The 111,029-nt window shown below is 41.4% G+C and overlaps 3 protein-coding genes across 3 annotated transcripts; 2 read left to right on the top strand and 1 right to left on the bottom strand.

Annotated features, from left to right (window-relative positions):
- Positions 1-8,307: 8,307 nt before the first annotated feature.
- LOC124139759 (neuroglian-like) lies at positions 8,308-32,222 on the top strand. Its single transcript, XM_046507075.2, has 12 exons — positions 8,308-8,664; positions 12,911-13,019; positions 17,537-17,712; positions 19,232-19,417; positions 19,518-19,652; positions 21,090-21,186; positions 21,877-22,070; positions 23,547-23,693; positions 24,916-25,050; positions 25,923-26,279; positions 27,906-28,037; positions 30,038-32,222. The coding sequence occupies exons 1-12, from the start codon at positions 8,583-8,585 to the stop codon at positions 30,109-30,111; spliced, it is 1,824 nt and encodes a 607-aa protein (XP_046363031.1). The 5' UTR covers positions 8,308-8,582; the 3' UTR covers positions 30,112-32,222.
- Positions 32,223-34,364: 2,142 nt separating this feature from the next.
- LOC124139760 (proteasome inhibitor PI31 subunit-like) lies at positions 34,365-50,476 on the bottom strand. Its single transcript, XM_046507076.2, has 7 exons — positions 50,254-50,476; positions 49,361-49,513; positions 48,941-49,020; positions 40,168-40,359; positions 36,101-36,250; positions 35,442-35,501; positions 34,365-35,250 (listed from the first exon to the last, which is right to left on the bottom strand). Exons 1-7 carry the CDS (start codon positions 50,383-50,385, stop codon positions 35,199-35,201), a joined length of 819 nt encoding a protein of 272 aa, XP_046363032.2. The 5' UTR covers positions 50,386-50,476; the 3' UTR covers positions 34,365-35,198.
- A 263-nt stretch (positions 50,477-50,739) lies between these two features.
- Positions 50,740-85,137, top strand: LOC124139758 (tRNA (guanine(10)-N2)-methyltransferase homolog). The gene is made up of 14 exons (XM_046507074.2): positions 50,740-50,846; positions 52,941-53,009; positions 53,134-53,207; positions 54,098-54,179; positions 54,884-54,976; positions 59,545-59,685; positions 74,639-74,699; positions 76,593-76,688; positions 77,541-77,621; positions 78,137-78,304; positions 79,144-79,210; positions 79,796-79,927; positions 82,913-83,033; positions 83,663-85,137. The coding sequence occupies exons 1-14, from the start codon at positions 50,742-50,744 to the stop codon at positions 83,906-83,908; spliced, it is 1,536 nt and encodes a 511-aa protein (XP_046363030.2). The 5' UTR covers positions 50,740-50,741; the 3' UTR covers positions 83,909-85,137.
- The last annotated feature ends 25,892 nt before the right edge of the window (positions 85,138-111,029 follow it).

The raw sequence follows: 111,029 nt of genomic DNA, 5'->3' as shown, positions 1-111,029 counted from the left end.
TGGTGAGCATGAAAAAATGATATTGTGATACATGGAAAAAAAGAAGCTCAATTTACCTATATACAGGTAATACCTTACACCCTTAATAAAGGTTTTTGATACATTATTTGCATAATAAAATGGAGACTGCTCCAGTTCTAAGACCATATATATACTCTGATTGGTGTAGACTCTGTTCATGGGCGGACAATGTTCACCTGGTGCATCTAAAAACATAACTTGTGAGTTCTGCTTTCCCTCCATTTTGCTACTAGCGCGCACGCACACGCACGCGCACACACACACACACACGCACGCACGCACGCACGCACGCACACACACGCACACACACACAGAGAGTTCTAGATAATTTTTGTCATTAGATAATATATCATGTGACTAACCAGGAGTTGGGATAGTCCTGTGGGTACCCAGGTCCTTCTCAGTACCCACGCGACCCGAGTTACCCGTCCCAACCTTAACACACACACACACACACACACACACACACACACACACACACACACACACACACACACACACACACACACACACACACACACACACATACACTCTAAGTGTAATAATCTTTAAAACCCCGTTTCCCTTTACTTCACCTTTGTATTTGGGTAAGGATAAGATATACGGATGAACAACTTCTTTATTACAATTAGGAGCGACGATTCAGCGTAGGTTCTAACATCGTTATCAAGCAAGTGATGTACAGTATGGTTGCAAGCGTATACATATATACAAGCATACAAGCATATATATATATACAGGTATGGGTATGAGGCAGTCAGAGCTCATGATAAGCTTTTGGTGTTGTGGGTATTTTACCCATGCATTTTAAAATCATTGGGTATCAGTAATTCTATCTGGGTATTCAAATTTCTGTTACCCACTAGTTTTTACACATGTGGGTATTTAAGTTAAATATTTAAAAACACTATTCATCTAGTCCCTGCAAACTGGTGTCGTGTGGGTTCGAGAGCTTTATAGGACTAAAAAATACCACGATACTTCCACAAGAAAGTGAGATGGCAAATCATCATGATGTAACTGTCATCGTTTGGCAAGGTTGACGGAATGCCCATTTATAATTTCAAAATAAGTTGCTGATTTGCTAATCGAATACGCAGGGTTACTTCACAATATTTTGATGATACGCACAAGTTTTATTTTTGTAGCGTATCTGTAATGTTCGTTGCATATTTGATACGCTTGGATTTTATTTTACTGCGTATTTCTGCATTTCTGATGCGTATTTAACGCAGATACGCAGCTTATCTGGAGCTCTGGAGGCAGGGTTTATACAGTAGAGTAGATTGGTATTTAGTTACACGGGAGTGGGGAAGCATGTTATGTACACAAAAGGGTTAACATATTAACCAGTGAAGTATGTAGTAAAAACAAATGGGTGAAGACAGTAATATAAACCAAAAGGATTACAACTTATTGGGTTTTTTGATGAGTTGATGGTATGCAAGAGGTATGTAATAGCCTTGATTGATGGTTGGAGTCTTTTCATGTTGATGGCTTCTTGTAGTTTTCTGATTTTGAAGCCTTTTAGGTTGGTGACTTAGTTAGTACTCCAACTTCTAAATGCCTCTCAAAGAAGTTATGTATTTTGGGGTGAATAGTTTCAAAATTGTGTTATGCAATATTTGCTTGTAAGATTTGCTGTATTGTGTCTTCGTACCTAGACGGCCTGGTTTGTTTCTTGTGCTATTGACCACTGGTCTGCCAGACCAATTTTCGATTACAGTAGACTCTCTGTAATCAGAGGTCTGTGTATTCCAAATTCAGACACTTTTTGGTGGTCCCATCAGCAGAACACATAATAATGAAAGTCACAGATTTATTACATTTATCATATATTAACAGAAAAAAATAGAACAATTTTGGTGATGGCAATACATTTACATTCATTAGAGTTGAAATTGTAAAGAGTGAGTGAGTGAGTGAGTTTGGTTTTACGCCGCTTTTAGCAATATTCCAGCAATATCACGGCGGGGGACACCAGAAATGGGCTTCACACATTGTACCCATGTCGGGAATCGAACCCGGGTCTTCGGCGTGACGAGCGAACGCTTTAACCACTAGGCTACCCGACCGCCCCTAAATTGTAAAGACATATCTTATAAATAGTTACTTGATGTTATTGGTTATATTATTTTTGTTGTTGTTTATTAAAGTAATAAGTATTTAATTACTCTTCCCAGTCTTTTTTATTTACTAACAGTTTTATTCTTACACGTTTCTCTTAGCCAAAGTAGATAAAAGAATAGTGGTAAGTGGTTCAGTCTTTTCCCATAAATAGGGTTGAAACTTAGTAATTAATTTTAGGCAAATTCGGATGTAGGCACATTGGGAATTAACTGTCCTGTCTGGGGCTGTATAATATTGATATGATAACCAAGGGTTAATTACAGACTAATTGAGGGTAAGTTGTTTTATACCCAAGGGCTGTTTACAGACAAAGTGAGGGCTGATTACAGACTAATTGAGGGTAAGTTGTTTTATACCCAAGGGCTGTTTACAGACAAAGTGAGGGCTGATTACAGACTAACTGAGGGTACTTGTTGTATAACCAAGGGTTGTTTACAGACAAAGTGAGGGCTGAGGGTTTAGGATTACGCAGGGTGGTATAGGGTAATGCAGGGTGGTTTAGGGTTATGCAGGGTGGTTTAGGGTTAAGCAGGCTGTATAGGGTTATGCAGGGTGGTATAGGGTTACACAGGGTGGTATAGGGTTATGCAGGGTGGTATAGGGTTATGCAGGGTGGTATAGGGTTACACAGGGTGGTATAGGGTTATGCAGGGTGGTATAGGGTTACGCAGGGTGGTATAGGGTTATGCAGGGTGGTATAGGGTTACGCAGGGTGGTATAGGGTTATGCAGGGTGGTTTAGGGTAATGCAGGGTGGTTTAGGGTTATGCAGGGTGGTTTAGGGTTAAGCAGGCTGTATAGGGTTATGCAGGGTGGTATAGGGTTACACAGGGTGGTATAGGGTTATGCAGGGTGGTATAGGGTTACGCAGGGTGGTATAGGGTTATGCAGGGTGGTATAGGGTTACGCAGGGTGGTATAGGGTTATGCAGGGTGGTTTAGGGTTAAGCAGGCTGTATAGGGTTACGCAGGGTGGTATAGGGTTATGCAGGGTGGTATAGGGTTACGCAGGGTGGTTTAGGGTTATGCAGGGTGGTTTAGGGTTAAGCAGGCTGTATAGGGTTACGCAGGGTGGTATGGGGTTACGCAGGGTGCACAAGAGCAAATTAAGTGAATTATGAACATGGGACGTTTAACCAATCTGTTTCATGATTTAAGTAATAATTCGAAACACTTACTTAAGTATTCTTTCGATATAGAAGCAGATCACACAAAGCAATAACATTAAAATTGTTCAACAATCAACATACAATGTATGAATATATTTGTATTCTCTATTATATCAGTTTTCTGATGCAGACAAAAGATGTAGCTGAACTGAACCATACGATATTTGGGGCCCAAATGTGTAATTATACGAAGGCCTAATGGTGCCACTTTGCTTGCATTATTTATTTTATAAATTGACATTTCTCGTTATTTTAATTATTTACTCGAAATAACGATTATTTTCTCGGTTTTTCGATGATGTTTCTTTAAATAACAAGTTTTTTCTCGTTACTTCGAATATTTGGGATTTTGTATCAAGATTAGATATTTGTTTTCAACACTCTGAAGCATAATTATTATTTTCAAGAATTTTCGGGGACAATTTATTTTTTTGCAATACCACATAAACCATAATTCGGACATTCGTTATACAGTCGTAACTATAAAAACGCGTGTAAAATTCCCTTCCGCTGTCTATTTTAATTGACTGAAAATGTCGGCATACTGTACCCACTCGTATTCGTGGCAACACAATGAGGAACTAGGAATAGGCAAGGATATCCTTCCTAACACTATGACGAACACTTGCTATTGTCACCGCACCAGAGGCTAACATCGAGTCCCTTCCTATGCAGCCCCGCTAGTACAATATGGCCATATGTAAACTGTATGCCACAGAATGAATAGTGCCCTGAGTGGACGCACTGCATTTGTTTGAACAGAGGTGTGTTAGTTACGTGATTGTCACGGCATTCGGTTGTTACCATATCATTGTTTCCAAATAATAATAAATACATGTATTGTCAAATGTATATTTAAACACTAAACTGTATATTTGCAAATTATGAGATGTACACTATTTTCACTTTCCAGCACATTATAAATATAGACTATATATAATATTACATAATGGAAAAGCACAATGTACCCTTAAAGAATGATATAGTCGATAGACAGTGCACAATATTACACAGTATATCAGTACTATGGTATTGTTTTTTCCATAATGGCATTCTTCAATTGTACATTGCTTATTTCTATTATGTAATATTATGTTTAACTGTATTTATAAATAGGTCTTCAGCAACCCATGCTTGCCGTAAAAGGTGACTATGCTTGTGGTAAGAGTCGACTAACGGGATCGGGTGGTCAGGCACGCTGACTTTGTTGATGCATGTCATCGTATCCCACTTGCGTGGTTATATGCTCATGATGTCAGTCACTGGATTGTCTGGTCTAGACTCGATTATTTACAGACCGCCGTCATATAGCTGGGATACTGCAGAGTGCGGCGTTAAACAACAAACAAACAAAGTGTATTTAAATATATGGAGAAGGCGTCAATAAGGGTTGCATTTGTGCCCAACCCCACTGTCCTCTTGGACAATGAACTATGTTTCAACCAAACTGCGTGTCAGCTGTGTGAGGAAAGCGGGTGACTAAATATAGTTAAAACAAAATGCCGAAAGTATACACTTGCTAAAAATGAAGCAAACGAGAAATGGTTAATCTATGGCGATGTACTCGTATTTGATACGGGTATCGTTGGCGATATCACATGCATCATAGCAATGTGCATCTCACAACAGAGGACGTGCACATGACGTCTCAAGGAACATGAACAATTGCCAAAACCCGAGGAGTTTCGGAAAGATTATGTGATTGGAGCTGAGATAGTTGGTGATTTATAATTTAAAGTTACGTCGGCAGTATTTCAACCATATCGTGACGGACTAGATAATGTAGTTATATTTCCTAACACCCTGTCATCATATGATGGTACAATAACCGCTAGAGAAACATCACAGATTTGAATTTAAAACTAGTTTGAAAAGAATGTTAAGAACAGACTATTAAACAAGGACACTATCAAAACTCAGGCTGCAGATCGCCAGCCAACCAAAGGTAGGCCACTTCACGAAGGACCATTACATGGGGAATTACGATGTCTCTGCTACCAGCATGGTATCCCAGCAGAGTTTCAACCTTCCGATGTCTACCTGACTCAGTCCCAAGGTGATGAGAACTACATCGAACACGACTAGACCACTAAATGTATCCATTACAGTGTTACGTAATGTTCCACGGTAAACGTTCGCGCGTATAAAATATGCAATGATAGCATTTACAATTTCCACGGAGAGCTGCAAGCCAGTCTTGTTCATACGATGATTTTAGTCTCATGAAACATTCCTCGATAGCCTTGGGATTTTTGGTGGTGTCATGAAAAAGCCGAAATTTGTAGTTCTGATAAAGAGTCATCATTTTAGAACCAGTGTATTTACCCATTACAGAAGAATGCCTGCTGCGTGAAGTAGCTTCTTTTACATATCTGGAATCTGACATTTTCTGAAGTGGACACCAATATTTTACAAGGCCTTTCTATGCATAGATATAAAACGGACATCGCCCACATTCAACTCTGGTAACATGGTTTAGGGTGTTTTTTAACCCCTAAGAAGCGCTTATAGCCATCATTTGGACACTTCCACTCAAATTACTGATTACCGGGGACAAGACCCATATATGTTTTTGCCTCATATAAAACAATCGAATCACTTTAATAACAAATTTAAAGACCAAGGTCGAAATCTGGTTTTGTTTGAAGTCTTCTATTGCAGCATCTTGTAGTGTTGCATATTGTAGTACAGCATCTTGTAGTGCTGCATATTGTAGTGCTGCATCTTGTGCTGTATATTGTTGTGCAGCATCTTGTAGTGCTGCATATTGTAGTGCTGCATATTGTGCATCATCTTGTAGTGCAGCATCCTGAAGTGGAGCATCTTGTAGGGCTGCATACTGTCTGGAACCATCAAAGCTCCACTTCTCCTCCAGCTTTGATAAAGTAACGTCTGTGTAGTTACAATACCTTCATCAACACCTACAGCCCCGTCATTCGTGGGAGATGTACGTTATTGTGTGAGTGTCTTTACCACGCTATTAGCAGTAACGACACTATCTCCAAGAACTGATTTTACACACTGAGTTTGAACCAGGGCATTTAGCACGAACGAACGGCCTAACCACGATGCTACCCCTTATCTGTAGTGATGAAGAGTGCGCCTTTAAATACCAGCTGCCCCCACCTTCCCCTGTCCACAAGTATAGACTCCCAGCAGCACGAGTGACATTAGGTTACACTATTCAGGATGTGTGTTTGTGAAAGTAAAATGAAATATCCCATTAATACACTCTGTATAAGAACAATGTAACGTGCAATGACGCCAATTATCACCACAACGTGTGTTCGACAAGATGAGAATCAATGGTCTTCATTTGATAGCTAAATACATGCCAGCGGCTTGTATACACGAAATGATCATCAGCTGATGGCTACTCTAGCTACAGTACACAACAGCATGGGAGGCAGCCGGGTCCCCGCGGAGGACATGGGAGAGAGGTCAGCATAGGTAAACCTGGCATCAACATGGCCTTCGTACCAGTATTCGTCAGACACTTCCCTGCATATCATGCAGGCACGGATCCTCGACATAGAAAACCGTTCTGGGATGAAATCAAACAAAGAAATCAAATATTATGAACTGCGTGTATTCTTCTCGTGTGTTGAGCGTGTCCCTGGCTGCTTTGGTGGAAACGATGGTGTCTCATAGACTGGCCCAAGCGTATAGCGCTACTTGTCTCATACCAGCTTCAATCGTGGGTTGATCTACCAGCTTCATTCGTGAGTTGATCTACCAGCTTCATTCGTGAGTTAATATACCAGCTTTAATCGTGGGTTGATGTACCAGCTTCGAGAATGAGTTAATACATCAGCTTCAACCGTGAGTTGATCTACCAGCTTCAATCGTGAGTTAATATACCAGCTTTGGTAATGAACTGATATACCAGCTTCGAGAATGAGTTAATATACCAGTTTCAACCGTGAGTTGATCTACCAGCTTCAATCGTGAGTTAATATACCAGCTTTGGTAATGAACTGATATACCAGCTTCGAGAATGAGTTAATACATCAGCTTCAACCGTGAGTTGATCTACCAGCTTCAATCGTGAGTTAATATACCAGCTTTGGTAATGAACTGATATACCAGCTTCGAGAATGAGTCGATATACCAGTTTCAACCGTGAGTTGATCTACCAGCTTCAATGGTGAGTTAATATACCAGCTTTGGTAATGAACTGATATACCAGCTTCGAGAATGAGTTAATATACCAGTTTCAACCGTGAGTTGATCTACCAGCTTCAATCGTGAGTTAATATACCAGCTTTGGTAATGAACTGATATACCAGCTTCGACAATGAGTAAACATACCAGCTTCAACCGTGAGTGGTATTCCAGCTTCAACCGTGAGTTGGTATACCAGCTTCAACCGATGGTTGATCTACCAGTTTCAATCGCGAGTTGATATACCAGCTTCAATCGTTGGTTAATATACCAGCTTTCATAATGAACTGATATAACAGCTAAGAGAATGACCTGATATACCTGCTTCAACAGTAGGTGAACATACCAGCTTCAGCCGTGAGTCGATATACCAGCTTCAATCGTGGGTTGATGTACCAGCTTCAACCGTGAGTTAATATGCCAGCTTTGATAATGAGCTGATAATGAGAGGGACCCTATCCCCCCCCCCCCCCCCCCCCCCAATGACCATGAGATGGACGCTAGCTCCCCTCCCTCCCCCAATGGCCATGAGATGGACCCTATCTCTCCCCCTCCCCCAATGGCCATGAGATGGACCCTATCCTCCTCCCTCCCCAAATGGCCATGAGATGGACGCTAGCTCCCCTCCCTCCCCCAATGGCCATGAGATGGACCCTATCCCTCTCCCTCCCCAAATGGCCATGAGATGGACGCTAGCTCCCCTCCTTCCCCCAATGGCCATTAGATGGACGCTAGCTCCCTACTCCCCCCAAAGGCCATAAGATGGACGCTAGCTCCCCTCCCCCGACTCTGTGTCGGAAGAGCGCAGTTCCGCCTGATGTGTGTGAGGCATGCCATGAGAAGCCTGCAGGGAGTGGACGAGTCTGCGCCATCATACTCTTGTCTTCTACATCCTGGTCGTCATCCCGTCCCAGCGATGTTCATGCACGCCTACTGACGCGGCCAGTAGCATCAGCAGTAGCAGCACTCACAATACGCCTGCGGACGGAATAGCTGCACCCGGACCTGTTAACGGACTACAAGACTGTGAATATTCACGGAGTTGGTGACAGAAAATTTAAGACCGGAATAAGAGACACTGCTGTACTTATTTACTGGAGATGAATATGTTGAAGACGAAACTGTCGACGATAGTGTTGATTCTGTGCTGTTGGTATACCTCAAGCCGAGCCCAGTCCGATGGTAAGTATAATCTAGTGAAATAAATATCGTCAAATGTAACCTACAGGGCAAAAGAAAGTACCCATCCCCGGTATCATACGGGTATCATAGTTGTGTTTTGGCACTCAAGTTTGCAATGTTTCCGCGACTGTTTTCAGCCTAGGAACATTGTGATAACGTTTGTAATTGTTTGGTTAAAGCCAATTTTCAAGTGTAAACTTTCTTTTGCCTATGCAGGTCTTTTTTGTAGGTGATTTTAGTCTAATGCTCTAAACCTAGTACACTGTATATCCAGAGTCATGGATACCCAGGTCAACTTTATGAATTGCACTTTGTACAGAAAAATGCTGTTATATAATATAAAGATCAAAACCTGTTTTATCTATACTTTTTAAATAAGTACTCTACTAAGAATGGAATGTGTCGTCTCAGAATACACGCTAGAACAAATATCAACTGTATAAAGTGATCCAGAGATTATTTAAGCACATTACCGAGTCGTATAAGGTGGGCCTAGGGCCGAAACAACATCGCATCGCATCGCATCGCATCGCATCGCATCGCATCGCGTCGCGTCGCGTCGCATCGCAAGAAAGAAAGAAAGAAAGAATAGGTCGAGGATGCGAGAGTTCTCCTCGGGCAACATAGAGATGTGTTTTTATGATGAAAAGAGTAGTACTGATTTAACTGTATTAAAGAGCAGAAGACTTTATGATCGTCAAGTGAACCCAACGTCAACCAGAGATACAGTAATCCTATCATATTATTAGCAGGGATCAAAGCCACACTATGACAAGCCCTGTATTTCCTGAAGGACGGAGCAGAGGCGACTTGGTCGGGGAATGCGAAATATGGACGTGCGTTGATTATTAAGACTTGACTGAGCTTCGTCAACTGAGGTTATCATAATTCTGGCAACTTGGGTTAATTAGGATTAACTGAACCAGAGTTAACCAGTGTTAATCTAGGATACCAGGACAGAACCTGACATGAAACACCAAAGATATAGCCTTATGCTTTAATATTAGTCTGTCATACATGCCGTTTCTGAAAATGAGATTTTAAACTTATTGCGATAATTTACCAACTACAAACCAACTTTCTGTAAACTATTTTCATTTCAGAGAATAGATGTTAATCTACATTAGTATGAGTGAGTGAGTTGTGTTTAACGCCGCTTGTATCATTATGTGCCAGCTTGATGTAAGAGGAAGAATTAATATGAGGAGTTAACTGTTTTATTGCCGGACGAAGCTGCCACAGTACATTGTAATGTACATGTAAAACGGCAAGAAAATTCAACATGACGTATAGACTAGCAAACAGAGTTACAAAAGTCACCATCACGTAAAATGTCTCTAACGTTGTCAGACTACATCTAAAGTGCTTGTGTTGGATTTTAAAACCCTGGGGGCGGTCGGGTAGCCTAGAGGTTCGCTCGTCACGCCGAAGACCCGGGTTCGATTCCCGACATGGGTACAATGTGCGAAGCCCATTTCTGGTGTCCCCCGCCGTGATATTGCTGTAATATTGCTAAAAGCAACGTAAAACCATACTCACTCACTCATTCAAAACCCTGGCCGACACTGCTAAACCCGCGTTGGCAAAGGTACATAGACTGAGATGTAGGCAGAATGAGCTGTACAAAGACATACTGAGATGTAGGCAGAATGAGGTGTACACAGACAGACTGAGATGTAGGCAGAATGAGCTGTACATAGACTAAGATGTAGTCAGAACAAGCTGTACACAGACAGACTAAGATATAGTCAGAATGAGCTGTACACAGACATACTGAGATGTAGGCAGAATGAGCTGTACACAGACATACTGAGATGTAGGCAGAAAGAACTGTACACAGACAGACTAAGATGTAGTCAGAACGAGCTGTACACAGACAGACTAAGATGTAGTCAGAATGAGCTGTACACAGACAGACTGAGATGTAGGCAGAACGAGCTGTACACAGACATACTGAGATGTAGACAGAATGAGCTGTACACAGATATACTGAGATGTAGGCAGAAAAAACTGTACACAGACAGACTGAGATGTAGGCAGAACGAGCTGTACACAGACATACTGAGATGTAGACAGAATGAGCTGTACACAGATATACTGAGATGTAGGCAGAAAAAACTGTACACAGACAGACTGAGATGTAGGCAGAATGAGGTGTACACAGACAGACTGAGATGTAGGCAGAATGAGCTGTACACAGACAGACTGAGATGTAGGCAGAATGAGCTGTACAAAGACAGACTGAGATGTAGGCAGAATGAGCTGTACACAGACAGACTAAGATGTAGGCAGAATGAGCTGTACAAAGACAGGCTGAGATGTAGGCAGAATGGGGTGTACACAGACAGACTGAGATGTAGGCAGAATGAGCTGTACATAGACTGAGATGTAGGCAGAATGAGGTGTACACAGACAGACTGAGATGTATGCAGAATGAGGTGTACACAGACAGACTGAGATGTAGGCAGAATGAGCTTTACACAGACATACTGAGATGTAGGCAGAATGAGCTGTACACAGACAGACTGAGATGTAGGCAGAATGAGCTTTACACAGACATACTGAGATGTAGGCAGACAGACTGAGATGTAGGCAGAATGAGCTCTACATAGACTGAGATGTAGGCAGATTGAGGTGTACACAGACTGAGATGTAGGCAGAATGAGGTGTACACAGACAGACTGAGATGTAGGCAGAATGAGGTGTACACAGACAGACTGAGATGTAGGCAGAATGGAGTGTACATAGACAGAATGAGATGTAGGCAGAATGAGGTGTACATAGACAGACTGAGATGTAGGCAGAATGAGGTGTACATAGACTGAAATGTAGGCAGAATGAGGTGTACACAGACAGACTAAGATGTAGGCAGAATAAGGTGTACACTGACAGACTGAGATGTAGGTTGAATGAGCTGTACATAGACTGAGATGTAGGCAGAATGAGCTGTACACAGACAGACTGAGATGTAGGCAGAATGAGGTGTACACAGACAGACTGAGATGTAGGCAGAATGAGCTGTACACAGACTGAGATGTAGGCAGAATGAGCCGTACACAGACAGACTGAGATCTAGCCAGAATGAGGTGTACATAGACAGACTGAGATGTAGGCAGAATGAGCTGTACATAGACTGAGATGTAGGCAGACTGAGGTGTACACAGACAGACTGAGATGTAGGCAGAATGAGCTGTACACAGACAGACTGAGATGTAGGCAGAATGAGGTGTACACAGACAGACTGAGATGTAGGCAGAATGGGGTGTACACAGACAGACTTAGATGTAGGCAGAATGAGGTGTACACAGACAGACGGAGATGTAGGCAGAATGAGCTGTACATAGACTGACATGTAGGCAGAATGAGGTGTACACAGACTGAGATGTAGGAGAATGAGGTGTACACAGACTGAGATGTAGGCAGAATGAGCTGTACACAGACTGAGATGTAGGCAGAATGAGGTGTACACAGACTGAGATGTAGGAGAATGAGCTCTACACAGACTGAGATGTAGGCAGAATGAGCTGTACACAGACTGAGATGTAGGAGAATGAGGTGTACACAGACTGAGATGTAGGAGAATGAGCTCTACACAGACTGAGATGTAGGAGAATGAGCTCTACACAGACTGAGATGTAGGCAGAATGAGCTGTACACAGACTGAGATGTAGGCAGAATGAGGTGTACACAGACTGAGATGTAGGAGAATGAGCTCTACACAGACAGCCTGAGATGTAGGCAGAATGAGCTGTACACAGACAGACTGAGATGTAGGCAGAATGAGCTGAAGTAACCCCTCACGTTATTGATGTGTATGCAACCACAAACGTATAGATCCTATAGGTAACAGATCGATCGGCTATAGACTGCTATATGGGCGGTTTGCTTCACCTAATATTAGATTACACTGACACAATACATGGGAACTTCCATTGTCAGTTTTTATATCACTGACCAAACCAGATGTGAGAAAACCGGCTGATAGCAGAGTGCGTCACCACATGTTCACGGATATGTATATGTGTGTGGATGTTTCCTGCGTTCCTCGCTACACCGCCGCCATTGTATTGTGGCTCCGGGGGCAGATTCCACGCACGCACCCACGCACTCACGCACACACACACACCTACACGCACACACACACACACACACACACATTCACAGAGTAGTCATCAGACAATATACACTGCTGTTCAGTGCAGCTATGAATTTATACTATGAAGTAAATATGACATTATGATTTCAGTCCGAGCTCCCCCGAGCGTGCACGCTCCTCTGTTCGCCCGGACACAGTACTTCAACAAAGGCGTAAACTTCACAGTGTCCTGTAATGCGACTGGAACCCCGCAACCTGAGTAGGTATATAGCTTGGAGGGGAGGGAGGGGTCAGGTAGGTATATAGCTAGTATACTCCAGGTGCACACTGGAACTCCACAACCTGAGTAGTTTAATAGCTATAGAGGGGAGGGAGGGGTCAGGTAGGTATATAGCTAGTATACTCCAGGTGCACACTGGAACTCCACAACCTGAGTAGATATATAGCTAGTATACTCCAGGTGCACACTGGAACTCCACAACCTGAGTAGTTTAATAGCTATAGAGGGGAGGGAGGGGTCAGGTAGGTATATAGCTAGTGTACTCCAGGTGCACACTGGAGCTCCACAACCTGAGTAGATATATAGCTAGTATACTCCAGGTGCACACTGGAACTCCACAACCTGAGTAGGTATATAGCTAGTGTACTCCAGGTGCACACTGGAGCTCCACAACCTGAGTAGGTATATAGCTAGTATACTCCAGGTGCACACTGGAGCTCCACAACCTGAGTAGGTATATAGCTATAGAGGGGAGGGAGGGGTCAGGTAGGTATATAGCTAGTATACTCCAGGTGCACACTGGAACTCCACAACCTGAGTAGGTATATAGCTAGTGTACTCCAGGTGCTCACTGGAGCTCCACAACCTGAGTAGTTTAATAGCTATAGAGGGGAGGGAGGGGTCAGGTAGGTATATACCTAGTATACTCCAGGTGCACACTGGAACTCCACAACCTGAGTAGGTATATAGCTAGTATACTCCAGGTGCACACTGGAGCTCCACAACCTGAGTAGGTATATAGCTAGTGTACTCCAGGTGCACACTGGAGCTCCACAACCTGAGTAGGTATATAGCTAGTGTACTCCAGGTGCACACTGGAGCTCCACAACCTGAGTAGTTTAATAGCTATAGAGGGGAGGGAGGGGTCAGGTAGGTATATACCTAGTATACGCCAGGTGCACACTGGAACTCCACAACCTGAGTAGGTATATAGCTAGTATACTCCAGGTGCACACTGGAACTCCACAACCTGAGTAGGTATATAGCTAGTATACTCCAGGTGCACACTGGAGCTCCACAACCTGAGTAGGTATATAGCTAGTGTACTCCAGGTGCACACTGGAGCTCCACAACCTGAGTAGTTTAATAGCTATAGAGGGGAGGGAGGGGTCAGGTAGGTATATAGCTAGTATACTCCATGTGCACACTGGAAATCCACAACCTGAGTAGGTATATAGCTAGTGTACTCCAGGTGCTCACTGGAGCTCCACAACCTGAGTAGTTTAATAGCTATAGAGGGGAGGGAGGGGTCAGGTAGGTATATACCTAGTATACTCCAGGTGCACACTGGAACTCCACAACCTGAGTAGGTATATAGCTAGTATACTCCAGGTGCACACTGGAACTCCACAACCTGAGTAGGTATATAGCTAGTGTACTCCAGGTGCACACTGGAGCTCCACAACCTGAGTAGGTATATAGCTAGTGTACTCCAGGTGCACACTGCAGCTCCACAACCTGAGTAGTTTAATAGCTATAGAGGGGAGGGAGGGGTCAGGTAGGTATATAGCTAGTATACTCCAGGTGCACACTGGAACTCCACAACCTGAGTAGGTATATAGCTAGTGTACTCCAGGTGCACACTGGAGCTCCACAACCTGAGTAGTTTAATAGCTAGTATACTCCAGGTGCACACTGGAGCTCCACAACCTGAGTAGTTTAATAGCTAGTATACTCCAGGTGCACACTGGAACTCCAAAACCTGAGTAGGTATATAGCTAGTGTACTCCAGGTGCACACTGGAGTTCCACAACCTGAGTAGTTTAATAGCTATAGAGGGGAGGGAGGGGTCAGGTAGGTATATAGCTAGTATACTCCAGGTGCACACTGGAACTCCACAACCTGAGTAGGTATATAGCTAGTATACTCCAGGTGCACACTGGAACTCCACAACCTGAGTAGGTATATAGCTAGTGTACTCCAGGTGCACACTGGAGCTCCACAACCTGAGTAGGTATATAGCTAGTGTACTCCAGGTGCACACTGGAGCTCCACAACCTGAGTAGTTTAATAGCTATAGAGGGGAGGGAGGGGTCAGGTAGGTATATAGCTAGTATACTCCAGGTGCACACTGGAAATCCACAACCTGAGTAGGTATATAGCTAGTGTACTCCAGGTGCTCACTGGAGCTCCACAACCTGAGTAGTTTAATAGCTATAGAGGGGAGGGAGGGGTCAGGTAGGTATATAGCTAGTATACTCCAGGTGCACACTGGAACTCCACAACCTGAGTAGGTATATAGCTAGTGTACTCCAGGTGCACACTGGAGCTCCACAACCTGAGTTGGTATATAGCTAGTGTACTCCAGGTGCACACTGCAGCTCCACAACCTGAGTAGTTTAATAGCTATAGAGGGGAGGGAGGGGTCAGGTAGGTATATAGCTAGTATACTCCAGGTGCACACTGGAACTCCACAACCTGAGTAGGTATATAGCTAGTGTACTCCAGGTGCACACTGGAGCTCCACAACCTGAGTAGTTTAATAGCTAGTATACTCCAGGTGCACACTGGAGCTCCACAACCTGAGTAGTTTAATAGCTATAGAGGGGAGGGAGGGGTCAGGTAGGTATATAGCTAGTATACTCCAGGTGCACACTGGAACTCCACAACCTGAGTAGGTATATAGCTAGTGTACTCCAGGTGCTCACTGGAGCTCCACAACCTGAGTAGTTTAATAGCTATAGAGGGGAGGGAGGGGTCAGGTAGGTATATAGCTAGTATACTCCAGGTGCACACTGGAGCTCCACAACCTGAGTAGGTATATAGCTAGTTTACTCCAGGTGCACACTGGAGCTCCACAACCTGAGTAGGTATATAGCTAGTGTACTCCAGGTGCACACTGGAGCTCCACAACCTGAGTAGTTTAATAGCTATAGAGGGGAGGGAGGGGTCAGGTAGGTATATAGCTAGTGTACTCCAGGTGCACACTGGAACTCCACAACCTGAGTAGGTATATAGCTAGTGTACTCCAGGTGCACACTGGAACTCCACAACCTGAGTAGGTATATAGCTATAGAGGGGAGGGAGGGGTCAGGTAGGTATATAGCTAGTGTACTCCAGGTGCACACTGGAACTCCACAACCTGAGTAGGTATATAGCTAGTGTACTCCAGGTGCACACTGGAACTCCACAACCTGAGTAGGTATATAGCTATAGAGGGGAGGGAGGGGTTAGGTAGGTATAGCTAGTATACTCCAGGTGCACACTGGAGCTCCACAACCTGAGTAGGTATATAGCTAGTATACTCCAGGTGCACACTGGAACTCCACAACCTGAGTAGGTATATAGCTAGTGTACTCCAGGTGCACACTGGAACTCCACAACCTGAGTAGGTACATAGCTAGTATACTCCAGGTGCACACTGGAACTCCACAACCTGAGTAGGTACATAGCTAGTATACTCCAGGTGCACACTGGAGCTCCACAACCTGAGTAGTTTAATAGCTATAGAGGGGAGGGAGGGGTCAGGTAGGTATATAGCTAGTGTACTCCAGGTGCACACTGGAGCTCCACAACCTGAGTAGGTATATAGCTAGTTTACTCCAGGTGCACACTGGAGCTCCACAACCTGAGTAGGTATATAGCTAGTGTACTCCAGGTGCACACTGGAGCTCCACAACCTGAGTAGTTTAATAGCTATAGAGGGGAGGGAGGGGTCAGGTAGGTATATAGCTAGTGTACTCCAGGTGCACACTGGAACTCCACAACCTGAGTAGGTATATAGCTATAGAGGGGAGGGAGGGGTTAGGTAGGTATAGCTAGTGTACTCCAGGTGCACACTTGAACTCCACAACCTGAGTAGGTATATAGCTATAGAGGGGAGGGAGGGGTTAGGTAGGTATAGCTAGTATACTCCAGGTGCACACTGGAGCTCCACAACCTGAGTAGTTTAATAGCTAGTATATTCCAGGTGCACAATGTATGTGTGTTTGTGTGTGTGAGAGAGAGAGACAGAGAGAGAAAGAGAGAGAGAGAGAGACGGGAGAGAGAGAGACGGAAGGGTGAGTGAGGGGAGTGAGTGAGATAGAGAGATGGGAGGGAGAAAGAGAGAGGGGAAGGAAGAGAGAGGGAGAGAGAGGAGGAAGAGAGAGGGGGTGTCGGAGGGAGAAAGGGAGATGGGAGAGAGAAAGAAAGAGAGACAGACAAAGGTCAGAGAGACGGGAGGGAGGGGGAGAGGAAGTGAGAAAGAGAGGTAAAGGAAGAGAGAGAGAGAGACGGGAGTGAGATGGGGAGGGAGTTAGAGAGAGGGAGCGGAGGGAGGAAGAGAGTGGGAGAGAGAGGGATGGGGATACAGAGAGAGCGAGAGAGAAAGGAGGGGAGGGCGACACGAGGTAGAAGTAGAGGGCTGAGCTGGACGTCTAAAATATGATGATACCATATCCTCCACAACCTGCAGTGTTGGTAGTGGACATTGGTCCAGATCGATCTTAGTTACAAGTCGGTATTATTTTCAGGAAACATCTCCTTTCACCCCAATGCTACGTGTGTTGTCACAGGTACACCTGGCAGAAAGATGGTGCAAACATCACGTCCGATTACATCAATTTTAACGCCACCACCGGCTTTCTGTGGGTGGAGAGCGCCACGATACGTGAGCAGGGGAGGTACAGATGCCTAGCAACCAACACGTGGGGCACGGCGCTGTCACAGGAGATACACATGTCAATGATAAGTAAGTAATCACGCATGTAATACACACAATCAGTGAGTCAATAACGCATATACTATACACAATCAGTAAGTCAATCACGCATAATATATACACAATCAATAAGTCATACACGCATACTGCACGCAATCAGTAAGTCAATCACGCAAAATATATACACAATCAATAAGTCATACACGCATACTGCACGCAATCAGTAAGTCAATCACGCAAAATATATACACAATCAGTAAGTTAATCACGCATAATACACGCAATCAGTAAGTCAATCACGCATAATAACCACACAATAGTTAGTCAATCACGAAGATTGTGTGCATATCTTGTGTCTTGTGTAAGAGTGTGTGTGTGAGTTTTTTAAATGTTCCAGCAATATCACAGCGGAAAACACCAGACATGAATTTCACACATTGTACCCATGTGTTGTGTCTGACGTTTATATAGGATGATATAAAGGTGTGTGTGACATGTATATAGGATCACATATAGATGTGTCTGATGTGTATATAGGATGATATATAGGTGTGTGTGACATGTATATAGGATCATATATAGATGTGTCTAATGTGTATATAGGATGATATAAAGGTGTGTGTGACATGTATATAGGATCACATATAGATGTGTCTGATGTGTATATAGGATGATATATAGGTGTGTGTGACATGTATATAGGATCACATATAGATGTGTCTGATGTGTATATAGGATGATATATAGGTGTGTGTGACATGTATATAGGATCACATATAGATGTGTCTGATGTGTATATAGGATGATATATAGGTGTGTGTGACATGTATATAGGATCACATATAGATGTGTCTGATGTGTATATAGGATGATATATAGGTGTGTCTGACATGTGTATAGGATCACATATAGATGGTCTGACATGTCTATAGGATAACATATAGATGGTCTAACATGTATATAGGATGACATATAGTTGGTCTGACATGTATATAGGACGACATATAGTTGGTCTGACATGTATATAGGATGATATATAGTTGGTCTGACATGTCTATAGGATGACATATAGATGGTCTGACATGTATATAGGATGATATATAGTTGGTCTGACATGTATATAGGATGACATATAGTTGGTCTGACATGTATATAGGATGACATATAGATGGTCTGACATGTGTATAGGATGACATATAGTTGGTCTGACATGTATATAGGATGATATATAGATGGTCTGACATGTATATAGGATGATATGTAGATGGTCTGACATGTATATAGGATGATATATAGATGGTCTGACATGTATATAGGATGATATATAGATTGTCTGACATGTATATAGGATGACATATAGTTGGTCTGAGATGTATATAGGATGACATATAGGTGTGTCTGACATGTATATAGGATGATATATAGTTGGTCTGACATGTATATAGGATGATATATAGTAGTGTCTACATAGTGTCTACATAGTTACACTGTGTACACTGTCATACATGGTTACATGCGACGATGATTCAGGTTGTACCTTGGTTTCCAGGTGGGGAAAGGTTTGATGACGTCAATGCCCGGTCGATGACAAAGGTTGCAGGGGAGAGTGCTTCCATGGAGTGTTTGAATCCCCCTGAATCTGTCCCTACGGGCACGTTCGCCTGGTACCTCACAGATGCCAAGGACAAACAAGTCAGCTTCAGCCCTACCAAGCGACATGGCGTGGACGAGAGAGGTAAAGGAATTGACTTCTAAGTCTTTAGACGCTGTTGCTACAACGTGCGACAGTTTTACAGTTGGGTGTGTGGTGTCTATATGGTGTCCTTGTATTCTAGGAACACTACATTTTGCGTACGTGGAGGTGGATGACGACATTCCAGCCAAGCTGTATGCGTGCGGCGTCCACAACGCTCAGGCAAACAACATCTACCTCGGCAGCAAGGTCGACCTCACAGTCGCTCCTGGATCAGGTACGGCATCCAAACCTCACGTCGAAGGTGGTCATATATCTTGCGTCAGGCAATAAATACGTGTTTACCGTTAGGGAAGGACATGCTTACCTTTTTGTGGGAACATCTGGAGTTATCACTGATTTTTAGTGATTTCTAAACTTCCACAGCTATTTTGCCTTTTAGGCCCAATGTGTTTCGGCGGATAATCGGGATTATTTATTCTCTGACGTTGACCTTTTATATTCACTCATTCCAGATTTGTCTGCCTTAAAGTGAGTGAGTGAGTGAGTGGGTGAGTGAGTGAGTGAGTTTGGTTTTACGCCGCTTTTAGCAATATTCCAGCAATGGGACACCAGAAATGGGCTTCACACATTGTACCCATGTCGGGAATCGAACCCGGGTCTTCGGCGTGACGAGCGAACGCTTTAACCACTAGGCTACCTGGCCGCCCCTTGCCTTAAAGTAATTGTTCAATAATCATCAAGGACATACTTATGTGGAAATCTCTAAAAGTCGGCCCGTATCACTTAGTTTGGACGACTTCTGTTTTCAGAGAGCAAGGCGTGTGCTGTATAATGTTTGTTTTTAAAAAAAAAAAATGGTACCCCATGGTACCGTGTATAGTGGCTTTACTTTGGTTACTGATGATCTACAAATGAATAGCCTGTCTTGTATTGTATACTACTCAAAAGAAGTTAAGGATCACCTGATTCGTTCATATTACAATAGTTAATCTCTCATGCCATGACAGATTAACTTTGCCAATATGAAAGAATCGGGTGATCCTCAACTTCTTTTGAGTAGTATATTTAAACAGCGTCATACGATTCTTGCCTAAAAGTTGTTTGATCAAGGTTACAACATTCAAGGCCGCAGTGTAGCTTTCAAAAAGTTTTATGGCAGACATGTGGAGGACATTTCCAAATTTGACGCATCAGTGACACAAATTATGCCCGATGCAATTCCTTATTGTGACTTGTACCGTATGTTCCCGTGTTTTTTTCAGTCGACAATTGACTTTGCATGTGTTTGTGATGGGTGCTACCGGTGTGGCAGGATACTCTCACCTTTTCACGAATAACTGGCATCGTTACTATTTGATAGTGATTCATAAGCACATGCTCATGATGTACTAATAGTCGGAATCGTACAATCGCGATTTCTTATGAATATGGAAAGGGTTTGGCCTCTTTTACTTTATGTATCGTCATATCTTTTTACGCTTACATACTCGTTATAGATACAGTTCTTTGATAATCTAGTTGTTTTACTGTCCTTTGTCGACAGATGTTATATATTCTGAATGTATGTATCATTATCGTGTCATTACTATATGGCTGCAATATTGTCAATGCGATGTGAACCTTTAACTCACTCACTCACCGGGCCTCTATGTCGACCTTTTAACGAGGCTCTGCTACGTGTAGTTACATCTGTATTTCCCTTTTGTCCCAGATACCGATGACAGTAAACCTCGCCTTCTATACAAAAGCGGACCGAAAAAAGGATTTATTGGCAAGAGCGTCACCCTGGAATGTTTCTTCGGTGGAAAGTAAGATAATGTAGCTAGAACATCTCAAGGTTAACATGTTACGACTCGCTGTCTGGTCCAATGATGGTTTGATTCGAGCAGTTTGAACACAGGACATGCTTACCCTTTTCGTGAACACCTGGTTTGTTTGTTTGTTTGTTTTGTGTTTAACGCCGCACTCAGCAATATTCCAGCTATATGACGGCGGTCTGTACATAATCGAGTCTAGACTAGATAATCCAGTGATTGACATCATGCGCATTGATCCACGCAACTGGGATACGATGACATGCATCAACCAAGTCAGCGAGCCTGACCACCCGATCCCGTTAGTCGCCTCTTACGACAAGCATAGTCGCCTTTTATAGCAAGCATGGGTTGCTGAAGACCTATTTCTTCCGGATCTTCACGAGAATTTTCACCTCTATTTTGTCCTTGCGCCCAGTTGAATTGGATTCGGCTGATAATCGTGACTGATTGTTCTCTGGTGTAGACGTTTTATATATAAGTACGCCTTACTTCTAAGCAGGAAATCCATACAAGCGAAGTATAGAGTCCATGCCAAGATAATCGCCTGGATATGTAAACAAGTATTTCATGAACTAGAATCAATACCTGCCATGGTCACATGATATTCAGGAGTGATAGACATGTTCTACAACACAGGCTCTGACACTACTCGTTGCAAAGTAAATATTTTCTTCCTGGCAGACCTGTTCCGGAAATCAACTGGTTTGACAAGTACAACAAGGTTATACTCCCCGACAACGCCCGCTTCAAAATCCAGTACCATGGGCGACGTGTTAAGATTCTTAACGTCACCGACTACGACGAAGGGGAGTACACCTGTGAAGCCTCTAACTCACAAGGGAAACTTAAGGAGATCAACTTCCTCAACGTCACCTGTACGTTGATTGTCATACACGGTTACATGCATTGTCATACACGGTTACATACATTGTTATACAAGGCTACATAAATTGGCATACATGGTTACACACGTTGTCATACATGGTAACAGACATTGTCATACATGGTACAATGCATTGTCATACACGGTTACATACATTGTCATACAATGAACATACCTTGTCTCACATGGTTACAGACATTGTCTTACAATAAACAATCATTGTCATAAATGGTAACATACATTGTTATACATCGTTACATACACTGTCATACATGGTCACAGACATTGTCATACACGGTTACATGCATTGTCATACACGGTTACATACATTGTCATACAATGAACATACCTTGTCTCACATGGTAACAGACATTGTCATACATGGTACAATGCATTGTCATACACGGTTACATACATTGTCATACAATGAACATACCTTGTCTCACATGGTTACAGACATTGTCTTACAATAAACAATCATTGTCATAAATGGTAACATACATTGTTTTACATCGTTACATACACTGTCATACATGGTCACAAACATTGTTATACATCGTTACATTCACTGTCATACATGGTAACATACATTGTTATACATCGTTACATACACTGTCATACATGGTAACATACATTGTTATACATCGTTACATACACTGTCATACATGGTAACATACATTGTTATACATCGTTACATACATGTACATTGTGCTACAAGGCTACATACATTGTCATACACGGTTACATACATTGTCATACATGTTACATACATTGTCATACATGGTAACTCTTATTGTCATACATGGCAACATACACTGTCATACACGTTTACATACAGCGTCATACATGTTACATACATTGTCATACACGGTTACACACATTGTCATACGTTACATACATTGTTATACAAGGTTACATACATTGTCATACACAGTAACTTGCATTATCATACACGGTTACATACATTGTCATACATGGTCACATACATTGTCATACATAGTCGATTTATTGTCATACATGTTACATACATTGTCATACATGTTACATACATTGTCATACACGGTTACATGCATTGTCATACAAGGTTACATACATTGTAATACATGTTCCATACATTGTTATACAAGGTGACATACATTGTCAAACATGGCCACAAACATTGTCATACATGGCAACATACATTGTCATACATGTTACATGCATTGTCATACAAGGTAACATACATTGTCATACACGGTTACATACATTGTCATACATATTACATACATTGTTATACATCGTGACATACATTGTCATACATGGCCACAAACAGTGTCATACGTGGTTACATACACTGTGTTACATGGTCACATACATTGTCATACGTATTACGTACATTGTCATACACGGTTACATACATTGTCAAACAAGGTTACAGACATTATCATGCATATATAATTTCTTAATAACTGTAATGTGTGGTTTTCAGCCCGACCGATGTGGGTGGAGCCCCCGTTGTCGCAGACAGTCGTGGAGGGAAGCAACGTCACGTTCGACTGTATATCGAAAGGCGCAGACAGGGAGAACACACCTTCTCCTCCTATATGGTACCAGAACGGCGAACAGCTTCCCCACAGTACGACATTTCTGACACCTTCATGTCTTTATGTCTTATACATGTTAGATATCATGAGTGAGTAAGTGAGTTTGGTTTTACGCCGCTTTTAGCAATATTCCAGCAATATCACGGCGGGGGACACCAGAAATGGGCTTCACACATTGTACCCATGTCGGGAATCGAACCCGGGTCTTCGGCGTGACGAGCTAACGCTTTAACCACGAGGCTACCCGACCGCCCCGTTAGATATCATGATAGATAGATATGTCATATCACCATATTATCGCCATATTTTACTCAAAATCATGATACCCTCCTGAAGATCCAGGTTAGAGTTGGTCTTCAGCAACCCATGCTTGTCATAAGAGGTGACTAAAGGGATCGGGTGGTCAAGCTCGCTGACTTGGTTGATGCGTGTCATCTTATTCCAATTGCGTGGGTAGATGTTCATGATTTCAATCACTGGATTGTCTGGTCCAGACCGCCGTCATATAGCTGGAGTATTGCTGAGTGCGGCGTTAAACAACAAACAAATCAATCAAACCTTAAAGTTAACTCTCACTCTACGCGTTATAGTCGTCACGATATGGCTGAAATATTGCCGATGTGACGTAAAGCATTAACTCACTCAGTCACTCACACTACGCATTATAGCGATGTGTCATGTTTCACTCTACGCGTTATAGTCGTCACGATATGGATGAAATATTGCTGATGTGACGTAAAGCATTAACTCACTCAGTCACTCACACTACGCATTATAGCGATGTGTCATGTTTCACTCTACGCGTTATAGTCGTCACGATATGGATGAAATATTGCTGATGTGACGTAAAGCATTAACTCACTCAGTCACTCACACTACGCATTATAGCGATGTGTCATGTTTCACTCTACCCGTTATAGCGATGTGTCACGTTTCACTCTACGCCTCATAGCGACGTGTTACGTTTAATTCTACGCCTAATAGCGACGTGTTACGTTTATTTCTACGCCTAATAGCGATGTGTTACGCTCCATTCTACGCCTAAAAGCGATGTGTTCATTCTATTCGTTACAGTGGACTGCATAACTTCGGGCTTTCCTCCCACATTAAGCTGATATAACTGCAGTACTGTTAAAAGCGGTGTTGAACTCATCATACTCACTTACTCGACCGTTACAGTGGATATCATTTAGTAGGCTACTCTTGATGGTTACATGTTGCTGCGAGGTTGCTGTTATTGTTGTTTTTTTCTAGACGACAAGAGGATCATCAATTTCACCAAGTTCCGGTTGCTTCACGTGTCACGTGATATGGACATCATGAACGTGCAGTGTCTGGTACAGAACGAGTTTGGAAGCATCTTTAAGGACGCATATCTGAATATTCTAAGTAGGTGCACTAATGTCATCCCTTGCTCTCTGGTATATAGTGTGAATACATTATTCTTCAATCAGAGGGAGGTGGGGCGGATGTTCAAGTCGTCTGAGGCTGTGCAATCTCTGTGTAGTTTTGCGTCCCTTGGCCGGGCCAGGATCCACTGATCTTGGTGTCGAGTCCTAGATTCTCACTGGTCTTTTCCCCACATTAAACTGATTCCCGAAATAAAACTGAAACCCAATACCACCAGAGTACTTACAAACCACCGTGATATGATTGGCATATTGCTGAGTGCAGCGTTAAACAACAAACAAACAAACAAACAGAACGTCCAAACACGACCTCGATTATCCTTTGTATTTTATACTATTATCTTTAATACCACGGACCTATTCGTTATAGCATGTGTTCGTTTTGAGCACGAATCGAACGGTACAACACTAAAAATAACCATCCAATGAAATTACTCTCATGGTCGAAAGAAATTTTGTGCTAAGTTAGAGGCATGAACGATGTATGAGGTGATGCCACTTCCGAAACTAAGTCATCGTGGCGAATGGGACCAGGGTATATAGCATAATAGAAAGGAGATATAATGCTACTTAATCGAGGATGTTCCAATCAGGATAATCTACAACAATCGTGTGACTCAGTGCATGGCGTGTATAGGTGTTTATGATTATGCATACAACTACCATTCCTCTTTGTGATGGGGGGCTCGTCGTTAAAGCGTTCGCTCGCCAAAGACGCTGGTTCGATTGCCCACATGGGTTCAAAGTGTGAGGCCCATTTCTGGTGTTCCCCGTCCTGATATTGCTGGAATAGTGCTAAAAGCGGCGCAAAACCCTTTCAACTCACTCACTCACTCTCTTGGAACCTTCCAGCGCCAATCACAATAGGGTCCCGCCCGTCTCCGGTTGTCCGAGTGGTACATGGAGATGTGAAGACGTTGTCTGTCTCCGCCGTCACTGACCCCAGTCGGACGCTGGCGTTCCGCTGGACGCTCAACAGCAAAGACATAAGACAATCTCGTCCTGGTATTTCACTGCGTAGCAACGACACACACAGCAGCATCACCATCAACACTACGGACCTCAACCCCATGGACCTGGACACTGTGTTGGGGCTATACGCGTGTGTGATCAGCCACGACGTGCAGCATGTGGTCGTCAGTGTCGACGTGATGAGGATGCCGCCCACCACAGACCCCTCCACAACAGAGGTGCAGCCAGTCACGGAAGGTATGTATATACGTGTGTGACAGTGTCGTTTAGAACTCTTACCATAGGCGATCTCAGCCCTACGACTGTCGTAAGTCAGTGTTAAAGAATGGGAGTTACGATCGACATAGCCCTAACCTCGCTTTGTGGATACAACATCGCCCAGGATATTATAGTGTGGTGTATTGTAGTTAAAACACGACTCCGCGGGTTTAGTTAAAAATATAAAACCTTGGGCTCGGGAAATGAACAGAACAGTGGAAAACTATTTCAACTAACTTATAAACCGTCAAAATGCAAGAAATACCAGAAAGAATAAGAAAACATAGGGATATCTTAGAGTGAAGCAATACAACACTCGTAGTATAAAACGAAATCGATGACAGCGGGCGAGAGAAAAACCATGTGAAGCATGCACACAACTGAAGACATGACATGTAAGATTGAACACCCTATCATCACCTGCCCCGGTTGCTCAGTGGGAAAACAGTGGGTTACAATACAAAACATGATATGTGAAGTTGCAGGTTCGATTTACGTCATGTAATTTTCATGGTAGAAAAGAATCTGACTTTTAACCAGTCAAAAATCAACATTAGATGCATATTAAAAGAATCCATGTAGTACCTGGCGCAAGGTTACACTGCGATAGCAAGATACCTACAACAATACAATAGGCAAAAGTGGCAGTAGGTTTACAAGGCAAATCACCGTATGCTGTCAGCAAGCTGTTCAAGTCAGTCCGAGATCACCTTATGTTATAACATTGCTCTAATATCCGCTATAGCCTTGACGGGGGCCGGGGGGCCTAGTCGTCTAAGGCGTCGCGATTCGCTGTGCAGAGTTGCGTCCCTTGGGCACGCAAGAAACCTATGATTGTGGGTTCGAATCCCGATTATGTTTCTAGGTTTGTCAGCACCGTGCTCGTTGGTTTCACCGAAGTGGTAAACGTCTGAGACCTGCATCACTTCGGGCTTTCCTCCCATATTAAGCTGACAGGCCGCGATATAACTGTAATACTGTTAAAAGCGGCGTAAGAGTGTTAGAGCGTTAAACCACGGACGTATATACATTCTATATACGTCTTTGGTTAAACCCAACTCACTCACTCACTCTTAGTGTTGACATGAGACAACCATCCACTTTATCTGAGATGTCACATTCCAGTCCGTAATAGGGGCATATAGGTGTGAATATAAGATCGCCGTAGGTTTAACAGAAATGCAACCTTCTTATCCTGTACTGTGCATTTACGTGAAATCACTGTATATTATAACATAACTTCAATTGATTTCTGGTCGGGAATATTAGCAATTTAGTGATCAAATAAGGGTGTCAATTTCTCTTTGATGCACTAACATACTAAAATAATTATCCTTCAATAATGCTTGTCATATTTTTTTAATAACGCTCCCTATGATCATGTATCTTTTTTTACCCTCCCCGAAAAAAAGGCAAAAGCACTTTACATTTTATAAAAAGATGTCCACTTTATAATCAGTATCATTTTTTATGACCCTCCCCGAGAAACTGTCACATGTGGTTCCTTCCCACTCGGTCTATGGCGGGTGTATTTGAGCAGCTAGTTATTGTTTAACGCGGCTTCAACGCTTGCTATATGATACACTACACGTTGTTCCATTGCAGGCATCATAGAGGCTGCCTCTACGAGCATGTGGTGGGTGTTGGCGGTGGTGTTGGGGCTGCTGCTTGTGGTGGGGAGCATCGTCCTTATCGTCTTTGTTCTCCGTCACAGATACCCAAAGCGCGTTTATCTATGTAAGTATTCATTCACAGATACCCAAAGCGCGTTTATCTATGTAAGTATTCATTCACTGGTACCCAAAGCGTGTTTATCTATGTAAGTATTCATTCACAGATACCCAAAGCGCGTTTATCTATGTAAGTATTTATTCACAGATACCCAAAGCGCGTTTATCTATGTAAGTATTCATTCACAGATACCCAAAGCGCGTTTATCTATGTAAGTATTCATTCACTGGTACCCAAAGCGTGTTTATCTATGTAAGTATTCATTCACAGATACCCAAAGCGCGTTTATCTATGTAAGTATTTATTCACAGGTACCCAAAGCGCGTTTATCTGTGTAAGTATTTATTCACAGGTACCCAAAGCGCGTTTATCTATGTAAGTATTCATTCACAGATACCCAAAGCGCGTTTATCTATGTAAGTATTCATTCACTGGTACCCAAAGCGCGTTTATCTATGTAAGTATTCATTCACAGATACCCAAAGCGCGTTTATCTATGTAAGTATTCATTCACAGATACCCAAAGCCCGTTATCTGTGTAAGTATATATTCACAGGTACCCAAAGCCCGTTATCTGTGTAAGTATTTATTCACAGGTACCCAAAGCGCGTTTATCTATGTAAGTATTCATTCACAGATACCCAAAGCGCGTTTATCTATGTAAGTATTCATTCACAGATACCAAAAGCGCGTTTATCTATGTAAGTATTCATTCACAGATACCCAAAGCGCGTTTATCTATGTAAGTATTCATTCACAGATACCCAAAGCGCGTTTATCTATGTAAGTATTCATTCACAGATACCCAAAGCGTGTTTATCTATGTAAGTATTCATTCACAGATACCCAAAGCGCGTTTATCTATGTAAGTATTCATTCACAGATACCCAAAGCGTGTTTATCTATGTAAGTATTCATTCACAGATACCCAAAGCGCGTTTATCTATGTAAGTATTCATGCACAGATACCCAAAGCGCGTTTATCTATGTAAGTATTCATTCACAGATACCCAAAGCGCGTTTATCTATGTAAGTATTCATTCACAGATACCCAAAGCGCGTTTATCTATGTAAGTATTCATTCACAGATACCCACAGCGCGTTTATCTATGTAAGTATTCATTCACAGATACCAAAAGCGCGTTATCTATGTAAGTATTCATTCACAGATATCCAAAGCGCGTTTATCTATGTAAGTATTCATTCACAGATACCCAAAGCGCGTTTATCTATGTAAGTATTCATTCTCAGATACCCAAAGCGCGTTTATCTATGTAAGTATTCATTCACAGATACCCAAAGCGCGTTTATCTATGTAAGTATTCATTCACAGATACCCAAAGCGCGTTTATCTATGTAAGTATTCATTCACTGGTACCCAAAGCGCGTTTATCTATGTAAGTATTCATTCACAGATACCCAAAGCGCGTTATCTGTGTAAGTATATATTCACAGGTACCCAAAGCCCGTTATCTGTGTAAGTATTTATTCACAGGTACCCAAAGCGCGTTTACAATATACATTCACAGATACCCAAATCTTTGTTCCACCAAATCTACCCAAAACATATTTACCTGTGTAAGTATTCAATCACAGATAGTAAGATCGTAAGAAAGTGTGCATTTGGGTGAGAATCTCACGGACACCACATAAATGTGTTTACCTGTCATACTGAAATAACATAAGGAGCTGGTGCTACTTCACTTATTGAAGCCTTGTGATACTTCACTGATTGGCCTGTGAAGATCCGGGTTAGAATAGCCTTCAGCAACCCATGCTTGCCGTAAAATGCGACGAACGGGATCGGGTGGTCAGGCTCGCTGACTTGGTTGATGCATGTTATCGTATCCCAACTGCGTGGATCGATGTTCATAATGTCTATCACTGGACTGTCTGGTCCAGACTCGATTATTTACAGACCGCCGTCATATGGCTGGAATATGGCTAAGAGTCCCCCCACAGAGATTTGCAAGGTGTTTTGACACATATTTCCGTCTGTGTTTCAGTGGAAAAGAAGGAACTGAAGAACAAGTTGGACCCTATGCGAGATCTGGAGAATGATTATTTCCAGACTCTCTGAAGAGTGAGTGAGTGAGTGAGTGATTTTTTCCAGAGTGATTGAGTGTAGTAACCTGTAGTTTAACGACCAGTGGGCCAGTATTTCAGTTAAATCGCACAGTGCCAGCTTGATATGGGAGGAAATCCTGAACTGTGTCTCAAGAAGTACCACTTTGTCCTGCAGCAGTAGAAACATGATCAGGGGGAATCTGGGATTCGAACCCACAACCATAGTTTTCTGTCAGCCTGAGGACCATGTGAGACAGCTTACACAAATGAAGAGAACTATCTAGCTATTGTTTATAATTGTAAAATTATTATTGTATGCGAGCTGTAGCACACAAATGACAGAAAAAAATTCTTGGTAATTCCCTTGAAAACCAAGATACTGAAGTCAGTTTTTTTTTCATACTGGTTCACCATTGTTGTGGATGACAGCGATGATGATGATGATGAGGAGGAGGAGGAGGAGGAGGAGGTTGATGAATATGATGAGGATGAAGTATTCATTTATGCATTTGTAGTTTGTTATTTTTTATCTACATCTATGAACAGTATTTCTGTCAAGTCACAGTGTTGGTTTAATGTGGGAGATCTGCCAAAGTGACACAGATGATAGACCTGTATCCCTTTGGTAAATATCTTGTACGCTGGATTCTCACGGTAATAGGGTAAAGTCTGATGTATGTGTGAATAGCTTAGTGAATCTGCCCTCTAATGCACACCAACTGTAACTACATGTTGCACTGTATGCTGTATCATGGCTCCTCTGGGGAAGGCCACAAAAAGTATTTGTTCTTCACATCTTTTATTGCTTTACCCAAAAAGAATACATTTTTCATGGGGCATGCAGCATCTCATAAGCTGATGGAATACCAAGGATTTTATAATAATGGTTTCAGATTTTCAAGATTTACCACCTGAGAGTTTAATATCGCCATACACTTTGTTTTGTAAGCGATTCCACCTAAACACTGAAATCTGTTCATGATCAGACCAAAAACACTTTTTTTTAATAAAAAGGACATTCTGCAAAACTCATATTTGATTTGTTAGGGCCAAACAATCATTCTCTCTCATACAAGCTTTAGGTACATGTTTGGCCTGTTATTGTTTACCTACACCCTTGTCCATACTCCCTTGAAACATGCCTCCCACCAAAATGTACATATCTCCAATGTAGTAGAACTGGTTTGTTTGTTGTTTAACGCCGCACTCCAGCAATATTCCAGTTATATGATGGCGGTCTGTAAATAATAGTCTGGACCAGACAATCCAGTGATTGATGTCATGATCAACGCAATTTGGATACAATGATATGCATCAACCAAGTCAGTGAGCCTGACCACCCGATCCGTTAGTTGTCTCTTATGACAAGCATAGTCGCCTTATAGGGCAAGCATGGGTTCCCGAAGACCAAATTCTAACTTAGATCTTCTCAGGGCAGTAGAACATGTAGGTATTCTTGTCAAACATTGAATTAAATCAATTATTTTGACGCTGAGTTACCAAATTGGACTATGTTCCACGCTGGTGCCCATTTCTAATAAAATATGAGTTCAGAATGTGAGACTAAGATCTGATCTCTGTGTAATTGCATGGAGGAATGATTACCTGCTATATACACACACCTGGTGTTCAACAACCTGAATGGAGTGAGTGAGTGAGTGAGTATGGTTTTACAATATGGTTTTAGCAATATTCCAGCAATATCACGACGGGGGACACCAGAAATGGGCTTCACACATTGTACCCATGTCGGGAATCGAACCCGGGTCTTCGGCGTGACGAGCGAACGCTTTAACCACTAGGCTACCCGACCGCCCAACCTGAATGGAACATCACTGGGCTGCCATTTGATCTTACTAGTCCCTCTTTAAATGAGCAGCATTTTCATGTTTGTATACATATACATATTTACAATGTCATATGGATCTCCATTTTGTTATGTATTTGTCGTTAATATGCAATGATCACATTCTATAATAATATTCACACTAGGTTTTCATTTTATTGTACAAACATGTTTCAATCTAGCGGCAACATTCCATTGAAATCTTGTAATATATTTTGAAGTTGATTTTGTTGTATATTCCTGAGATTTGAAATAAACCAAAATACTGTGATATGTTACTGGTCCTTGTGACAAACATTTATCAGCAAGCAAACTACACACTAGCTAATACTTCCGTATTGAAACTCACCAGGGGGTTACCAGGAGGCAAGGAAGAGACAGAACACTTAGCTCACTACCAACACTCTGTTCTGTGTGACTTTCATCAACAGATACAATGATGAACTGCGTACCACACAGCAACTGAATGATATGGTGGTTGAGGACATGCCTAAAATGAGTGAGTGAGTGAGTGAGTTTGGTTTTATGCCACTTTAAGCAATATTCCAGCAATATCACGGCGGGGGACACCAGACATGGGCTTCACACATTGTACCCATGTGGGGAATCGAAACCCAGGCTTTCAGCATGATGAGTGAACGCTTTAACCACTAGGCTACCCTTCCATCCCCCTAAAATGCCTAATGAACCAAAATATAGAATTTCAAATGTAACCCTCAAATCCAGGTGAAGTACCTCAATCTGTTTTGGCAATTAAACATCAACAACCATGTTGTTTGGTAGAAGCTTTAGACATAGAGATTCTAAAACCATGGATTTGGGGGCCAACTCAGCAACTCTGGTGTTGTTAATGTGTCAGCAAAGGTCACTGCTTCTGAAAATCCTGGCATAAAAGTGTCAAAGTTTTGAGATGATATATAATCTGTATGTATTCTAATGTATTCTAAGACTGAGACACAAACTCGCTGGAGATGCATGGGGATTGTATTCAGTGGTAATCAAATTTGTTCATACAACATACTTCACACTTCTTTTTCTGATTGACGGTTTTGTATTCTAAAATCAAAATCTTTATGTCCCTATAAGATTTTCTATTTCTCTGATGAAATATTAGTTTGTTGTTGAATGCCCTACTCAGCAACATTCCAGCTGTCTGACGAAGTCCGTAAATTATCAAATTTAGACCACTCTCCAGTGATGTCATGAGCATCAATCTACGCAATTGGGATACGATGACATGCATCAACCAAATCAGTGAGCCTAACCACCCAATCCTGTTGGTCGCTTCTTACGACAAGCATAGTCACATTTTATAGCAGGCAAGGGTTGCTGAAGACCTATTCTAACCTGGATCTTCACGGGTGTGGCATACGATGACATATTGAGCCTGTATACCCGATCAAATTAGTCGCCTCTTACGCCCAGCATAGGTTGCTGGGGAGGTTGCTCTAACCTGGAATACCCACAAGGTGTGTGTGTTGAGTTTACCATCACTTTGATCAGTGTTTATAGCAGTTTACCACTTGGATGCAACACATTAGCGCAGTTGCTTATAGACCAAGGGTCATATTCATAATCAGGGCCAATCAGATTTTCAAACCTACAATCAGAGGCTATAAGGCTAGAATAAATAATATCCTTGGTTCTCAGGCACTGCCCACATCCTCATAAAGTCGGCCGCACGTTACTTTTTTTTCCATTTTCAAAAAAATAAAAAATCCTAATACTTCAAAACAATGCAATCCAATATAGCACACAGTTACTTACTTCCCTTTACATGCACACTGCTTTACTGTGCGTCTTGTGTTATGGTCATGGCAGCAATAGGAGTTTGTATGCTTGTTTATGTAGGGAGGCTCTTTCCCAGGTTGGTGGTACACAACTGTTTATTTGGTTACATACTAGTTTGAACAAGCCAAAAGAAACCCCCAAAAAACACACAGCCTGTCTGCACTGTAATTTCAAAAGTCATTGCCTGAGAACCAGTTCTTTTATTTTTTATAAGCCTAAGGCTTCCTAGGAAACAGCTGCACCTTAAATGATGGCTCATTCTTTACTGTTGTTTGTTTGTTGTTAACGCCACACTCAGCAATATTCCAGCTCTATGAAGGTGGTCTGTAAATAATCGATCTGACAATCCAGTGATTGACATTGCGAACAACAATCCATGCTATCTGGGTCTGGTGACACTTAAACAACTAAGTCACTGAGCCTGACCCATGAGCCTGACCCACCGATCATTGCCTCTTACAACCAGCATAGATTGCCATGGTTGCTGGGGATCTATTCTAACCCGGATTGGGAAAGAAGTGTCTTCACAAAATAAAACAGTTTTATATGGCAGTTTCCCCTTGACAACAAATCCTCTATCTAACCAAATATCTCACCATCTTACAACATGTACAACAACCTCCAGAAAATGGCTGGTGATATGTCTAAAAACAACTGTTTTATTTCCAAAGAATGTGAATCAACAAAGAACATGTCATGAGAGTAGTTTTACAGGTTACTTTACATCCAATCCATAACTGACATTTTGAACTTGATCTGCTTGACCACAAACAATATATACAAGTTAAAACAAGCACCATGACGACATGGAAGAAAGAGTATAACAGACAGCTATAACATGTGTGTGGTCCCTCACTGCCAGGTCACATGATCCAATACAAGCCAGGTCACATGATCCAATACAAGCCAGGTCACATGATCCAATACAAGCCAGGTCACATGGTTCAGTACAAGCCAGGTCACATGTTCCAGAATGAGCCAGGTCACAATATCCATTACCAGCCAGGTCACATGATCCAGTACTAGCCAGGTCACATGTTCCAGTACAAGCCAGGTCACATGGTTCAGTACAAGCCAGGTCACATGATCCAGAATGAGCCAGGTCACAATATCCATTACCAGCCAGGTCACATGATCCAGTACTAGCCAGGTCACATGATCCAGTACTAGCAAGGTCACATGATCCAGAATGAGCCAGGTCACAATATCCAGTACTAGCCAGGTCACATGATCCAGTACTAGCAAGGTCACATATTCCAGTACAAGCCAGGTCCCATGATTCAGTACAAGCCAGGTCACATGATCCAGAATGAGCCAGGTCACAATATCCAGTACTTGCCAGGTCACATGATCCAGTACTAGCCAGGTCACATGACCCAGTACTAGCCAGGTCACATGACCAAGAATGAGCCAGGTCACAATATCCAGTACTAGCCAGGTCACATGATCTATTACAAGCCAGTTCACATGAACATGTCATCATAGCCCGGGGGTTTCATGTGGTCTGGATCAGGCCTGTGAAGGGAAATAGAAAATATTGTTTAAAAGACATCAAATTTAGAACAATTTTTAAAAAATGATAACTTGTTGACATGTAGCTTATGACTGATTTTAGAACTTTGCAATGAATCATAAGCACATGTATTTTTAGAAAGCATGAGCTGTAAAATAGACAAGTCGGACTGCCAATAGTTCTCAGTTCTCACCCATGTCTGGCTCCAGGGGGTCCAAATGGGTCGAACCTCGCTCCTGGTGGAACAGAGCCCCTAGAAAGTAGAAGTCATTGTTGATAACTTAATCTTTAGCACACTCAGATATGTTCAACACAGGACCTACATCTGTGACAGAATGACATGCAATGATGACTTGGTCATGTGTGTAGTCTATAGGGCAAAATGTGGAGTCAAGTGGCTAAATAAAAGCACTAAACACAACTAATACTTGGGTTATCCGACATGGGTACGAAGTGAGTTTCCTTCTGGTCATCCCTGATATGATATTGCTTGTATTTTGCTAAATCATCATCAAACCATACTCCTTCATTGAGAGTAAAGGCTACCTTTGATCATGAGAACCTGAGCAGGATAACGTCACGAAGTACAGTCATATTTCATAAGGACACCGCTGCTAGTCCAAGATATTAAGTAGAAATCAATACCAGTTGATTCTTTCAAATTCTACACCTCCATGAGCTGGGTACTAAAGTGAAAGTCACAACATTTTGGGGTAACAACCACGTATCTGCACAATATTTCATCTTTAGATCTGGGATATAAAAGTGAGTGATTCTGAAACAATTACAGCATTTCAAGGTGTTAAAGTGACCTGGACCTCACTTGTTTCTTCAAGTCCCGGCACTACTTACGGTGGGAGCCTACTTGGTAGACCAGCATTTGGGTCAGGCGCAAACCCAGGAACACCCGACCTTCGGGGGTCCATCAACATCCCACCCATCCCACCAGCTAGAGGGTCAAGGTCAGATCGCCCGACTGCGAATGGGTCACTTGATGGCATCCTAAAACATGAAAACAACTCACGATAAGGTATTGAGAAAATAAAATTTTTAAAGACTTTCATCCACTCTTATCCTATCAATTTATTTTCCCCAAATACTTACAGATGAAGAAAATCACTACCTGTGTTTGCTTCTTCACTGGATAAAATACCCCACAGGGCTCAATTCAGCTACATAAAACATGCACCAATGCAACCTATTATTGAAAAGTGCAACCTAATATTTATTTCTAAATGCACAAAGTGCATGCTTAAAAAATTCAAATTTGCGTCCGACTAACCCTTACTTTTCCAGACAACTATCTCTGAACACAGTGAATACCTGCAAGCTTTATGCACCATAGTACATCATTAATCCCTGGGTTATGTGTAATTTGTCATCCTTTCTTGTGTTGTGATGTCATCAAACTGTGGGAACTTCAGGATTATGTGCACATCCTGTTACATTTACAACAATAATTATGTAAAATCATGACACAGTCATCAGACATCTGAGATGTACTTATGCAGTTTATGTTCTATGTTTCATCTTTGATAACTTTATGGGACAAGAGTGCATTTTTAATTGTCTGGTGCAACTAATTTTTTATGTCAACATGCACCTGATGCAAGATACATGAAGTTCCTTAAATCGAGCCCTGCCCTGTACACATAAACCTAAGAAACATCAGAATCAAATAATCAGAATCAGAAACAAATACACAGTCCGCTCTAATAAGCGCCCACGGCGATATTTGCTAATATATTGGCGCGTGAACAATCCCAATTAGCATCCTTTCTGATTGATCAATGTACACAATACTTATTTATTCGCGTATAATACGCACACGTGTGTTATATGCACACCTAATTATGGGCAATTAAATTCTGGAAAAATATATCTCTCATATATAAACATTTCAGGCTTTCAGCATAAACCACGGAATTTTTCTTTCAACTCTGTTTTTTTCGACAAAATATTATTCTAATAAGAGCCCCCTATTTCTAATTTTGAGAGCGCTCTGGGCGCTTATTACGTCGAATACGGTAAGCCAGATTGTACAATGATGATTAATCTCCAGATTCTAGTTATAACCTTGACCGTTAATGAATGTGCGTCTTCCTGAGCAATGGGAGTTAACTGACTATATAAGTCCATGAAAACTGGACTTCTATAGTCAGTTAACTCCCTTGTCTCGGGAAGATGGTGAATGTGTTGGCGTTCCTTCTATTGTTGCATTTACTCTACTGCATACAAGCTGAGCTGGGTATTTTACAAGCTTTCGTGGCCACGAGATTACATAAGAGTCTCTCTAGCAGTCATTTCTTTACTTCATAAAGTTGTTTTATACGTAATATTACATAGCCATATTTATAAAATTACCAAAGTCAAGACTCACAGATTTATACAGAAGGGGCTGCTAGTTATATCTCAGACAAATGGATCAGCAAACCAGTTCCAACAGAAAGCATTTCCCTATTACATAAGGGTCTTTCAATGACAACGCCATGTCTTTTGTAGATGGATAGTTGCACAAACTTAAACTTTGACATATACAGCTCTGGACTCGAGTGGTCATGAGCAATACATCGAGTCTGTCAATGAAAACTTAAACATTTAGAAGATGAGATCATAGGAACGCAAACACACGTGAGCACAATACCCACGTAGCCTACAAGTTCAGTTTTCCTAAGTGAGTGAGTTGGGTTTAACGCTGCTTTTAACAGTATTACAGTTATATCACAGCGTGTTAGCTTAATGTGGGAGGAAAGCCCGAAGTGATGCAGGTCTCAGACATTTTCCACTTCAGTGAAACCCATGAGCACAGGTATGGTGCTGACAAACCTAGACACAAAATCATGGCAAACCGGGATTTGAACTCAAAATGATAGGATTTTGGCGTGCCCAAGGGACACAACTCTGCACAGCGAATTGCGGTGCCTTAGACGACTGGGCCACCCGTGCCCCCCAGACTAGTCCAGAGGACGAGTGTTGACGTTATTACACTGATCCTTAGAGTTTGTAGCTGATCCTGCTTGAACAAGAGGTGAGGTGAAATGGGGTTAAAAATTATTGCACTTACAAAGCGATGTGCATGCATGTGTGTGTGGCTGCTTGTACTAGTCCGAACTGATGCCGATTTCATAGCGCTAGCCCACTGAGATACCATGCTGCTGTTTAACATGAATACCCCACTCGGACTCAGAGCCGACCAGTCCCTGTTTTAGCCCCATAGTGCCAAGCCCCAGGCAGAGTAACAACAAGTACCATCTTTTCACGTCTTTTGATATACGAGGGCTGGCTGAAAAGTTCTCAGCCTAAGTGGGATATCTCAATTGGATTGAAACAAACTTTTGCCACCAACAAGTACAATCATTTAATGAATCATAGACATAAGAACTGCAACTGTAGTGTTATTATTGTCTTTGTACCAGACCATCTTGTGAACCTACCCATTGAAATCACCAGAAATGGACAAAACTGGCTATAGGGCAGTCATCAAGTACCTGCAACTGAAAGGGCTAACTCCAACACAGATACATGCTGACATGGTCTCCACTTTAGGGGATGATGCCCCTTCCTTTACCACTGTAAAGAAGTGGGCTGCGGAATTCAAGCATGGCAGAGAGAGCCTTGACGATGACCCGCGTACAGGAAGGCCTTCAACAGCAACCATTCCGGAAAACATTACCAGATTGCATGACATGGTGATGGCTGATCGACGATTGACCACTCGAAATATTGCCAGTGTTGTGGGCATCTCTCATGAGAGGGTTGAGCACATTATCACCAACGAGTTGGGAATGACAAAAGTTTCTGCAAGATGGGTGCCAAAGCTCTTGACAGCAGATCAAAAACGTGTCAGATTCCTGACGTCCCATGACAAATTTTGCCGTTTTGAAGCAGATACCGATGATTTTTTGGCCCAATTTGTAACCATGGATGAGACCTGGATTCATCACTTTCAACCAGAAACCAAAATTCAGTCTAAACAATGGAAGCATCAGGAATCACCAGCCCCCCCAAAAAACAAGTCGGTTCCTTCTGCTGGAAAGGTGATGGCTTCAGTCTTTTGGGATTCCAAGGGTTTTCTGCTGATTGACTATCTTGAAAAAGGCAAGACTATCAATGGAAGATAATATGCTGACCTACTGAGACAGTTGCGTGAAGCTATCAAACCTAAGCGACGGGGAATGCTCACTAAAGGAGTCCTGTTCCACCAAGACAATGCTCCTGTTCACAAATCGGTGGTTGCCATGTCAGAGATCCATGATTGTGGCTTCGAACTCATTGACCATCCCCCTTATTCACCTGATTTAGCCCCGTCAGACTTCCACCTGTTTCCCAAAATGAAAAAGGAACTTTTCCTAGTAATGATGACGTTATTTCTGCTTTGAATGACTTTTTACGGTGGCTGAAGAAAATTTCTTCTTGACCGGCATCCAGAATTGCTGGCAAAAGTGTGTAAACCTGGAAGGGGACTATGTGGAGAAATAAATGAAAACCATCGATCGAACACCCGACCTTCCGTTCCCTGGGCAGACACTCTATCACAAGGCCATGGAGGCAGTCCTTGAACAAGAAAATAATGTTTACTATGTTTACATTTTCTGTCAGTTGTATTCCATTCCTATTTGTAGCAAAACTGAAGCATTGAGAACTGGTTCAAAATTACAGTCCTCAAATGTTACCAGTCAATAAGGACTACCTTCACTTGATTCTCACTTGTCCTCAGCACAGTTCAGTAGTCTCGGGCTAGCGGACTAGAGTGAATTTTGAAGGCTGCCATACTCTTTGTTTCGCTATAGTGGCAAACATCCATGACCTTCACATAAAGTTATTTTTCTCCTACATTGAGCTGACAGGCCATGACATAACTAAAACACCCAACTCACAGTATAACCACATCCTATAATCATGACACATGGAGAACCTACCAGTCGGGAGGGGCAGGCTGCCTACGACTTGGGACTCGCAGTGGATCATCTTCTAACAAGGGCGATCTCCCTTGATTACTCTGTGTCCTTGATACTGATGCTTGTGAGGAAGATGTCTTGGTGCCAGACAGGAAATCTTTTAATATCTCTTTCGTAATGTTCTTTTCAAGCTCCCCTAAATTCTTGAAAGCTCTGTAAGCACATTTTTGAAGGTTAACAAAAAAAATAATTATCATTATCATTCTTATTCTTCTTATTATCATTATTATTATTATTATCAGTAGAGGACGTAACGTGTACGCGAGACGGCTCTCCCGTCTCGCGTACAAGTGACCCCCTGAGAGGGGTCACGCGTATGCGTGACGGTCTGTCAGTGGACCATGGATTTCTGCCTGTTGCACAAAAATATCTCTACAAGCGTTATTTGTGAAAATAATAAAACAAAATTAAGTACAGTTATTGATTATCCTACTAGTTATCGAATGACATGAAAAAAATGTCATAAGAAAAATAATAAACGGTCAAATTGGGAGAAAAATGTGTAAAAATCGAGCAAAATGTTCTGTTTTTGACAGCGATTTTCTCCTATGTACATATTTTTCAGAAACTAACACGTAGTATTTTCTAAAAGCTTATTCATCGTAGAGTTACAAAATATATAAATTATTTCACGCACACCAACGCACACCCATTTTCCATCGCGTTGAAACATGTTTACTTTCTTCGAAACTGCGCGAACCGTCTCGCGTACAAGTGACTGGTCGACAAGCCGATAAAGGGAGGTAACCGATGCCTGACTAAAATGTTCAATCGGAACATCCGTCTTGTTACACTAAATGTGTCTGAATCAGAATGATGCGTGTAATATGCACGATATTTATTTAGCGCGTAGTTTCGTGGTTAGAACAAGGAGGAAATGTATTTTGATCACGTATTAGAAAAACAATTTTGCAGTGGGTAATATATTTTTAGGTGGAAGTAAAATTGTTGGAAAACAAAGTATTTCTGTGAAAAAATGAGTAAAGCACATAACATATTGAAATTAAAAGAGTCAAATTTGCCGATTTTGGACAGCGATTTTCATCTATGTGCATATTTTTCAGAAACATAATTTCAGTATTTTCTTAAAGCTTATTCGTCGTAGTATAACAACATATATCAATTATTTCACGCACACCAACGCACACCTATGTGCATGCGCGTTGAAACATATCTACTTTCCTCAAACTGCTCGCAACTGCTAAACAAGTCGTCCCACAGCCCCGTTACGCGTACGAGAGACGGCTCTCCGAACAAGCAGTGAAACACGGCCTGAGAGAGAGTCACTTGTAGGCGTGACTGCCTGTCGAAGGATTGCAGATGTCTGCATGTGACACCAAAAAAACGTCTCTACACACTTCCTATGTGATTATATAAACAAATATACGTAGTTGACTGTTATAGATGCTTGTTATCGAACGATATACAAAGTAGAAAAATAAATTAAAGGGGTCAAATTTGGAGAGATATGTACGAAATTGGAGCCAAATTTGTCGATTTTGGACAGCGATTTTCTCCTATGTGCATATTTTTCAGATACATAATTTCAGTATTTTCTTAAAGCTTATTCGTCGTAGTATAACAACATATGTAAATTATTTCACGCACACCAACGCACACCTATGTGCCAGCGCGTTGAAACATATCTACTTTACTCAAACTGCTCGCAGTTGCTAAACAAGTCTTCCCACAGCCCCGTTACGCGTACGAGAGACGGCTCTCCGAACAAGCAGTGAAACACGGCCTGAGAGAGAGTCACTTGTAGGCGTGACTGCCTGTCGAAGGATTACAGATGTCTGCATGTGACACCAAAAAAACGTCTCTACACACTTCCTATGTGATTATATAAACAAATATACGTAGCTGACTGTTAGATGCTTGTTATCGAACGATATACAAAGTAGAAAAATAAATTAAAGGGGTCAAATTTGGAGAGAAATGTACGAAATTGGAGCCAAATTTGTCGATTTTGGACAGCGATTTTCTTCTATGTGCATATTTTTCAGATACATAATTTCAGTATTTTCTTAAAGCTTATTCGTCGTAGTATAACAACATATATCAATTATTTCACGCACACCAACGCACACCTATGTGCCAGCGCGTTGAAACATATCTACTTTCCTCAAACTGCTCGCAGTTGCTAAACAAGTCTTCCCACAGCCCCGTTACGCGTACGAGAGACGGCTCTCCGAACAAGCAGTGAAACACGGCCTGAGAGAGAGTCACTTGTAGGCGTGACTGCATGCCCGTCGAAGGATTACAGATGTCTGCATGTGACACCAAAAAACCGTTTCTACACACTTCCTATGTGATTATATAAACAAATATACGTAGCTGACTGTTAGATGCTTGTTATCGAACGATATACAAAGTAGAAAAATAAATTAAAGGGGTCAAATTTGGAGAGAAATGTACGAAATTGGAGCCAAATTTGTCGATTTTGGACAGCGATTTTCTCCTATGTGCATATTTTTCAGATACATAATTTCAGTATTTTCTTAAAGCTTATTCGTCGTAGTATAACAACATATATCAATTATTTCACGCACACCAACGCACACCTATGTGCCAGCGCGTTGAAACATATCTACTTTCCTCAAACTGCTCGCAGTTGCTAAACAAGTCTTCCCACAGCCCCGTTACGCGTACGAGAGACGGCTCTCCGAACAAGCAGTGAAACACGGCCTGAGAGAGAGTCACTTGTAGGCGTGACTGCCCGTCGAAGGATTACAGATGTCTGCATGTGACACCAAAAAACCGTTTCTACACACTTCCTATGTGATTATATAAACAAATATACGTAGCTGACTGTTAGATGCTTGTTATCGAACGATATACAAAGTAGAAAAATAAATTAAAGGAGTCAAATTTGGAGAGAAATGTAGGAATTGGAGCCAAATTTGTCGATTTGGACAGCGATTTTCTCCTATGTGCATATTTTTCAGATACATAATTTCAGTATTTTCTTAAAGCTTATTCGTCGTAGTGTAACAACATATAAATACTTATTCAGGCACACGAACGCACACCTATGTGCCAGCGCGTTGAAACATATCTACTTTCCTTAAACTGCTCGCAATTGCTAAACAAGTCGTCCCACAGCCCCGTTACGCGTACGAGAGACGGCTCTCCGAACAAGCAGTGAAACACGGCCTGAGGGGGAGTCACTTGTAGCGTGACTGCCTGGTCAACATCCATAGATTACAGATGTCCATAAAAACAAACATACGTAGTTATTGACTGTTGTAATACTTGTTATCGAACAATTTAACATCAAAACTAACGAATAATTGGCGTCATTTTGCATGGTGTTTGTCATGCACCTCACTGTCGCAGTTTAATTAGCATCTCTATATGATTATGTAAAAGAATATTTGAAACGGTCCGAAAGGCATGCATTAGGCACCTCTGTTCAAAATGTAAACATATTAACTTGGACTCGTCGCCATATGGCTGAAATAATACCGATTCGACGTTAACAATTAACTCGCTCACTCTTATTTCAGAATAGGTGCGTTAGTTTTCTAACAAGAGAAAGGTTCGATCACGTGATACCCTGCACAACCGCAGTGGGGGGTGAAAATAAGGCGAGCATGGCCGAGTGAGCTCGGGGGTTATCGGCAATTGTTTGTAAATCTTGCCTCGCGAAGGTTCGACGTATCGGCACTTTTAATGACTGTCAGATCAATATTTAGGACAGAATATACATTAATTTGTGAGATGATGTCTTGGAACATGTATGACACGATAAACTTTCTTTATACACAAAATATACCCGAGCACAGGTGGACAGGAAATAATATAATCTGGTCCAAACGGCCTATCGCGCACGCAGGATACACTACTATATAGAATATGCTACTGCATCGCACGTGTTTTACCTAATTGCCGAGACTGCCTGTATATTCAGTGCAATTTGAGGTGGTCATAAATCCTACAGGTCCCTCCCCGTACCTATACATGACCCTGAAGGACTGGCCGTGTGCGCGCTCACAATGTATATTTCCAAATACAATATACAATTCCAAATATATATTTTTTTTCATTATTCACACCATACCCCATAGATGCGGTAAAGTAAATATAAAATTGGATTTGCTTGTGGGTTTGTACCCCCCCAACCCCCTCCCCACCAGAGATTGATTTATTTATACTTTATTAGGTCATTTATGCTAAAGCGATGTAAACCATTATATATGCCTATCAAAGACTTCGCAGAAACCGTGCTTGTATAAATTTCGTTGGCTTCCTTTGGATATGGCTGACACAGCCTACCCACATGTGTGATTCGAGTTGCTAAGCGAAATCAGTATACACGTCCCTGATATGCTGCCGATTGGTGCGAGTACTGATTCAACTTGGATTGGAATTGACACTTATTGAGGTTAACTAATCTGCATAAGCACCGGTTACGTGTTCTTTCATAATGGGATTATCAGAGGATAGTAATTGACACAACTGTTCCCAAGACTTATTTATTCATAAAACTATACAATGACAAAAAAATCATGATAATATACATGTGTGTCTGTCTCAACAGTACAAGTCATCTTCTGGAATCCTGCCAGTTTTCGGTTTTTGATCAAGCGTGTGCCTGTTGGAGACTTAAAAGGGATTAACTTTGGACCACTGTCGTGGTGAATTTACTGCACTAAATCTATCGTGAAAGAACGGGGTAGCGTTCTGCAGAGATCCATCATTCATCGCTGACGTGATGACGCCAGGTCTTTGGGACCCTACCCACACATTGTCCATCTGGTAGCAGCAGTTGATGGCTGAGGTGTCGAATTGGTTGCCTGGTTCTTGGTGAATCTTCATCATGTTCAACGGCAAGGCGATTGGTGGTTATACCCGGAAAGCATGATATCTGCAGAATAAAAAAGACATGTCGATTTCATCCAATTGATGAATACCTGTTTTTCAGTTATTTCGAATACATCGAATGCTGTGTGTATAGCTGTTTGTAGACCATTTATGAAAATTTATGATATCTTTGAACGGTTGCATGTTCCACAAGTGTGGGTTTCATCTTTACTTCGCAAGCCTCAGAACTGTCGAGTAACCATTAGGGTAAGTCGAGTTGTTTCGGCATATGTTATATTCCCAAATCCCGTCGAATCAATGACATCAACTATTATCAGTAGTATATTTGTTGTAGCATAACACGTCATCCGTCTAACGTTTGTGGTTACACGCATGCGCTTTTAAAATAAAGTTTGGTAGCGGAATAGAAATTGAACTAGTACGCTGCTACAGTTCCTTACTTACCCATAAATTGTGGAAAATACCACTACAGGACACACCGACGCGTGTGTAGTGACTGGAAAAACTTCGGATCCCCATCCAGTAGGTCCACGGAAAGAATGCACATATTGAACTAAGGACGAAAACCTTTTCGTCAGCTGATCCATAACTTTAGTCTAGTGTGGATGAATAAACGGTTATGCTCACGCTTGACAAATCTAAATATGACGAATGAATTAACAATTGTTGAACAGTTGCATTAGTTTACATGACATCAACCACTACGTCGTGCATGGATATTTGTTCATAAAATAGCAATTGCTAAACGGTAACAACATATATTCAATATGAAACAGCACGGACCTACATGTGATGCAGGTGATTAAAACCGCTTAGTTGTGGGCATAGTCTGACCACCGACTGGCTCACACTGGCTAATCCCCTTCTGATCGATCAATATACAACTGTATCGTGTTAAAATATGCACTCGTCTATATTTATATTATTTCAGACATTGTCATGTTACTGATAATACGGGATTAAATACGAAATGCTATACATTATCATTGCCTGTTTTCTATGTGTTCATACAAGAACATAATTCAATTTCGTCTGCTGTCATTACACCACCAGTTAAAAAATTATATGGGAGGGGGCATCAATTGGTGCGGGAATCGTATATAGGTAACTTTCGGGTCTCTCGAGGGGATACGTATAAATAGTAATCCTCCAGACTTTTACAAACGAAATATATTTTATACTGTTAGCACCTTCTTTGTTTTTAACGAGCCTACTATCAAAGTTCTTGCGGCAAATACTGTGCTATAGTTAATCACTGTCACTGTCCTTGTTCAATTGAGGCTGTAATTTGAGAACACGGTACTAGCACCAATTGCCTTCAGTTGTATATTGTCGTTTAACAACGCGCATTTTGATAGGCTGACTGTTGACACGTGAGCAGCCAAGCTCAGGTATTAACCGTTCGCTATCGTAAACATTGTCGTTGACAATACACACGGGTTCTCTCTATACCCGTTATTTCGTTATAAGCGCTTTCATCATTGTAGTATTCTATTCTATTCTCATCACTTTATTATGAGGACAACAAAACGCGGGTCAGTCGTCTCGCCGGCTCCTCTTCAATTAGATCGCGTAATCACAAGATGCAAATTAGCATAACACCGGAAATCCTGTTATTACACGATTGAATATTCCATTCAATACTTTTCAGATATACGAATCGTGCATCAATGAACGGATTTATTTCCAGAAACACCGCTGACGAACAGGTAGATGTGAGCTGATTGCTATTTCCGGCCTATAATTTACGAGAAAATACATGCGGTATTTTTAATATCTGCATATAAAACAATGCCAAGCAGAACAGAAAATATAGGATACTGCGCATAATATGATAATGATCGTGTATACACTAATCGACAACAAAAACACGTCAATGTGGCTGCTGCTCAGATAGGTGTCGTTTGGCGCAGCAAGAATAGAGCGAACCGCAATCAGGTGGATTTATCATGATGACTAAGCGTTTCTCCACTGCCACAAAAGGCTAAATTGTATATCACGTGATCGGACATTTTGATTTTTTTTTCTTGTTATATCGCCGAGGAACAATTATCGCTAACCGTTATAGCGCGCACGTGGTTGCATCTCATTTTAGTTTTGAGAGTCTTAGTTTTCATAACAGGGGAGAAATATTTATCCGAAAACAATGATCAAAAGGACTCTTGTGCGGAAATATTTTTTCAAAACCCGCAATATTCACCTTGCTCAATATCTTCAATATCCTATCTTCCTCAAAATACAATTCTGAAATCTATTTGAGGTACACATAGGGATAAGCAAGATCGAATTTGGGGAATATTGTCAGTTTGCAAAGAACAAATTGATAATAGCATTTCTTATTAATTTTGGTGAATTAAAATAATATTGAGCGCGAAAACTGAAATATCCCCAAAATGTCATTTGTAAACTGGAACTGTGGGCGTGATCACGTGCTGTAAGGCGATTGCGAGAGCTGGTACAATAAGTCACCGGTAAAGTTTCCACTGTTCCCTATCGTAGCACAGACAGACATTGTAACGCTATAACCGAAATCAACTGAATCTTATTCAAGAAAGCGCATATGCTCACAGTTTCACAAAAATTAAAGTTATTGGTACATTCAACTTTGTAGCCTGCAGCCTCGGGTTTCGCGGTACTTGTCATAAACGGAACAAATGTCACTCACTAAAATTTATGATTATTCACTCCTGTTATGCCAAAAGTATGTATTTATGATTTGGCTACTAGTGAAGAAAGTACTGCTAAGTATGAAATTTTGGCCCTAATTATCTCCTAATATATCCTGACCACAGCGCGGGAAAATGTGCGGGCTACGTAACTTCCGTTACCTTATTAGTCGCCATGAATATGTAGATGAGCTAGTTCAGCTCGAGAGAGAAAGTTTATTTGGGAAACTGCCGGTCATATCGCTGTCCATTGACAGATGGGGGTAAGGCAATAATAAAAAAATAAAAGATACCAGAAGTAAGTATCAATGCGATAATGACCCCTAACTTGCAGCAGACGGAACATTCCGAGGAAATTGAAATTGTTTACGGAGCGAGCACTTCCTGGTTACTGATTGTCATAACAGACACCCGCTAAAAGGCGTGTCCCGCGTGAGCGACCGGAAATCACAAATGCCGCGATACGATGAATGCTGCGGTACCACGAGGTCAGAGTATACACGGAATATGCCAGAAATAACATGAAAAATGGCGATAATTGGTCGCTAGCTTCGACGTGTACACTTTCAAGTGTATCCAGTCCAGAATGACATGTTGACATGTTTTAACTGTTCGAAAATAGGGTATGTGAAAATAGGAAGGCGGATGCCCCGATGCACACGCGACCCGCCAGTCACGACCTTGGGTGGATTGTTGTGGTCCCTCTCGGCAGTGGGTGATTTTACATAGCGCTTTAATTACTTTCGCGGAGGTCGCGGGTGACAGCACAGCCACGGTGATTGAATTAATTAGTATCAAGCGCTTCACTGAGTACTGCGGACCGCACCGTCTCGCGTACAAGAGACGGCTGAGCCGTCACGCGTACACGTTACGTCTGTGACTGATTATTATTATAAAATGGAAATGTTGAAGCTGCCTGTTTGTAAACCATCTAATGATGCAAAAAATCATGATGATGAAACAGATCAAAGTAATTTGTGAAATAATATGTACTGGTACAGAATAAATTTTATTAAACACATGTGACATCTGTGGTAACCAACACAATTAAAAATATCACAATCATATATAACAGACACCCTACAAGAGTGGCATCCCATGAGGACATCATATCCAGATCGTGATGGAACCAGAACGATGTCATGCATACATGGTGTATGCAACATCTTCTCTGACATATGAGATTGGAAATTTACATTTTTGCCACAAATTGTAGTCTTACAAATATAAATGTAACTCACGTATCTATATCTGTGAGATCCTGATTTGTGTACATTGCAAGACGGATATTCATACTCGACACCTTCTCATCTCTCCGTCTCTGAAGAACAATAAACATATCATTAGAGCACAACAATACACAGCAGTTACATCACAGCAACCTCTGAATAATCAAGTATGGGACAGGCAAACCAGTGGTTGACAGCATGAGTAACCATACAAGTCATCAGCCTACACTGACACACTATCTGCCAAGTTGCATACTGTTAACCATAATTCCTCATATTATACAGCTCTACTGAAAAGCTTGAGGTGCCAAGGAGCTATTGTGACCCAGAATACAAACAGGGTTAAACTTACACACTGTTACCATGGTTACAGTACACAATGGCAGAGACCCTTAACACAGGAAGGGTCAGTGTGTAGTGATGTTTACCTACCATGAAATGTACAAGGAGACTCTCATCGATTTTCACCACTTTAAGTACAAAGTCATCATTAGACTTGGTTTGGTTATACTTGAGTGTGTACAGCTCTCTGGAATTGTTCCATCCCTGGGGTAAACGCTCAGTCTTTTTAGACAGGAGCCCATCCTGAAATCAGTAAATGTATCAAACAAACTAGAATCAAACACAATCACTAGGGGTAAATAAAACTGTGATCTTACAGCACTTTAACATCTGCTGCAGGAAGTTTTGAGATAAATCAATTTATTATCCATATGGCTCAAGATTATCGATAAAATACATAATATAAAGCACAAGAGTAACAATGACTTCACATGCCATGCAGCATATTGCTGACATAATACAGACAAGTTGTTAACACAGTGTGTAATGACGTCACAGTAGTAATTGTTGTCACAACCTATCATCAGTGTTGAAGTCATCTTGGCACTGCAGTTGTCTTGAACAGTTTCCAATACAGAAAAATGCCTTCATCTTTACAGCTAATCCCAAAACAAAATATTGATAATAAAGAGACTATTACATATTATCAGCGTTAGAAATTGACACTAGTCCTATAGTCCTTGCCAAACTGCCCAATAGTTAAGGTATCATCAGGACTAGTAGAAATTTGCCCTTTTTAAGGGTTTTGCTATATGTTATCATTATAAGGACTAGTGGTCTAAAACTGTTAGTTTCTAACGCTGCATATGTGTGTTTAGCTTTTTGAAATTATTACAACTGCTTTATTCCATCAATGTCATCAAGTATACAATACATATGCCACTTTAGAATACAGGCGACTGGAGTATATTCACGGACTCCTGATAGCTGAACGTGATAACTAATGGGCTACTTTCACTTCTGTTTCTTCCAAAGTTATATACCTCGCCAACTCCTGTGCATTTAAACCCATTTGACACTATATTCCAGTGCAAGACACAAATGACAGCGTCCCCTGGGCATGTCAGCTGCTCCGACACAGTGTCAAACAGTAGTTCGAGGCCTGCCTGTGTCATCCTTCTCCAATAAAGCGATATTTCACAACAGTTTGATGAAATCTACAAGTAATCTATCTGTCATGAATCGGCAAGTTGTGCAGATGTAAACTTCCGGTATGTGTTTCGTTAAAAATGAAATGGAAAGTGAATTCATAATCGAATAAATGTTCTATATTGTCTTATTTAGACGTGTACATGCATAACATAAATAGTGATAATGATGGCATAGGGTTTATTTAAAAATGTATGTGCGTATAATTTTCATCACTGGTACATTTGTAATATATAAACGCGGTGTTTTCGTTTTAGTGGAAATACACATGTCTCTTTTGAAGGTATCACTTTAGCTGTTTTCAATACCAAAGAGTGAAAACATGGCTGCGCCCATGAGTAAAAGTGTGCTTTCGGGACCGGGTAAAGGGATTAGTTCTAAATTTCTTTTTCACTTTGCCAGTGAACATATAGATTTTAAAATACCGGTGAGTATACAGCTTTGTCGCTATTTTGAGACCTTTCGGGGATGTTAGCTTCCTTTCCAAAGGAAAAATAGAAAATTGTTATTTTCAGACTTCTTCATGATGAGCATCTCTGATCACTGATTAGTCCTCCTGTATTGACTCCAAGAGCCGTACACATGAAACCAAAGATTCGGTAGGATGTAGGATGTAGGAATACTTTGGCAACAATGCAGTTTACTGGGTAAGACCGTAATGTCTCGTCTGGGTTGGTTGGTGTTTTGGTTGTTTAACGCCGCACTCCGCAATATTCCAGCTATATGACGGCGGTCTGTAAATAGTCGAGTCTGGACCAGACAATCCAGTGATTGATATCATGTGCATCGATCCACGCAATTGGGATCGATGACATGCTTCAACCAAGTCAGATAGGTAGAATGTGTGAGGCCCATTATTGGTATCGCCCACCATAATATTGCTGTAAACCACTCACTCACTGGCATGGTCAGTTCCTTCAGAAATAGTGGTATCATGGGGAGTAGTGCACTTTACTGGGCGCACTTTTTCAGATCCAATTTGTGCTGTGGGGGCTCAAATGTGCTTCGCCGGCTCACCGTCTTGGCTAGTTAATAAGTTAATTAGCCAGTGCTCTACCAATGGACTATGAGCGCTATCACATGTTATCAGTGCTCGTTTAATGGGTCATTAGCACCCCATTAACATGCATGCGTAATTCAGTAAACAATGAATTGCGCATGCATGTGATGTCACGGTCTGCTCTCCCATTCATCTTTTCTTGAAACCACACCCGCATTTGTTTATGTCAACATGACCAACCAATCAGATTGACACACTTGAAAGGTAAGAATTTATGGCTAACCCTTGCCCAAACCAAGCTAACCCTAAGGACCGAAAAGGGGTGTAGGATCATAAAGACATATAAATTTCCCTAAGACCGAAAAGGGGTGTTGGATCATAAAGACATGTAAGTTTCCTTAAGACTGAAAAGGGGTGTTGGATCATAAAGACATGTAAGTTTCTCTAAGACTGAAAAGGGGTGTTGGATCATAAAGACATGTAAGTTTCCCTAAGACCGAAAAGGGGTGTTGGATCATAAAGACATGTAAGTTTCCCTAAGACCGAAAAGGGGTGTTGGATCATAAAGACATGTAAGTTTCCCTAAGACCGAAAAGGGATGTTGGATCATAAAGACATGTAAGTTTCCCTAAGACCGAAAAGGGGTGTTGGATCATAAAGACATGTAAGTTTCCCTAAGACCGAAAAGGGGTGTTGGATCATAAAGACATGTAAGTTTCCCTAAGACCGAAAAGGGGTGTTGGATCATAAAGACATGTAAGTTTCCCTAAGACCGAAAAGGGGTGTTGGATCATAAAGACATGTAAGTTTCCCTAAGACCGAAAAGGGATGTTGGATCATAAAGACATGTAAGTTTCCCTAAGACCGAAAAGGGGTGTTGGATCATAAAGACATGTAAGTTTCCCTAAGACCGAAAAGGGGTGTTGGATCATAAAGACATGTAAGTTTCCCTAAGACCGAAAAGGGGTGTTGGATCATAAAGACATGTAAGTTTCCCTAAGACCGAAAAGGGATGTTGGATCATAAAGACATGTAAGTTTCCCTAAGACCGAAAAGGGGTGTTGGATCATAAAGACATGTAAGTTTCCCTAAGACCAAAAAGGGGTGTTGCCCAAACAAGGCATCTGTTCTCACTATTTGAAATGAACACAATCCACCACCTGAGGTCCTGATCTATGCCAGGTAATCTACATTTGTGATTTGGTTCTTTCCCTAAGAAGACCAAAAGGTGTTGGATCGTAAAGACGTGTAAGTTTACCCAAGACTGAAAAGGAGTGTTGGATCATGAATCGAGTCACTGGAGTGTGAGGCATGGTAACGGTATAGCGAGACAGCGGTTGCGCAATATAGCGCGGTAAGTGAGCGGAGGGTAGAACTCTGGCTCCCAGTAAACTGCATTGTTGCCGTATAATGTTTTAATGGTTTCTGTATTAAAAGTTTATCATTGCGTTATTGCAGTGTCATTGCTGTCACCAAGTATATATACATGTATTTGTATCGTAATTATTTTTGTTCTTACAGGAATTGAAATCAATTGTGTCATTGCTGGGCTTTGACATCAAGATAAATGAAGAGAAGCTTGAAAAAAAAGTAAGTTACTAATGACGTGTACACAAGGTGAAAAGAACATTATATTTGGATAACATTAATCCTCTGTAATCATGGATCCTGTTGGTAATCATGGTATTTGGATGTTGTAATGTTGTTTCTTCAGAATCCTTTTCTGGTTGTTGAGCTGCCGTCATTGGAACATGCAAAGCGGATCATGAATCGGACTGTCCTCGTGAAGTAGGTGGATTTGTTTATACCAAGCATGCTGAAGGTGGCTATTAACAATGGCAAAATACAAACAGGGGGCATTTATTATGCTTATGTTCTTTTTAATTCCTGCTGAGTCTGTTAATCATGTTATATTTCACTACAATAATTGCTATTGTTCCTTACTGGTTCCAGAAAGTTTTTCTTTTTTATCATGTTCATAGTTGTAAATCTGGTCATGTAGTTTATTTTTTTCTCCATGTTTACCCTCCTACCAACTATATCATTTATTGATCACTTTTAAAGATATTGTTTCATAATTTTATTTCGACCCCTGACCATGCTTACCTGATGCATTGGAAAATGAATTCTACAGACTAAGTTATAAACAATGATAATAAGGAAAACATGTGGTCATGTTGATACAGGGTTGAGTCAGGTAACATGTGTTCCACTCGTCATGCCCATATATGTCCTGCAGTGCGTAAGATGACAAACAATTCACCAATAACACCCTGTACATATTTGTAGACATGGTAGAAAATCTATTTTCAAGGACACAAGAACATTTTTAGCAATGAAGCTGCATATCTTTTTTGCAAAATGATAACCCTGCTCAGACATATCTAGTTACGGATCCTTGTGGCTCATGATGTCGATCACTGGTATGTCTGGTGCAAACTCGATTGTATACTAGCCTCCATCATATAGCTGGAGTATTTCTGAGAGACTTAAGTCTATGGGATTCTCAGTATTTGATACACCCCCCTGTCCTCAAGGTACAATGTATTGGCTGCCACCAGCCCTTGTTGTTTCAGCAGGTGAAGATGAAAAAAAAGGAAAAAGGCTATACTGGGAAGTGAGCCCTCTGGATAACAGTAACTTTACGTCAGCAGTATGACTCTCCCCATCTGTTTCAGGTCTCTGTACGAGTTGTGGGGACAGGGTTCTAGTAAACAGGAGCTGTACACCAACTTGAGGAATTACCCCATGGAACTAAGTGTACATACTACTAGCATGATCATTTGCCAATTTTACGGCTTATTCAAGTTTTCATCAAGATGATCATAAATGACTACGCATAGACTTCATGTTGGATCCAAACCCGTGAAGATCTGGGTTAGACGAAGTCTTCTACTTGTCATAAGAGGCGATTGGATGGTCAGACTCGCTGACTTGGTTGATGCATGTCATCGTATTCCATTTACGTGGATCGATGCTCATGATATCAATCACTGGATTGTCTGGTCCAGACCACCGTCATACATTTACAGACCGCTTTAATAAAGCTGGAATATTGCTGAGTGTGGCGTTAAACAAACAAACATGTTGGATCCAGGTTAGAACTGATCCCTATCAACCCATGCTTGTCGTAAGCGGTGACTAACAGAATCCGTTGGTCAGACTCGCTGACTTAGCTGATGCATGTCATCGTATTCCACTTGCATAGACAGATGCTCATGATGTCAATCATTGGATTGTCTGGCCCAGACCACCGTCATATAGCTTGAATTTTGACATTAAGTGTGACATTAAACAAACAAGCATGTTGGAATTTCACAATCTTTCTCTGTAAGACATCTAACTTTCTCTGTAAGACATCTAAGACCATGAGATAAAGTAATACCAGATACATTGTATATGGCAATTTTTGCACACAACATCTTTGTTGTTAATCAATTCAATTGTGATTTGTTTTCTTTCAGAAACCTTATTTGATGGAGGACACTACATTCAAAATTGTTGTGGATACCTTTAACAAGAAAATGTTGCTGAAAGAAAAAGTCCAAAAAATTGAGGTAGTGTATGTTTTCTTTCTTCTTTTGATGACCAATAACAACAAAGTTCCTAAGCTTGCTGACCCGTGAATATCTGGGGTAGAATAGGTCTTTTAGCAACCCATGCTTGCAGTAAAAGGCGACTCTGCTTGTCGTAAGAGGCGACTATCGGGATCAGGTGGTCAGGCTCGCGGACTTGGTTGATGCATGTCATCGATCCAAATTCGGTAGATCGATGCTCATGATATTAATCACTGGATATTCTGGCCCGGACTCGATTATTTACGGACCCCCGTCATATAGCTAGAATATTGCTGAGTGCGGCGTTAAACAACAAACCAACCAACCAAATCATATGAAGAGGTGTGTCTGTGTGAATGTGTTTCATAGGAAGTCGTTGGTGTGTGTCTGTGTGAATGTGTTTCATATGAAGAGGTTGATGTGTGTCTGTGTGAATGTGTTTCATATGAAGAGGTTGATGTGTGTCTGTGTGAAAGTGTTTCATACAGAGAGGTTGGTGTGTGTGTAAAAGTATGATGTATGAAGAGGTTGGTGTGTGTGTAAAAGTGTGTCATATGAACAGGGTGTGTGTGTGTGTTTGTTTGTGTGTGTGTGTGTTTGTTTGTGTGTGTGTGTGTGTGTGTGTGTGTAAAAGTGTGTCATATGAACAGGGTGTGTGTGTTTGTTTGTGTGTGTGTGTTTGTTTGTGTGTGTGTGTGTGTGTGTGTGTGTGTGTGTGTGTGTGTGTTTTGTGTGTGTGTGTGTGTGTGTGTGTGTGTGTGTGTGTGTAAAAGTGTGTCATATGAACAGGGTGTGTGTGTGTGTTTGTTTGTGTGTGTTTGTGTGTGTGTGTGTGTGTGTGTGTGTGTGTGTGTGTGTGTGTGTGTGTGTGTGTGTGTGTGTGTGTGTGTGTGTGTGTGTGTAAAAGTGTGTCATATGAACAGGGCGGTGTGTGTAAAAGTGTGTCATATATGAACAGGGCGGTGTGGGTGTGGGTGTAAAAGTGTGTCATATGAACAGGGTGGTGTGTGTGGGGGGGTGTAAAAGTGTGTCATAGGAAGAGGATGGTGTGTGTCTGTGAAGGAGCATCACAAATAGAGACAACTTCATGTCAGCGTGACAGTGTATATATGTAGCACATATATGGAAGTGTGTGCCAGCATATAAACTGGTGCTTAATGTGTCAGTAACATATAAAATTAACTCGCTGATTTGGTTGATGCATGTCACCAATCTCAATTGTGTGGATCAATGTTCATGACGTCAATCACTGGATTGTCTGGTCCAGACTCGATTATTTACAGACCGCCATCATAGAGCTGGAATATTGCTAAAACAAACAAACAACCAACCAACAACAAACCAACAACCTAAGCCTGCTAATTGTGACCACTGTATGACTCTTTACATTAGAGTGTGTAAATTCCAGATTCTGAGCAGACATATATAACTTGTCATGATAGTCCTGTACAACATCCATGTAATGTCTGAAGCCTCATCTTCATGGCTTCTTTGGTAGGATTGAATGCAAAGGACATTTTGATTATCTTAGCATCTTAAAGTGTTCTGTGTCATGGTACAACTTACAATGTTCCTAGGAAAGTGTTGTGTATCACATGCTGTGCCTCCTCCCAGGTGTTGTGTATCACATGCTGTGTCTCCTCCCAGGTGTTGTGCATCACATGCTGTGCCTCCTCCCAAGTGTTGTGCATCACATGCTGTGCCTCCTCCCAGGTGTTGTGCATCACATGCTGTGCCTCCTCCCAGGTGTTGTGCATCACATGCTGTGCCTCCTCCCAGGTGTTGTGTATCACATGCTGTGCCTCCTCCCAAGTGTTGTGCATCACATGCTGTGCCTCCTCCCAGGTGTTGTGTATCACATGCTGTGCCTCCTCCCAAGTGTTGTGCATCACATGCTGTGTCTCCTCCCAGGTGTTGTGCATCACATGCTGTGCCTCCTCCCAGGTGTTGTGCATCGCATGCTGTGTCTCCTCCCAGGTGTTGTGTATCACATGCTGTGCCTCCTCCCAAGTGTTGTGCATCACATGCTGTGCCTCCTCCCATTGTTGTGCATCACATGCTGTGCCTCCTCCCATTGTTGTGCATCACATGCTGTGCCTCCTCCCAGGTGTTGTGTATCACATGCTGTGTCTCCTCCCAAGTGTTGTGCATCGCATACTGTGTCTCCTCCCAAGTGTTGTGCATCACATGCTGTGCCTCCTCCCAGGTGTTGTGCATCACATGCTGTGTCTCCTCCCAAGTGTTGTGCATCACATGCTGTGCCTCCTCCCAGGTGTTGTGCATCACATGCTGTGCCTCCTCCCAGGTGTTGTGCATCACATGCTGTGTCTCCTCCCAGGCGTTGTGCATCACATGCTCTGCCTCCTCCCAAGTGTTGTGTATCACATGCTGTGTCTCCTCCCAGGTGTTGTGCATCATACTGTGTCTCCTCCCAAGTGTTGTGCATCACATGCTGTGCCTCCTCCCAAGTGTTGTGCATCACATGCTGTGCCTCCTCCCAGGTGTTGTGCATCACATGCTGTGCCTCCTCCCAGGTGTTGTGCATCACATGCTGTGCCTCCTCCCAGGTGTTGTGTATCACATGCTGTGCCTCCTCACAAGTGTTGTGCATCACATGCTGTGCCTCCTCCCAGGTGTTGTGTATCACATGCTGTGCCTCCTCCCAAGTGTTGTGCATCACATGCTGTGTCTCCTCCCAGGTGTTGTGCATCACATGCTGTGCCTCCTCCCAGGTGTTGTGCATCGCATGCTGTGTCTCCTCCCAGGTGTTGTGTATCACATGCTGTGTCTCCTCCCAAGTGTTGTGCATCACATGCTGTGCCTCCTCCCATTGTTGTGCATCACATGCTGTGCCTCCTCCCATTGTTGTGCATCACATGCTGTGCCTCCTCCCAAGTGTTGTGTATCACATGCTGTGTCTCCTCCCAAGTGTTGTGCATCGCATACTGTGTCTCCTCCCAAGTGTTGTGCATCACATGCTGTGCCTCCTCCCAGGTGTTGTGCATCACATGCTGTGTCTCCTCCCAGGTGTTGTGCATCACATGCTGTGCCTCCTCCCAGGTGTTGTGCATCACATGCTGTGCCTCCTCCCAAGTGTTGTGCATCACATGCTGTGCCTCCTCCCAGGTGTTGTGCATCACATGCTGTGCCTCCTCCCAGGTGTTGTGCATCACATGCTGTGCCTCCTCCCAGGTGTTGTGCATCACATGCTGTGTCTCCTCCCAGGTGTTGTGCATCACATGCTCTGCATCCTCCCAAGTGTTGTGTATCACATGCTGTGTCTCCTCCCAGGTGTTGTGCATCATACTGTGTCTCCTCCCAAGTGTTGTGCATCACATGCTGTGCCTCCTCCCAAGTGTTGTGCATCACATGCTGTGCCTCCTCCCAGGTGTTGTGCATCACATGCTGTGCCTCCTCCCAAGTGTTGTGCATCACATGCTGTGCCTCCTCCCAGGTGTTGTGCATCACATGCTGTGTCTCCTCCCAAGTGTTGTGGATCACATGCTGTGTCTCCTCCCAAGTGTTGTGCATCACATGCTGTGTCTCCTCCCAAGTGTTGTGCATCACATGCTGTGCCTCCTCCCAGGTGTTGTGCATCACATGCTGTGTCTCCTCCCAGGTGTTGTGCATCACATGCTGTGTCTCCTCCCAAGTGTTGTGCATCACATGCTGTGTCTCCTCCCAGGTGTTGTGTATCACATGCTGTGCCTCCTCCCAAGTGTTGTGCATCACATGCTGTGCCTCCTCCCAAGTGTTGTGTATCACATGCTGTGCCTCCTCCCAGGTGTTGTGCATCACATGCTGTGTCTCCTCCCAAGTGGTGTGCATCACATGCTGTGTCTCCTCCCAGGTGTTGTGTATCACATGCTGTGCCTCCTCCCAGGTGTTGTGCATCACATGCTGTGCCTCCTCCAAGGTGTTGTGTATCACATGCTGTGCCTCCTCCCAGGTGTTGTGTATCACATGCTGTGCCTCCTCCCAGGTGTTGTGTATCACATGCTGTGTCTCCTCCCAGGTGTTGTGTATCACATGCTGTGTCTCCTCCCAGGTGTTGTGTATCACATGCTGTGCCTCCTCCCAGGTGTTGTGTATCACATGCTGTTTCTCCTGCCAGGTGTTGTGTATCACATGCTGTGTCTCCTCCCAGGTGTTGTGTATCACATGCTGTGCCTCCTCCCAGGTGTTGTGCATCACATGCTGTGTCTCCTCCCAGGTGTTGTGTATCACATGCTGTGCCTCCTCCCAGGTGTTGTGCATCGCATGCTGTGCCTCCTCCCAGGTGTTGTGTATCACATGCTGTGCCTCCTCCCAGGTGTTGTGCATCGCATGCTGTGCCTCCTCCCAAGTGTTGTGCATCACATGCTGTGTTTCCTCCAAGGTGTTGTGCATCACATGCTGTGCCTCCTCCCAGGTGTTGTGTATCACATGCTGTGCCTCCTCCCAGGTGTTGTGCATCGCATGCTGTGCCTCCTCCCAGGTGTTGTGCATCGCATGCTGTGCCTCCTCCCAAGTGTTGTGCATCACATGCTGTGCCTCCTCCCAAGTGTTGTGTATCTCTCTCTGTACAGGACATCACTCTGGAGGCTGTCAGCTTCAAGGGCAAGGTCAACTTGAAAGACCCCACCCACACCTTCAGCCTGCTAGAGTACTACGGCCCTGAGGGTTCCCCCCCACCAGACCACCCCTACCTCATGTTCTTCGGGAGATGGGTGAGTGATAAAAAAAGATAATAGCCTTGGTTCTCAGGCATTGCCCACATCATCATAAAGTTTCTTTGCAGGTTTCGTTTTTGTTTCCGTTTTCACTTTTTTGGTGCATTGTCTTTAAGTATTAGGAATTTTTAATATTTTTTTTGAAAATGGAAATAAAAACAAAACGTGCGACAGAATTTTTAATGATGCGGGTGGTGCCTGAGAACCAAGACTATTTTTGTTAGCCTAACATCTATGTTTTAAAAGAAACAACAACTTGATTTACGATGTGATACTATTGACATGAAGATTGCATCCGTGGTCTACGAGATGCCAAAAGACATTGAAAGATGGTACTTGTTGTTACCTTGCCTGGTGCTTGGCATTAGGGGGATGAACCCGCGGAGATCCGGGATAGAATAGGTCTTCAGCAACCCTTGCTTGCCGTCAAAAGCGACTGTGCTTGTCGTAAGAGGCGACTAACGGGATCGGGTGGTCAGACTCACTGACTTGGTTGATGCATGTTATCATATCCCAATTGCGTGTTTCGATGCTCATGATGTCAATCACTGGGTTGTCTGGTCCAGACTCAATTATTTACAGACGGCCATTATATAGTTGAGTAGTATAGGTAATGATGGTTCTGCCGCAACTCCACTGGAGCAGGATTCATATACCTATACTGCTACTACAGGAGGAATTTTTTATGCCAAAATGATGATGCGATTCAACGATAGTCATAAGATTAAGTTAAATTGGCTCTAGGTGGAGTCAATGATATAAATTTTTATAGGTAATGATGGTTCTGGACCACTACCAATACCTGGGGCCAATCATTGCTTTAGATGAGTCTAAATGGTAATAAAAATATTCTTTATTATTTTTATCGATAAAGCGATATTCAACATTTTTATTAAGTTCTTCGTTCATTTTACTAGGAGACCAGACTATATAACTACACTCTTTTTGTAAATTGATAAGAAACAATTGATAACCGTATTTGGTTGGTTTGACATCACTGATATAATAAAAACCTTGTGGTAATTCTTTCCATTGAATAGCTTTCTCCATTATTATATATTTATGTTAGCATTTGTCTAAATGTAATCACACGATAGTAAACAATCTATTTTTAATCTCCAACCAGTTCTTTGGTTTTGGCACGGAATAATTGACGCGCTTGTTGCCTCCCCTCTTCTATGAACTTTTTTTTCTCGTCTTCGCTAATACCACTGGTCTTACGAGATTTTGATCGAATCTCCTGCTTCATTTTATTGTATTTGTTGAGCTCCGACAGCACTAAACGAAACTCATCTTCGGATATCTTACAATCGGCCATTGCTGTCGAAATATGATCCTCAATGCTGTTCAACTTTGCTTCGGCGAGTATCCGAATACTATCTTGTTTTAATGCTTTCATTTGTAACCTACGAGAAATGAATTTTATCGCTATTCCTGCCAGTCCCGAGACTCCAGCGGTTATTTCCATGCCGAGCACAATAGGCGCGGCGATTATAGTTGATAGTAAACCGATACCCGCTACACCGAGTCCCATGCCAGATACTACAAGAGCGGTGTCAACTCCGTCCAGAGCATTCACGGCTCTGCGATACTTTTTATACAATCCAAGTCTCAACTCCCTATCCTTCCCTATTCGATGTTTTATGTCGCTTATTTGATGTAATCGAAATCCATCAACGGTATCCATCTTTTCAAATGCTTCATTGAGCGCCGGATATAAACTCATAGTGTATATAACGATCATATAATAGTCTTTAATTGGTCTTGCTTAAATGTTTTGAGACTATACATCAACCTTATCAAATGTATATTATACGGCAAGAATATCTTAGTAAGAGAAATACTGTCACTTTTAATAATTTGGACCCCCTCGAGGGTTGCAACGGGCGATGCTCCGATATGAATAATACTGCAACGTTGACGCTCGTGATTCTTGAACCATTTAATCGATAGACCTGGTAATATATCGAAGGCATCTTCCGGTGCATCTCCGAACAAGACTTCAATAATAAGCGTAGAAAGATTAGGTATTGCACTCAAGTTATCTTTAATATCTTCGAATTCAGTAACCAAATTTAAAGTAACATTTTTTAAGGCCGGACGACTATATATCATATGACCTGGGTTTTCTGGCAGGGGGGTAACTAACACACTTTTTCGTTTTGATGGGATATAAGCCGCGAGTACGATGCCACTATTTATTATCTTAATTAAATTATGTCCCTTACCCATCATCACATAAGGTGGGGTAATGACGATATTCAGTAGCCACTCGATGTTTGCTTCAACCATAGTCCATTTATTATCGTCGTTGCGAGTAATATTGTACGAAGTGTTTTTAAGGAGTCTACTAACATCGACATCGCTTAAATCTCCTAGATTACCCGTGAATGTGACTTCTTTCCGCTTGTATACATTATCGTGTAAGTGTAAAGCGTATAACTTACCATCGGTGCCGGGTTTACCAAATCCTTCCGTGTCTCCGAGATCGGAAAGCGCAATTGTATTACATTGTCTTACTGTTCCAGGGCCTGATGCATCAACCATTATTTATAATATGGAGTGTTACACTTAAGTATCCTATATGTACAGGTTGGTGTTTTACATCTAATACAGAAATTTTAAGGTCTGAAATAATACCCCGCTTCAATTTTTTATATTGTAATGTCGAGAATGATTCCGTTCTACCGCTATTATATTTTTCATTTTTCACTGGAACACTTCTGAGTAGAGTTGAAGGACTTTCTAGTTGAATATTATCCGTCGTGCTTATTTGATCAAGATGGATGAACAACTCTTTATAGGGAACTAAATCGGGTAATTTAATTCCCTGTCGTGGTTTGTTAGAATTTATAATTCCTATTCTATGATGAAATCCAAGTGTAACTTCTAAGTATGGTCTAAGAATTACAACGTTTTCTCCAGAGTCGACTTTCACTATCCCATTCGACTCATTTTGGGTTAGACTAGCTCCATTAGGCTTAAAAATTTCATCATTGAGTGAGCATACGCTGTAATACCCATCAGGTATAGTAATGAATTTTTCAATACCATTGTTTTCACCTATTATATCTATACTATTATTTCTTCTCGCAGCACTTATATTGGTCCACAGCGGGTAATACGTTACATCGCATAGAGCTACTTCGAGTTGTCCATCCGAGTTATCGATAGTATGAAGCAGTTCAATAGACTGACCATTTGTTATTCCAGGTAGTGTAACATACATATTAAATATACAATGATACTATATCATAACTTAAATATGAAATCGAGATACATTACTAATCAATCGATTATAGTAACTGCCTCTGGTGCTGAATTTTTCGTTAAATTCCCAGATATCTTTGAAAATTACAGGGTCACGGCAACTAGCGATAAAATGGTGCACGATTGGTTTCACAATCCGATGCGATTTTGGCAGAATCAGTTAAACTTTGCCATATGGTGTGCCACAACGGGATGTGGCGTATCTGTTAATGCCCCAGGATTTATGCTAAATAAGTCTGTTTTATTATTTCACGTGTATTATCAGATTAGACGTATACTTAAAGAAATTAGTGCTCCATTACCGCAGGATGGAGCATGGAATAAAATAATCCGTACAATAGGTCCGCGTATGAGCGTATTTGTCAGGAATTTAATATTTCTACAAGTAAAGATTGGCGTATTAAAGGAGCAAACCATGGTCTAGGTGTTCCTTACACAGGGGAAATAACCGTCAAAGAAGAAAGCGATGATTTATTTAAAGAAGTTAACAAAGGTCCATTTAATGCGTTTAAGTTGTTGCATACCAGCAAACTTTACATAAGAATGTATGATTATTTTCTAAAAACTCATCATTGGTATAAAGACTGGGAACTTTCGAGTAACGATTGGAGAGGGGATATTATGAGTTTTAAGAGTGGTTTAATTTATATTGTTACAAAATTTATACAAATGAACGATACCGCAAACGCTTGGAATGAATTTCTTAATGATAAAACGGAAAATAATTTTACTAACCCAGGATTTGTAAGATTTAATGAATCGATAAGAACTTATGTATGGGCAATTCTCGGTGCACAATCGCAAACACGAACATCCATTATCGGTACTGGGACGGCGCTCGATGCACAAAAACAGTTTGTCGCAAACGTGGAGGACGCATTAATTCACCAGTTGACATACCATCGTCTATAAAGCGTTTTCAAGATGCATTACAGTACGCTCAATCCAAAGTGGACTTCGTTTATGCGCCGGGACTATACATGTCTCCGAGTAATATGGAACTTAAGATCGGTCAAGTGATAGGCTATAATAATAAAATTGTTATCGCTACCGATCAACAAAAACCAGGTATAAATTCAGATATTAACGTCGAATTAATAACGCAAACGATCACGGGCGAAAAGGGAATAGTCAAGCCACAAACACCAACTATCGCTCAACCATCTTTTATCGATCAACCATCTACTATCGCACAAGTACCACCGCATATTGAGGCTAAAAATCAACAACATATCGATGAAAAAACAGCGCTTGTAGTGGGTGGAGTCTCGGTTGGCTTACTCATGATTTGGTTAAATAGTTCTTAGCGAACACGTACAACAGCCCTGCAATTGCTACGATCAACCCCCACAAGTTTTGACTAAGCCAAGTGGTGGTCTTAGCTAATAAATTCAATAGCCAGGAAACAACACTCCCTATTATACCGGGAAGTGCGGCCGCGGCTTTCTCAGCGAGCTTTCCCAGTGCTGAACCTAATGCTTTTAAATGCTTTTTTATCCACTCTTTTATACCATTTTTATCGCTAGGAGGTGATCCGCCACCACCTGTACTGCCACCTGTTAACGAGAGAGTCAAAGTCGATATAATAAATCCCAACGCGGTTAAAATACTGGCAATGGTTATTCCCTGTTCTCTGAACAATGTTTTAATTTTATCGGCCAGTGTAGTGTCATCGTTGAGGACTTGATCGATAGTTTCTCGAATACGACTGATTTGCGAACGAAGTGCCTTTCTATTACTGGAAGCTGCTTCGAGGCGGGCCGATCTTTCGTCTTCTAAGTTACGTAATCTTTCTGCTACGCGGCGTCTACTGAACTCATCGCCCGCCTGTTCGAGTTTTGTTTTCTCTTTAGCTATATGCTTGTCGATTTCGGATATCTTGGCTATATTATTGATGAGTTCTCCCCACATTGTTCGCATTGCCTTGTCAAGACCTCGTAATTCCCTAATACTGAACTCTGAATATGGTGATACACTGACCGTGGAATTATCGTAATAGGTATCTAAGATTTCTCCGAGTCCGTTCGAGGCCACGTTAGAGGCTTCTTCCAAATCATCTGTATTACTGAGTTCAGTACGCACGGTTCGAAGAACCTTAGTAGTCTTCGCGGGAAGTTTTGCTCGTCCGTATTCTACAAAACCTAATTTATCACGAACAAACTCGCGACTATGTTTACCAGCTATAGTAGACAAGGCTAGGGGCTTACGAGTACTATAATGCATAAGATCAATATGCGGAGAGTCACGCAGTCGCAATATTCCTTTACTATCTAGCATAAACTTTGAATACTCACGACCTATTGGGATAACATAATTTTTATCATCTTTTAAGGCATCGTAATAATCATTGACGGTTGATTGTAAAATTTCATCGTTAAGATTCGTGCCACCAAAGTTGGTTTCATCAGTACCCTCTTCGTTTTGGTTATCAAAGTCATCAAATGTACTTAGATCTAAGTTATTATGTTCAAAATTAGCCATTTTTATATTAAACATAGGGTACATAATTTCAATATAAACAATGTCTTCGCAATACGGACGCAAGTTAAACCCACAACGTAGACTTCGAGATCCATTAGGGGTCAAAGCAATTCGTCAGTCTGTAACTATAACTAATAACCCTAGTACCATAGATCAGAATCAAACGCTTCTGGTTCGCTTTCCTAATCTCGGCGCACACGATGTGTTAGTTCCCGGAACTGTCCGACTAGCATTTACGATTAGTTTGACTTCTACAGACGTTAACAGAGAGCCCGTTCAGAACATAGGTCGTGCTATCGTTAAGAAAATCGCCATTAAAATTAGTGGTAATGAGGTTTTGAGTATCGACGATAGCGATGTATACTATTGTTACATGGATCTCTGGAGAACGGATAAAGAGCGGGAAAACTTACAGTACCAAGGTATTTGTAATAAGAACACATTGAGACTGCGTGTGGGAGCTGAAAATGGTGTTGATACCAACGAAAAAGATAAGGCCGTTGCCGACGCATTAGGTAACAGATTCTATGTTCCCTTAGACTTTGAATTACTAGATTCCCACATGCCCTTTTATCAAGCATCCCTAGGCGATAGGTTAGAATACGAACTCACTTTTAATGACTACGGTAGAGTAATCAGATCTGCTAATGATGATGCTAGCTATTCCATTGACAATATCTCTCTGGAGTACGATATGATAACGGATCCCGAATTAGCCAGACAAATTCGTAACCAGTATACGGGAAGTTTAGCCATTTTGTACGATCGCGTGCTGCGACACCGAAAGATCACGAGGGACAAAAAAGATACGATGTGGAATATCAATCTAAACGTTCCCACGAGGTCGCTGAAGGGTATTTTAATGTTGTTCGAGGACCCCTCCGATGCGTTTAAAAGAAATACCGAGAAGTTCTACAATCCCAAGATTACAAAAGTAGAATTGACTATCGAGGGCGTTCCTAATCAACTATATAGCCAAGGAATGCTAGCGTATCACCAGTGGGATGAGATTAAAAAACTTCCTTCTATAAAATGTTCCCCGGAAGTTAACGCGGTCGTGAAAGATCTGTCTCTCGGGAGTGTATCGATGGGTGAATACCTCACCACGAAGTACGCGCTATGGCTCGACATGCGAACAACGGACGATGACCAATTACACGGCAGTGGGAGGAGAATAGAAAATGCTAGCGAGGGTGCCACCATACAGATAACGAAGCTTCAGGAAGCGGCTGGTAAATTAAACATATATTTGTACGTGATTATGGATGCGCAACTTAATATACAGAATGGGAGATTCGTGCAAGCAATCTATTGATAATCTTTTACCTAAAGATCCGCACTGCGCTATCATATGCGGGCAAACGGGCTGCGGAAAAACAGCTTTTATTCTAGATATTTTAGAAAGTCATTATCGGGACGTTTTCGATCATATTATTATTCTGTGCCCGACTATAAGCGTTAATAAAACCTACCTATCGAGAGATTGGGTAATGAATGACGACGGGGTACACAGAGTCGATCCGGGCGATCGTTTACATGACTGCCTCCGAGTATGTCACGAAAAATACAAAGGAGAATCGACCCTTTTCGTAATAGACGACTGCAGCGCGAGTAAAGAACTCACAAAAAAGAAAGATATGCTTTCGTATTTAGCATTCTCCGGTCGGCATACTCAACATAGCGTTTGGGTACTTACTCAAAAATACAACTCTGTCCTGAAAAATCTCAGAGAGCAGACCAAATGGGTAGCACTGTTTCATTGCAAAGATCGAGATTCATTCGAGGAATGTTTACGCGAAAATGATGTCATTTATACCAAGGGCGAACGAGACAAAGTCAGAAAAGTGTTAGCGGCAACGAAGCACTGTAAACTCGTTTTAAAAACCGATCAACCAGCTGCTTATGCAATTGCTTAGCAAATTATAGCAAATTGTAGCAAAAATGTAGCTAAAATGTAGCAAATTATAGCAAAATGTAGCAAATTGAACATTAGCGGTTAATATTACATAAAATGTGGTTCGAAATCCTCATTCTTTCACAACAGTTCATTATTACGGGTTGTATTGGATATGTCATATTATATTATGTTAGACTTAAATATCTCCTTAGGTATTACATTATGGAATGCGACGAACTCATCGAACAAATGCTCAAAGAATCTGATGCTGATAAATCTTTAGATAAACATAGAGAAAGACTCACCGCTTTGGTAGCCGGTGGAAAATGTTCCCAATATTTGGGAGAAAATTATACCATCGAAAAAATTGATAACATGACCGACGAAGATATTAAAAAACTGTACGCGCGTTACGAGTCTAGACTGGGAGCTACCATGACTAAAACGATAGGGTCTTCTATATTACAACTATACACAGCCGTAGCTAGTACGTTTCTCCCCATCCCGGCAGAACATCGCCTGTATTTATGCGAATCTCTCGAGAAAGACCCATTCATCGAACACGCTATAAGCGCAGTGAGCTGTGAGTTTTATCATAGATACGGAATGTTCTTAGCTCCGTTCACCACAGCTTTAATAACGGCTAGGTATTGTCAATTTAAACATACGTGCCCACTTAATAATATAAATGGAGACACAGGTGACACCACAGATTGTGAACGAGGAACCACAGATTGTGGAAACGCAACAACAAGTGAATGAGGAACCACCACCAGTGAATGTGAATGTACCACATGTGAATGAGAAAACAAAAAAACAACCCAGAGTGACAAAGAATCCTTTAAAAATAGCCGCAGGAAGAAAGGGAGGGCTGGCGCGCAAAGCGAAATTAATAAATAATTCAAATATTAATCCGATTAAAACATGGGCACTAGTAGGAGTTGCTGGTATAGCGGTTGTATGGTTCTTTTATAAGTCCGGAGAAGAGAAAACGTCACCCCCGCCGCAACAACAAGTTCAATTAGAGGTTAGTCCTCATATAATGCTATAAGAAGCATGACTACTCCAGCTACAGACGGTAAAATGTTGGTAAACGCGACGTATCATTCAGCGGTGGTCACCAGCTTGGCCATTAGCTATGCCCGTATGGCTAAAATGATTACTAAAGCCACACCTCCCAAGCTAGATTTTAATGGATATGACATACCAATGATGGTTCTTGATATTGGATTAGCTATGGCAACGAAGGATATGCTCATCAAACAAGGACTTATCCCGGAAGACATAATGAAGTAATTAAACATTTGAATATTTATATTCATATAAATATGGCAACAATTGCGATGATGGTCGGTGGAGCTGTTGTTAATGCTCTAGCTTTTTCGGGGAGTAATTATTTATTTTCCAGTATGAGGGAATCAAACGCTAAAGAAGTTGAAGAGGAGCGTAAACGACATAACGAAGCTTTAGAACAATACCAAGCAGCCCAGTTACAATATACACAGCAGAGAATGAAGAGATTAGACTTTATTCATGAACAACTGATTAAGGAAGGACATTCAATTCAAACGTTTAAGGATGTCGAATCTGCCATGCACGAATACTTCCTCGTTTATGGGAAAAAACTAGACCCAATACCAAGACCAACAATGAGTCAGTTTTATACACCGTCAGAGGAACAAAAGAACCGAGAGATCACATTTATCATGTTGGGATTGACTTCTGTATTGATTTTCAGCTATACCATGCATAAGTCGGAGTGACCTAGTTTAGAGCGATCAATATCTCACAGTGTAGCTGTGATTTGCATTTAGACAAATGATATGATAGATGTATATACCATGAATAACTGCAAGTTTACACTCATGGGTAAAAAAACTCTATGTAACCGACGCTGTGTTGATTTTTTTTACTGCGGGATACACAACTATTACATCAGGCGCGGAAACATTAACTATAAGTGTTCTGTATGCGGGATAGGGGTCAAAGGTCGTTATTGTTTATGCAAGGAACACGGTGCTGATAGGGTCAGGAACCAGATTATTTATGCTAGGAAGAGAGTTTACATCAATGAGAGGAATAGGTTGGGGAGAATATGTATTTAGATATATGAAAACAACCAATTAGACATTTGTCTCATTTTGCATATACCATTCAACCACAATGGTTTTTGTCAGAGAATTAAAAGCTATGGCAAAGCAAAGTGGACTGCGTGGATATTCTCGTATGAGAAAAGCTGAATTGATGGATTTACTCGGTTTGGAATACAACAGACCCCAGACTGTTAGAGAACTCAAAGTTCGAGCGAGAAACAGTGGGCTGAGAGGTTATTCTCGAATGAGAAGAGCTGAATTGATCGCTTTACTAGATAATAATCAACCTATTGATAATGTTGAGAATCAACCTAATAATGATGATAATCAACATCAAGAATTAATATTTGTACCCACATCCGCCGGCGTTGGTAAATATCTAAGAGGTTGGAAGATGGATATTAATTCCAACATGGATGTTAACGATATTAAGCCCATCATATCGAGTAAAATTAACGAGGAATTAGATGATTTACATAGTATAAAATACCAGCTGACGATTAAAATGACATTGAGTAAAAGTAACACAGACGATAGCACCGAATATACCGAACCATATTTCCGTAGCAATCAAGAAGTTATAACCGAATCCGATACTATAAACGCATCATTAGATACATCAATTCAGAGGATACAGGAAACTTTAGAACGCTGGACTAATAGAGGTTCGGGTTGGGGTGTTGATAAAATCGATAGTTTATATTTAGATATAGCAAATTATATGCCTTTCAAAGGTGGATCTTATATAGATTTACCTCCGTATTATAAGAAGAAAAAAGCCATAATTAACGTAAAAAATAAATCCGATGACTGTTTAAGAATGATGATAAGATCTGCATTGTTCCCCGTAGATTCTAAAATTGCAAATAGACCTTCTAGCTATCCCCAAAACGATGGACTCAACTTCGATGGTATAGACGAACCTACACCAATATCACAAATTGATAAGGTAGAAAAGCAAAATAATTTAGCTATAAATGTTTTCAGACATTCTAAAGGAATTGTTGTACACAGGATAAGCTCCGCTCCGGAAAATATCCCCAGAATCAATTCATTTCTGATCGAAAAAGATGGTAAATATCATTATACGTGGATAAAGAGTTTAAACAGGCTACTATACGATCAAACAAAACATGCTAGAAAGAAATATTTCTGTGAAAGATGCCTGCATGGGTACAGCAGACAAGATCTATTAGAAGCGCATAAAGAAGACTGTAGAGGTGTTGGACAGAATGCTATCAGGATCGATATGCCTAAAGAAGGAAAAAATATATTAAAATTTGAACATTATTGTAATCAAATGCCAGTACCGTACATAATTTACGCCGACTTCGAAGCGCTTATCAAACCCATAGAAAATAATCAAGATAATAATCAAGATAATAGTTTTACGTACAAAACTCAAGAACATATTCCTTGTGGGTTTGGATATATAGTTGTAAGGTATGATGGGAAAACAAACCCGCCCGTGATTTACAGAGGTCCCGATGCAGCGGGAAAGTTCCTAGAATATCTACAAAATGAAGAGAGAATAATCAGGGAAAAATTATCGTGTAAGATACCCATGCGTATGACGAGGGATGATTGGAGTGCTCATAAGAAGTCAACGAGTTGTCACGTTTGTAATAAACCCCTGGATGGGGATTCCGTAAGAGATCATTGTCACGTCACGGGTAATTATCGGGGAGCCGCTCATAACGAGTGTAACTTGAAACTAAAAATGAACTCTCAAACAATACCCATCCCCGTTGTGTTTCATAACCTTAGGGGATACGATTCACATCTCATTATGCAAGCTATCTCGAAGACCGACGGCGGTTTAACTTGCATTCCTAATAATATGGAAAAATACATATCGTTCTCGTTGACTAAACCTATACATTATAGGGACAAGGATGGGAAATCTAGAACAAAGCAAAGTAATGGGCTTAGATTCATAGACTCCGTACAGTTTCTGTTATCTTCCCTGGACAATTTAGCTAATGCGAACAATCCCGATGACTTTGCGATAACAAATAAATATACCGATAAGATAACACGTCATTTGTTGCTGAGAAAAGGTGTATATCCTTACGAATATATGGATGATTGGTCTAGATTCGAAGAAACTGAATTACCACCCCTCGAATCATTCTATAGTAACTTAACAGAATCTAGAATAACAGATGCCGATTATGAACACGCTCTGACGGTGTGGGATAAATTAGGTTGTAAGAATTTAGGTGATTATCACGATCTGTACTTAAAAACCGATGTACTGTTACTCGCCGATATATTCGAGATATTTAGAAAGACATGTTTCAAACAATATGGCTTGGATCCGGCATGGTACTATTCCAGTCCCGGACTATCGTGGGATGCATTGTTGAAGAAGACCGGCATAGAACTAAAACTACTCACAGATTACGATATGCACTTGTTTATTGAGAAAGGATTAAGAGGTGGTATATCGATGGCAGCTAAAAGGTATTCTAAGGCTAATAATAAATTAGTGGAAGGATACGATCCTAGTAAACCCGACACCCACATATTATATCTCGACGCCAACAATTTGTACGGATGGGCTATGAGTCAACCTTTACCCACGGGTGGTTTTGAGTGGGTCAATGATATCAATGTGAATAATATCCATAATATCAATAATAATGATGTGAATAAAGGGTACATACTAGAAGTTGACTTGGAATATCCAAGTTCGTTACATAAAGACCATAACAGTTATCCGCTAGCTCCCGAAAGATTAATGGTTAATAAAGATTGGATGTCGGAATATCAACGCTCCTTGATGGGTAATAGTAGGTTAGCTAACGTAGAAAAACTCGTACCAAATTTGATGGATAAGACAAAATATATAGTTCACTTCAGAAATCTCCAGTTGTATCTATCGTTAGGTATGAAACTTAAGAAAATACACAGAGTTCTAAAGTTTGATCAAAGCCCTTGGATGGAGCCCTATATAAGGTTGAACACAGATTTAAGAAAGATAGCTACCAGCGATTTCGAAAAGAATCTATATAAGCTCATGAATAACTCGGTATTTGGTAAAACTATGGAGAATCTAAGGAAGCGTGTTGATGTTAAATTAGTCAGATCTAATGAGGAAGAAAGACTCAGGAAACTTATAGCCAGTCCGGCTTTTAACAGAAGCAAGATATTTGATAACGACTTAGCCGCGTTGCATATGCAGAAGAGTAATATAAAATTCAACAGACCGGTGTACGTTGGTATGAGTATTCTCGACTTGTCAAAACACTTAATGTATGACTTTTATTACAACGAACTTAAGAAGCAATACGGCGATAGATGCGAGGTGTTATATACCGACACAGATTCTTTGTTGATGGAAATACAAACCGAGGATGTGTATAAAGATATGGCAGAAAAAATAGATATGTACGACACGAGCGATTACCCAAAAGATAATCCACTGCACAGCGTAGTAAATAAAAAGGTGTTAGGTAAGATGAAGGATGAATGTGCTTGGACCCCTATAGCGGAGTATGTGGGATTAAGACCTAAGATGTATTCTATAAAGAAGTCCGATAATGGAGAGATAAGAAAAGCTAAGGGCGTTAAGAAGTATGTTGTAAAAAAGCATATCAAACACGAACAGTATAAAGAATCATTATTCAACGGTAGAACGTTCAAACACGAGATGAACTCTTTAAGAAGTTACGATCATAGGATATATGGATTAAGAATGAACAAGACATCACTATCCCCCTTAGATACAAAGAGATGGATTGATAATGATGGTGTAACTACCTATGCTTATGGTTATGGTGGTAATACCGTACCGTCGGGAACTATGAACAACTCTTCTCGTACAAATGCCCTACCCGGTCCATCTTGAAGATAATAAAGAATGGGCTCTCCTTCTTTCGTAACCAATCTACTAATGTTATACGTCTTAAGGGACCATATGGGATCGGTTGCGCGACGTAGGCCTCCTTCGAGTTCACCGGCCTGGTATAAATATCTTACCCTTACTCTATCCGGAAGTTTTCGTTCTTTGCCTCTCCTCGGTGCTGAAGATTCGGAAGTCACGGATTTCATTTTAATAGCATGGGATGGTTTCTTCCCTATTAATCTCGTTACTTCATTATTCAGCGCTGATACAACGGCTGATAATCGTGTCACCCATTCGGTTGATCTCAATCGCTCGGATTACATTTCGATCCCATACTGATAGACAAACAAACATTCCGCTAATGTCCGGTTAAATCTTTCAACGATAGCTTGACTGCGGTGGGCTTCTCTTTCACCACGGACGATTTCGACATCATGCTTTGTTAACAGTTTAGTTACCGATCCCATAAACTCGCGACCGGGATCTACTTGAAATAGCTTAGGCCATTTTAGCGGTCCGCGTTTATATATGCGACTCAGTGCATTAGCTACCTCCGTTGATTCTTTCGAGGTTAATGGCTCAGCCTCTTTGTATCGACTAGCCACATCCACTACCGTTAAAGCGTATTTATACGTTTTGCGTTTTACCTTATCGTGGGGAAGAAACAAGAGGTCAGCCTGATGAACTTCATTCGTTGTAAAAATATCAAACTTCTTCCTCGGTATATAACGCGGTGCCGGTAAGTATATCTGCCACATCGCTTGTTTCTTTAACCAATCCTTGGCCACATCTTTAGATACCTTAGCCGCGGTGGCTAATTTTTTTATTGCTCCTACACCTTTCCAATATCCTCGTGGGCTATAGTAAATTTTATCCATTATTAATTAATATTGATATTTCTTTTAAAACGACTTTCGTTGAATCACATCACTAATAGAAGCAATGATTGGCCCCAGGTATTGGTGAGCTAGAGCCAATTTAACTTAATCTTATGACTATCATTAAATCGCATCATCATTTTGGCATAAAAAATTCCTCCTGTAGTAGCAGTATAGGTATATGAATCCTGCTCCAGTGGAGTTGCGGCAGAACCATCATTACCTATACTACTAGTTGGAATATTGCTGTATGCGGCATTAAACAACAAACAAACAAACATTAGGAGGAGGAAACAAGGACTGGCCAGCTCTGATTCAGTATACTGTTTCTGAGTGTGGCATACATCATGATACATGTTAAACTGTGGCATGGTATCTCTGACTGGCATTAGTGCGGACGAGTACCAGCAGCCTCACACACATGCATGCCATAAGAGTAAAACACCTTTCACTTATGTGAACCCTTTATGTTCACTTCCAGATAGCTAATGGGCAGAGAGACAAGATACAGGCCTACCACCTACAGAAGAGGCAGTTCATTGGTGAGACTTGGTATTACAAGCTATGTTATCCCTGTGTTACCCAGGTAGGCAGTCTGAAAGTATACTCCACTTGAAGTATATCTTGCCAGGTGCTGGGAGCTTAATCAGGTACTCCCCTCCAAGTATAACTGGTGAGGTACTGGGAGCTTAATCAGGTACTCCCCTCCAAGTATAACTGGCAAGGTACTGGGAGCTTAATCAGGTACTCCGCTCCAACTATTACTGGCGAGGTTCTGGGAGCTTAATCAGGTACTCCCCTCCAAGTATAAGTGGTGAGGTTCTGGGAGCTTAATCAGGTACTCCCCTCCCAGTATAACTGGTGAGGTACTGGGAGCTTAATCATGTACTCCCCTCCAAGTATAACTGGCGAGGTACTGGGAGCTTAATCAGATACTCCCCTCCAAGTATAACTGGCGAGGTACTGTGAGCTTAATCAGGTACTCCCCTCCAAGTATAACTGGCGAGGTACTGGGAGCTTAATCAGGTACTCCCCTCCAAGTATAACTGGTGAGGTACTGTGAGCTTAATCAGGTACTCCCCTCCAAGTATAACTGGCGAGGTACTGGGAGCTTAATCAGATACTCCCCTCCAAGTATAACTGGTGAGGTACTGGGAGCTTAATCAGGTACTCCCCTCCAAGTATAACTGGTGAGGTGCTGGGAGCTTAATCAGGTACTCCCCTCCAAGTATAAGTGGTGAGGTACTGTGAGCTTAATCAGGTACTCCCCTCCAAGTATAACTGGCGAGGTACTGGGAGCTTAATCAGGTACTCCCCTCCCAGTATAACTGGCGAGGTACTGTGAGCTTAATCAGGTACTCCCCTCCAAGTATAACTGGCGAGGTACTGGGAGCTTAATCAGATACTCCCCTCCAAGTATAACTGGTGAGGTACTGTGAGCTTAATCAGGTACTCCCCTCCAAGTATAACTGGTGAGGTACTGGGAGCTTTATCAGGTACTCCCCTCCAAGTATAACTGGCGAGGTACTGGGAGCTTAATCAGGTACTCCCCTCCAAGAATAACTGGCGAGGTTCTGGGACCTTAATCAGGTACTCCCCTCCAAGTATAACTGGCGAGGTACTGTGAGCTTAATCAGATACTCCCCTCCAAGTATAACTGGCGAGGTACTGGGAGCTTAATCAGATACTCCCCTCCAAGTATAACTGGCAAGGGACTGGGAGCTTAATCAGATACTCCCCTCCAAGTATAACTGGCGAGGTGCTAGGAGCTTAATCAGATACTCCCCTCCCAGTATAACTTGCGAATTACTGGGAGCTTAATCAGGTACTCCCCTCCAAGTATAACTTGCAAATTACTGGGAGCTTAATCAGGTACTCCCCTCCAAGTATAACTTGCGAGATACTGGGAGCTTAATCAGATACTCCCCTCCAAGTATAACTGGTGAGATACTGGGAGCTTAATCAGATACTCCCCTCCAAGTATAACTGGCGAGGTTCTGGGAGCTTAATCAGGTACACACCCCCTCCTTGGGGATTCCGGGTTAGAATGTTCCCACTAACCTATGCTTGTCATAAGAGGCGACCAAATGGATAGAGTGTTCAGGCTCAGTAACGTGGTTGATTGTGTGTCCTCGTACCTGACAGCTTGGATCATTGCTCACAATATCAATCACTGGATTGTCTGGCCCATACTGCCATCAGTTAGCTGAAACATTGCTGAGTGCAGCATTAAACAACAAACAAGCAAACCTAATCAAGGACCACTTTGGGATTATTTTCAAATTTGTTGATGGAACAACAGACTGAACACTGAACAACAGTTACTGAATAGCTGAACACCTCCATCTCTCATTTCACAATGAACACATGAACTATGAGCATGATGAGTTAACTCGTCAGTGCTTGTGAGACAAGATACTCCACCACTGTTTCAGGGAACACCAGCATGGACGCCTGTCTCTCCCTCATCATGGCCAACATGGGGCTGGTCAAGGAAAACACCTTCGTCTTTGACCCCTTCGTGGGGACAGGTGGGTAGAACAGTTTTAGTTTTCCTCTTGCATATTAAGATAGTCATACCATTTGTTATCTGTCCAAAGCGCTGCATTTCGCTGGCCAGAGTTGTGTCCCTTGAGCATTGTAGAAACCTGATTGTTGGATCGAATTCCATTTATGTTTCTAGGTTTGTCAGCACCATATCCATGCTCCCGTTGGGTTTCACCCAAAGTGGTAAACATCTGAGACTAACTCTGATTATTAAGACTATGAGAAAGATGGTGATGCTGTCAGAATCAACAGTACATGTATTATGACAATTGTGCATGGTACTGGATAATTCATATAGGAGCCTTTGAAATACATGTTAGACCGGAAGCCTGACACTAATTAATTGTGAGGACAAGTAAGAATCCAATGATAGTAGTCCTCATTTACCAGCAGCATTTGATGGTTATGATTCTAAACCAGTTCTCATGCTTCAATTTTGCTACCAATTGGGACTGAATAAAGCTGACAGAAACCATAGTAACCATTTCTGTCTCTTACAAGCAGGTCTAGCTTCAAACTGTGAGGGGGGTGGTCGGGTAGCCTAGTGGTTAAAGCGTTCACTCGTCATGCCGAAGACCCGGGTTCGATTCCCAAGATGGGTACAATGTGTGAAGCCCATTTCTGGTGTCCCCACCGTGATAGTGCTGGAATATTGCTAAACGCGGCGTAAAATCAAACTCACTCACTCACTCAAACTCTGAGGACAAGTCAGATAAAGTTTACACTACACCTGTTGATTAGTCTTTAAAATAATAAAGTTTGAAGGCTGTTTAGTTTTGCATGATAACACATTTGGATGATAAAATACATCTGACTGCACTATTCTCATGTCACAGGGAGTCTGTTGGTGGCGAGCGCCCACTTCGGTGGCTATGTGATGGGTACAGACATCGACTACCTCCTGCTGCATGCTCGGGGTGAGGACAAGCAGTTGTCATTGTTACAGTTTCCCCAGCAGCATTAGACCTTGAAACAATAGTCACAGCAATGGCCAATGTTTTTACCCCCATGGGGATTCCAGGTTAGAATAGGTCCCCAGCAACCTACGCTGGTCCATCCCATGGGGATTCCAGGTTAGAATAGTCCCCAGCAACCAATGCTGGTCCATCCCATGGGGATTCCAGGTTAGAATAGATCCACAGCAACCTACGCTGGTCCACCCCGTGGGGATTCCAGGTTAGAATAGGTCCCCAGCAACCTACGCTGTTCCACCCCGTGGTGATTCCAGGTTAGAATAGGTCCCCAGTAACCCACGCTGGTCAATCCACGGGGATTCCAGGTTAGAATAGGTCCCCAGCAACCTACACTGGTCATAAGAGGGGACTTATGGAATTGGTTGGTTGGAATCGATAACTTGTGTGATTGCATGTCATTGTACACTGATGGTGTTGATCGTTCACTAACCAGGTACTTGCTGTGTATGTTGTTGCAGGCAAGCCGAGCCGACACAATCAGACCAAGAGGGATCCGGGGGAGAGTATCCGAGCCAACCTTCGTCAGTACGGGTTCGAGAAGGCCTACATTGATGTGTTGGTGGGAGACGCTTCCAAGTACAAGATGTGGAGGCATCAGGGAATGTTTGATGCAATCATTACTGATCGTAAGTTGTTTCCTTGTCCATTCATTGCTGTAGACAATGTTGTGTTATTATCAATCATCAAGCATTATTAATTGGTAGTGCAAATGTTTTCATTACACACTTCTGCATGCGTACTCTTTGTCTGTAGTGAAGTTCAACAGATGTGAGGCTTGGTGTGGTGGAGAGCAGGGCAGGGATGAACATCTAGCATAATTTATAAACTATAAACTGGCGCTTGCTATAAAATGCACCGCCGAAGTCTATATCTAGTAAGCAAATATTGAAAAGATGATACATCACTGAGAGGGGCTTATGCACACTTGAAGACCAAAGCATCCTGTTGATATAGGCTGACGTCACTCGGCATTGTTTCGCTGGTGTGTTTTTCTTTTCAACAAATTACATCATAGAGTGACCTGTGAAGATCCGGGGTAGAATAGGTCTTCAGCAACCCATGCTTGTCGTAAAAGGCGACTAACGGGATCGGGTGGTCAGGCTCGCTGACTTGGTTGATGCATGTCATCGATCCCAATTGAGTGGATTGATGCTCATGATGTCAATCACTGGTTTGTCAGGTCCAGACTCAATTATTTACAGACCGCCGTCATATAGCTGGAATATTGCTGAGTGTGGCATAAAAAAACAAAAACAAAACCAAAAACAAACATCATAGAGTATTTGTCGTGTTTGTAAACACGTGTGGTGCTGAATTCTAAAGGTAGGCCCTGATTATTGGTTAAGGAGGCTCTTTTTGCCCAGAAGGTATTCTTATTAACCATCGCCGTAAGTTTTAATCCCCCAGTTGTTCTGCTAGGTCTGAGGACGTGTGTGTGAATCTGACCTGTGTATTCTATGTCTAGCTCCCTATGGCATCAGAGAACCAGCCAAGAAGATCGGCAACAATGAGAAGGAGATCCCAGAGGATGAGTCAGTATAGCAGCTTGTTACTTTATAGGAGATCCATGAAGATCTTGGTTAGAATTGGTCTTCAGCAACCCATGCTTGTCATAATTGGCGACTAACAGCATTGGGCGGTCAGGCTCGCTGACTTGGTCAATGAATGTCATTGTATCCCAATGTGCATAGATCATTGTATCCCAGTTGCATAGATCGATGCTCATGATATCAATCACTGTATTGTTTGGTGCAGACTACCATCATGTAGCCGAATATTGTTGAGTGCATTGCTAAATAACAAACAAAAGTTCATAGGGACCACATTTGTGGGGAAGCTTGGCATTCTTTGAAAACAAATTGTTCCATAAATACCAGAAAAAATATTTTTGCTTCCAATTTTTGCAGTTTGTATATATATTTATGCATGAAGAGGATTTTCAGTGGAAATAGGTGAGAGCAGTTGTAGGGAATACACATTTTGGTTATTATTTTATGAGCTTCACCTTTTGTGCTATTTTGATGTAATTTGTCAAATAAGTAAAAGACAGAAGAATAAAATAGTTGGCAGTTCTTAATATGCAAACCTACTTGTGATCAGTGTGTTCATCTCCACAGAAGGGAGAACCACATCCCACAGCGCACACAGTACCAGCTGTCTGATATATTCAAGGATCTTCTCAACTTCTCTGCCAAGTTTCTCCGTCTTCACGGTCGTCTCGTCTTCTGGTTCCCCACCATCAGAACGGAGTAAGTAAAGGACACCCTCATGTACCCTGCAGTGTGGTTACTGAACATGACATCTGGATCATTCAGGACACTAGTTTCATAAATCGTGGGTATGTTGCCAGCTTATTGGTCAGTTTAATCACTCCATAAATCTTGTAGATATATAAATGGTTTTGTCTCAAACAAGCTCTAATTGTAGTCCTTAATGGGAGACAAGTTGAGGCTTTAGATTCAGAGCATGTGATACCCCCACTCTCTGTCTTTAGATCAGTGTCGGCATGCCACGAACATTAGTACCTCTGATCTCGGTCTTTAGATCAGTGTAGCTGGGCCAAGAGCATTTAATACCTCTGATCTCTGTATTGTGATGAGTGTAGCTGGGCCAAGAGTATTAGTACCTCTGATCTCTGTCATGAGATCAGTGTTGGCATGCAAAGAGCATTAGTACCTCTGATCTCGGTCTTTAGATCAGTGTAGTCATGCCACGAGCATTTAATACCTCTGATCTCTGTATTGTGATGAGTGTAGCTGGGCCAAGAGCATTAGTACCTCTGATCTCTGTCTTAAGATCAGTGTAGGCATGACAGGTGCTTGTGATACCCTCAATCTAAGTCTTCAGAACAGTGAAGGCATCACACAAGCATTTGATACCTCTGATCCCTATCTTCAAATGACAAGTGCTTATGATACCCCTACTCTCTGTCTTTAGATCAGTGATCAGAATACCTAAGCTTGTCATCATGTTCAGATTATGAGACACATTTATGACATTATCTATTATCCATCTATAATGGCCTGTATCCCCAAGTACATACGAACCCACATAAATATGTGCACATTGACACACACACATGCAAAAACAAGACCTAGACCTAGACCTAGTCTAGTGGTAGAGCGTCAGCCCGGAGAGTGGAAGGTCCGGTGTTCGATCCCCGGCCGCGTCCAGTGTGCGAGCTTAGCCTCAATTTTGTAATTGATATCTTTTCCCGTAAAAACCAAGCCTCGTTCTCAAATGCGACCTACAAACAGTAAATACAATTTGCTAGCAGATGACATATTCACTCTCTAGTTTCTGTCAGCTTGATAAACAGGTTTCTACTAAAACAACTGTGTTTTTGTACTTTTATTAGTTTTCCATGTTACGAAATATATTCACTGAATATTCATGCTTTTCACCTGGGTGATAAGGTTTATTCATTTCATGATGAGGACCATCTTGGATAAAATGTTCCCAACAGTATGCATACCTGACAGGGACGACATGGGCTACCATAATGATACGATGTCTTACATTTTTTCTCAGGAGGAATGCCATCATTCCAGCTTTTGTTTCTATTTCCTTTCTGACTTTTTGGATGGCATAAATGCACACACATTCACAAGATGCAAAATTCTGCGAGCGTTTACAAGTTCTACATAATATTAATGCATACACAAGCCTTATTGGTAAAAATGTACTCTTGATATTTTCCACTTGAAAATTCATTGGTTTTAGAGGCGTCAGAATTCCAATATGTTCATACCTTTCTTGACAAATCTTCAGTGGTGTCAGTTGGAAGTCGCATCATGATAAATAGTTAGTAAGAAACTGGTATTCCAAGTTAGTGCCAAGAAAATAACAGTTGAAACACACAATTTAGCCATGATTGGGCATAAAAATGCAATAGCCAAGGTATAATCCAAAAGTAATCGTCCACCACAACAGAAACAGTAGTATACTGCTACAGCAGATGATGGGTTTGAGCCAATCATTTTACTGATAGAGGTCACATGACTAAAATCTTGACTACTTCCGGTGCTGTGAAGGGTTACTTTTCCTAATTAAAACTAACAAACCAATACATATTTGAGATTTAAGTTCTGATTTATTTAAGCGCAAATGTCTGTTCAGTGTGATAACACTCACAAACTATGTCCAGACAGCTTAAGACAGAAAGAACCAAATGTCAAACACCACAACCTGTAAACCATCAGTTTAGACCCCTGACACACAAATTAGACCCTCAATGACATATCAGTCAACACAAATTTAAACAAACGGTGTAAAACTGCCCTAAAGTAACATATCTGTCATTAGAATGTGATGCTATCAGTAAGGTGCCAGATTTATTTATGTTTCTGGCTGCTCTGTGTGGGACTTCTTGGTCACTTGGAGGGGGAAACTGGGGACTGTCTTTTATCCAATTAAAAACATGTTTACAGTTCTAGCTCCTCCTATTTTAAGTTGGATATAGGAAGCTTAGTGACCAGTGATTGCAGGAAACACAGGAATTGGCCCCTCCTCCCCTTAAGATAGATGGAACCCATATTTTTGTGTATGACTTCTACCCTGTGAGAGAATATTTTGAGGTCACGTGACTTCAATAAACATGTTCTCACAACTTCTACAGTGCATGGATGGGTTATATTTTGGTAGTATTTTGATAAATTGACACATGTGGAAATGGGAAATATATGAAAACATTACATGTTCAAATAGGATTTGTAATAAAAGGTTTATATGAGGTAGGTGTAGAGCCCAGGATTTTTCACTTCCTGTGACAGGGGTTGTGACGTCACTATGGGGATTTTAGCATTGAATCTATTTATAACCTGTGTGAAAGCGAGGCTTGGTTTTCATCTATAAGCAGTAACATAGGCTGAGCTCGCACACTGGTCATACCAAAAGACGTTAAAAGGTGGTACTTGTTGGTACCCTGTCTGGTGCTCGGCATTAAGGGGCTAAAACAAGGACTTGTCGGCTCAGAGTCAGTATACTGTGTCTGAGTGGGGTATTCATGTCAAAACTGCGGCATGGTATCTCAGTGGGCTAGCTACAAGCAGACACACACACACACACACACACACACACACACACACACACATGCACGTCGCTATATAAGTGCAATAATCTTGGACGCGACGTTAAACCCAATTTCACCTCACCTCACATGCAAAAACAAACATGCATGCACAAGGAGAAGCACACACTCACGTGAGAAGACTGATACAAAGCTTGTGTTGCAGGTACTCTGACGCCAACGTGCCACGCCATCCGTGCTTCCACCTGGTGGCCAACTCGGAGCAGTGTCTGACGTCTCGCGTGGGCCGCCGACTCATCACCATGGAGAAGGTGCAGGAACAACAGGTAGGAGGTCACTGGGCACCTTCGTGTGATGTAGTAACTTTTCATTCACTCGAATAGAGTACACTTTTCTTCAAAATGCCTATCAACATGGGCAGTCAATATTTAAATGATTGATAAATGTGCTTGAATTTGTCCTATAGAAGTTGTATCCTTGCCCCGGAACAAGCATATCATAACCCGAGTCCCCAAACAGAGGAAGGCAAAATGAACACAAAATGAACACTAAATGAACACTAAATGAACACAAAATGAACACTAAATGAACACTAAATGAACACTAAACGAAAACAAAATGAACACAAAATGAACACTAAATGAACACTAAATGAACACTAAATGAACACTAATGACACTAATTGAACACTTTTCACATGCATCACATAGAGGTAACTCACATTGTTTTCACAATTTTTGAATATCTTTTTTTTAAAATGATTATCAAGACTTTAATGTTTCAACATTATAGATGCTAAGGTTCTTTAAATGTTGATAGGGTTCCGCTCCTCCTGGTCTGACTTATCATTACAATGACACCAGGTCCTCGTGATAAAATCACTCTCATTTTGACATTACCTGGTACTCATTACCAGTTGCCCATTCACCAGTATCATGTTGTGTATGTGTTTCAGGTGGAGGAAGATGACTTGGGAGCTACGTACGACGTCGACCACTTCGCTGGCGCCTCCTTCCGTGACAGATACTTCAGGTCTTTATCTAGAGACTCATCCCCAAACAGTCCAAGAAATCACAGGAAAAACAATAGCAAAGCTGATGAAGTGTGTGTGGAGAGTAGCACTGACACCCAAACATTATCTGTAGAACAGTCTGACAATGGTGAGACACTGGTAGAACCTGAGAGCAGCACCGGCACATGACAGACTGGTTGAAGTGTATGTTCGGTACACTCTCCCTAGGCACAAGGATAGTTCTGGCAGATGGAAAGTTGATGTACCGGCCAGCATTCTACAAGCATTTATTCAACAGGGCAGATGCCGGGCTGTGGAATGTAGTGCTGTGAGGATACATTTAGTTGTGATACAATTATCTGGATAGGGAACGATAAACATCAAGATACATGGAATCCCAATGGCACAAAAAGGAAATGTATCTACCACCAGTGGGAACTACTTGGGACAAATCCAAAACATATGATGTGAACCTGCATCCAGGAAACCAACAATGGCTTCATAACTAATGTGCAAATCATTGGAAAACAGCATTTTACAATATTCTCATTTCATCGAAACTAAAATGTGCTCCTTATATGTAAATGTATCGTTTTGTATCATACACCGCCTCACGATTGAATACAATATGTCAACGCAAACCTTATCTGATGGACTGAATCTGTGAATCGTTACGATCCAAATGAGGCCTTATATGTTTGGAGTTGGTTTACAAGACCAATTGAGAAATAAAAACTGAAATTAGGAGTAAAAGAAAATGACATTTGACAAAAATAATTTTTAATTACAATTAAAAAACATCTGATTTTATAGTCGCTGTTTGTAATAAATGTGAATAATATACATAAATTTATTCTAGCAAGAAAAAAAATCCTCTTTTTGGTATAATTTAGCAGTGAAACATCTTTGATGGTGTGACCTACAATTTTTTTTTTCATTCATTAGTAGCAGTGCTAATGTGGAAGTTGAAAAGTATCATTTCTTTTTCGACCACCAACATTGTTTTTTAAGCCAGATGTTTTATGAGCCAACTTATAACAAATAAGAAACCCTTTGGTATGTAGGGGAAGAATGGCATGATGGCATGTCACCTTGAGCTTCACTCAGTGTGCACCTTGGGAAATCAAGCCCAGCTTGATGACGCAACACTCTATTATTAGTCAATCACGGCCCTAGTGGAATGGTTACTGCAAGGAAGCTGTGATATCACCATCTGAACATGTTCCTTTACCTTCACTGGGACATGATCTTGATTGTAGTCATGGCTGCATGATGCCTACAGGTAAAGGTCAGCCGTTTTGTGTCATTAGAACAAGAGCTTGTTTCTCTTTCATAATTAGAAATATATTTAAGATGTTGAAATTGTGCATTAATATGTCAAATGTGTCTGTGATATGCCAAATAAATAGTCATCCTTTTGTTATTTATTATCCCCTGCCCCAAGAAGATGGAATACATCGACCAAATGCTTAGGTTATCAATCTTGTTTGTTTGTTTTTGAACGCTGCATTCAGCAATATTCCAGCTATATGATGGCGGTCTGTAAATAATTGAGTCTGGACCGGACGATCCAGTGATTGACATGAGCATCAATCCACGCAATCTGGACCACCCGATCACATTAGTCACCTCTTACAACAAACAAAGTCTCCTCTTACATCAAGCATGGGTTGCTGAAGACCTATTCTCTACCTATCTTTACACGTCCTAATCAATCTTTACATAAGGTGTCAATATTTATGATGTTATTCATAGGGAAAAGATGTTTTCATAATTTGCTATGGAAACAACATCTGACAAATCTTCATGAAATTTTGAAATACATTAACCATGAGTATGAAGGTATGGTCACTGGACAGTCATTGGTTACCCAACACACACCTGATGTGATGCAAGATCGTCATTGGCTACCCACCACACACCTTATGTGATGCAAGATCGTCATTGGCTACCCACCACACACCTGATGTGATGCAAGATCGTCACTGGTTACCAAACACACACCTGATGTGATGCAAGATCGTCATTGGCTACCCACCACACACCTGATGTGATGCAAGATCGTCATTGGTTACCCACCACACACCTGATGTGATGCAAGATCGTCATTGGTTACCCACCACACACCTGATGTGATGCAAGATCGTCATTGGTTACCCACCACACACCTGATGTGATGCAAGATCGTCATTGGCTACCCACCACACACCTGATGTGATGCAAGATCGTCATTGGTTACCCACCACACAGCTGATGTGATGCAAGATCGTCATTGGTTACCCACCACACAGCTGATGTGATGCAAGATCGTCATTGGTTACCAACCACATACCTGATGTGATGCAAGATCCTCATTGCTTACCCACCACACAGCTTATGTGATGCAAGATCGTCATTGGTTACCCACCACACACCTGATGTGATGCAAGATCATCATTGGTTACCCACCATACAGCTGATGTTATGCAAGATGTCATTGAACACAAGCGTACAGTATTTTGAAGACCAACTTCTCTAGGATGTCTTCATGGCCCAGACCAACTTCTCTAGGATGTCTTCACCCCCAGACCAACTTCTCTAGGATATCTTCATGGCCCAGACCAACTTCTCTAGGATATCTTCACGTCCAGACCAACTTCTCTAGGATGTCTTCACGGCCCAGACCAACTTCTCTTGGATGTCTTCACCCCAGACCAACTTCTCTAGGATATCTTCATGGCCCAGACCAACTTCTCTAGGATGTCTTCAAGCCCAGACCAACTTCTCTTGGATGTCTTCACGCCCAGACCAACTTCTCTAGGATGTCTTCACGCCCAGACCAACTTCTCTTGGATGTCTTCACGCCCAGACCAACTTCTCTTGGATGTCTTCACGCCCAGACCAACTTCTCTTGGATGTCTTCACGCCCAGACCAACTTCTCTTGGATGTCTTCACATCCAGACCAACTTCTCTTGGATGTCTTCACGTCCAGACCAACTTCTCTTGGATGTCTTCACGCCTAGACCAACTTCTCTAGGATGTCTTCACGCCCAGACCAACTTCTCTTCGATGTCTTCTCGCCCAGACCAACTTCTCTAGGCTCTGCTGGTTACTATCTACGTTTTGTTGCCAATTTTGCAAATCGCCAGACCTTGAGGTAAACTTCTACCTCATCCCCCACGAAAAGGAAAATGGAAAAGTAAGATTCCGGAGAGAATATGGGAATGAGGACCAGAGCAGGGACAATTATCATGTGAGTTACGTGCCAGTTTACTTTCACCACCGGTTTCTGTGAATTTTCTCTCTTTATTGAGTTGCATGTTGATGCTATTCAGAAAGGTTTCGGAGCAGTTTTGACCAAACCCGATGTGGAGAGAAGTGAGTAATCAGTTTTGCAAGTCAATTTAAGAAACAAGACAAGAGTATCCTGCACTAAAGCTACAATTGGAAGTTGGCGATCACTGGGAAAGTTCGAACAGTTTGTTTGTCGTTTAACGCCGCACTCATCAATATTTCAGCCATATAGCAGCGATCTGTAAATAATCGAGTCTGGACCAGACCATCCAGTGATTAACATCATGAGCATCGATCCACACAATCGGGATACGATGACATGCACTAACCAAGTCAGCGAGCCTGACCACCGGATCCCATTAGTTGCTTTTTACGACAGGCATAGCTGCCTTTTACGGCAAGCATGGGTCCTGAAGACCTATTCTACCCCGGATCTTCATCAGGTAGTTAGAACTGAACATATACTCTTACCAGCACAAAACTGTCAGTGTTGTCTTGATAATGTATGTCACGGATTGTCATATTCATGATATTGTATTTTATGATGGTTTGCATGTATATGATTTATTACGAATCTTTGTATACACCTTACACTCGCGATATTGTGTATTATCGTACATGTAATTTCTCGATGTATATAGTAGCATCATACCTTTATATATTATGTAGACCATCAGACTCAAAACAATACTGCTTATATTTTCATTGCAGGGCAGACTCGCACCCAACCGGATAATGTCATTATGCTACTTTTACGTGTATACATCATTTATAAGCATAAATAATATATAAATTTAAATGATAAGTCATAACCCTGGAGCACTGACGTCACACAGTAAAAGTGCTATTATATAATTACACAATGTCCATCATTTGTCATTGAGGATTGTTGATTGACGCCCCAAGTGACATGCATTAATGTCAATCAAGTCTATCTAATATGCCACCTGTCATGCATGTCAAGTCTCAGCATCATTATATAAGTCCATTCAATTGAAAATGTAAAATATTCATTGCGTACCTTGTCCAATCAGAATGTTTACTACTGTAAATGCATTCACTATCATGTATAACACTGACTGTATACTTTGCTGTGCGCGAAATAAGCACACATTAAAACCCAAACTAAGTAAGTTAAGCAAGTACTGGTATGGGGAGAGACACAGCCGGGGTGGCGGTCAACTCACGGTCACACTCATGGTCGATTCCTACCAGTGTCTGTGTGATAAAGGCTCTACATACAATAAGACTTAGGTCTTATGTTCGATCCCATATGGTCAGTCTGTGACCTTGCTACGCCATTACTTCAACTATACTTGGGATACGTACGTGACATATTATAATTTTACATCGTCGTACGTGTCACAAGTAACAATAGAAACATTTCGCTTTGTTGGATAAAAAAACCCTTTATGGCCCATCAAATATTTTGTACCTTGTACTCATTTTAGTTTGTTTTTATTTTGCTGTGTGTATTCTCACGTTCTTACCAAACCAAGACATGTTTCATTGACTGACTGCACTGTATTATTAAACTCCCGGACGTCTGATGAAACCTCCTGGTCGTTTCCGGACGCCCCCGGACGTTCCCGGACGTTAAATAGTAGGACCCCTATTTTGCTGTATGAAGGAAAGTAATTTGGTGTATTGAGCTTTACATTTGTTTTTAAAAGTGAAAACCACTCTCCATTGCAGTCAGAGACCCCACTGAGGAAGTTGACGCCGTTTTGAACATTTCAGTTATATCACGGGGTATCAACTTCATGTGGGAGGAAAGCCTGAAGTGATGCAGGTCGCACACATTCATCACTGGGGAAGCCAGTCAGCACAGCCGTGGTTCCTACAAGCCAGGCGACAAGTTGACAACATGATAAAGCTTATTACTATAAAACTTTATTCAAAACAAATTTACAAACGTTATGAGGGAAAGCACCAAGTAATCAATTAAACAATAATTTGTTCTTAAGTGCTCCAATGATCAGGGGTGTCATTAAACAAGAAAAAGTAATGATGAAAATGTGGTAACAGCTTCACAGGTTTATTACTAACAACTAATTGTACCAATAGACGACAATAAACATGATGAAATGAGCCAAACCTGTGATAATAGGATCTGATTAATTAAATCACAGCAAATACACATGCGGCTGAGCCAAGCAGCTGTATTACAGTAATAACATGAGGGTAGCTAAAACAGCACTTTGACAACACAACAACAACAAACTTATCATATCCTAGGGGATAAAGACACAAGATATCTTGAAAAAAAGTAGATGTATATACAGACCTGAGAGAGGTAAGTCTCTCCTGGACTGCCGGGGAATACAATAGTCTGAGGCGCTTAACCAACGTGTTTCTTAACAAACTACCATGTCCATACTGATGATGTAAGTATCAAAATAAAGCACTGAACATTAGCTATTCAATGGTATCATTAAAGATTACAACAAGCTGTGTACAATTATTGGGGAGGCAACAACGATCAAAAATACATGAGAAATATCGGAGTGTACATATTAATTCCCCCAATGTTTGAAAATCATAGTTACAAAAACATTTTCAAAATATGAATAAGGTAGTAAACATACAGGAGATAAACAAACAAACTAATGTATTGACTTGATATTTGTTGTTGAACGCTGCACTCTGCAATATTTCGGCTGTATAACGATTGTCTGTAAACAAAGAGTCTGGGCCAGAAAATCCAGTGATTGACATCATGATCATCGATCCACGCAATTGGGATACGATGTCAGCCATCAAACAAGTCAGCGAGCCTGATCACCTGATTCTGTTTTTTGCCTCTAACAACAAGCATAGTCATCTTTTACGGCAAGCATAGGTTGCTGAAGACCGATTCTACCCCGAGAGTATGCCATTATATCACAAGAGAATGAAATGGTTGGGTCACTAATTATCTAACACAGAATACAATGACACTGAACTACGACAACTGGTGTCGGAAATATAGCCAGGGTGATAAGGGTCGAGTTTATGACCCGGTGACAAATGATAGTATACCATCACTCGGACAATGAAGACAATATTTGACACAAGACAATAACTATTAAAATATTTATCATGGGCTTGTGGAGTTTGACTGCTTTCAGCACTATTCAAGAATATCAGGTCAGCTGAAGACCTATTCTACGCTGGATCTTCACAGGTCTTTGTACTCATCTGGATGAATACCACTTGAGATACCATGCCCAACTTTAAAATGAAAACCAGTCCATGTTTTAGACCCTTAATGCTGAGCACCAGGCAGGGTAACAACAAGTGTCATTTGGTATGACGCGACCAGGGAATCAAACCCCGACCACCCGCTCTCCGGAGAGACACTCTATCCACTAGACCACGAAGGCAGTGACACATGACGAATGGAACCCAACCCAGCAAACACTTTAGCCACAATGCTAGGCTGTTACCTCAAATTAAAATTGTTGTACCGGGTACTTATTGAATACTTTATGCATGTGTGAATTTATGGCTATGGATATGAAATACATTAGTATTGTCATTAATGTCACTGGAATTTGCAATGACAGAGGCAAAATGTGACCCAGATATGTTGAACGATTGAAACACTGTGACTTGACTGTACTCATGCCTTTAAGAATGCCAGGCTTGTTTAGAAGGTATCAAATGAATACATCCAGAGCAGCATGGCTCAACCACATCTGTATATATCCATTCTTGTGACAGGCCAAAAAAGAGTTTCAAAATTAATATGACAAATTCAGACTGAATTTGAAACATGGCAGAAACCTATGTGTGCCCTCACAGCTATTAACACTAAATTTTTATCAGTGAGGCTTTGAATTCCCAAATTATACTAAAATTCCAAATCATTTACGTTCGATCTACGTATGCTTTATATATATATATGTAATAAATTTCATACGTTTATTGGGGAGGCAACAATGATCATAAATACATGAGAAATATCGGAGTGTACATATAAATTCCCCTTATGTTTGAAAATCATAGTTATAAAAACATTTTCAATATACAGGAGATCAGTGTGCCATCAGTTTGTTTGTTTGTTGTTTAACGCTGCACTCTGCAATATTTCAGCTATATGACGATTGTCTGTAAATAATCGAGGCTGGACAAGTCAATCACGTGATTGACATCATGAGCATCAATCTATGCAATTGGGATACGATGACTTGCATCAACCAAGTCAGCCAGCCTAGCCAGCCTGACCAGCCGATCCCGTTAGTCGCCTCTTACAACAAGCATAGTCACCTTTTTCGGCAAGCATGGGTTGCTGAAGACCTATTCTTCCCTGGAGAGAGTGCCATTAGATCACAAGGGAATGAGTGAGTGAGTAAGTGAGTGAGTATGGTTTTACACCGCTTTTAGCAATATTTCAGCAATATCAAGGCGGGGGACACCAGAAATGGGCTTCACACATTGTACCCATGTCGGGAACCAAACCCGGGTCTTCGGCGTGACGAGCAAACGCTTTAACCACGAGGCTACCTGATCGCCCCTACAAGAGAATGAAATAGTTGGGTCACTAATTCTCTACCACAGAATGCATTGACACTGAACAACGACCGCTGGACTTTTCTGAGTGGTGTCGGAAATATAGCCAGGGAGCGGTGCAGTCAAATTAAAATTGTTGTACCGGGTACTTATTGAATACTTTATGCATGTGTGAATTTATGGCTATCGATATGAAATACATTAGTATTGTCATTAATGTCACTGGAATTTGCAATGACAGAGGCAAAATGTGACCCAGATATGTTGAACGATTGAAACTCGGTGTAAGTGTCTATACTCCTACTTTGAAGAATCCTAGGCTTGTTTAGAAGGTATCAAATGAATACATCCAGAGCAGCATGGCTCAACCACATCTGTATATATCCATTCTTGTGACAGGCCAAATTAGAGTTTCAAAATTAATATGACAAATGCAGACTGAATTTGAAACAAGGCAGAAACTGATGTGTCCCCTCACAGCTATAAACACTAAACATTTATCAGTGTGGCTTTGAATTCCCAAACTATACACTAAAATTCCAAAACATTAACGTTGTCATTGATACATACAGGCATAGTTAATACTAAGAGAGGCTGTAATAAATTTCATATGCTGGTTTAGAAGTAGTAAGTGAGTTGTATTTTACGCCGTTTTTTAGCAATTTTCAGCAATATGACACAGGGGGACATCAGAAATGGGCTTCATACATTTTACCCATTTGGGGAATGAAACCCTCGTCTTCAGCGTGACGAGCGAACACTGTGACAAATAGGCTACCCAACCGGCCCCTCGGTTTTGGGGTAGACGGTAACACAACATGGAAGTCCCATTTAACCCACTCCTATACTAACCTAAGTGATACAGTTAAGTACAACGTGCTGACTATAATTACACTGATTGTCGTGTTGGAGTCTTCAGTGTGACAATCACACAGAGTTGGGAGCAGCATGGCTATTGGACACACTCCAGTCCATCATGGATGAAAGAAGCAGAGTCCAAAACTAGTCCATTGATATTCGGAGGAAATGCCTGTTGGAGAGAAAGATACCTTTATTCTATATACATCCAGAGATGGGACGGTTAAACGTGCATGTATATAGTCATGTCTTAATTATCTTCACCGAAAGATTTAACAGATTATTGGAACAGGACTGAATACACATTTTTCAATATTTTCTGTGAAAAATGACAAATAGCACATAGGAGAACCTACGTGTCATAAACAATGGATGACATCATTCATTATATGCAAACAATACTTTGATATGACGTGGCATTGCTATGTATGCTTCGCAAATAATATAAACAATGGGATAATGGAATTACAAAACAGTATTTTTATTGCTAATTCATGCTGACTGGCTCAGTGAGATCTAATAAAAAAAATGTTTGTACCAATATCCTTGCCCCAATGGATAATTTGCTATATTACTATGTTGTTATAAATACTTGCCTACTGATATATGATATATGCACCATAGCAGCATCCTCGAGGTCTGTAATCTTTATCTTGTATGCTACTGCAGTGACTGAGCGTGCAGACACCTCCCCCCCTGGCAAGAGCGGAGACAGGTACAGAGTGCAGCCGCGGCAAAGGTACCTGTAAACATACAGATGGCATTGCATGCACACAGGAACAATTAATTAGGTGTGTGTGCCTGTGTGTGCCTGCTTGTACAAGTCCGGACTAATGCCAATTTTCAAAGTGCTAGCCCACTGAGCTATCATGCCGCAGGTTTTTAACATGAATACCCCACTCTCAGACACAGTATGCTGACTCCGAACCCACCAGTCCTTATTTTAGTCCCTTAATGATGAGCGACAGGCTGGGTACCATCTTTTAACGTCTTTTGGTATGAATCCCCGACCATCCGCTCTCCAGGCAGACGCTCTATCCACTAGACCATGGAGGCGGTTGAACAAATAAGTAGAATAGAATTGACGAAAGGAGTGTTCTGCAAAGAAAAAGACAGGTAGGAGGTCTTGTAGTTCTTAAGACAGTTGTTAGGAAGAGTCTGTCTGCAACTGCACTTCTTTGAAGATTAAAAGGTATAAGACTCAGTCTGAAACCCACCTTGTCACTTAGTTCTGTTCAACATCTATCTCAGTGGTGGCCTGATAATGCCAACATCCTACCAGAGCACCGCACAAGATTAGGTAAATCCGTCTTTACCTCTGAGTATCAAAGATAGTGACTGAAATATTTTGACCATTCAACCAAATGTAACATGATATTTCTTCAGACATACAAGTGAGATTTGACACACTCATTTCAACGAGTGAGAATTTCCTGTTTCAAAAGCATTCAATCAATTCCTGACAAAAGATGTTCTCCAAACACAAGAAGCAAGAACAACAGCCTAAACGTGTCAGACTCTGTTATCAAAGTAGTCCGAATTCATCAAGTCAACACAAGTCTCAGTAACCAGTCCACACACAGTCAACAGGTCATTGGTCTCACAGTCAACAGGCCATTGGTCTCACAGTCAACAGGCCATTGGTCTCACAGTCAACAGGTCATTGGTCTCACAGTCAACAGGCCATTGGTCTCACCATCAATAGTCCATCAGAGAAAGAGAACTTCCTCCTTCACTGTTGTCAACCTGGTGTTACCTCTCCACATTCAGTAAGTATAACTAAGATATAAACAAATCATTAATACTCTAGGAATTAATTTTAATGTATAATATGTACAGTTTCTGCTCTATATCTCACTTGAACAACTGTCATGTTGGTGCCTACATTTCATTGGTATTCGTCCATCCACTATCCAACAAAACTTCAAAGAGGGTCACACACACATGTGAATTGATCGGAATGTTATGGAAGTTATTGAATAAATTCTTAAATTAACCAAATACTGTTTCCTCTTCAGGTGTGATGACAGGTTACCTTCTCCATCACCTCTGCCAATTACACTGCTTCATGTGCAGCAATTGACACCCTCTGATATACTCACCATATCCGTGATCAAGTAATCTGAGTAAGTGTAGATATAAACAGTTTCATGTTAACTTGGACCAGATACATTGTATCTTCTCGAGGAAAGCGAGTTAACTGACCATAAAAGTCAAGTTTCCACCCTTGCCAAACTAGGCTGGAAATTCATGCCTCGATCATGGTGCCACCAGTGGCAGTTATGCGTTATGTCCCTCCTATGACCCTCCTATTGACCAATCAGATTCCACCTCTCCTTTCACTTGCCACTTCTTTAAACAAAATGATGGCGAACAGTCCAGATGATCTGATTGATAATCAAGATCTTTATTGTAATACCGGTAAAATGGTTCTTACCTAGTAAAGTACATCAAATCACTTGAACACCTTGATTAAAAAGCCTGAAAACATCTGCCAGCACCCAGTTGAAAGTACACATACTCTGCAAATCCTTCAATCGACTAAAATCTGCACGGCAGTTGCCATGTTGTTTATTATCCCAATACTGATTTCATTCCACGATTTTGATTGGACAATGCATAGACTCGTTAATCCAGCCAGAATACAACTCCATAATTCCAGCCTAGTTCTGCAAAGGTGGAAACTGGACTTTTAAATTCACTGAACTCCCTTGCCTCAGGAAGATGCCGAGACGATGTTTTCGAATACAACTGATTCGTCATTCAACTAGAAGGTGTTAGCGGGTGTTTATAGTAGGAGTATGAGCCATGAAATATAAAACACCCCTCAACACCTCAAAGCTGCCGAGTCGTCAGGAGGTACACATGGACACCATCATGGGCTTGGAAGTGGATGATCGTTACACACAAAACCAAATCCTGAAAACATCAGATTTACGAAATACTTTGTTCACTTTGGACTTTAAAATTCGGGAAGATGGATACATTGTCCTATCACCAGTTTCCACCCTTGCCAATCTAGGCTGGAATTGTGGAGTTGTATTTTGGCTGGACTAAAGAGACTAAGCATAGTTCAATCAAAATCGTGGAACAAAAATCAACATTTGGTTCATAAACAACATGGCAATTGCCTTGCAGATTTCCATAGATTGCAGAATTTGCAGAGCATGTGTACTTTCAACTGGGAATCAGTAGATGTTTTCCAAATGTTTTCATGTTTATAATCAAGGTGCTCAAGTGATTTGATGTACTCCGCGAAGTAAGACCCATTTTATTACAAGAAAGATCTTGATTATTGATCAGATCTGCTGAACTATTGACAGTGAGACCAATGGCCTGTTGACTGTGTGTTGACTGGTTACTGAGACTTGTGCCGTCTCTGAGTATCAAAGATAGTGACTGAAATATTTTGACCATTCAACCAAATGTAACATGATATTTCTTCAGACATATATACCAGTGAGATTTGACACACTCATTTCAACGAGTGAGAATTTCCTGTTTCAAAAGCATTCAATCAATTCCTGACAAAAGACGTTCTCCAAACACAAGTAACCAAGAACAACAGCCTAAACATGTCAGACTCGGTTATCAAAGTAGTCCGATTTCATCAAGATGGCACAAGTTGATATGGATGAAACAAATTCCATTCAGAGCCCTAGACATTTGCGTAAGGTAGGTTAAACGAACAATTCTGATTCCAATCGCTCAGTGTCATGTCATTCTGATGCACATAATTTGGATAGAAAATCTAAGAGACATTCAGTGCATTCTCATAAAGTCACACATCTAGATCAGAAAATACACTCAGGTGAACACAGCAGACGTTCTGATGAAGATTCCAATCAGTCACATCTGTCATAAAAGCCGCCATTCGGTTCGTAGTCACATATTAGCTGCCAGTAAGCTGTCGGATCATCAGGCTGCCAAACTTGCATGTATGAAGGAGCAAGCCCAACTTAATGAACTTTGCCATAGGCGCCATGAGGAACAGGAGGCAGATGAAGTCTTAAGCATACTAGAAGATGAGGTGATTGAAGCCCAACATAAAGCCGAAGAAGAAATACGCACAGCACATTTTTGGGCGCAGATGGTTGAACAAAGCCAACCCGAAGGCGAGAGTGAATGCATGCTGAATTACAACAAGTAAGGAAGATTCTGAATTTGGAAAGAGAACTACATGAAGTCAAGCTACTTGAATCTATGCTGACAGAGAATGACGAACCACCTGAATCCCAGTCACCAAAGAAACTGAATCCTCATGCCTCAGAATTTGAGCCTTTTTCCAATGACTTCGCTGCAAATGTTACAAATAGTGGCAGCGGCCCCGGCAGCTTGTACAGTCTGAAATGGCTACATTTATGCACATGGCTCCAGTCAGATTTGGGGAAAGTGACACATTCGAGAACTTTGCCTTGTCTGTCTGAAATCCCTTGAAAATGGGTATGAACTCCGATGTGGCTCTCATGTTCATCGCCTTTTGGGAAAGTTACCACCTTCAACTCGCGATAGTTTCGTGGAGTACTGCATCAAAAAGAACATCCTCAGTACTGATAAAGATCAGACATACACCCTTGTTCACTTCTCCGACTGGTTGAGAATGAAAGCACTGGCGACAAGAATCACACACCAAGCAGTTGCTGTGTACAGACCTGAAACTCAAACAGATCAACAAAGTATAATTCTCACCCTCCAAAGAAGCGAAATCCTCCAACTGCAGTATTCTCAACCAAGATTGAACAGTCCAAACCTTAACACAGGCTGCTAAACCTAAGACATTTGCAGGTACCACAGGGTTTTGTGCATACTGCAACAGTGGTGAACATCATGACAGCAACTGTGTCGACTTCAAGAAACTGTCAACAGAAGAAGTTATTGCCTGGATAAAGGATAAGAAGCGTTGTTGGCAATGTGGTCATGCACACAAGATGGCACAGTGTAACCTGAAGAAGACCTGTCTATCTTGTCGGAAACTACATTTGACAATCCTGCATGATGCCACCGAGAAAGGGGGAGCTCAGATCCATTCAATAGTCCAGCACTAGTGGCAGTGCATACCAAGCAGTGCAAGTGAAAGTTAGCGATGGTAAGCACTAAGCAACACCACTCCTGTGAAAATCAGACCATATTAAGTTACAGGCAGGAAAGGAAGCTGTGATGTTGAACCTGAGACGAACTGAGAAACACCATCAGAATCACCAAGAGCTTGCAAAGATCCACAATGATAAAATTCAGAGACTAGTTGATGCAGGTTTTGTACTAATCATAAGTGACGAACAGGCAAGGTTAACCGATGAATCATGGTTTATGCCCCATCACCTTGTTGAACACAATGGGGAACATCGTTTTGTCTTCAATTGCTCTTACGAGTTCAAGGGCCAAGATCTCAATAGTCAGCTTATACTGGGTCCTACCCTTGGATCCTGCCTCCTAGGCATGTTCTTGAGATTTCGACAATACCCAGTTGGAATATCAGGTGATATATAGGGTATGTTCCACCAGATTCAACTCCTACCTGAAGACAAACCCATTCTCAGATTCCTGTGGCGTAATATGAACATTAATGTTGATCCAGATATCTAGAATGGCAGGTACTGACCTTCGGGACTACTTGCAGTCAATGTTGTGTGACCATTGCCCTACCGAAGCAATTAACGATCAGCGGCAGAACCCTGAAGTTATGAAGTGTGTTGGTGAGTCGTAGACAACTGCCTGGATAGTCTGATGAATCCTGACCAAGCAAAGAAACTAGTTACAAATCTGAGAAAGGTGCTTGCTGAAGGTGGCTTTGACATCTGTCAGTGGGCTTGCAATGTACCTGAGATACTAGAAGACTTGCCTGCAGAGGCCAAGTCAGATACCTTTGAGCTGTGGACATGTCTTTGACATGATGATAAGCCAGAGCCTATGGAGATCAAAACATGAATAGCTATTTGACACTGTTCATGTCTGTTGTGCATGTTAGGTATGTTTACATTGTAAGTGTGCCAATGCGCACGTGCAGTGACGTCACTTTAGGTGTGACGTCATTATGTTGTTGTAACCTAGGCAGCTGTGTTAGGCAGTGCCAGTTCTACATTAAACAGTGATTGAGCCAACTACGGTTTTGTTATGTATTGAAGATTTGATGTTCCTCCAATGTGCGGGTCGGACAAATAACATAATACATACACAACAGTGGCGACAGAAACGGTAGGCGTCAAACTTTTCGTGTAAATGCTATCAATGAAGAACTTTGTTCAACCCATGAATATGAAGATGACATTCTAGATGATTTAGGTGACTGTCTAAATCATTTGCTCGCTATTCACGGTGCTGCAGATGTCATATGGGTGACAGTGAATGTAAATGGACGTGATCTAAAGATGGAGTTAGATACTGGCTCAAGAAGTTCTATCATTACTGAAGGCGTTTACAGACAGAACTTTTCAGAATGCAGCTTACAAGAATCGCCAATCCCAGTGAGAACATACACAGGTGAGCTTGTCACAAATCTTGGTATCATACATGTTGACGTTCGTGATGGTGAAAGAGTAAACCAGTTACCACTACATGTCGTGCAGGGAAAAGGTCCTCCGTTACTGGGGAGGGCGTGGTTACCATACGTAAATATTGACTGGAAATCATTAGGAAATAATGTCAACATGTGTCACAAAATGTCAAGTGAAGATCAACTCAGTGAAATGTTTGTGAAATACTGTGATGTATTTTCTGATGGACTGGGTACAATTAATGGAATCAAAGCCCATTTAGAAGTGAAAGATGGCATGTCTCCTAAATACATGAAAGCTAGGCCTGTTCCTTATGCACTTCATGATAGAGTGAATGAAGAAATTTCAAGAATGGAAAAAAATGGCGTGATTATCAAAGTAGAACATTCTGAGTGGGCTACACCAATAGTTCCAGTGGTCAAACCTGACAAATCTGTCAGAATATGCGGCGATTTCAAATCTACTGTAAACCCAGCTTTAAATGTGACCCAGTATCCACAAAACAAGATTGAAGACATGTTCACTCAACTTGCCGGTGGTCAGAAATTCTCAAAGATTGATCTTGCTCATGCTTATCAACAAATGGAGGTGGATGAAGACTCACAGAAACTACTCACCATCAATACTCCAAAAGGACTCTACAGGTACACAAGACTTGCTTTCGGCATTGCTTCAGCTCCTGCAATTTTTCAAGCTACAATGGACCAAATTCTTCAAGGTTTGCAGAAAGTATTATGTCATCAAGATGATATTCTAGTGACCAGTTCAAATGATGAAGAACACTTACAGAACTTGGATGCAGTTTTGTCAAGATTACAACAATTCGGCTTGAGAGTAAAACAAAGTAAGTGTAAATACTTTGTAGACTCAGTCAAGTATCTCGGTCATGTTATTGACAAAGAAGGACTTCATACTTCAGAAGATAAGGTGAAAGCTATCATCAGTGCTCCAAGACCTGAAAATGTGACACAACTACGTTCCTTTCTCAGTGGAGTCAACTACTATGGCAGATTCATCCAGAACCTTTCTACAATCGTTCACCCGTTAAACGAACTGTTGCAGAAAGACAAGAAATGGCTATGGTCAACTGAATGTGAGAAATCTTTCAAAATGTCTAAAGCAAAAATTGCAAGTTCCGATGTGTTGTGTCATTATGATCCATTGTTGCCAATAACATTGGCATGTGATGCATCCTCCTATGGCGTGGGTGCTGTGTTGTCTCATGTGATGAGTGATGGTACTGAACGACCGATTGCATTTGCTTCAAGAACACTGAACAAGGCTGAAAAGGGATATTCACAAATTGACAGAGAAGCCCTAGCAATTATATTTGGTGTGAAAAGATTTCATCAGTATGTGTATGGTAGGCATTTCACACTCGTGACAGATCATCGACCTCTCACTGCCCTGTTTGGTGAGGGACGGTCAGTACCATCATTAGTTGCTGCTCGTCTACAGAGATGGGCATTGATTCTCAGTGCATATGATTACAAAATTCAGTACAAATCTTCCTCTGCCAATGCAAATGCTGATGTGTTGTCTCGTTTACCTCTACCTGATACAACAAAATGTGTGAGTGATGATGTAGATTTGTTCTATGCAAGTCAGTTTGAACATCTGCCTATTACAGCAGGTGATGTGAGAAATGAGACAAGGCGAGATCCTGTTCTTTCACAAGTGTACATGGCAGTGATGAACGGTTGGGATAAAGATCACAGTGAGAACAAAATAATGAAACCATTTCACTCAAGAAGATATGAGCTTTCAATTCAATTAGGATGCATTGTATGGGGAATGAGAGTAGTGATTCCTTCTAAACTCAGAAACAGTGTTCTAAATGAGTTACATGGTGGTCATTTTGGAATGGTGAAAATGAAATCAGTTGCTAGAAGTTATGTGTGGTGGCCTGGAGTAGATGCTGATATTGAAAGTACTGCAAGAATGTGTATTACATGCCAGAATCTTCAAAATGATCCAACAAAAGCTCCTGTTCATCATTGGTCATGGCCATCAAAACCATGGTGTCGCATTCATTTGGACTTTGCTGGTCCTTTCATGGTCACATGTACCTCATTGTTGTAGATTCTCATTCCAAATGGTTAGAGGTGATTGTTATGAATTCAACTACTGCTGATGCGAAAGTGAAAGTGATGAGAGGTTTGTTCGCGAAATATGGATTACCACTGCAAGTTGTTACAGATAATGGTCCACAATTTGTGTCAAATGAGTTTGAAACATTCTTGAGAAGTAATGGTGTAAAACACAACTTATCTGCTCCATATCATCCTGCTACAAACGGACTTGCTGAGAGAGCTGTTCAATCCTTCAAACAAGCTATGAAATCAACTAGAGGGGATGATGCAACATTACAGAAGAAGATTGATAGGTTTCTGCTAGCCTATCGTTCTAGTCCCCATTGCACAACTCAAGAAACTCCAGCAAAACTTTTTCTTGGAAGAGAACTAAGATGTAGACTTGACTTAATCAAGCCTAATCATGCTGCTGTTGTTGCTACAAAACAGTCTTCTTCATTGTGTCAACCTGGCGACACAAGACAGCTAAATGACAATGATAAGGTGTGGGTGCGTGAGTACAACAAAGAAGACAAATGGACTGCTGGCAATGTGATGACAAAATGTGGTGAAAGACATTATGATGTTGACATTGGCAATAGAACTGTCAAGCGTCATATTGATCAATTAAGGTGTAGAGATGCAACTAGTAACCATGGTAACGAGAACATGATTGTTCAAAGTGACTGTAGTGCAGGGATTGTAGAAAGTATCAGGGTCAACAAAGGCGACCCTATCGTAATACCTAGTGCATCACAGCAATGTGATGAACACCAGTGTGAAGACAGTGAGGTGACAATTGCAAATGTACCAGCAAAACAAACCGTGAGACGTTCAGAAAGAGTGAGAAAACCTCCCGATAGACTAACCCTGTGAGAACACAATGTAGAAACTGACAGTTTTGACAATTAAGTCATTGAATAAAGTATTCAGCAATGTGTAGCAGATATCATATATATATATGAGTTTATCATTTGTGGTTGAAAGTTGTAACATTGTTAAATTATAACTTTAGAAAATAGCTCATAGTACTGTGTTCTGAATATTGTAAATGTATTGGCTAGAGAAGTAGAAAGTAATTTCTTTTAAGGGGGAGAAATGTTGTGCATGTTAGGTATGTTTACATTGTAAGTGCGCCAATGCGCACGTGCAGTGACGTCACTTTAGATGTGACGTCATTATGTTGTTGTAACCCAGGCAGCTGTGTGAGGCAGTGCCAGTTCTACATTAAACAGTGATTGAGCCAACTACGGTTTTGTTATGTATTGAAGATTTGATGTTCCTCCAATGTGCGGGTCGGACAAATAACATATTACATACACAACAATGTCAAGAGCCAGAATCTTGGTGCAGGACCTAAGGAGATCGAAACATGAATGGGACGCTGTGATAGAAACGGGAAAACTTCATGATCAATGGAGTAAGTGGGAATCTGAAGTGTGTGATATCCCTCTAGTGTGTCTACCAAGAGGCTACACATCTAGAAACCATGATCCTTCTCAGTCACAGAAACAACTGCACATATTCTGTGATGCTTCGGAGCGTGCCTATGGTTCAGTTGCCTATTTGAGAAGTGAAGAAGGTAACGGTAACATAGGTGTCAGTTTTGTGGCTGCGAGAAGTAGAGTGGCTCCTGAGAAGCTGCTCTCAATGCCCAGACTAGAACTCTTTGCTGCGATACTGGTGCACAGTTAGCCGCTACACTTCACAAAGAATTGAGCTTGACGATCCAAGATACCATATTGTGGAGTGACTCAACAACTGTCTTGACATTGCTTCAGTCAGAGTTGTATGGGGGTACAAAGGTGTTTGTTGGGACTCAAGTCTCTGAGATACAATCCCTGACACTGTTGTATCAACAAATTCAGCTGGAATGCTTTCCTGCTGGAATTGCATTATTAAGAGAAGGCAAAGCAATAACCCGTACAAGCAGACTTATAGAACTCAATCCAGAATATGACCCATCTGATGGCATGGTAGGAGTTGGTGGTAGACTCAGACAGGCTGAGGGACTCCCAGACAATGTCAAACACCCTAAAGTCCTCCACCCTAAACATCCCATAACAAGACTCATCATCAAGGACTTTGATGAAATCTTGCACTATTATAGACTGGAATGCAGCTTCACAGAAGTTCGGTGAAAGTTATGGATACTGAGGGGATGGGAAGCAATCAGACGCAATCAGAGACTTTGTACAGCATGTCAGAGATCATGTGCATCTCCTCAGATACCCCAGATGGCAGATCTCCCCCCCCCCATCACGCCTTCGACTGTACAAACCCGCATTCTACTCGACTGGTGTGGATTGTTTTGGACCAATGTGGGTCAAGATTGGCTGCAGAAGAGAAAAGCGATGGGGAATAGTCTTCAAGTGTCTCACAACCAGGGCAGTTCACTTGGATCTGCTCGAGAGTATGGACAGTGATGCTTTCCTCATGTCTTTGAGACGATTCATAGCCTGCAGAGGGAAACCCTATGAAATACTTTCAGATTGTGGTACCAATTTCAAGAATGGTGACCTTGAGTTGACTGAAGCATTTACCTCAATGAGCCCTGAGATTGCTCAGCAGTTGACCAAGCAGAAGATATGCTTCAAGTATAATCCACCTTATGCACCTCACTTTGGTGGCTGTTTGGAGAGTGAAATAAAGTCTATTAAACATGGCCTTAGAGTTGTCCTCGGAGATCAGCAAGTGGCTTAGCCAGTCCTGCGAACTGTTTTTATAGAAGTTGAAGCCATAATGAACTCAAAACCTCTAGGTTATGTCCCGAACGATGTGGCTGACCTTGATCCTGTGACACCAAACTCCCTCCTTGTTGGGAGGCTTGACCCCGCACTGCCACAGGTAGTGTACCCAGAAGAGGGGCTTTTGGGTAGGAAGTGCTGGCAGCACAGTCAGGTACCGGTACTATTTGCCCACTCTTCAAATTTGACAAAAATGGAGAACCAGAAGAAGTGACTTGTGTGATGATAGTGTGGTGCTAATCATTGACCCTCAGCAGATTCGGCCTCAACAGTCAGTTGGTTGTGTAGTTGAGACTTGTGTGAGTGCGGATGGTAGAGTTGGAACAGCAAAAGTTCGGGTTGATGATAAGGTTTGGAAGTTTGACTAGTCTGGTTCATTCCTTGACAACAATTAATTGTTTATGTTTACTGATGTATCGCGCAATAGACAATGTCAAGTGACTTTGCACCTCAAATTTTTCTCACAGCCGCCCCCAAATTTTGTTACAGTGTTTGAAGCGCCTTGATTCTGATTCCATTTCGTGATTACCTGATTCCTGTTGATTCTAAGTTTTTGTAAATCCTATTTTTTTTAAGACGAATAAATGGCAACTTCCATGAGGCGTGTGATACCTTTTGTTACCTATTTGACCCTACTTTACAGAAGGTATAAACGAATCATTAACACTATAGGAAAAAAATTGTATGTATAATATCCACAGTTTCTACTCTATATCTCACTTGAACAGCTGTCATGTTGGTGCCTGCAATTAATTGATATTCGTCCGTCCTCTACCCAACAAAACTTCAAAGAGGGTCGCACACACATGTGAATTGATCGGCATGTTATGGAAGTTATTGAATACATACTTAAATTAACAAAATACTATACTCCTACTTTTAAGAATCCTACTCTTGTTTAGAAGGTATCAAATGAATACATCCAGAGCAGCATGGCTCAACCACATCTGTATATATCCATTCTCGTGACAGGCCAAAATAGATTTTCAAAATTAATATGACAAATGCAGACTGAATTTGAAACATGGCAGAAACTGATGTGTACCCTCACAGCTATAAACAATAAACTTTTAACAGTGTGGCTTTGAATTCCCAAACTATACTAAAATTCCAAAACATTAATGCTTGATCTATGTACTCTTTATATATATTTAAATAAATTTCTTATGCCGGTTTAGAAGTAGTAAGTGAGTTGTATTTTACGCCGCTTTTTAGCAATTTTCGGCAATATCACGGCGGGGGACACCAGAAATGGGCTTCACACATTGTACCAATGTAGAGAATCGAACCCGCATCTTCGGTGTGACAAGCCAACACTTTAACAACCAGGCTATCCCACCAGCCCTTTGGTTTTGGAGTAGACCGTAACACAACATGGAAGATGCATTTTCTTAAGCAGAGTTTTGTTGCTATGTGGTGATTGGAGTCCCATTTAACCCACTAATGTAGAGGTCAGTCTCTCCTGGACTGCCGGGGAATACACTATGGTCAATACATGGTATGAGTGTGCCACTAGTAGTGTTTGTTGCACTCAGGCGATGGTCTGTAAATAATCGAGTCTAGACCAGACAATCCAGTGATTGACATCATGAGCATCGATCCAAACAGCAAGCCTGATCACCCGATCCCGTCAGTCGCTCTTACCACAAGCATAGCCACCTTTCAAGGCAAGCATGGGTTGGTAAAGACCTATTCTACGCTGAGATATCATGAAGCAGGTTTTAACACCTAGACACAGTATACTGACTCCGAGCCCACAAGTCCTTGTTTTAGCCCCTTAATGCCAAGTGCCAGACAGGGTAACAATAAGGACCATCTTTTAACGTCTTTTGGTATGACACAGCTGGGGTTTGAACCCCCAACCATCCGCTCTCCAGGGAGACGCTCTATCCACTAGACCATGGAGGTCTTATAGTTCTTAAGACAGTTGTTTGGAAGAGTCTGTCTACAACTGAGTCTCATACCTTTTAATCATCAAATAAATGCAGTCTGAAACTCACCTTGTCACTTAGTTCTGTTCAACATCCATCTCAGTGGTTGCCTGATACTGCCAACATCCTACCACAGCACAGCACATGATTAGGAATATCTGTCTTTCACTCCGTGTATCAAGAATATGAACTGAAATAATTGGACCATGACTTGACCCTTCAACCAAATGTCATATGATATTTCTTTGGACACACCAGTGATATTTGACAAGTGAGAATTTCCTGTTTCAAAATCATTCAATCAATTCCTGACAAGAGACGTTCTCCAAACACAAGTAACCAAGAACAACAGCCTAAACATGTCAGACCCGGTTATCAAAGTAGTCAGATTTCATCAAGACGGCACAAGTTGATATGGATGAAACAAATTCCGTTCAGAGCCCTAGACATTTGTATAAGGTAGGTTAAACGGACAATTCTGATTCCAATCGCTCAGTGTCATGTCATTCTGATGCACATAATTTGGATAGAAAATCTAAGAGACATTCAGTGCATTCTCAAAAAGTCACAAATCTAGATCAGAAAATAGATGACCAGTTGAACACTCAGGTGAACACAGCAGACGTTCTGATGAAGATTCCAATCAGTCAAATCTCAGTCATAAAAGCCGCCATTTGGTTCGTAGTCACATTTCAGCTGCCAGTAAGCTGTCGGATCATCAGGCTGCCAAACTTGCATGTATGAAGGAGCAAGCCCAACTTAATGAACTTTGCCATAGGCGCCATGAGGAACAGGAGGCAGATGAAGTCTTTAGCATACTAGAAGATGAGGTGATTGAAGCCCAACATAAAGCCGAAGAAGAAATAAGCAGAGCACATATTCGGGCGCAGATGGTTGAACAAAGCCAACCCAAAGGCGAGAGGGAATGCATGCTGAATTACAACAAGTAAGGATGATTCCGAATTTGGAAAGAGAACTACATGAAGCCAAGCTACTTGAATCTATGCTGACAGAGAATGAATCTCAGTCACCAAAGAAACTGAATCCTCATGCCTCAGAATTTGAGCCTTTTTCCAATGACTTCGCTGCAAATGTTACAAATAGTGGCAGCGGCCCCGGCAGCTTGTACAGTCTGAAATGGCTACAATTATGCACATGGCTCCAGTCAGATTTGGGGAAAGTGACACATTCGAGAACTTTGCCTTGTCTGTCTGAAATCCCTTGAAAATGGGTATGAACTCCGATGTGGCTCTCATGTTCATCGCCTTTTGGGAAAGTTACCACCTTCAACTCGCGATAGTTTCGTGGAGTACTGCATCAAAAAGAACATCCTCAGTACTGATAAAGATCAGACATACACCCTTGTTCACTTCTCCGACTGGTTGAGAATGAAAGCACTGGCGACAAGAATCACACACCAAGCTGTTGCTGTGGACAGACCTGAAACTCAAACAGATCAACAAAGGATAATTCTCACCCTCCACAGAAGCGAAATCCTCCAACTGCAGTATTCTCAACCAAGATTGAACAGTCCAAACCTTAACACAGGCTGCTAAACCTAAGACATTGGTGGTGAACATCATGTGGAGTGAAGAACTGTTTGTGGATAGTCGGTTGTGTAGTAAAAAACATTGCAGAATGACGTTAACAGTGCACGTGAATTCAGTGTATCGGAGGAACGTTCAGGAGGAATGTTCAGTGACTGTTATGTTTTCGGAAAATGAACGCATTCATCTTCGCGGAGAACACTGAAATGCACGTGATTTTCATGAATATTGGATATAAAAGCATGTTAATTAAGCTTTAAAGGAGTCTAGCACCAACCATCGTGGTGGCTAGATGTTAGAACACATGGTTGACATCGTTGGTTACAGTTTAACCTTCAGTCACATTAGGACTGCTTTAGAAAAGGAAATACTACAATATTCGTGTAGTGTTTTGCCTTTAATTGCTTTGTATGTAAATACTAATTGTGGGATAATAAAAGGTGATTACAAAACTTTATTTTTCATTTTTCATTCCACTGCGAAACAAAATGGTAGCAGAGCGTGGTTTTTTCAAGGTAAGTTTTTAGTTGGGCTTGCATACATCATGTCGGAGGCTTTGAATTAAAAAAAGTCAATCAAAACTAAAGCTACTTCCACGGAGGTAAAGGTTGCTTACATAGAAGAGGCTAAAGATCCTAAATTAGAAATTGGTAAAAACATTAATAAAATTAAGAAACAAAAGGCAGCAGCTAAAACTGCTTTTACCAAATGTAAAAATAAACTGCATAATTTGATAGAACAAGCAGATCTTCCCTCTCGTAGGGCTGTTAGAGATGGAATTGACCAGGTAAGTTCACTTCATCTGAAGACAGTGAATGTCATGGTTGATTTGATTCAGGCATATTCAGATATTGGTGACATTGAAAATAAAAAACAAGTCGCCAAAGAACTTACGTCAATAGAAGAAGTTAATGAAGAGGTTACTGAAACAGCTCAAGTTTACTTGAATAACAGATCAGATGCTACTTCAGTAAGCAGTATACGATCATGTTTGTCAAAGTTATTCCATGTACCAGAAAAAAATGAACAAAAAGTGTTTTCTGTTAAGAAAACAGAATACACTGACATTGAAAAATGTCTAGACAAGAATTTGGGCAAAGAGAAACATGAAGAACAATTTGAATGTTTAGAGAACAAGTCAAATGTTGTTGAAGGTTCTAGAGTACATCATGGTGTTCATAGAGGGACACCTCCCATCACAACTAGTCACGAGCTAGGGGTAGATATGTGGAAACAACTCAGAAGAGTTTCCGTACCTACATTTAATGGTGACATTAAAATGTATGAGAATCGGAAAGCAGCATTCGTAGCCTGTATAGACATGGCACCAGCAACACCTGAATACAAACTGTTACAGTTAAGACAATGTCTTACCGGAGAAGCACTGAAAGTTATTCAGAGCTTAGGTCATAGTGCGGCTGCATATGACATAGCGTTAGAACGTCTTGAGCGCAAATATGGTGGCAAAAGACGTAACATCGCTTTGAAGTTAGAAGAGATAACAAAGTTCAGACCAATTAGACCTGGTAATGCCAGAGATTTAGAGAAGTTTTCAGACTTGTTGGATATTTTAGTGGCAAACCTTAGAGAATCGGACAAGTTAGAAGAATTGGGGGATGGCACATTATATTCACAATTACTTAAGAAATTAACAGAATCCATGGTAATACAATATCAGAGGTGGATATTTGAGAACCAGAGACAGGAATATGTTGAAGTCCTCAGAGAATGGGTTCTGCAGGAAGCAGAATTTCAGGTCATTGCTACTGAAGTCATCAATGGGGTGTCTGAAAAGCAAAATCACATGAACGTAATCATCAGGTAAAGATTTTACTTTCTTTGGCAATCGCCAGAACAGAGATCATAAACGTCAGTGTCAAATGTGTCCGGGTGCGAGTCATGACATTTGGACTTGCACTAAATTCAAAGCCCTGAGTGTTGCTAGAAGGTGGGAGGTTGCAAAGACGTTTAATCTCTGCTTCCGTTGCTTGGGCTCTAACCACTGTGGTAAGAGCTGCACTAGGTTTACTGACTGTGGTATAAATGGTTGTCCCGCAAATCACAATCGCTTACTTCACAATGGTGATAAAATCAGGGATATTGCAGAAAGTCCAAAGGTGAGTAGCCACCCACATTCAGAAGATAACACACAAACCACCACTATGTCGACTACTCAATGTGACATGCCATACACAGCACTGACAACTGTTCCAGTAGTTCTTAAACATGGTCGTCGCAGGATAACAGTCAATGCTCTTTTAGATGATGCAAGTGCGCAGACATATATAAACAAAGACGTAGCTGCGGAACTTGGCTTGCAAGGCCATTATCAGAAAGTATCGGTTAATGTTCTGAATAGTAGAAAGAGTTTTGAATCAATGATTGTTGATTTTGGACTAGAAAGCATTGATGGTTCTGTTGATATATCAATGTCGGCTCTTACAACGACAAAGGTTACAGGAAAAATGCAAGTTGTTGATTGGAAAAAACATGGTGAAAAATGGAAACATTTGAATGGGATAAAATTTCCAAAACTTGGTTCTAATTCTGTGGTAGATATTCTCATAGGTATTGACTACTTTGACCTTCATCGTTCTTATGAAGAGGTAAGTGGTTGTCAAGGGGAACCTGTTGCAAGGCTGACTCCACTCGGATGGACATGCATAGGACATGTTCCTGGGGTTGGTGAATATGAGACACATTTTGCAAGTACATTTTTCACTGATAACAATGAAAGAGAATTACAGAATCTGAACGGTTCAGTGAACAAGTTCTGGGAAGTAGAAAACTTTTCATGTGGCCCAATGAATGAATTCAATGATGGTGAATTGGCTGCAATAGAAATTGTAAGAAAAAGACACTTCAGTACAACAATGGTCACTATCAAGTAGGTATATCATGGAGATGTGACACTCAGAGGCTACCAGATAACTATAACATGGCTTTCAATCGTCTTCTTAGCACCAAGAAGAAGTTGTCCAAGGACAAACAGATTGCTGTTCTGTTCTAGATCAGTATTTGCAGAAGGATACATTCGAAAGGTGTCCTCTGCAGAGGTACAAGATAGTTAATGGTTTCTACCTCATTTTCCAGTTGTACGTCCAGATAGGACTACAACAACAGTACGTATGGTTTTTGATGCTTCTGCAAAGTGCCAGGGAGTTTCACTCAATGACATAATACATCCAGGACCAAAGTTGCAGAATGATTTATTTGAAATCTTGCTTTGTTTTAGGAAGCAACCCGTAGCACTTGTTTGTGACATCGCTGAGATGTATCTCCAAATTGAAGTGTAACCTGAAGACCGTCCATACCTAAGATTTCTGTGGAGATCCATGAATTCAAATGAGAACCCACAGGTGTTTGAGTTTAACAGAGTGGTGTTTGGTTTAAACTATCCACCATTCTTAGCACAATACATTTCTCAAGAACATGCAAAAGAACATCAACATGATTTTCCACTTGCTGCTGAGACTGTAGCAAACTTCACATATATGGATGATAGTATGGATTCGGTGGAAGATGACATGACTGGGGTAGAGTTGTATGATCAATTGACTGAGCTATGGCGCACGGCATGCATGCACGCCAGGAAATGGCTCTCAAATTCGATGGATGTCCTTGATGGAATTCCGTTAAGTTCCAGGGCACAGAAGGTCAACATAAACAAGAAGGAGTTGCCTTCAGTGAAAACACTAGGCCTTATGTGGATAGCAAATGATGATGAGTTTAGTTTTTGTATGAATGTTCCTGAGAACATTGTGAGAATGACGAAAAGAATATTTCTCAGAGAAATTGCAAGGATCTTTGATCCGCTTGGATTCCTGACACCTTTCACCATTAACCCTCATGGTGCCTGGACGTCAGTCAGCCTGCAAACCGCTCAGTGCCGCACT

Source organism: Haliotis rufescens, unplaced genomic scaffold, assembly GCF_023055435.1.
Source record: "Haliotis rufescens isolate VD_foot unplaced genomic scaffold, xgHalRufe1.0.p SCAF_1, whole genome shotgun sequence".
In the NCBI taxonomy this organism is placed as follows: Eukaryota; Metazoa; Mollusca; class Gastropoda; order Lepetellida; family Haliotidae; genus Haliotis; species Haliotis rufescens.
The sequence above is the reverse complement of the archived record's forward strand: the minus strand, read 5'-3'. Positions and strand labels throughout refer to the sequence as shown.

What these genes read in the sequence shown, in the direction of transcription:
- LOC124139758 (XM_046507074.2), top strand. Translation starts at nt 50,742, where the DNA reads ATGGCTGCGCCCATGAGTAAAAGTGTGCTTTCGGGACCGGGTAAAGGG. An exon ending in ATATAGATTTTAAAATACCG is followed by an intron (nt 50,847 to 52,940) that starts GTGAGTATACAG and finishes TTGTTCTTACAG; the next exon opens with GAATTGAAATCAATTGTGTC. An exon ending in ATTACCCCATGGAACTAAGT is followed by an intron (nt 54,180 to 54,883) that starts GTACATACTACT and finishes GTTTTCTTTCAG; the next exon opens with AAACCTTATTTGATGGAGGA.
- LOC124139760 (XM_046507076.2), bottom strand. Translation starts at nt 50,385, where the DNA reads ATGACACAGGCAGGCCTCGAACTACTGTTTGACACTGTGTCGGAGCAG. An exon ending in CAGCCTGCCCCTCCCGACTG is followed by an intron (nt 36,251 to 40,167) that starts GTAGGTTCTCCA and finishes TTCATGTTTTAG; the next exon opens with GATGCCATCAAGTGACCCAT. An exon ending in CCCCCTGGAGCCAGACATGG is followed by an intron (nt 35,251 to 35,441) that starts GTGAGAACTGAG and finishes TTCCCTTCACAG; the next exon opens with GCCTGATCCAGACCACATGA.
- LOC124139759 (XM_046507075.2), top strand. Translation starts at nt 8,583, where the DNA reads ATGAATATGTTGAAGACGAAACTGTCGACGATAGTGTTGATTCTGTGC. An exon ending in AAGCCGAGCCCAGTCCGATG is followed by an intron (nt 8,665 to 12,910) that starts GTAAGTATAATC and finishes TTATGATTTCAG; the next exon opens with TCCGAGCTCCCCCGAGCGTG. An exon ending in CCCAAAGCGCGTTTATCTAT is followed by an intron (nt 28,038 to 30,037) that starts GTAAGTATTCAT and finishes TCTGTGTTTCAG; the next exon opens with TGGAAAAGAAGGAACTGAAG.